The sequence below is a fragment of the Martes martes genome (assembly GCF_963455335.1).
Source record: "Martes martes genome assembly, chromosome: 10".
In the NCBI taxonomy this organism is placed as follows: Eukaryota; Metazoa; Chordata; class Mammalia; order Carnivora; family Mustelidae; genus Martes; species Martes martes.
The window spans coordinates 45,425,035-45,569,213 of NC_137898.1; positions in this window are offsets into that span (position 1 = coordinate 45,425,035).

Genomic DNA, 144,179 nt, shown 5'->3' on the forward strand with positions numbered 1-144,179 from the left:
ATGCCATGGATCCTAAAGGTCTATAGGTACTGTAGCTTGGGATTGCCTAGAGCCTTGGTAAATAATGGTGAGATCAGATGTGTATTTAAATCCCTTTCTGGTCTATTAACATCCACAAGGCTGTCATTTCTGGCGAACTGAGGTTAAAGTATTGGAATATTACCATACTGGTTAGTAAATAGCCACTGTCACGTGGACCAGACACCTCCCCATCTACCCCTACCTGAAACTGTTGCCCCCACCCCGGACCTGCACCTCCACACGAATCAGCAAGAAAAGAGAAGGTGTCTGCATACCAGAGGCACCAGGACCGCTTGACAGGCCAGCATCAGTCTAATTTGCCAGTGCCGGGCTGTTGCAGTTGGTGAATATATATGTTTATATATATTTTAGGTAATTCAGGATGTTTAATGCAGGGCATCAGGTGAAAAGGGTGCCAACCTATGTAGAACATGAAAAGCAGATACAGGGTTAGTGTAAATGATAAAACCTCTTTCCCTCTCCCTTAGGCCATGATGGTGATTGGAGGAATAGAACTGGAAAGAGATTGGATAAATTCTTATAATATCGGGGCCTATGAAATTTTGAAAACATGCCCCCTCTGGCTCAACTTGGCTTAGGCGTGTCAGGTTATAGATCCTGTGCTATTAACAACACATCCTAAGATTTCTTTGCTTGGGTCAATATAGATAGAATGGCAGTGCAACATAGGAGTGTTGTAGTGAAAGCCTGCATGTGCATTGAGTGCCATGGGAGCCCAGATGACAGGATGGATCAGGGAAGGCTTCCCAGAGGAGGTGATGCCTATACCTACATGGCCTTTGGAAGACAAATAAGAATTAACCAGCTGAAGAGAAGGAAGAGTATTGCAGGCAATGAGAAGAAAAGTGATGGCAGTCGGGGAAGAAGAAGAAGCCTTGAAAGAGAAGTTTAACAAGGTTGGAGAAAAGAGGTGGATTGTGGGCTGGGAGCAGGTTGGGCATAGAGGCCAGGGCAGATGTAGGTGGGAGACCTTGGTGACAAAACTAATTAAGGGACAAATGCACCTTGCTGGGCCTAAGGAAAAGTGCCACATTTCCCATCTTTTCTATGCTGCATGAAAATATCTCTTTATTCTGCTTAATTCTTGATTCTTCTCCAAAATCAAACTACGTGCCTCATCACCTCCCACCCTGCGGAACAGATTGACTTTTGCACAAAAGCGCTAGCAGAATGGAAATCTTAAGCAGCAGCTGCATTGGATCTTCTCTGGCAAAGATGTAACCCATGGCTTGAAGAAGACCGACCTGGGATCACAGGCTATTGGTCCTTGATCCCAGGGGGCAGACTGGAGTCACCTGAGACAGATGAATAATCATGGAATATGGAACTCCAGGTCCAGAAGGGCTGGTCTCAGGAGACTGAGATGGGTACGCTGCCCCCACCTCAGAGTCTTGGAGGTACCCCATCCTTCACCCTCTCCTACTGATGAAGGCGCTGGGACGGGCAGGACTCACCCAGTTATCAGGAGGCCTGCGGGTATGGTTCATGTCTTCTAAGCAGAGTCTGGTGGCGAGAATTCCGATTTTGCATCTGTTAACTGCTTAAACGGTTATTGGCGTGGATACTGGGGACAGGGTGTTTATGTTCTCTGAGCTGCAGATTCCTCACATACAGTATGAGGAAAACAATGCACAAGCCCCTCTCTGGGTACCCTGGGACCATGTGTAGCAAGAACACGCTCCTTTCGTAATACTCACTCATCGTCTTTCTTGCAGCTCCTGGGGAGAGTCATTTTTGCAGAAAACCTATGCTGTTGGTCTTGGACAAACCTTTTGATGGACTTTTGGGTCATATGAAGGGACACCCAGCTTCTGTTCCCAGATGGCAAGGTTGAGAAGACGGGCAGATAAACTGTTTTGTGCTGGGAATGCTTCTCTGTGCATGGTTTGCTGGCCTGGCGCCAACTTGGGATTCGGCTGGTGTGGGGGAAGTGGTTTGTTTTCTTTGACTGTTTGTGTGTTTCTTTTCTTGCAGGTCCAGGGAGGAAGCTGAGGTGCCCAGGTAAAGCTGCATCCCAGAGGGTGACTTGAATATGGACGGTAGTGCCAGGGAGGAAGCTGGAGGTGAGGAATTTTTCTCCCTTCTTTATCAAGTCTAAAAAAGTTTCGAGAGGTGCATTTCAGGATAGAAACGCAGAGCCAAAGGTGCTCCCCGGTAAGGGGATCCCTGCAATATGGTGGCAGGCAGGGAAGGGGGGCTAAGGACGGGATACTGCAGGGGCTCCCCATGGAGGGCATGCCTGGTAGTCTTCAGGAGCTGGTGTTCAATTGAAGGGTTTTTTCTCTTTTTCCTTTTTTTTTCTTCATGTTTTTTTGTTCTGATTATACTCAAATCCTTACCAACATTCTGCTAAATGTTTAGTTTTTCCTAGTCTTACAGTGTGTAGGAAAATGAAGTCGGAGCCAAAGTCCACACGGGGCAACGAGTCCTGCTGATAATGCAGCTGTGGCGGGCTGAGGTTCATGTGGGGGAATGGCTGGCAACCCCCCCGGGCCCAGGCAGTGGCCTGGAGGCCCAGCAGGAACACGGGAACCTGCTGGAAGGATAGGCTTCCTCCAGTCGCCCAGGGACAGGCCTTGAACTCTGGAGCTGGGAGTTGTTTGTGTTTTGCAGAGTTAATTCTTCACCTCCTCCCCTTTCTGGATTCTGAGAAATAGACACAGGGTCAAGGTGCGGTGTCAGCAGCCTGGCTGACGGGCACCGGACACCAGAATGAGAATCCTAATCCACGTTTTAGTCTAGGTGTCAGCTGCTTGAGGGGAGAATTGGGTTCCTCAGATAGACCTTCACTGAGCAGGGTGAATGGAGAATCATAGCGCCCTCGCCTGACATAGCAGGGATTGAACAGTCCTAACCCATGAAGGTACCGGTCACTTTCCTGTTACAAAGGGATGGACCAATGGAAGTCACATTCCCACCCAAACCACCAGTCCCTAGGCAGGGAGCTTAGCAGAGGGTGAAGCAAAGGGCAAAAGGTTTCTTCCATACTTAAAATGAATGGTAATTTTAAGACACAGATGTGGGACTATTAAAAGTGCACACAGGAGAATCATCCTGGCTCCACCACTTACTAGCTGTGTGACCTTGGACATGTCACTTAACATCTCTGGGACTCAGTGTTCTCATCTGTAAAATGACGGGTGATGACAATATCAACTTAGTTTTTGTTGAATTGAATCTGCGTTGTTATAAGGATTAAATAAGTCAGTGCCCGGAAAGCTACCAGATCACTGTTGACGCAGTTGTTTTAACTCTTCTGATGCTTACGTGCTCGACGGGGCCGCTGGCACATAGCTGGCAGTTGGTAAACAGTGGTTGAATCCTCCGTTTTATCTTTGGGGTAAAAATCGTCACTGACAGTGAGTGGGAGTGGTCAGTGGGTGGAACAGTGGTTCTGGGCACAGTCTCCTTTTCAGAGAAAATATAATAGATTGTAGCAATAATAGTGTTTGGAGAGAAATTCCTGTCCCAAGTGGAGCCAGTGATTTACTCTCTGGTTATGAGTATATAATGTTACTAATGCAGTGCGTGTGACCCTGGCTCTTCTAAACTTTCAGTGTCTGTGGGTTTTAGCAATCCCTGGCCTCTCCTAAACGTCGGCGGGGGGGTGGGGTTGGGAGAGGGCGGGGGTCTCTCCACCCCCACCACCCCCACCCCTGCCACAGTCCTTCCCTGCAGCCCCTCCCTGCAACGCACTAATGAAATGGCAGCCCTTGGGTGGAAATTCTGAGCTTTCAAGGGAGGCTGGCTCGGTTTGCCCACTTCTTTACTGAGCGCAGGACGAGGCAAGAGGCCAAGGCGATTTCCTCTCTTTTACTGCATCATAAAAAAGCATCTCATTCTGCATGTGACACCTCTCAAGTGCTCATGCCCAGGCCATGATTAGCAGATAATCTCATAAAGGCCTGTGGTCCAGCTGCCAAGACCCACCTGGGGAGAAAGTGAAGGCCTACAACATAGACCCTTTCCTACAGCCTCGAAGACTTGTTTCCTTCAAGTCACTCTTTTCCCATCTGGGGATAATCTAGGCCCTCCTGCTTCTTGCTGGCTTGGCTCCCTGGCCGCCATTTTCCTTTCTCTAAGAGAAGCTTGCTCCGAACCACTCCGACCCTTCTAAAGAGAGGATCTCATTCTCTGACTAAATTACAGAAGTATTGAACTGGAGATTTGGGGAATTGTCCAGTAGTAAAACCCTTTCATTATAATGGTGGGACAGATGAGGCTCAGAGACATCAAGTGACTACCCCAGCATCTCACCACAAAGGAATGGTAGAAGTGGGCTTGGAATCCAGGTCTCCTGATGCTTCTTTGAAGGAGCTGGTGTCTACATTCCTGCTGACCATAAGTCAGACCCTTGTCTTGAGTGTTTATTGTGTCAGAGCAGCCCAGGAACTACCGGCTGAGATGGGGCCTGAGCTCCCAGGCTGGCCCTGGAGCCATCTCAGGAACTCATCAAAGTTGCCTTTTGCCTGTTCAGCTCAGCAGGGACACCCAGGAGGGGACAAAGAGGATTCATGGACTGGCTGGCAGCAGAGCCCCCCGGGGGAGCCTGACTCTCCTCTAGATCTGGGTGACCAGCCCAGGCCACTCTTCTTCCAGCCTAAAAGGAGCACAGTGCAGGGGAAATGACATGCGTGTGGGTGTGGGACAGATCTGTGTTCCAGTTCTGACACTGCCTCTTTCTAGCTGTGTCACATTTGGCCATGCAATTCTCTCTGAACTACACGTCAAAAAAAGAGTAAAAATTGCTGGCATCTTGGGCTGTCCTGAGGGTTAAAACAGCTTCTTCCTGGATGCACCCAGCATGGAGCCTGACTCAGGGTGTGAGCTCCGTGCACATATATTGCCATTATTATTATCCCTCTGACTATACAAAATCTGAAGTTTTTCATTATTTTCTCTAAAATAGTGAGATTATTACTACCCCACAAGCTTAACCAAAAGTTTATGGGAAAACACCTAGTAGGTTTTCCAGTCAGCTTTAATTTCCTTCCTTCCATCTGGTAAGTCCACAAGGGAGTTCTGGTAGACAGAAAGAAGGGCAAGTTGACTAAAGGTTAAGGCTCAAGTTTTGTTATTTCTGCCATGAGTGCTAAACATCTGTACTTGCGTCTGTCTCTGTGTCTGTCTCTATGTCTATCTGTCACCAGGACATACATGCTTCTAGTTTTTCTCTTTTTTATTTTTAAGATTTATTTATTTATTTCAGATAGAGAAAGAGAGCACTTGCACAGGGCAGGGAGGGGCAGAGGGGGAGAGAAACAAGCCAACTCCCCACTGAGCATAGAGTCTGATGTGGGGCTCTATCCCATTAACCTGAGACCACAACCCCAAGACCACAGCCCACGTTGAAACCAAGCGTCTGAGGCTCAACTGACTGAGCCACCCAGGATCGCCTCTCTTTCTTTCTTAAAACAAAAGCAAACCATCCAATTGTATTTGAAAAGAAATGTCCATTCTCCTTATAAATAATGAAGATAATAAAGTTTAGACATGAAAGTAATAAAATAACCCAAATAATACTACTCAGAGATAACCTATATTGAGAATAAATAAACATCATCACTGTTGTCTTTGTATTTGCATACTGAGATAGAAAAATAAATATCTAAAAAACACTTTAATAAAGATGGAATCATAACTCAAAATACTATTGTAGACTGTGAAGTATTTCCTTTAACTTTCCTGGAATTTAACAGAAGAAAATGTGCCAAAGTAAAACTGCAAATTATTGAATACATGCTTCTTTGCTGTTTTTGTTTGTTTGTTTTTTGAAATACAATATTTCATGAAATATCCCTTTAAGGTTGATGGAAGTGATTATAGAAAGCTTCAAGAGACGGCAGTCATCATGCCTTTTGAAACCTGCATGTTTCAGTGTTACCAGCAATTGTGTTGGGGCCATGAGAGGTAAGACGTTAACACCCTCACACATCCTCACCTCTCCTCCCCTCAAAATTTGGATTTTGTCAAATGATTATTTGTACATTGTTCAGACTTATAGCTCTGCTTCATAACTACAGTAGTTCCCGTATTTCTTGGAACTGTTCAACCCCAGCTTCCCTGACTTACTACCTTCTATGGTAAGTGGGGCAGGGGCAGGTAAGAAACCACAAAGGAGTAAAAATATATGATGTATTAGAAGATTATGCACGCTCGAGAATGAAAGCAAAAAGTAAAGCGGAGGAAGGGAGGTCCAGCATGTGGGAGTGGGGCGGGCAGGCTCTGTTTCCCTCGTAAATAAGGCAGTCAGGGTGGGCTTCACTGCAGACATTGCTGTCACCAGTAGGGATGGTAACTAGACCTACTGCCCACCGCTAGCACTCTTTCATGGTGTTTCTGGTCCTAAGTTGTTTTTTTTTTCTTTATTTCTTAATTGCCTGCATGTCATTGTCACATAGTTTTGTTCAAGAAGGCCCCATAGGTGCTGTTCTACTGGTTTGTCAGCTTTGAGAAAGTCTGTTGCTTTTTATATTTCACAACATTCTTGTGTGGCTCTAACAGGTGGGGTGCGTTCTCTCCCTCTTACTGTGAACACTGCCTTTTGGCCTTAAATGTTCCTGTGGAGAAAGCTGAGGCCAGATTGATTTTAACCCTTCATGATGATTCGCTTTTCCTGACTGAATGCTTGAAGCGTCATTTTTTAAACTCGTATAGATTTATCTTGAGCTGTCTGTATTAAATTTTCCTGGAACATGGTATATCTTTCAATTTGCATATTCAATTTTTTATTTTTATTATATTTTATTAATGATATTTATAATATTTTATAATATTACCATATTATTATAAAATCATATATAAATATTATATATTTATATGCTATATAAATATATAATATATAAATGTTATAAAAATATTTATTGATATTATTTTATTTACTTATTATTATTATTTATTTATGATTTTAAGATTTTTACCATTGGGTTTGGGAACTTTTTTTTTATTTATTGGGCTTTAAAAAAATCTATTGGTTTCCCTGTACTTGTTTCTAATACAGTTGTTTTAATCTGCATTTAATGTGATTATCTCCAACTCTCATCCTTCTAATTTATTTTTAGTAGAATATACCTGTTCCTTGTTCTAATTTTTGCATTAGTTCTATAATGATGCGGTGTGTGTCCTCAATTTATTTCCTTAGATCCTCCATCTCCTTTGTTTGTTTTCAACCTCATTATCTTGTCTTTCAGCCCTTCTGTTCCTGAATTTATATTCTTATTAAGATGTTCTATAGCCCAAAAGGACTGAAAAGATTTCCTTTTGTTCCTTTGATATGTTTTCTCCTAGGTTGGTTTCTGTCCCTCCTCCCTCCCTCCTTCCTCCTCCCCTCTTCCTTCCTCCCTCCTCCCTATCTTCTTCCCTCCCTCCTTCCTTCCTCCCCTTTCCTCCCTCCCTCCCTCTCTTCCTTGCCTCCCCTGTACTTCCCTTCCTCCGTCCCTTTTTTCTTCCCTGCTCTGTCCCCCCACCTCACTTTCTTCTTTCATAACATGTTTGCATAGTTCTTCTATAAATAAGAGAGAAAATCTTATGATTCTGTTTCAACTCGCCAATGTAACATTTGTAGGAGCTCATTATAAAGTGTCTGATTCCACTTCCCTGCCTTAGAAAGTACCACCCGGGGAATACATTTGAATTTATGTTTGTTGCCTAAGACCCCGGAAGAGACTTGGGGTCTTCATTTATAACCATTTCCCCTGCATCCGATATGGTGGACTGAGGCAGTGGATTTAGAACAGGGGACTTCATGGGGTATCCTGGTTGACTGGTGGGCTGAGATATAGACCAATGGGGCTAATTCTAGGACTAGAAGCTGTGGGAACCAGAAGAAACTGACTTGAGGGAGCTTTTAGTATCCAAATTAAAAACTTAGCATCGGTATCAATGAAGACTCAGAGAACTTGTGTTCTGGAGAGAAATTGGTGTTTAGTCCAGGCTCTGTAACTTACTGGTTTTGTAACCTTGCTCCTTCGCCTTTCCATCTATACAAGGGTGATGAAGATGGTGTCTTTCTCATAGAATTGTGGGGATTAGATGAGTTAAGGAAGCAACTCCTTGGTGCAGGCAGCTTTTGTAAATGCTAGCATTTCCTATCATTATAATTAATGAGACACTAAGTTCTGAAAGGCATTGATATCACAGAGTATCTGATCAGAAGGCAGTGAGCAGCAGAAATATGTATCAAAAGTGACATGGGGCACCTGGGTGGCTCAGTCGATTAATCATCTGACTCGATTTCAGCTCAGGTCATGATCTCAGGGCCATGGGATCGAGTCCCGGTGTGGGTCTCTGGCATGGCATCTGCTTAAGATTTTCTCTCTCTCCCTCTGCTCCTACCCCTACTAGCATACTCTCTCAATCTCTCAGTCTCTCTCTAAATACGGAAGGGAGGGAGGGAGGAAGGAAGGATGGAAAAAAGGGTGACACAATGTTCATTTGGTGCCAGGAACAATATTTAAGGCTGTTGGTTAATCACTCACAGTAGGACCCTAGGCTGTGGCTGGGAGACCATGGGGCTCAAACTCCTTCCTCTATGGTTCTGGTGAGAGGAGGGGAAAAGGGGAACCTATGAGAGCCAAGCAGGCTGGCTGGCCACAGTCCAGTGGCTTTCAAAATGTAGTCCCCAGAACCATGGCATCAGCATCACCTGGAAATTTGTTACAAATACAGGTTCTTGGCCCCCACTTCACTCCTACTGAATCAGAAACAGGAATTGAGACCTGGACATCTGTGCTTGAACTAGCCCTCCTGGCGATTCGGAGGTACTCTTACGTTTGAGAACCATTCTGACTTCTCCTTTCCGGCTAGTGTTTGGGGAACTGAATGGCCAGGATGGGAAGGCAGTAACCCTAGAGTGCCATGGCTAACGTCTCAGAAACTTGAAGTAGGCTTGAAGTAGGCTGGGAGCAGAATTAAACAGAGTTGTACTTGTTAGTAATGAGCATTTTAAAAGGCATGTAATCAACCTGTAAATTTATTCCTCTAAATGTATGTCTTCTCTGTATGCTGTATATGGGTGTGGATACTGCTATGCTTAACCTGTTTTTTTATGAACTACAATTTTGATTACAAAAGGATAAAATACAGAGAAACATTTGACTCTCATAGTTACTGTAAAAATCTGGAGCTTACCCTTAAACAGAGTATCATCCACCATCTGGTGGCAGCGTACCCCACTGACAGATTCCACCAGTAATAACTATGAACCGAAGATGTCAGAGAGATAGAAATGAAGGGGGTCATCTTGGGTCTGAAGAAATTAGGGGAAGATTCACATTCATGTCAGGTTATTATAGTTCTCTCTCAGAGAAGTGAGGTGGAGTGATAAAGAATATGGGCATTAGCATCAGACAGAACTAGGGGAGAGCCACTTTTGGAAAGATACTTAACATCTTTGAACCTCAATTTCCTCATTGTCAAATGGAGATGAGAGTAAAATCATGCTTCAATTTCCAGATTAATGTGGGGGTCAAATGAGGGAATTGGTTGCAAACAGCTGGATCTGTTTGGAAAACTGTTAAGAGCTACCCAGATGTGAGTTGTTTATTATTTATGTTTGAAACTTGGTCTTTAATTGTGGAATGTAATGTTCTCTGTTGGAGGAATTCTAGATATTAGCAAGCAGGTGGAGAAGGTATTTGGTGTTTGGGTTTGTGTTGAAAAAATTTTTTTAAAGAACTTAAGGGTGAGAGAGTCTGCCCTGAGATTACCCCGACCGTGATTTAGGAAGGAAAGAAGAATAACCAACTCTGTGCCCCACCAAGGTGGTGGGGCAAGAAGACCAAGAGTCCCTGGCCATAAACCATTATGGTGTCTTCTGTCCTTGTGTCGTTTGGACTTGGGAGAAGGGAGGATGGAGAGAAAAAGAGAAGGCTGGATGGAAGTTTGCAGAGACAACAGTGGGAATGAGAGAAAGGGGGAAAAAGGAATAAAGAAGACGAGACAGAGGACAGGAAGGGAGTCAGCAACCAAGAGAATAAGAGAAGAAAGAGTTCTCAGAGGAAACTAGGTTGAAAGAAACCTCACACAGAGGGAAGGAGGAAGCCCAAGTGCCCCGGTGCTGTTGCCCTAATGTGTTCCAGGCCTTTCCAACTGGCAGTACTTTTTGTGAGTCCACTCTTGCCACTGAAACACTTTTTCTTCGGGGACCCTGTGCTTTTGTACATGTGAAGTGTTTGGATCTAATGTGCTTAGTGAAAGAGAAGAGTCATACATTGCTGGAAAAAGAGACCAGATGTCTTTGAAATCATCTAAATTGTCTCTATTTAAAAAAAAAAAAAAAAAAAAGAAAAAGAAAAAAAAAAGAAAAAGTTACTCTTTCCATTGCTGCCAGATCTGAAAGTCCAATTTGCCAGGATAATATATCCGGTGTGGATAAAGATTTCCAAACTTGAAGTGTTTGTTGCTTAGCAACCTGGAGGCGTGAAGAGCCCACTTGGGCTCCACCATTGAACCCTTCTGGAGACCAGGCCTCACTCAGCAGCAGGGACTGGCTGAGTAGGAATGAGGGCTCTCTCAGGCCTTGAGCCCACTGTTCCTTCCCACGCAGGTTTCTTCCCAGGTACTTGAGGCCAATAAAAATGTAAACAGAGGAGGAAGAGGAAGCAGAAAGAGGCAAAGAGTAAGGGAGCCGCCTACAGAGAAGGGTTCCAGGGAATGACAGAGTCAAAAAGAAAACACCAGTTGTATGTCTGACTTGATACTGGGCTTTCAGCACACGTTCTTCAGTGGTGTGGAGCAAGAATATGTTTGTAGTTTCAAAAGGCAATTTTTAAATATTAACTTTAAAGAAAAACTCCATTTACTATTATTATTATTATTGCCATTTCCGTGTCTCAAGTTTCAGTGGAGCCTTGCCCACCTGCTCATCTGTACTCCACTGGAGACCAGGAACATGAGGCATAGCCTTGCTGTGGTTCCCTCAATATATTTTGCTGCTTCTTTTGGTAATTCCTCTGATGTTTGGTCCAGTTCCATCCTCCTGCCTCTGCACAGTTTTAGCAACAGCAAAGAGGTGACTGTATACCAAGGGCCTATGGGCCAGACCAAGGCCCTTGTGCATAATCCCATCTTCCGGCCTAAGCTATGACAAGAGAATTTTGCTGGGGGTTCTTAGAGGAGCTCTTTCTGAGGTACCTGGAAAAATTTCAGGCAGTGGCCCTGTGTTTTTTTTTCTCTCCAGATACTTGCAGCTATTTTGGGGACCATGAAAGGTCTTAGAACTCTCCAGAGATCCAAGTATCTCTCCAGATACTTGCAGCCATTTTGGGAACCATGAGACAGCCTTAAAATGAATCTGATTCTGGGAAGGGCAGGGTGAAGGGAGAGGAAATAATGAACAAACGAACAAATTCTTTGTGGCATAGTCAAGCTACTGAATCAAACTGTTCCTGAAGCCCAGCTTGTTCTTCAGTTTCCAGTTATACAAGCCAATAATTGTCCTTTATTGTTTAAGCCAGTTTGAATTGGGTTTTCTATTACTTAGAATCCAACATTTTTTATTGATGCAGTAACGTTTATTGAGCACCTACTCTGTGCCTGACACTCTATAAAATGCTCTTATGTGTATTATTCTTACCTAGTCCCCATGGTAACCTGGCAGGGAAGGCCTAAGATCCCCACTTTTTCTGCTGAGGAAAACTCCAGTTCTAATACTACAGGGGTTTGTAGCTGAGCTGGTGTTTGAATCCAGGGCAGTCTGACTCCATAGCTCAGGGTCATCCCCATGCTCAGATTCTGAGCTGGCAGGGGAGGAGATCTCCTCTGAGCAGGGGTAGGAGGGAGAGTAGAAGGAGAAGTCAAGTGTGAGCTCTGAGCTCACACTCTGAGCTGACAGAATCAACAAAGGTCAAGACGAGGGCCTTAAGTAGAATCTGCAGTGGGGTCAGACCACCTGGCTGGTTCAGAGTCCTTTTGTGGTAGCCATCTTTTGACACCACATGACACCCCCACCCCCTGCCATGGCCAGGCCACAGCTTGCTTTACTAGTACCCTGGACACCATGAGGAATAACAACTTAATGACAATTACTCATCCCTATAAACATTTGCAAAGGCTTGTGAAATTTTATTTTATTTTATTTAACTTGTGTTTCCTAATTTCATATCTTCCTTTCAATGTCCCTCTTCCAAGTTCAGACATATCAGCAGACCCCTGGAATGACAAGATCATGGATGGGGACATGAAGGTACTAGTTAGTGTTCATGGAATATTTCTTCTGTGCCAGCAGCTCTCTTCTAAGAGCCTTCCATATGCAGCTTGAATGTTATGGGTTAGGGTATTGTCACCCCTCTACGAATGTGGACATGGAGGCTCAGAGAGGCCAATACCTTCCCAAGGTCACACAGTTACATCCTGTGCTCTCAGCCACTGCCCTATATTGCCTTTTCATATAGAAAGAATGAACAGAACCTCCCACCAAGGTTCTTGGCCAAGAGGACATAATAGGTCTACTGATAGATTGGGCATGCTTGACTCTAAGCACCAGAAGTGCCCAATTCAGTATGGAAATGAACCAAGTGTGGCTATAAAGTTGTGAGACTGATTGTCTTAAAAACACACACACTTTGTCATGCATATTACTGCCACACTTTTTTAAAAAGTTCTCTATCCTATGCCCTCACTTTTGAAAGAAAGAAAACTGGAAAAAAAAATCATATAAATAGCTTTGAAAAAAAAAATGGTAAGAGACTAGCATTGCCAGATATCCAATATACTACAGAGCAGTATTAATTAAAACAGCATGGTCCTGTGGGTGAAAATAAACAACTAGATCAGTGGAAAAGAATAGAAAACTCCTCCATACTATTATTTAGCATACAATAGAAGTAGTATTTCATATGTGGAGATTGGGCAAAAGGTGGTGTCTAGAGACATGTTGATTTGGATTCTTTCTTCCTACCATATACTATATTAAATTCTGGAGAGATTAAAAAATAAGATATAAAAGGTGAGGCCACAAAATATCTCAGGGAAAATTTAGGGTCATGATTAAGAAAGGATCTCTTAAATATTGCATCAACAGCCAAAACTGTGAACCAATTTATAGATTTCACTGTATAAAAATTAAGTATTTGGGGCACCTGGGTGGCTCAGTGGGTTAAGCCTCTGCCTTCAGCTCAGGTCGTGATCTCAGGATCCTGGGATCGAGCCCCGCATTGGGCTCTCTGCTCAGCAGGGAACCTGCTTCCCCTTCTCTCTCTCTGCCTGCCTCTCTGCCTATTTGTGATCTCTGTCTGTCAAATAAATAAAATCTTTAAAAAAAAATTAAGTATTTGTGTATAACAAATACACCACAAAATATACAAAAGACAAAAGGTTCATAGCCTTGACATATAAAGACCTCTTATAAAATCAGTAAGATAAAACGGAGAACATAGCAATGTAAAAACAAATGTCAGGCCACTTTCACAAATTGTAAATGTAAATAAATTCACACATGATGAAACACAGTAGGGTCACATACATCAAAGACTTTAAAAATTTGACCCAACAGCTCCCCTTCCAAAAATTTATCTTAAGAGAATGACTGGACAGGGGTGCCTGGGTGGCTCAGTCAGTTAAGTGTCTGTCTTTGGCTCAGGTCATGATCCCAGGGTCCTGGGATGGAGTCCCGCTTCAGGCTCCCTGCTCACCTGAGAGTCTGCTTCTCCCTTCCCTCTGCCCCTCCCTCCTGCTTGTGTTCACTCTCTCTCAAATAAATAAAATCTTTTTTTTTTTAAGTGAAAATGATTGGACAAATACACAGAGACATCTGTGCAATGGATAATCATCACAACATTATTAATGATAATTTTAGAAATTGAAATTAAGCTAGCCATCTGCAAAGAGAATAGGTTAAGTAAGTGATGGTATCTATCCATTTAAAGAACACTTAACAGTGATTAATAAAGATGGTATACATATGAATATGATGACATGTTCTTGATCTTTTGGGAAGTGGAAAAAACTTGTAAGTATGTTCTTGATCTGTTGTGAAGGGGAAAAGGGAACTTGTATGTATCAAAATATGATCATATTTGTGTATAGATATAACCCTTTTCCTCTACATATAAAAATGCCTGGCATGCTATTTACCTAAAAAATGTATTTTATATATATGCAATATGAATATACACACACACACACACATATATATATTTGTGCTTTCCAACATTTTCTAAAATAAATATGCATTTCTATGTAATAACCTTAAATACGTTAGCAAATTATTTTGTATATATAAAATATTACATAATAAAAACAAAAATTGGAAATGTGCCTATAAATAACAAGACCATTTTTCCCCCTTTTCTGGATTGAGTGACTTTTGAATTAGCCCATTAGGTTGCAAGGAAAAGCACAAGCTTTGGGAAACCCTCTAACGCAGTTTGAAATTTCAGTTATGGCAAACCAGTTGTAAGATTATAGGCACACTTCCTAACCTCCTTGAGACTCAGTATTCTCATCTGCAAAATGAGAATAATATTTACCTTGCATAATGATTACATGGAATACATTTAAAATGATAAAGCTCCTAGTTTAGTGACTGGTACCTAGAAGAGTCTTAGTAAATTGCAACAAATATTATTCTCCTTTTGTCAATATTCAAGTTGAATGCCTCTCTGGATACCTTCCCCACTACCTCAGCCAGTTGGTTCTTTACTGGCAGCTTTGTCGTAGCTCTTTATGGAAACCTGCTCTTGCTCACTCAGCATTTACCCACTAGCTGTGAGCTCCTGGAAGCCAGGGATTACATGGGTCCATCTCTGGGTCCTAAGTGTTGGGCACATAATAGGGGCATACAAATATTTGTTGAACGGATAAAGGAGTAGATGAGTAACAGTTAAGATCAATGACAGCAGTGTGGAATAAGGAAACATTTCCCTAAGAGAACAACTTTGAGGCCTGCACTCACTGGTATGTATATAATGGTGCATAAAAACAACAACAACGAAAAACCTATCTGAATGTTATTTCAGAATAGAATCCCATCTCATAGGAAATGGGATTTTAAGATAAAAGATTTATCAGATACATTATAACAATAGCAGTTGCAAATATTTATTGAGTACTTATAACAGTGTGCCTGGCACTATGCTAGGCCCTATTTATTTATTCCTCTCAAAAGATAAACGATGAAGAAATTAATGATTAGATAGTATAAGTCACTTGCCTCCAGTATCCAGAAATAGTAGCACTAGGATTTGAACCCATGTCTTTCTGGCTAATTTGGCATCCTGTGCTCTTAACCGTGACTCTCCCAGCATGGCCTTTTAAAGACTTTATTGAGAGGAACATTGAAAATCCTGGAGCCACTGGACCGATGGGTCTCAACTGAGGGCACTCTCAAGATGCCTACAGGGGTGGAAGGTGAGGAGGAGGAAGGGTGTGATAGGAGGGGATAAAAGGGAGGAATGAAGGAAGGGGGATAGGGAGAAACAAGATGGAAGCGCCAGACAGAATGGGGGAAAACTCTCCATCGACCACCATTGCCTGCCATTTTGGGAGGCAACATTTTTACTCTTTGGGCAAAATTTTGAAGCGGGCAATTCTAATGACATAACCAAGACAGGGAAGGTGGGTCTGCAAGTGAAATTTCGTTTTGTTTTACAGTTTTCAAAGATCAGCCATTATTGAAATAAGGATATTGATTTGTTGTGTTGAATTAAAGCAGATCGACTGTCTAGGAAAATGTTGGCGGTAGGAAGAGGTCTTTTACCTCGCTTCCCCACCAGCCCTAACCTTCCCCCAACCCCCAGCCTTTTCGGTGTTCTATTTCTGCTAATCCTTGCTAAGAAGTAACTGGTGAGCAAGAGGTTAGCTGGTGGGGTCTCAAGGTGCGACCTTTCCCAGGGGCATTTGCATGTTAATAGAGGATACTGGGAGCTCAGGAACAGCCTCCAGGTCCCAAATGAAAGCAGTCCTGAAGGTGGAGGAAAGGCGTGGGCACAGCCCCCAGAGCCCCCGCTGCGTAGGCCACATCGATTCGGCCTGTATGGATGGCCGCTGCTCTGGGCTTCCCTCCAGCTGCTTTTACAAAGAAGTGGTTTGGAGAAGAACAAAGCGATTGTGTTTATCCCCAGGCAAATGTTCCCTTGCCAGGGCTCTGTGCATAGTGCCCAGCTCCGAGTCTGGACCCAGACTCTGCTTTGCTTAATGGTTATTCGTTGGATGAATGAAGAAAGCCCTTTCCTCCTCTGGCCACCCTCCCCCTCACACCTTTAGCCCCACTGCCCATGAGCCCCTGAAGCGCAAGAGCGCAGACCTAAGACCTGGGCCGCTTCTTTCTAGTGATAAGAACGTTGCCAAGAAGAAATTCCTACCATTTGCATTTTATTATTTTTCCTCCTTATAACTAGAAAACCTCAAAACTTGTGCTGAATTGCATGACCTCACTGACCACGTTTCATGTTCCTCGTTGAACTGTGGTTAGAGCAATCTCCTTCTTAACTACGGCCAAACTGCAGAAAAGAAAATTCCTATGTGGACATGTTCTCATGCGCAGGCACATTTCAGGGTCCTGGGGAAGGAAGAGGGGCGGGGGACAGGGAGGGAGCAATGAGGACAAGACTACTTTTCTGTTTGGCTGAATTCATCAGAAATGTCCAAACCCCATACTGAACATTCATCGCTAATTAAATCCTAGCACCATAATTCAGAGAAAACAATTACAGCATTTAGAATTTTTAAAGGAACTATTATTGCTGCCTTGGCCCTTTTAAAAATTATGCTCCCCAAAGGACAAAATGTGATCCATTAATATGTATGTATTATTACTTTTTTTGTAAGGGAAGAGTGCTGATGCCTGTGAATATGGAAGCATTTATCGGTTGCCGACAGCCGCTTAGTTGACTTGCAGTTTTAAGTGCAGTATTTTCTAGAATCTAAAAGGCCGTAACATTAATTACCTTTTTGCCTTTAGCTGGTGGCCTGCTAGTCTCTGTCCCGCGTTCTCGTCTCTCACCTTGTCACACTGGCAACCTGCTTATGGAGTGAAGGGGTCAGTCAGACCCAGGAGTCAAAACCGTTACTGGGAAAGATCCCACAATAATCCGTTCAATTGAGGGCAGTTCCTCCCATTTACCCTTGGTGCCTGGATGAGTCCTTGTTTTACATTTTTCAGGTGAGGCCCAGTGTATGTTGGGTCCTTTGCTTGCCACTGAGTAAAAGGCATTCTGAATTTCTAAGTCAAGTCCATGATTCTTCTATGTCAAATGTGCCCAGCTAAACTGGAACCTGACTTTTTTTCTCTTTTGTTTTATCCTTCTTTGTCTTGATAATTTTAACAGAGTTATTGAGAGGTAAGTTAGCAGAGTCTGGCACCAAGGATCACAGTTGGCCTCGGTTAAGGTATACTGTTTGCTTGACTTATGTGTGCCTGTGTGTATGTGGGCACAGGGTACACATAGGTATGTATGTATATACATATAAAAGCACGACTCAGAAATTTCCATTCGGCTCCCTGATCAGTCTATTGTCACATGCATTTGGCATTCATTATCCATGAGCCTCCGGCGCCTCTGGTCCTGCGCCCTGGCTAACAGTGATTTGGTTTATAGAGATCATATGGCAAGGAAACAGACCTTGAAAGACAGAGCTCTGTGAAGCACACTTGATGAATTTCCTATGATTTGAGTCTGGGTTTATTCTTCCCTGTGGCGGGGCAGACACCCCAGAGCACACACAGCCGGCCTGGGAGCCCAGGGAGGAGTGGAGGCTATGACAATAAGCACACTGTTTTTTTCTTCACACGTCTCGGGTTGCATTTCCTATCTGGGAAAAAAAGAAAAGAGAGCCTTGTAAGGGATCCAGAATCTGGGCAGGAAACCACACAGAGTGAAGGTTGCCATTGTCATTAGCAATTAATGTAACCACCAGGGCTGGAAGGAGAAAGCCCTGCCAACACGGAGGGAGAGGGGCGGGGGGTGGGTAGGCTGCTGGAAGGGGGTGGAGGGGTGGGCTGCTAACCCCATTCACTAGAGGAATGAGCAGGACATCTCCCTAGGCATTCTCGAGAGATAACACAGTACGAGAAATTTTTATTTTAAAGCAAGGTGCCCAAGACTTGATAAGTGAGTTATAAAATGTCTCTGCCACCCACTTGCAGCTTCTGTGGTTCCAGTTCCTTAGTCCTCTTGATAAGTGATTTTTTTTTCCTTCTCTTTCAGTCTGTTGAGACTCATTTCTTTGACGGTATTTACTGTGTGACTTCCCTGTGCCAGGTTCTTGGGGTGCTGGGCATGAAGCTGATGCTAATCGGCAACATGTGTTGAGTATATGTGTACCAAGCGTGGTGCTGGGTATTTTTTACTCGTTACCTCATTTGGGCATCACAACAACTCTGAGCTGGGTTTTCTTCTCACCCCAATCTACAGATGGCACAGCTGAGGCCCTGGGAAATTCATTTACTCTCTCCAGGTCCTAAAACCGATTCATGGACTAACTGGGATTGGAGTCCAGATGAATTTGTTTCTTCAAACCTGTGCCCCTAATCCTTGTTTTATGCCCTTGAAGAGCCCATAGTCAGGGAGAGTTTCCAGCAAGTTACACAGTGATTAAATGACAAGGTGATGTGGACTATGATGAGGATAAGTCTTCAGGCATCCAGGGAATAAGCACCTAATCTAGCCTGGGGAGGAACTCAGGGAAGGCTGCCTGGATGAGGTGAGTTTGACATTCCTCCTCTCCTCTTTTGTGTCCCAGGAGTGCGTTGGGCAAACTAGTCAGTCTGGAAGTAGACATTAAAGTATTAGTATCTCTGTCTAGCTTCCTATATAGGCATTGGAATGTTCTGCGGATCTGTCTAGTCACCAGAGATGTCTGCTTCTTGTGTCCTACACAATGAAATCCCAACTGGGTTGGTAAGAGCTGGGACTGCCAGTATTTCTTCCACAATTGAAATGGACTCCAACCTCTCTCCTAATCCTCCTTCCCCCTCCCTGCTTTGTCTCTCTTCCTCTTCTTCCCTCCCCTTTCCGCCCCTACCCTCTTTCTCTTTCTTTCTGGTAGTTTAAAAAATGCCACTTTTCATTAATGTGACCAAAATGTCATCAAGTAGTTTAATGCTCTTTAATGTCCTTGTATCGTTTACGTTTTGCGAACAGTGTGGAAATGAATCCCATCTGTGGGTTCAAGAACATCAAAAAAGTTGGACAGGCTATTTAGACGTGCTACTTCACATTGCATTAGCGTGTACAATGTCAGGGGGCCGAGCCAAGCACGGCCTGTCCCAGCCTCAGCCCACCCCTTCCCCAGCCTGGGAGGGACAGATCACTTACCTCTGAAACCCAGAGGCAATCCTGGGGATGGGTTCTGGAAGGCTGCCCAGAGGCCCCAGGAAAAGTGTGAAGTCTAAATAAAAAATGAGAAGTGAGTCAGGAAAATCTTTCTCTTCCTTTCTGGTGCCAAGATGCCCCAACAATAGCTTTTTCATCACTTGGGTGAGATGCTGGTTATAATGCTGTTTGACTTCTTCAAAAGTGATTGTCTAGTCCCTCTGTCTTTCGGTCTCTGTCTCTTTCTCTTTTTCTCTCCCCTGCCCACCCCTACTCCAACTCCCCAGGGAAGGAAGCTCTAGGGCCCAAATTAAGCTGACAGTTTGTAAGAAGGTAGCTATAAACCAAAACTGACCAGAGAGTATCAAGTTCAAGGCCAGCAGAGCTCATGAAAGAGGTGCTCTCTGGATGGCCTTGAGAGGGTCTCAAAACTTCAGTCAACAGGGTGGTGATTCCAGGATGACCCTGTTGCTGTAGCCTTCCAGGGAAGGGTGCTGTTGCTGGAGTTACTCTTGAATTCTGGCCCTCTGGCTTTCTAGAAATATGGCCATGGGAAAGGGAAGCCCGGTGTCTGTTCCTTTCCTGCAAAACAAGGATACCAATTGTATCAGCCTACTTAGATGAGCTAATGATGTGAAGTGCATGGACTAGTGTCTGGCCATTATAATGGGTCCTCCTTAATGGGTAACCATCAGTTGTCAATAGTATGACTTTGTTATCCTGCTCTTGCCACGTCACCCCACGTACACTGTATCCCTTCCCGTGTGCTTCCAGGTGGAGTCAGCCCCTGCTGCCCTGCCACCCGAACGCTCAGCCAGAGTACTTACCTTATCCTCCCCAGCAAGGAAGGTGGGGAGGGGGAGGGGCAGTCAACCTTGACTCCAAAATATCCGGCTCTTTTCCAGCTCTGTGGAAACTCCTCATTCTAATGCATTCCCTAGAAAGAAATGTGGCTTTTGATTTTAGAAAATCAAAAAGCAAAAAAACCCCAAATCTTCTCTTCTGCCCCAGATATGGGGAACAGCAGAGAGTAGATTTTGAACTGTTAATCATAATAGCTGACTGAATAATGATCTACTCTGTAAAGTTAATCTTAATCCCTAGCCAGTATTGTAAACCACCCCCCTTATCTTGCATTTGCACTTATGAATGAATAACCCTTAATTTTAAACATAAATATAAGCAAATAACTTGATTGTTATTTCCCAATTTTCAAGACAGGGTCATTCTGTTTTAACTTATAAGCTAAACAAACAAACAAACAAACACATTTCTTCAATGCAATTGCCAGAAAACCAATTTGTTTCTAAGTTCTTTATAGGATGTGCTTTATAAGATGCGTGCCCATCAACCTGTTGGTTATTTATGCTAGGGCAATTGGGAGAATGCCAAGCAGTGTTCTATCTCCACTTCCCTGGAGGCTTGTGAACACAGCTTAGCACAGCTGCTACTCCAGCCTTTGTGCGGAGACCGGTGGTGGAAAGGACCCTGGAGTCTTAAGAATCCACAGACCTGGCTCTAAGATCTGAATCATCCCTTCTTGCTGTGTGAACTTGGACAAGTCAGGCAGTCTCACCCAGCCTGGATTTTTCCATCAATGTAGAAGGGTGTGTGCCTTATAGCACTCTCACTGTCTTGTCATTGTGATGTTAAAATGTGCTCATCCTTGAGGCTTCCATTAAGAAGGTCTTTCCTGATCTCCTGACTGGATCAAATATGAGAGCCTTCCTTAACCCATCTACGGTCCATCTGAACTCTCGTGACACTATCGTTGGCTGGTGGTATAGCCCTATAGCTAACAGCAGGGGTTTGGAAGCCAAGCTAGGCGGGTTTGATTTCTGGCTCTGTGGTTTGCCGGCTGGTGACCCTGAATAAGTCACACAGCTTCCAAGACTAAGAATAGTATCTATCAGTCCTAACAGGGGCTGTTGTAAGGATTAATTGACTTAGTATGTGTCAGGCACTGGGCTACGTGCCTGACACTTAGTGAATGTTCTGTATAAGTACATCAGTTTTTATTCTCCCTTCAGTTATTTATGGTCTCTCTTCAGTCTTTCATGGAGAGTTCTCTGAAGACAAGGACCGTGTCTGCTTCCACTGCCACAGCTCACCCACCACTGAGCACAGTGCCGGGCACCTGGAAGACTCCCGTGACTATTTCTTGATTTGTGTTGAAGTGAAATCATGTAAAAATGCTTCGTAAACCAGCATGCAAGGAATTTCTTCCTTACGAAGAAGGAGTTTATTCGATGCAGTATCTCCTAGGGCATGCTCTGAATTGCCGCCACCGTTGAATGCAACAGCATGTGATCAGTTGACTGGTCGGTTTATGAATCACACTTGTCACCAGTCTTCCCTGCATTTAGTTCCTGTCTTCCTGGTTTGTGCTGAGTGGGTCTGCCAGAAAAAACCCTGGGGGTTGCAAATACATACGACTCAACCGATGTTTACCGAGTGTCCCACACAGGGTGGCCCCAGGCTGGGAGAGGCTGCAGACAGGAAGCAGAGTGGGACTCATTTCCAAGCTCATAGTCTAGGAAGGGAGGCAGATGTACGAATCCAGGCTTAGCTATGCATATTATAGTCAATGAACACTCAATTCAACCTGGCCCAATGCCCTTCCTCAGGATTTTATATATGGTGCCTGAGAGATGCAAGCTCTCTTCCTTTGGAGTCAGAGGCTGGTTAAATGTAAGCCTGGACACGTCTGGAGACCATACTTCCTCTTTCCACGTTGCCTGGGGAGACCCCATCTGACATAGCAAAGGATGAAGATGACCCACAAAGTGAAATGGGGTGGGGAGTGAAGAAGAGTTTTAGGGATTCTCTGTCATTGCTGCAAAGCCAGCCTATTCAACTAATACACCTAAAGGTCTTTCTGATGCCACATACCGTGGCCTGAAATTCCCACCCCTTTGCAAAGCTTGGGAAATGAGTTAAGGGATTCCAAAGCCATGGGATGTGCAGGAATCTTAAGCAGGGTTCTATTTGTATCTGTCTTGTTGTTGACATCCTAGGCCCAAATGAGGTCATTTGAACATCTGTAGCGTATCTGCCAAGAGCCAGTTAACTGGAAATGACATTAGTCACTGTTAGCACAGTGTCTTTTCCCTTTTCTCCCTTGGATCTGTGCCTTGGGGACACTCTGACACAGCTCAGAGGTTCTTAGGGGCCAGACATCAAAGGGAGGGATATAGTCACTAGCAGACCCCTGTCGAAACATTCAACATTTTGCTTGCTGACTCCCAACCTTTCTGATACTGAAGACCTCTTTTACTAATCCTTCTGTCTGGGTGTTGAAAGATCAAGTCTTCAAACATAAAGCACTGATTAAATCATAATATACTTATCTGTCCATTTCCTATTACTCTGCCTTCATATATAGTACTGATCAGATCACACTGACAACATAGAATTGATTTAATTTCAGACCAAAGAAATTTTAGTTAGGCTGGGTGGGCTTAACTATGGTAAGAGGAGTGTTTCTGGAGTGTTAATGAGCAATTATTGTTATAACCATTTAAATGACTGAAATAGCTCAGGAATCCCTATTTTTGAGCACATTAAAAATATGAGATCTAAAACTGCCTGATGGTCTGCCATTAATGCTCACTTTAGTTAATTGGTTAGTTAGTTAGTACCTGTGGGGCATGGGGCCTGAGGTGCAACCCAGTTTGCACACTCACTGCCTACAAGGTCTGGGCTGGGAGCTTTAAAGTCTTAATATCCTTTGTAGTAGAACCACAAGAGTGTCCCAGTAGGGCCAAACTCTGGAATTCTTAGGGTAGCTCTTAGCTCTTGGGGATGAAGTGCCAAAAGAGGTCAAGAGCCCCAGACACAACCAATTGGCTTCAAGAGCCTTGTGACCCCTGTGACCAGACTCAGGCCTCAGAAGGGACATGGGTACAGCTGCTCTGCAAGGAGCAGTTTGGTTCCCCTCCTAGGCTGTGTGTATGTGTGTGTTTGCACTGAGGAGTTGGTTTCCTCATAAATTGCTTTCCTAGAGGTTTTCACTATTTCCATCAACACAAGTAACCAGGCAACTCTGCTGTGACTTAATGGAAGTGTTGGAAGGGGCCATAAATCTTCATCTCAGAGATGAGGAAACCGTAACAGAGAGGAGCTCTGAAGTGCTGGAGGTCCATGTCAAGAAGGGGAAAATCAACATTTCTCACAGAGCTTCTGGTTCCAAAGCTTGTGGTGGGTCCACAGAGACTAGCTCAGTTTCCTCAGTATGCAGATGGGGAAACCGAGGCTCAGAAAGGGTATGGTCTGGCCCAGGGTTATGATCAGTTCATTAAAGAACCAGGGCTAGAACCCAGGCCTCCCAGTTCCATTGTACCTAAAGAATTTGCATGTCTATTACAGATGAATGGAAACTTAGAAATCCACTAATTTAATCACCCTTTCATTCATTCATTCATTCCACCAACCAGCCAGCCTTCGTTACTCATTAGAAGTGATGACACCTTTCCCAGAGGCCTCCTTCAGCCATATCTCCTTGGCTACAATCACGTCCCATGCTGAAGACTAACCATGACTTTATCCTCAGTGTCTAGAACTATGTCCAACACAAAACAGGCATTCAGTAATGTTTGTTGAATGAATAAATGAGTAATTAAGGAGTAAATGATTGGCTTAGAACTCGTGAGGATCTACCCATTGTGGATGGGGTTGGGCCAGTTTGTTCTAGAGGAGGGTGCATACATGAGCAAAATTGGGTTCTACTAGCTTGGGAGGAAGAGTACATGGATATTGCATAGATGGCCAGTAGTGTCTATTACGTGAGGCTTGTCCAGTTTCTATTATTACGGAGTCACTGAATGCTTTTGGATGGGCTCAGCATGTCCCACTCTGTTTTGTTTAAGCAAAACAGCCAGCAGGAGGGTGTGTACTGGCTCACCAGGGCTGGGGCTTGGCCAGAGTGGGAGCACAGGGCATCCATTCTCTAGGCCCACAGCAAAGCCAAGAAATGAATTGTGACTTCCTGGGCCAGCGGGAACTCAGGGCTGGGCTCCATTTGTTATCTCCCCTGGTGACAGGCTGGTCCCCAGTGATGTCATCTGAGCATCTGCAGGCACCTCTGCCAGGAGCCGGCTAACTGGAAATGACATCAGCTACCAACAAAGTGACTCGGGCGCCCGGCAGACACGTCCCGCTGATCCCCTGTCTGGAGCTCATCTCCTGCCTACCTGGAAGTCTTCTGGCTGGCACTTTGGCAAACAAAGAGGCATTTGAGAGGGAATTAAGTTGACTTTAAAAGATAGCCTCAAAGTGTTTCCCAACACATTGATGCTTACATTGAATTATAGGTGCTAATAAAGCTGTCAGAGCCTTGGCGCAAGAACCAAACTCAAGCTGAAGGATCCCTGGGAAATGAGAATTCAGTAGGGTCTGGAAAGTCGGTCCCTGATCCAGCTGGAGTCTCACACACACCGCAGACCTAAGAAAGGGGTGGAATTACCCACTCCAACTACCTTATGGATTGGCCCAAAGGGCTTCCCATAGACTTAAAACAGAAGGCAGCTTTGGGGACGCCTCCATGTCCTGTTGCATGCTGGGACTGCCCTGATCCCTTTCTTTCTAGGACAATCAGTGTGGCCGTCAAGCCTGAGTGACTATCAGACTTTGCAGTCAAGAGGAGCCATGTATAGAGTGCTGGGAAGAACGGTACACTGCAGACCACTTGTTCTGGGTCTTGTCTAAGATCAAGGACTTTAGTGTCTGTGATATTGTTCAAAAGACACACAGATAAGTCCTAGTTCTATCTCACATACAACTCTACTTATTAAGAATTTATAGGGTGATTCCCATGCTAAGCGCTATACATTCATGATGCCTTGAAAGCATCCAGTAGTCCTATGAGCAACTTAACTATGTATGTGTGCATTCATTTCAACAAATATTTATTGAGAATCTACAACATGCTAACCCCAGAGCTGGACTTGAAATACAGTAGGGAAGAAGACAGACACATTCTTGTACCCTCTCACTTGGGCTTGGTTGTATGAGCAAGAACCACTAACAGTTGTAAATGCAGTGAGTATTAAGGGGAAATCTGGGGCACCAGGTGAGGATATACTGGGTGAACCTAAGGCTGAGATGAAAAGGGAGCCTGCCTTGAGAAGATAAGATTGAAGCTAAGAGCAGAAGAATAGGTGGGACTTATGCAAGACAAGGGGTGCACCAGAAGAGCCAGGCTGTGCTAAGGCCGCTGGGTGAGTTTCCTCCGGCTGTGGTAACTAATCACCACAAAAGGGGTGGCTTAAAACAGCAAGATGTACTCTCTTACAAACTCCAGAGGTCAGAAGTCCAGTCCTGGTTTCACTGGGCTCATACCAAGGTGTTGGCAGGGCTGCTTCCTTCCAGAGGCCCCAAGGAAGAGTCTTTACTGGCTTCTTTCAGCCTCTGGTGGCAGCTAGCATTCCTTGGCTTGTGGCTGTATCGCTCCAGCGTCCATTCCTGTGCTCCCGTTGTCTTCTCCCCTTCTGTATTCAGACCTCCCTGGCTTCCCTTTCCTGAAGACTCTTGTGATGACATTCGGGCCCACCCAGATCATCTGGGACCATCTCTTCATTTAAGGAATGTGATCATTTCAGCATAGTCCTTTTTTCCATATAAGGTAACATTCACCAGTTCTGGAGATTAGGACAGGAATATAGTTGGGGATCATTATTCAGTCTATCAGTCCCCACATAGAGAAAAGCCTGGGAATGCGTTTCGAGTATAGTATAGTGACTAACAGGTGGTCTCTGGATGCTGACAGGTTTGTAATCTGGCCATAGTGATTCTTTGCTGTCTGGTAGTGGACAACTTATTTAACCTCTCTGCCTCTCGATTTTTCACATCTGTAAAGTGGGGCTAACAGTAATACCTACTCTATAAAATTGGAATAAGGAGTAAATGTGTTATTTCAAGTAAAACATTTAGAGTAGTGTGAGTAGTGCCTGGCCTGTTGTATGTGTTTAATGTTTTTATTTTTAAGTATTATTATTTATTATTTACTATTTTTATTGATATATAATTGATATATAACATTGTGTTAGATAAATTATGTATAATTATATTACATTGTGTTGTATATAATTGACATATGTATACTCATATGTGGCAGAATAATTATCATCATAGGTTAGCTAACACCTTTATCATATCACATAATTACCATTTCTTTTTTGTGGTGAGAACATTTAAGATCTACACTCTTAGAAAATTTCGAATATATAATACAGTATGAGTAACCATAATCATCATGCTGTATATTAGATCCCCAGAAGTTACTCATCTTGTAACTGGAAGTTCGTACTCTGACCAACATCTCCCCATTTCCCCCATGCCCCAGGCCCTGGTGATCACCATTCTAGTCTCTGTTTCTATGAGTTTGAATTTTTTACATTCCACATAAAGTGATAATCTACACTGTCTGGCTTATTTGCTTAACATAATGCCCTCAAGTTCTATCCATGTTGTTGTAAATTAATAGACCAAATATGTGTGGATTTATTTCTGGATCCTCAGTTTTGTTCCATTGACCTGTGTATCTGTTTTTATGCCAATATCACACAGTTTTGATTATTGTAGCTTTGTAATATAGTTTGAAATCAGAAAGTGTAAATACCTCCAGCTTTGTTATTTCACAGAATTACTTTGGCTATACAGGGTCCTTTGTGGTCCCATACCAGTTTTAGGATTTCTTTTCTATTTCTGTGGAAAATACCATTGGAATTTTGATAGGGATTGCATTGAATCTATAGATTGCTTTGGGTAGTATGGACATTTTAAGAATATTCATTTTCCTAATCCATGAATACGGAATCTCTTTCCACTTCTCCAGTCTCCTTCAATTTCTTTTATCAATGTCTTATATTTTTCAGTGTACAGATCTTTCACCTGCTTAGCTTAAGTTTTCCCAATTATTTTATTCTTTTTAATGCTATTGTAAATAAGATTATTTTCTTAACTTCTTTTTTGGGTAGTTTGTTTTTGGTGTATAATAATGGAACTGATTTTTGTATATTGATTTTATATCCTGCAACTTTACTGAATTTGTTTATTAGTTCTAACAGTATTTTCTTGGAGTCTTTAGGATTTTCTATACACAATATCATGCCACCTGCAAATAGAGACAATTTTACTTCCTCCTTTCTGATTTGAATGTTTTTTTGTTTCTCTTTCTGGCCCAACTGCTCTGGCTAGGACTTCTAGTAGTATATTGAATAAAGTGGCAAGAGTGGGCATCTTTGTCTTGTTCCTGATCTTAGAGAAAAAGCTTTCAGTTTTTCACCATTGAGTATGATGTTAGCTATGGGCTTGCCATATGGCCTTTATTATTTTGAGGTCTATACCCAGTTTGTTGAGCTTTTTTAATTATGGAAAGATGTTTAGTTTTGTCAAATGCTTTTTCTAAATCTATTGAGATGGTCTTATGCTCTTTATCCTTCATGTTGCTAATGTGCTATACTACATTTATTATTAACTAGTATAACTTTATCACTAACATTTTTTTCAACAAACTGAGAAAAACAAGGAGGGGAGTATATAAGAGGTCAGAAAGGTAAGCAGGATTTCATTGTGGATGATACAGAGACTTATGTGAAGCCCATTGTATGAATTTGGATCACCATCCTAATAATGATAGGAGTCATGGAAATGTTTTAAGGGGAGTGGGTGACACAATTTGATTTGTCCTTAAAAGATCATTTTGGCTGCATGGTTGAAAATGAGTTGAGACCAATTAGGTCTCTCAATTGAGAGATGATGGTGATTATCACCATCCACATTTACTAAGGAGATACTGAGACTCAGAAAGATGAAGTTACTCATTAACATGCCCTTAAGCTAGTTTGAGCCTTTACTTGTTAAGGTCACTGAGTTAACAAAAAGTGGCGGTTAATAACTGGTCATAGGATTTGAGACAACCAAGTGTCTGATTATGAAGTCTGTGCTCTTTACTCCAGGACATGAACACCATAGCCATGGCCATCTGAAAGACTTGCTGCCTCCAGACCCACCAAGAGCAGCTGCTTGAGGACCTGATGGGAGACCCCTATATGGGGGAAGACTTTGCTTTCCTTGTCTCTTCCAGCTCAGCTCCTCTCACATTGGCAGAGAAATGTTTTTTCAACTATAATAAACTGGCATCTCCATCTAACAAATCTTCCACTTTACTCCCAGGCTCATTGTTTGCCTTATCCTTCCCAGTTAGATTCTTTTGGTCCTTGACAGCTTGGGCCTTGTTCTGAAGCAATTTCCGTAGCAGTTTTAGTAGCAGTCCTGTTAGCCATAGCTAACATCTCAACTCATTTGGACCAGAGCCCTTATATTATACCACATTCTTGGAGATGCTAGTGATAGAAATTCAAATCAAACTGGCTTAAGAATAAAAGGGAATTTTTTAAAAACTCATAAAACTAAAAATATCAGAAAGCGTTGCTTTCAGGTATGGTTCGATCTAGGTGCTCACATGATAATGAGAATTTTAATCTTATTTTATTTCTCAGCACTACAATTGTATTAACTTCCTTCTGAGGGTAATTAATTTCATGGCAATACATCCACTGACTTGAACAGCTCCTAGCTAATACTCCATCCCAGTCTAAGTTTTCTTTTGTAGTAGATCCAATGGAAGTTTGAATATGAATCTCATTGGATGTATTTGAGTCACATACCCATTAAAGCAATCACTGTGGCAAAGGGAATAACATACCCTCACTGGCTGAGTTAGGACCCTATATTTCCTCTGGAGCTAGGCAGGGTAGGATCAGTCTTACACAAACCAGATAGACTGAGAGTTGGGGAGTAGGTATTCCCCAAAGGTAAATTTAGGTGTTGTTAGCCAAAGAAGGGAAATTGGTGATGAGCCCATGAAAACTCAATAAATATCCACTGTTTTTTATAAACCCCACATGCTTTTCAGTCTTTCCACATGAACCTCCCTGATCCCTTTCACCTGAAACATCCTCTCTTGACACTCTACCAGTAGAAATTTTCTTCTTAGGGCCAGACTCAGTTTCTTCTTCTCCCAAGAGATTTTCCTTCATCCCAAGGACAGGTTCCTTCTCTTACTCTTCCCCTAGACCTCTCTGTGCACATTTTTCTTAAGGCTAAAGGAGCTTTGCATTACAGTTATCTGAAATCTTCCCACATCCCTCCTGACTGGGCATGGCCTGAGAATGGCCTGAACAGGGACTAGAACATCTGCATGAAAGTTTTGCCCCTAGACTAGGCACAGAAGAGATACTCACATGACATCTGCGAAACCAGTGATTGCCTCTGATACAGTCATGATAAAAAATATTCCAAAGATACAATTAATAATAATACTTTAGGAATGAGTCAAAGTAAGATCTTCCTCTTGCCTTACCTGCTCCCCCACCTCCTTTCTCGTGTCCCTACTTCATAGAATTAGAGACTCTTCATGAGGAGAGAAGCCTCAGGGAACACTCAATTCAGATCTGAGTCTTCTGACAACTGGTTTACTGATCTTCCCATTCTGACTCATCTTTTTCTTTTTTCTTTTCTCTTTTTTGGAGTGTACATTCGTCCTCACAACAATCTTGTAAATAAGGTATTCTTTGTTCTGTTCATGATGTGCCTGGTGAGACTCAGAAAGAATAAATGACTTGCCTTCCTCCAGGTTTCATTTCATAATCCTACCTTTTATATTTGCCTCATTCCTCTCATCTTCTTAATATGTGTGCCTCCTTTATTTTAATTTTATTTCCTTCTAGTATGTTAAAAGTGTTTCGGTGAGCCACTTGGAAATAGTTTTATAAGGAGGTAGTGTATAAGCAAATGCTGATGTAAAGAAAAATGCGCCGAAGGACCCACGGGCCAGAGTTGACTCCCTGCCTCCAGACTGTCCCCACACAGGGGGGCTGAGAGTGGAGGTCCCCTGGAGGAGCGTAGGAGGGTAGGGTTATACTTGGAGCCGAGAAACAATATGATTCACTTCCCATCACCCTCAGATGCCTTTTTCTTTCCCCACTAGACATGAGCTCATGGAATTCTGTTTCACGTTCCTTTCGATAGATTTTCCTTTTCCTGGAGTAAGGTTAAATGGAACCATCATAGGGACGCATTCATCAAGAACAGCCATTGGACAGTAATAGGATAATTGTGCCGGCCCTGCTACCACAGAGATGATAACTAGCATTGCTTTAAGAATGTGCGGAGGCCACATTTATGTTTGGGGCAGCCCCTTTGAAAACTTTGGCAAAGGTCCCCAGCGCTGTTTTCCTTCCCGCAGTGTGATGTGAGAACGCTGTTACAGTGCGCGCCTTGTTTCAGCACAAGCCAGGCACTGTGAGGCCTGGAGGTGGATTATGTCCCAGATGATGGCGGAAAGCCTTGGCAGGGATGGATCCAGTTCCTCCAGGCTCAGTGTAGCTATATTATGATAATGTGTGTTGCCCACAAATGGTGGTTATCATACCAATGTGGAAGACTAAGAAAATGTTTTGATTATTCATAGTCTTGATCTTGACACTCAGGGCCCTCTGTATTTTGGTCCAGTCTTCTTTTCCACTACTACCTTATATATGCCTTAAATCCAGAGGGCAGAAAGGTTTCATTCTCTGTACCACCTGCGATTACTTGGGAGTGTCTGCCTGGGACAGTGTTAAGAAGAATTCTGAGGCCATCCTGACTCAGCAAGATGAAGCTCTGTGATTGATTAGTGAGGTCTGCCGTAGGTGAGGGAGGTGAGTTAGCAGCATACACGTGTGTCACCCCCTATCTCTGTTCAACACATTCACTTCATTAGATAAGCTAGTTATATACCTCCTGCGTTTCCCCATTTGTTAGGAATTGTTTCCTTGTGGATATCTATTGACATTCTTCACAGATTATTGCAAACTTTAGCTTTTTGTATAAAGTTATTACAGGTCCTCCCGAGCAGGCTTATTCTTCTTTCTTCATCATCCCATCAGCCTTTGGTAATACTCTTATTTAAGTACCATTTCTGGCTTAAATTAAAGAGCTATGTATGTATGTACCTTATTTCTCTTGTAAACTCTTTGATAGTAGAAATCAGATCTCTTTTATCTTTATAACCCCATGGTCAGTTGCTCAAAGAAAGGCTAGAATCTGAGAATGGATCTTAGCTACTTTGGTTCTCTTATGCACATTTTACAGATGGGAAGACTGAGACTTTGGAGCAGTTAGGACAGTTTCCAAAGGTCACACTGAAAGTTAGAAATACTGGATCTGATGCTGAAATTCAGACTCCTGGAATGTTAGAGCTGGAAGGATTCTCTGGGGTGTTTGCTTTAGCTTTGACAGCCAGGAAACTGAGTGAAGCACTTCACACTGCTGCTGGCTACTTCTTTATTCTGGGCTTTGATGGTCTAGGTTTATTGTGATCACTCTGTAGCAAACATGAGTTTGTTGTGAGCCACAACAAATCACTTTTGGAAACAAGCTGGGAGCAAACAGTGAACAAATAAAAATAAATTGGTCTCTTCTATTCATTCATTTCTCCATGGAAAATTATTGAAATTATTCTGTGTCCTAGGGATATAGTAGTACACAAAACAGACAAAAAGCTATGCATTTTTGAAGTTTAAATTCTAGGAGTTTGTGTATGTGTGTGTGTGTGTGTGTGCGTGTGCATGTGTATGTGTGTGTGTGTGTCTACTTGTATTAACTCATTAACTACAAACTATATATGATAGTTAATATTATCATCATCCCCATGTTGCAGATAAGGAAATAAAGGCCCAGAGAGGTTAAGTAATTTGCCCAGTGTTGCAGACAGAAAGTGATGAAGGTAGGATTTGAACTCAAGCAGTCTGGCTATTTACAGAGAGAAAACTGAGAGTCAGAGAGGGTAGGCCACTAAGTCAAGGCTACACAGCTGGTTTAGGGGAACAGTTGGGCTATCTGATTCTCAGATCTGGTTCTTCTCAGGCCACCAGTCTGCCTTTTTTTCCAAGCTGTGGGAGGGAACAGCATAGACAGCATCAATGGGTACAATGACCTGGTAAGATGTGAGAACACACAATTTCTCTTGCAGGATAGACACGGGCTGTTTGTTTCTTACACTGTTGAGATGGTGGGAGGGTGGGGAACAGACTTCCAACACACCAAATATTACCCTAATTGGCTCAAAGGCCATGATTGTATCAAGTTCCAGAAATTATGACTGAACCAGACAGTTAGGCCACCGCAGCTGGTCGGCAAATTATTGGCTCAAGTGTTGTAATTATTAAATGCAGCAGAGAGAGAGAGAGAGCGCGCACGCAAGACGCTCAGACACTTAGTCCGGGATAATTGATCCAAAAATTATGGGTTCCAAGAAGGCCAACACTTGCTTAAATTTAGATTTGGACTCAACTCCTGTCACACGCACACAAATGACTACTGTTTCCTGGACACCCACTCAGCACACACAATCGGCCCCTCAGCTCTGCCAGCCCGCAGGAACAAAAGGGATTTTGATTCTGATTATTTTTAAACTTTAATGACAAATCCTTTCCTTCTCCACATTAAAAAATAAAGGCTGTGCGTAGTACCATTAAGGGACTGCTTGCTGCCGCTTGATTCTCGGAGGCACTTACGTTGTTTAAATTTTAATTTCCGGGTTGAAATTTTTATTGAAAACATCACTATCTTTCTAAACAACAACAAAAAAAGTTTCCTCTCTTGCCACTGGACTAGTTTGTTCTTTTACCTGCTCGTACTTCTCCTCCACGGGAGGTTTCCCTACCTCGCCAAGGCTCCGTGCCTCCTGGAAGCCTCCCGGAAGCCTGATGATCCAAACCAACTATTCCTGCCCTGAACAAAATGTTTTTAGTCTTTTTTTTTTTCTTTTGTAAATGAGTTTTTTGTCCTAGGAGCTGGCTGAGGACTTAAGTCTGCAGATCCTTGACCACTGGGGTAGTATGTCTCTAACTGTTGTGATGACTATGTAGATGGTGGTGAAATCATGGTAATGGTATAAGGAGACACATTAACTGGGCACTTCCCACGTGCCAGGAGCTGTGCTAGACCCTCTTCATATATTATCTCCTGTACGCTCAGCACACTGCAGGGAAGCTCTTTTTACCCTATCTTACAGAGACGGAGTCTGCGAAATCGCTGCATCAGGGAAGGTGGCATGTAATCCATTAGCATTCTAGAATAAGGCAGTGACAGATACCACTAGAATGTCAGATGGGAAGGACTGAGTGAGATCCGAAGAAGGTCATCTTTTAGTAGGGGCTGGGATAAACCAGGGAGTCTTCATGGCAAAAAAGGCATTTGAAACAAACATGGGAAGCAGGGTGGGCTTTTGACATGCAGAGAAAAGGCCAGAAAATGTCCTTATTAATGACAAAAATGTGGAGGTGTGTTTGGGAATAACTGCTTTGACCAATTGGTAAAATACTGAGTGGAGTTAAGGATAAAAGATTTGAGGATGCAGTGGTCAGTTCTTGGAGGGCCTTGAATATCATCCTGATGGTTATGGTCTTTTCCCCATGGTCAGAGGAATCATCCAAGGGTGTCCATCAAGGGAGTGACTACCTCACAGCCGCAGTTTTGAAAGATCATGGCAGCAAAGGGTGATTAGGAAATAGGAGGAGGTTGAGACAGGAGGTAAGGAGGCCAGAAGAACGGCTGTTGACTGTTCCCAGCTCTATTTCTGATCTTGCCATGCTTTTCCTGGTGGCTGGCTTTGGGTCCCAGCCACCCCCCCCCCCACCTTGAACTCCCAGGTTGCCCTCTGGTCCCAGCCTGCCCTCAGATAGCTCTCTGCTGCCCCCACCTGGTGCAGGCAGTCCCTGACACAGTTCACTTGTGGGCCTGGCCTGAGGTTCCAACTCCCGGGCCAGTATCACCATGAATAATACAACCGCGGCTCTGCTAACCAAGACTCAGAACATGTGCGATGTGCTAGGCACTATTCATGTCCTTTACAGGTACTAAGTGCTTACCCCCCACAGGAATTCTACAAAGTGGCTACTATTATTACTTTTGTTTCTCAGGGAAGGAGACTGAGGCGTAGATCTGTCCTATCTTAGAATTTTCACAGGATACTGCCTCGAAGTCTGAAATCCCCACGTCCGAGTTACTTCTGTCTAATCCTGTGGGAGGACCTGGTCAGAGCCCCAGTGAAGGGAGCTGCCTATGGGATGAAATGAGGGTGTGGCCATTTTAGGGGCCTGATCTGGCTGGAGAGGGCATGAGGAATTGAGAGACAGGACAGAGCAATGGTGTCCAGGCTCCTAGTGCTGAGAACTGGGACCGAAGAGAGAGACAGAGTTTGAGCTTTCAGGGGCCATGGAAACAGGAGACCTGGAATACAGAAGCAGAGAAAGCCAGAAAGAAACAGGAGGAAGGCCGGAGCAAGGCTTCTGGCCCTCTGTTGTGACTGGCATGTGGGTGTCAGACTGGCTTTGTGTGTTTGTTGGTTTCCTTAAACAGACATGGTTCTCATTGTCCAAAGTCATCTTTCTGATTTGACAATAATTTGGGGTTCAGGCTCTGACCCTTAGGAGATTCCTGTTAAGGAAAACCCGCTGACATCTTTCAAGCTGAGAGCGGGCCCCTGAGGAGGCCAGAGACAGACAGGGCAGTTTTTAATGGGAAGAAGCAGGGCATGGGCGCAGCTGGCAGTCAGCAGGAGGGAGCAGCCCAGAGAGGTATGTGGAGAGCCAAATGCTAACTTCTCCCACTTCCCCGTTTTGCCTGGGGCCAGCCCTGGGCCAAATGATAGCATTGCTATAAAACAATTCTCAGGAAGGCTGGCTTGAGAAGGCGGAGCATACCTTTCCACAGTTAAGTACATCCTGCCAAGTTAAAGACCTCTCTGGGATCCACTGAGGTTGTGATCGTGTTTTGAGTACACACAAAGTATCAGACCACGAGTGGGAGTAAGAGCTGGGCAGGTGTGGATGTGCACACATTCTCAATGTCACATCTTCCTTGCGTCCAGTAGAACCTCTCACTTCCCCCAAACACGCCTTGGCTTCCGACTGCTGGCAAAAACGCAGCAGCAGCTGAGCCCTTCCAACCAAGACAGGCTAATGAAAGGATGTGAATAAGAGTGGGAAGGAGACCATTCCAGGAGCGCTACTCAGGTTATTGTTGGCAAGAAACAGACCATCTTCAGACAAGAGAGGTTCATTGTTAGGATGTGTGTAGACCAGAGCTGGAACCCGCTTATGCTTCCGACCAAGACAGCCTATAAACCCACTTCTCTTCCTGATCTCACATGGGCTATGAGGTCCTGTGTTCATTGCTTCATAGGCCCTGCTTCTGTCTGCTCTAATCAGATCCCAAGGTCAAGTGACAGATATTTGTGTCTGTATGCTGCAGCCCAAGTTGTGGAGGGAGACCATGTGATTGACTTAGCTAATTACTGTTGGTTCCACTGGAGCATGTCCTTTATGACAGCCTGAGGGGTGTACTGTCCAGCCAATGGACAAGCCACCTTGGATGAAATGTCCATCTCTGAGCCAGTTGCTGGTCACATAGCACTGAGAACAGCTTATGGTTGCTTCTCATAGCGGTGGTGCAGACAGGTTGGTTTTAGACATGAGACAGTGTAGAAGCTGGGGATCAAGCACCACAAAAACATGCTGAGGACAGGGATCCATCCGATTTTGGTCCCCACGTGGGTCATCTTAGGAGTAGGAGAAGGAATAGAAGAAAGAAAATAGAAGGACATGCGCGGGAACAAAAAAGTATTTTCTGGAACCACAAAAGACAGAGCTGATCATGGCTTAAAGAAAACCTGGTCAAACATCCCTGTGTTACAAACGGGGATACTGAGTGTCAGAGAAGGAAACTGACATCTTGATCATCAATCAGTTCTTCCTTTATTTCTGGTTGTCTTCTCTCCTTCCAGCCACCCATCTAGGAGAAGCGATTTCTTGAAGCAGGTGATTTAATGAGTCAGCCAACCTCTTTTTATATAAAGGACAGGTCTATGTTGTTATTGGGATTCACTGAGAAATGTTTAAGTAAAGACCTTGTCAAGGAGGAACACTTGAAGTACATAGGATTAGGCGTTAAGTGTAAAAAGATCAAACTAAAGAAATGAAAGAAAAATTAAAATTTTGATTAAATTTCTGAATTAGAAATGGCTTTATAATCTTAAAACCATTGCGCATACCACAAGGAAAGATTATAGATTCAACTACATAAAAATATAATACTTCTATACGTGAAAATTAACATAAAGTGGAAAAACTCAGAAAATTGGCACAAACGTCAAAGGATTAATATATTTAGTATGGAGATTTCATAATTTGTAAGAAAAAAAACCATTACATTCTTAATGGATAATGGGAGAGGAGATGAACGTGCATAAGAAAGAGGAAACATGTGATCGATAAACATTTGAACAAAGTATCTGCTGTACTATTGAGAGCAATGAAAATTAAAACAGCAACAAGAGGCCCCTCCCCTTCTTCCTACCCAGATTCGTAGCTCCTACAAACAGTACCTGGTGCTGGTATAAAGACAACGACATAGCCATCCTCCTCCACTGTGGAGAGGAATTGACAATAATATACGCATTTTGGACATTAATTTGGGAATAGGTATCTGGGAATTTGTCCTATGGAAATAATCTAGAATTCAAAAATGTTCATTAAAGTACTATTTCTCATAATGAATAAATAGGAAAGCCTGTTGTACAATCACAGAGGAGCATTTAAGTAACACATGGCTCCTCTGTATGCAAGAATACACAGCTGTGAGAATATCTCCAGCAACCTGTGGCAATGCTAGCATCGCGGTGTTATATCAAGCCTGTGTGCGTGCTGTGTGAGTACAGTCCTGTACAAAACAAGGCACAGCAGAAAGGCATGCATGCCTGGATGTTTGTTTCCTCTGCTCAGTGGACATTCTGGATCAGTCTATTTTTATTTTATTTTTATTCTTTTTTTACTTTGCTCTGCAATCAAAATAAGCATGTATTATTCTTATAACATAAACGAAATAAATCAGAAAATACTGGGTGTGGGAATTCACTTGAACTTGAATGCAGCAAATAAAAGTAATTCAGAGAGTAAGGAAAGAAACACGCAGGGCAGTGTGTTGAGTGCCCCATGATGTGGCAGCCTTGCAGTTGAGGAGGGAATGATCCTACTCCCAGCTCTGTGGGTGGGCTCTGATTGCTATGTATCAATCAGTATAACCCCTTCTCCCCACCTTGCTATAATTTGGTTTTGGTAACCCAGGCTTAAGCCAAAGACACTATGGTCATTGTTCTGGGGTCCCAGGAGAGTGAAGTGAAGCAACTTGAACTGAGGTTTGTGGGATCCTCTCTCTCTGAGGAAGCACGTGGCCCCAGGGGCTGCTGGCCGCCATCCTGCAAACTGGAGGAAGCCAACCTGCAAGCAAAGCCAACACCAAAAGGAGGGCAGGACCTGGAGGGCTGCAGAGGGACAGTGCTGCCACTCCCCTACCCAGAGCTTTTCTATTAAGTGGACTTACAGTGCATTACATTGGTTTGAATTTTTTGGCTTATGTTTAATACTATTATTTAGAACTGTAAGACTTTCTGATTCAGGGAGACATCAGAGATTACTTCCCATAGGCAGATTATACTGGAAATAGAAAGGAATACAGGGAAAGGTGGAAGCATGTGTCTGACTTCATTATTGGGAGAAAGGAGCCTGAGAAAGGGAGCTGGAAACCAAGCTAAGTCCTGGAGAATTGTGATGTAAGGAAGAATTAGAAGTGCCCCCAGGGGAAGCCCTTTAAAAAGACAGTCAGCAGGACCCAGACACAGCCTTATCACTTCTCATCTCGCTCCACCTTATTGTCTTGATGGTCCTGCCAATCACCCAGATTGGAGGAGGAAAGAATGATGTCTCCTGAGAGAGATGTTTTTGTTCTCTCTTGACACACTAGCCAGATCCTAGATGGTGTCTGGAAGTTGGGGTGTGCTCGGCTGGTTATCTGGGTGAACCCTGATGCCACAAAGCACACAGTACCTTCCCTCATGTGCTGGTGTCCACATTCTGCTGGTGACTGATCTGCCATGGAGTGCCCTGTTAGGGATGAAGGCAGGGCAAGCTTTGCAAGATCTGTGTAGTCCGTGACTTTGGATTTCAAACAGAAAATTCTCAGCTCTGGATTTGAGGAAGAAAATCCTCAGCTCATCTAAGCAATTCTCACTTTGAAATTAAATACAAGTTGCTGCCCAGATTTTGCTGAAGAGTTGAACACACACAGGCACGTGCACAAAAAAAGAAAAACAGTGATTTTCCTATTTGATACTAGGGTTTCCAGGAGATCTCTGTATCTGGTAGATCTTCTCATTCTACTCAGCCACCCAAATGAACTCAACCATTCATTTACTAAAGGTTTGTTGGGGACCTACTATAAGCCATACATGGTGCTAGGGCTGTGGAAAATAAGAGCAAATAAAATAAATAGAACGTATTTATTCAACCCCTATTATGTGCCAACATCATAGCAAGCACTTGCTTGTATTATTTGTTGTATTTCATCCACTGAAATAAGCCTGTAGCCCAGTGCTGTTATTTATTTCAGTTTCACAGATAAGGAAACTAAAATTCAATAGATAATCTTCCCCAAGACCATACAGTGTCCAAAGGATGGAACCAGTATTCAAACCAAGAGCTTAAACACACTTAACCTTAATGCCAAAGGGAAGACAGAAAGCCCCTAAAAACGAGTTACATTCCCACAGGAGCATATGTATATGGTGCTGGGGAAGCTGGGAAGGTAGCTCTTAATTCTGTTAGGGAAGGCTAGAAGAAAAAATTTTTTGAGCTTGATCTTGCCAAATATGGAGAAAAATAGTAAGTACTGGAGAGGTAGTATATTCCAACAGAGAGCCAAGCTGAGTGAATGTGGAAATGAATGATCATGGTTCGAGGGTGCCTGGGAACTCTCCAGGTTCAGTGTGACTCGAGAAACTAGTTCAGTGGGGCAGCAGCAGGAAAAAGGATGATGAAAAAGGCTTTATTTGCCAAGCTATGAAGTTTGAACTTGACTTTGCAGGTAAGGGGAGCCAAGAGAGGTTTAACTCCAGCCTGGGGGTAACATGATCAGATATGTGTTTTAGAAGATCCTTGTAGGTAGCCAGTGAGCTGGGAGGGGGATTAAATAAGAGGAGACCAGATGTACAGCAACTTGCTGGAGAGGCCTTTGAAAACTTACATAAGAAAACCTAAGCCAACCCAGGCCCCACTTCACAATCATTAGAAGCTAGTCCTATTATGGAGTTCTGTTTTTCTAGAGTTACAGCTGCAAATAGAAAGGCAGTATCATATAATAAAGAGAGTTTGGTGTCAGACATTCCTGCCTTCAAATCCGGACTCTATCTCTTACCTAGTAGTAGTGTGTGACCCTCAAACCTCGTGTTTTCTCATGTATTTCCTTTTCTCATGTATTTCCTGGTAATAAGACCTAACTTATAAGATATTGAGAGGATAGGGTGCAGTAATTTATACAAAATGCCTAGTGTAAAGAAATTCAACAAATTGTAGCTCTACCCTGTCATATCCTCTATCCTCTACCCTGTCATACTAGAAAATGACAGCATGGGTACCCAGATTAGTTATAAGACCGCCACATGCTGATAATTTCCAAAATATTAGTTTCACCTTCTGATCTTTTTTCCCCCCTACATTGATTAAATTGATTAATTTTAATCCTTTGTCTACCACTCTAGTTAGGATAGACTAGGGTATGCCACAGTAACAAATTATGCCTGGAATCTCGGTAGCTTAATAACACAAGTACACTTTAGATGATCAACACCAATTCCTAGGGGGCTTTATTCCATGTAGTTAACTTAGGGGCCCACGCTGACAAAGGCCCCACAGTCTTTTAACTGTGCAATCTGGACTGCAAAGTCTCCAAGGATCCTGCAGAGACGGAAGAGAAAGGTGGAGGACATACACGTATTTTTAACTGCCTTGAATCAGAAGTGACACATGTCACTTCCACTCCTGGTCCTTTGTTCTGAACTAGCTGCAGGCCTAACTGCAGGAGAAGCTGGGACATGGAAAGAGGATGTGAATTTTCAGTGAACTCTAATTGCTCTGTTACACTAGCGATAGCTCTACAAAATCTATTAAGAAAAAAAAAAAGATGCATTTTCTTCCAGTTGAAGTCCAACTTCTCCTTGATGAATGAAGTCATTCTTCCTTTGTGTCAGTTCTCATGGCAGTCTTTGGCTTCAGAGTAACTCTTCACAGAAAGGTCTCCCACACTCTGAGTCTTCAAATAACGGAGCTGAAAGAATCTCAGAAAGAACGTCCAGGTCAACCTTTACATGGAAACCAGTGCTCTGAATTGATGAGTGACCCATTAAAAATATACATTTGTTTTTTCTTTTGATTCTTGCTGCTTTAACAAGACAGTGACGAGAAAGCTTCTATCAGTGCTTGGCACGGAGTGGGCTAAAGCATAGATATTTCCCCCTCCCCACATAAACTATGAAAGTAAATTGGCTTTTTTGTGTGTTTCTAAATCACTGTCTCTCCAATTTGGGAACCTAAAACATGCTGTACCAGAATCATCTGTGGTATCCAAGTCCTACCCTAAATGTACTGAATCTGTGAAAAAAGGCTTGGGGATCTTTAACAATGTTTAGTCTTTGTCATGAAGCCCAAGAAAACTTTATTCTTTTGTGTATTATGGTCCATTATGAGCACAGCATCTCTGGGGCTGGGCAGGATGAAGGTGGGATGGCTGTACGTCATTGCAAAGATTGACCTTGAAGAGCCACCATCTGTAGGATTCACTGAATAGCAGCTCCTCGGGTCAAGGTGGCCTTGCAGGAGTGGAATCACCAAGGGTCCTCCCTTCCTTGAAGAATCACATTGGCCTGTGCCAGAGATGAGACAAGCCAGACATTTTTTTTTGCATGCACCAGCAATGCCAGGGACCAGTGCTTTATGGTGGTGCCGTGTGGCAGGGAGAAGCTTTGCCAGCAAGTCTGACAGCTGAAGAGCAGACATGAGAGCACTTGCTCAAAAGTGGGTATCTTGTAGACCCCTTTTAGACTGTGTGAGCCCTCGATGTTCTTAGAAAATTGAAAGGTGGAGTGCTCAAGAGTATGATGCTGAATATCTCTTTATCTGGTGGCTAGAAGCTGTAGCCTGTTTGAAATTGAGTTTGGAGAAATGAAAGAGATATGAAGGAACCTGGCCCAAGGAGTCATGGAGAAATTCATACCGATTATAACCAGATGGGAAAGTTGAGATCCAGACAGACTTACCTGAGCAAAACCAATAAAGAGTGGCAGAGCAAACTTCATATCCAAATCTCCTTACTCCTAGTTCATTGCTTTTGCTATAGAACCAAGCTGTTCACAGCAAAATTTTAAAGGTCCAGAAAGTCTCAAGGTTCAATTATAGCCTCTTCATTTCTTCTCTAGTACCTACTTCTTATTTGTTTTCCTACCTTTCTCATCTTTCTTTACTTCCATCTGATTCAAATAAGCTACTCTGGACCTGGGCAGGGATAGCCATGGGCAAGACAAGGATAAAGAATATACCTTGGGGATTTAGGGACATCTATAGGACAAAACTGGAGCGATGATATCCAAGATGCCAAATTATGACAGATGAAGTCATTTGGTATATCTGATGCCATTGCTCAAATCTGGCCCCATAGGCTTCCTTAAATCACCAAGGTCAAGTCTTAGTTTAATAGCAACTTTGTTTACACAGTTTATATTCCTTCTTATCAGACATGGAAAAATCATGGACACGAAGTTATTATATATATGAGAACGATGTGTGAAAATCATTTAACCTCTCTGAGCCTAATTCCACTGTCTGTAAAATGAACATATTCATAACTAACCCATGGGATGAAGTAAGACAATATAATATTGTGCCTCTTAGAGGGCCTGACATAAGGTAGACACTTAAGCAATCTTTGATTTCCTTCTTTTTCAGACTCACTCCCATTCATGAGGAATGCTGACACAGGAAGAATCTAGGAAACAGAAACCCCAGGACTCTTGTTGCAGTCTTGCCAGCCCACCTGGGTACTTGGCAAATGTCTTAACACTTGACATGGCTAATTCTCAAAGTCAGATATTATGATAAAACAGTGTAGGAGGAAAAACTGTTGACCTATTTCCTGGAGAATAGAGAAAATTCTGCCAAAACAAAGATGTTTGCAGAGAGTGGGTTGGTTTTGATAAATAATTAACTTGGTTTGGTTTCATTGTATCTGGAGGAGTAATTACAAGAGCATGTTCACGCCCCCAGAGTTTTGTTGTCACATTTTCCACAATAAAATCTCCTTTGAAAAAAATGTGTTCAGAAACTTGGCTATAAAATCTTGCTCTTGTCTGAAGAATGCCTTGAAACCTTTCACAGCTTATGGGCAACATTTTTAATTGGATCAAAAGATGCTCTATTGTTTCCAACTGGGCTCAAATAAACCAAGGAAAGTGAAATTGTATTCCCTTGGGAGGCACTTCATGGCCACCAAAGTAGAATATCCCTTCTGTTGGCCTACTGAGTATATTTCTCCACTCAACAGTTATTGAATATCCTGTCACCTTGACATATATCTTTGTGCCAGGTGCTGGGGCTGGTTGGGAGGTGGCTATAGCAGCAGCTTTCATTTGATGTTGAACTCACAATCTAACTGAAGAGATGATGCTCCTGGTGTAAAAGAGTGCTGAGATCAAGATACTAATTCAGATTTAAGCTCTTTCACTAACAAAATCTAAGGGTTTCAACTCCACTTTCTGTGAAATGAGATAATTGGATTATATGGCAAACAGATTTGCATTCTTAGGCCAACTCTGGTGGTAGTGACTGCTGTATTGAGTAGCGTTCTGAGGTCATGTCCATGCTTGGTGGGAAAGAACATTACAAAGGAACAAAAGAATGCTTAAACTGTTCTTTCTGAGATAATGAGAGGTATGGAAGGAAGGACGAAGGAAAGAGAGAAGTATGACAGAGGAACTAAAAAGATGATATGGCAGAAACCATGCAACGTGTCCCTTCTGGGTCCACTTACATCTACATTTCCCAGCTTCCACTACGGTTGTGTGGGGCCATGTGACTAAGCTCTGGCCAATGAAATGTGAGCAGAAATCATGTGCGCCATTTCTCTGCTTGGCCTCTGAAACGTCCTGTGTGGTTCTGCATACTCAATTCTCCACACTCATTTCCTTGTCTCTTAGTTGGATACAGAAGATCCAGAGGAGAACTCTGAGATGGAACCACTAGAGAAAAGGGGATGCCATTCTTGGGTCACTGCGTTAGATTTCCATCCACATTCCCAGCTGGACTATGATGTGGGTAAGAAACACCTTTTTTTTTGTTTTTAAAAGCCACTGAGGTACTGAGGTTGTTTGTTAGAGCACTTAGCCTGCCGTAATACAGACTGTGGGAAAGCACATGGGAGTTGTCGGGGGGTACCCCTAAGGTGGAATGGTAAAGGTGATCTTTGGAATAGGCATTCCTAATATCTAATTTGAGGTCATTGATGGAAACCCTCCTTCATCTCAGCCCCACCCCTAAATCACAAGTGCTTGGGTAGATTCTGTTTTTAGTGAAATTTCATAAAGAAGATGAATGCCATGTCTGAGCTGATAGAGAAAGGAGACCACATCCACAAAAGTAGAAGCCCCAAGGCAAATATGACCAAAGTACGTAAGTCTCCTGGGGATTTGCAGAGACTCACACAAGATATGAAATGAGATTTTGACTCATTTTTGTCTAGACTGTAAGGAGGTAGGGAGGGGACTCTAGTTGACCTCAGGGTTACCAGGACGTCAGCTTCAAAACAAAGCAGCCATGCAGCCAGCACCCAGGCCCAGTTTTCCCTCCGGCCCTGTGGACTTCCAGCCTGGCTCTCATTTTACCACCTTCTCTTCTTCTACCTTTCTCTGCTTTTTTATGACCGCTCACACCACAAGAGTGCCATGCTCTAAGGGATCTTGTCTGTCAAGAAATCCAAAGGCCCTGCATCCTCCTGTGACAGGGTTAGAGTCTGGCTCCAGATTTTGGATAAGTGAAATAAGATGAGGTCTTTGTGGAGCGAAACAGCCTATTTCTCATCCTTGGGGATGGAGCTGCTTATAAAACAGGATTGGGTTCTATAAAATTCTTGGGATAGATATTTGCCTATTTTCTTAAACTATATTTAGATAAGGTTGGATTGGCTGTGATTAACTCCCAATGAATCTGTGCCAGTGGACAGTGGAATGATTTTCATTGGATCAAGTTTCTCCACAACTCTCAAATAATACATATTTTTAGATGTGAATTTCAGATTCAGAGTCTTCTCCTTTTGCTACGATTTCAGGAGTCTTGCCAGGTGGATGTGTTAACTTTCCAGGCCAGTGGCTGAAATCTGAAACATTGTTTTCATTTGGGATTTTTTTGTCAGACTGCTGAAGTCTCAAGATGTATCCCCTGTGCTGTTCACAGTTTGTGTGTTCTCAGATCCAGAATGATTTAGTCACAGATTAGAACCCAACACCTTCCTGCGCTTCCAGCCCCTCCCTAGGCAGTCCAGAAATCAAGGATGATGATAATTCTCAGAAATCTAGATTTAGTATTTACTATCTCACGGACTCCGGGCACTGTGAGAGCACCCGATGCGAACTACTGACTTAGCCACTGGGAAATTAATGCCCAGAGAGGGGAAGTGATATGAAGAAGCTTATATAGTGAGTCTTGAGTCACATAGAGAAAGTGATGGTATGTTTTTGAGAACAATCTGATTTTATTTAAGTGTGATGTAAAACAGTACAGGTTGAACTGAAGAAGAAAAAGAGAAAGGTTTTGGCATTAGAGCGTAAAAGACATCAGTGAAAGTCCTCCCTGAAACCTCCTTCTCTCCGAATGAACAAGAAGGAAAACAAATTGAAGCAAATTTAGCAAAGATTAAACTATTAACCCAAACCAGAGAAGTACTCCAATACTGTATTCTGAGTGTTATGAAAAGTGGTTTTCAAATGTAGAACAATCTGGGCAGAATTGAAAGACTGTGCCTGGCAGGAAGGAGGAATGGCTGTTTCAGATTTGGAGAGATTAGGATTGAAATGCAGGTTGTTCCAGGGGAAAACCTGGGGACTCCCCCCTGGAAAGAAGCTTTTTCCCATTGTTGATTTTTTAAAAAAGCACTACAAAGCCTGGACTGGAATTGCTGCCAGCTTCTCCTTTGACCTCTGGCAGGGCAAATGGTATGAGAGTCATGGAAGAACCATTTCTTAGGATTCCTTGTTTGGGCTGTTCCAGTGACAGCAAACATATACTCATTAGAGTGTAGAAATCAATGCAGGGCAAACCCAAATCAAAAGCATGTGAGAAACAAGGACAGAAACAAGGACAACACTTTCTTATAGCCAGTCACCCTGAGAGAAGAACCAGCCCAAGTCCAAAGCTCACCTCCCCCCATTCCTCCGCAAGACAGAGGAATTGAGTCACCAATATGGTGGTGCTATCCTCAGTTATTTCCAAAAATTACAGAAAAAAAGAAGCAGAGACAAAATTCTCTAATTGTGGTTACACAAAGCCCCAGCTCCTTGTCCACACCCTTTGGGCACTTGTGTGGCTAGAGGAAAACAAAAACCAAAAAATATCCAGTGTTACAGCTCATATTCCAAAGAAAAGATTCACACAGTGCTCAGGGCAACAGGAAGTCCACACTAACTTGGGAAGGAGCAACTTCAGATACAACGGCTCTGTTCAAAGATGAGTCAAGAGAAACCCCTGCAAATGGAAACCACAATAAGAATTAGCGAAAATAAATCCATGAATAAATGGAACAGAACATGAAAAACACAAATGGAGTACATTTTGAAGACGCGTTCAAGGAAATAGAAGAACATTTTAATTGCAACCACTTCACACTCTCAAGTAAAACATAGGCTTTATGGAATGAGAGATGTATTGATAATTACACAAGGAATTGAAGTGAAAGACAATGTACCATAAACTTTAAGTTAAAGCATTCACTTCCAAGGAACAAAACTAGTATCGAAAAATATTGATTCGATGGTGTGGAGATACCACTGAGAAAAGTAGGGTGAAGTACAAGTGCTAGGAGTACTTGAAGTACTTGAAGTACTTAGTACTAGTACTAAGAAGTACTAGGGTGAAGTACAAGTTAGAAAAGATGAGCGTAGGGGCACCTGGGTGGCTCAGTTGGTTAAGCATCCGCCTTCGGCTCAGGTCATGATTCTAGGGTCCTGGGATCAAGCCCCACATCAGGCTCCCTGCTCAATAGGGAGCCTGCTTCTCTCTCTCCCACTCCCCCTGCTTGTGCACCCTCTCTCTCTTTGTCAAATAAATCTTAAAAAAAAAAAAAGATGAGTGTATTCACCAATACGATAACATGATGCAGACTGCAGAACTTGTAGAGCAAAACATGGTATTTGAAGAAAAGAAGCACTGTAAATGGAATAGAAATGTGATTCCAAGACCTAAGAGAAGAAAACTTGAGATTTGAAGGACTAACTGACTTTCTAATTTTTTTGTTTCCTTTCCGATTTTCACCCTGTTGGAGGCAATTTAATGGAGAACAGAGATCCCTCAAATAGAGTCTAGTGAAGCTATTAAGTTTCAAAGAAAACTAGAAATATCTTTTCTAAACACTAATATAAGTTACCAAAAGAGAAAAATAAATTAGGTTGAGTTCAGGATGGCAGAACATTATTGTGCAAGAAATAAAAATCCTGTAACTAGTTAGGTTGCCACCCCTGTATAAAACCAACAGAAAAGTATTCTCAAGCATAAGAAGTTAGGGAAAATATTTTAGCCATGTACTCTTCCTGAAAAGTCTACTTAAAGATATAACTTAGATATCTAGGAGATTTTTAAGAATAGTAAAAGAGCTCAAGAATGGGGAAATCTGAGTATAAAAAGGTTGAATTGAGCATTAAGTATGATAAACATATAATTATACCTGAAGAATTGTGGTAATTATAGTTGGAAATGGTTTGCAAATGTTATAATTCTTGAAGAAAAATAATGTTAAAATTAAAAACAAAATGATAATAACAGCATATTAAAAATAACATTATAATAGATTGGGTAGAATATCCCAGAGTAATTATATTTTGTTTCTTATCTTATCATGGGTGTGGAGGGGGTGGAATTGATGACTGTTAATGTATTTGGTTATGAAAAATATAGTTTAGGGCGCCTGGGTGGCTCGGTGGGTTAAAGCCTCTGCCTTCGGCTCAGGTCATGATCCCAGGGTCCTGGGATCGAGCTCCGCATCGGGCTCTCAGCTCAGCGGGGAGCCTGCTTCCTCCTCTCTCTCTGCCTGCTTCTCTGCCTATTTGTGATCTCCATCTGTCAAATAAATAAATAAAATCTTTAAAAATATATATATAGTTTGATCTTATTTTTAAATATAGATATAAAAACCCCAAACAGATTAAACATTACCAGTTCAATTACATTAATTGATTAAAGACTTATTGAGCTATCATGTTCATGGTCTAGGTCTAGAACAGTGAATATTCAGACAAAATTCCTGTCTCCCATGGATCTTACATTTTATACCAGGGTGAAGAATGAATGATTTGTCTCTTGTATGCCTTTATGTAATTTTAGATTTTCCACAATGAAGGTGCACTTGCTATCTTTGTAAACAAAAAACAAAAAATCTCCATCAAATATGAAACAGAGTTGGTGGGCATTTAAAAAAGAAAAAACTTCAGATGCCTCATTGCAAAGCAATGATTCTGTTAAAATCATTTTGTGAACAAAACATTTCATTTACTTGGAACTATCTTAACAGGAAAGATGTTTAATTTGTTCCTAACAGAGTTCCTGTTATGCAAAGATTTTAAAGTAGAAACAATTGCTTCAAGTTATGAGTTGTACAAAGAATTGTGCCCAGCGCTGGAAAGACTATTATATGATTTAGAGTCGTCTTTTCTCCCTGCCCCTCTGAATATTTCCACTGGTATCACCGTGGAGAGGCCACTTTCTGGTGGTCCAAATGTAATCACAACGTGGACTACTAGATTTAGTGATACAAGGAGTTGAAATATTACTGAGGTGAAGCAAAACATATTACATTAACTTCTTTTTATAGTTAAGGACAATCATGCTCAGAAGTGACGTGACTTGAGCAGTCAGACAGCAAGTCAGTGACAGCCCTGAGGCTTATTCTGAAGCCATGATTTGCAAGTGGCTCTCTGATGTGTTTCTTCTGGAGTGATGTGGAGTTGCCTAAGGGGCCACATGGGTAGGGAGGGCTCCAAGTAGATGGGATTCAACCAGAGAAGCTCGGCCTTAGCCTACTTTATATATCGGGCTTCCAGCCAAGTCTGAAAACCAATCTGCTAGGTCACACTATTCCTTCTCAACAGTTTGCCCTTTGAATATAAACCAACCCACCAGTGATCCAGCCCAAGGCCTTTTCAGACTGAGACTTATTGTTATCATATGTCCACAGCCTGATTTCCTCAGAATCCAGCCTAATGTCTTGGGCTGGTTGGCCAAGACCTTCTGATTGAATATCCCTTTTTTCTTAGTCTTTTCAAATTATTGGGGCTGGTGAGGGGAGGGGGAGATTCTGCCCCTGGATATGCAATAGCTCATAGATTTTTAAGGAACATGTCTTGTGTGGGAACATGTGTGTATACACGGGTTTCATACATAGGTGAATGCTTCTATCCAAGGTAGCTGAGAGCAGAATGAGTGTGGGCAGCCGACCCTGTCCAGGGTTACTGTTCCAGCCGACATTTCAGTTGAAGTCACTGAATTCATAAATAATCATATTCTTCCTACCTGCCCCGCCCCCGGCAATCAGCATTTTTGTAAGGGATTGTGAGAGGTAGATAAAGTCCCTACTATGTGCCAGGCAGGGTGTCATCAGAGTGTTAACTGGAATGCATGTCTCATAATTCTCCATTCATCTGTAGAACAAAAAATATCTTTTGGAAGAAGCTTAAAAAGAAGCAAAGTAGGGGATGCACACACTCTTTGTTGGATATGCTAGAAAACCAGAGAGTTTTAGAGATAGCAGAGTCCTTACTGCATGGCAGCTCTTAAAGTTGCTTTTTAAGGTGATTGTTCAGTGGTAGAGCATGTCATTTCTGTTTCCATTTAAGGCAGGGGGTCCACAAACTGTGGCCTGTGGGCTAAATCCAGCACTGGGCCTGTTTTTGTAAATAAATTAATTGGAAGGAAGCCACAGCCATCCATTTGCATATTATGTCTGCTTTTGTGCTACAATGATGAAGTTTAATAATTGTGACAGAAATGTATGGTCTGTAAAGCCTAAAGTATTTACTATCTGTAATATTTACTATCTGTAAGACTTTATAGAAAAAGCTTGCTGACCCTTAGTTTATTGTATTTTTCAGCTCACTTCAGCACTTTTTAATTGAAATTTCCTGAAGCCCAGGAATGAATATTAATTCTATCGCTGTTTTTTTTTAAACTTTTGGCAAGTTGGTTATTTGTACACGTAAATATTCTGGCACAGTTACTAGCACACGTGAGCCCCTATGTATATATACCATAGTGATGGAATGATTTCTTGGGTTTCACACCCTTTTTATAAGGTTTGCCTGTGGCTGTGGGGGAGGGCTGATGTCAGGCTTTCTCTCTCTGTGAATTCCAATTCAGGAGAGAAAACAGGAGAGCTGTGTGGTCCAGGGGTCTGCTTCCTTTGCTATTACCACTCGTGGACACATTAAGGACTAGTTAGGGCTTGAGAGCAGGTGCCCAGACAAGAATGAATCTTTGACTTTATTGTGTAGAAGCTCTGAGGTCTGAAAATATTAGATTGAAGCAGAAGTCTTAGGTGTATTTCCAGGTTGAAAAAAAGTCCAATGTGAGGCCCCCTTTCATTAGTGAAAACCAAAAAACTGATCTTGTTTCCATTTTTGCCCTGTGTTGCAAGATAGACTTGGTAAAATAAGATGCCTTTTCACGGTACTCACGTTGATCCTAACGATTGGATGTTTACAGTTTTCTTTCTCTTGGTCATGATTTTTCATGTATACTTATGTTTCCCTATTTTTTCACTTCACTTTATTTTTATTTCAGTGTTTGCATTTATGCTATAGAGTCAGTTCAGACACTTAGTGGTTAAGAAGTGGGGCATGGATGTGTACAAACAAATATCCCGATAGATAAATAAGCCTAGTAGAAACTATACACTTGCCCAAAATAAAGCCAGGCAGCCTACAAATATGTTCAGTTTCTACATTTTGAGATGGAATTTCTTTGACTGTGTCTCATAATTCTGGATATCTCTTGTGAATCCAATGTTCTGATTATCCCTTGCTGCCATTGTAGGACTTCCTGAGGTCTTTAGTGGAAATCATGAAAAGTAGTTTTAGCAATAAAAAGCTTGAGCACAACTATATTAAAACACATCTTTCAGCCCCTGACCATGACCACATTGTGGATGTATTTTCCTTGGCACGGTCCATGAACAGCTACTTTGCAAATGCATGCAGGCGAGTGATGGAATTCCTTAGAGCGGTGGGCCAAGGCTCATGGAGAATATTAGAGAGCTGAAAAGTGTTATTTAATATTTGAGGAAGAAGAGTGTGGCTCTAAAACTTATACACAGAACTGGCTTTGGGAAACAGGTGTGGTGTTCACAAAGATTGTACCCATGCCCTCTCAGCCCCTAGCCCTTTGCCCACCTTCGTCTTCTGGGTTGTTGTTATCACGCCTCAACCTGAATTGATTCCTTGTACCTTTGCTGTGTCCCTATTCTGCCCCCTCATGAAAATCCATCTGTCCCTTAGAATTTTGCTCTTTGTTTGGGCTAATCTGATGAGCATATCTGCGTAAGTCATAAAGAAATGGGTCCGGTTCATAGTAAGCCAAGTCCTCTTACAGGGATCCACTTAGATGTAACTCTTCGGGACATTTAGTCATTCTGACAACCAAAATAAACTTGGGGTGCAGTGAAAGTGAGAGAGCAAAACCAGCCATCACAAGACCTGGGTCTTGTTCCAGCCCAGTCATTGATTATTTGAGTTAGTCATCGAAACTCTTCAAGTATCAGGTTGCAAATCTGTAATATGGGTTTAGGAGTCCTAAATGGATGGAGTTGCTATTAGCAACAGATGGCTTGCTTATGCATGCCAAAGTATCTTATAAACCCAGAAAACCTGCACAAATATAAGATAGTATTATTATTATAAATAATTATATCTTCAATTTCATACATTGTGATGGTCAATACAAAGCCAAAAAAAGTGAAAGACAATTAAAAATGATGTTTCAAGGGGTGCCTGGGTGGCTCAATCAGTAAGTATTCCACTCCTGATTTCAACTCAGGTCATGATCTCAGGGTTGTGAGATCAAGTCCCACAGCTGAGCCTGTTTAAGATTCTGTCTCTGCTCCTTCTCCCAACCTCTCTCTTCCTCTCTAAAAGGAAAAAAATGATGTTTCATGTGCAACTCTGAAGACTGACCTATATTTTGGGAGACTGAGCAGGACTACCATAGGCAGCACTTTTCTGCAAGGATGACTTTCTCCAAGGATTTTAACTATGGGATCAATTGTTGTATAGTTGCAATAGTTCCCAGCTATTTGAAAGATATCCCCAAGTAGGAAGTGGGGCTAATATTAAAGTGCACTGTCTATATGACATTTTTCAAGGGATCATCTCAGAATTATTTAATTCTCCTGACAATCCTGAACAGAAGAAATGAAAAGTCATGACATGAGGAAATTAAGACTTGGATATTCTAATTAACATCTTCTCTCCAGAGCTCTTTCCAGCAAGTTCAGAATCACCTGGGTTAACTTAGAGGCCATTCCCTCCACGTGGTGAGTCTTCTGACCCACCTTAGGCTTGTCAGTTCATGAATATCACATTGACAAATGATGCAAAGCTCAGAGTAATCAGTGAGGGCCAGATGGTAGGACCAAGAGTCACAATAATATTAGAGAGCCAAATATTAGGTCCAAAGTACAAGAGGTAATGTGACAAGATGAATGCCACGTTTTTTATTTAGCTTTGAAAAGTCAGTTGTTCAGTCATAAGACTGAAAAAAGTTATTTGCGTATGTGTGAGTTGGGGGAAAGCCTAAGAATTTAGATGGACAAAGTCAATAGAAACTGAAGGTGTGTTATGTTTGCTAAAAAAGTTAAAAGGCTGTATTTATAGAAATAGATTGCTAAAATTAAAGGAGGTGAAACTGTGCTGTTATCTGTATTGAGCAAACTCATGCTAGCTGTACTTTATTCAGATCTAAACTAATATGTACTGCTGTCAGGCTAGAGATCATCAGCCTAGAATCAGAAATTATATGAAGTGAGGAGCAGTTCGGATGGTTACATTTAGAAAGAGCAGAAGCAAAAGTGCACGTGTTACTTTAGGGTGTATGACTGATTCTCAACAAAGAGGAATGACGCTCATTGATCAAATGGTAGAACAAAAGCCCATGAGAGAAAATGTTATAGATGTAGAAATTAGCTCTTTTTTTTTCTTTTGGAAATAATTTTCTCTTCTGATTTTTACAATATTTTTACAATAAAGTTTCTTTTTACTGAAATTAAGTAATATTTGCTCATTATAGAATTTTTATAATATATAGAAATATATATATAATATATAAAATATATATATAATATATATATATTATATATAATATATAGAAATTAGCTCTTTTTTTTCTTTTGGAAATAATTTTCTCTTCTGATTTTTACAATATTTTTACAATAAAGTTTCTTTTTACTGAAATTAAGTAGTATTTGCTCATAGAATTTTTATAACCTACAAAAACAAAACCATAAAAAAGAATTTAAAAATCAGCCATGACCCAGCATCTAGAGACAATTGCCATTAACACCAGGATTAACTTTGTAAGAAGAACCATGTAAAGCTGAGGACTTTTTCTGTGGTATTATGATAGTTTGAATGGATAGAATAGGAAACATCTGACTGCCTATTCTAAGTGTTGAGATCCCATTCTTTATGATTCTATATAAAACAAGTTCAGGCTAAGGCATATCTCCCAGAAAGCTTATTTGCATCATTTTCACAAGACTTTCCATTGGTTGACCCAGGGTCAAGACAAGTGTTGAACATTCCAGACCCTAGGTTGTGACCAGTATTGGGGGACGAGGGGAGGAGAGAGCAATTTTGTGTCTTTCAGATCACACATAGTGATACCTAGCATCTGTCAACCTGATCATATTATATAACACCCAAGTTTAGAATCCTATAGCATCTCGGCTTAAACAAAAATTGCTCTCCTCCTCAATTTTGAAAGACTGGTAATTCCATGATGTCCTAGCCTGACTGGAATGACAACTGTGTGTGGGTCCTGAAGTCAGAGCAGGCAAGTATAGTGACCACCTAGGAGGGCCTGGGAGGCAACTGGAGAAGCTATAAATGATGGGCAACTTAATGGCCTGGACAGTGAATACCAGAGTTAGTATTTGAGTACGAGCAAGGGTAGAAAGCTGGCAGGAGCTGAAGCAGTAGCCAAAAACAATTACTCGAGGAAGATACTGGGGCAGGCCAGTGAGATCCCACAGAATGACTTTTGCTAACATGAGACTGGTTTCCCCCTCTCCCTCCCAATAATAGAGCTTTCTATCAGGATTCCAAGTTCTAGTACTAATCTGTAAAAAGCAGATATAAAATGGGGAAATGTGATTTAGAGCAAGGATTGAAGAAAGGAGTCCTTGTAAGTGGAATTGGTTTCATATGGCATTCTAATGACACAGGAAAGTATGTGTGCGCCCCGTTGGCTTGTGTACCAAACAAGAGTCTGGCCTTTGATTAACTGAACCCGGGTGCTGGGAGGGGGTGGGCATGGAGCAGTCCCCCCTCACCACCACCTCAAGGCACACCAGCATCAATGTCAAAACAGCAACACAATCTTGCTCTTCCCAATGCACACTTTTCAATCAGTAGTTCAGCTGACCAAGCTCAAAAAGAAAAATAAAAGGAAATAAATTAGGAGCAGGGAAAGATTTGTCTACATTCGAATTTTTTTTTTCCCCCAAGGCTTACATAGAAATGCCAACTCTGAAGCTTCTTAGAGTTTCCATGGCTTATTCATGGCTTTGTTGGTGTTATTGTTGCTGCTTACGTAAAAGCATCTTAGAGTCAGAAGTCCTAATACGTGCTTCTCGTTTTACCTTTCATTTTCTCGGTCACTGGCAGGACCAGGATCAAAATTGGATGCCTACTTAGAAGGGAAGGTGGTATTTACCCTGGTTCTCACACATCGTGATCTGCGGCTCCTTCGGAAAGCTACGAGTGTGCCCAGTAGCCTGTGACGGTGTCGGAGACACAGACGGGCAGAGAGTCAGAAAAGCTTAGAGTCACTGATTTAGAGGAGCGTGTCGTTTTAGACTTGTGAAGTCCTGGCATCTCAGATCGGGAAGGGGCATTGAAGGTCATGCAGTATCCTCCCGGAGCTCCTTGCATGAAAAGGATTATGGTAGAAAAGAGAGGGACGACGAGTCTAGCCAAATAGCAGTAGCTCTACCAAGAGAGATTAAATCCATTTCACTTAAATTTAATTTATGACTACTTTGGATTGGTAACATTGTTGGTAATGAAAGCCTAAAATATGACTTAGTCTTTGATTCCAAATAATATCAGATTTCTTCATCTCGCCGAGCGGTGGGTTTACATTTTGTTGTTGTTGAGCTTTGTTTTAAGGGCTAAATCAAAACATAGCCAATCTTTTTTTTTTTTTTTAATGCATATCAGCTGAGGCTTCAGAATACTTCCAATAGGCTGTAATAATGAAGAGAAGCATTTAGTAAGGTAGACTACTTAGCAAGGCACTGGAAGCCACATGCCATTATAAAGAAGCACGTCTGGTTTGGCTGAAATCCTGCCTTTGTCTCCAGAGCTATTTTGCTGTAAATTTAGAACAGAAATACCCTTTCTGGAATAAAAATGTAGCTTTGTTGGCTACAAGTGCATGTTTGCTGCCTCACAATTTTAGAATTAGACGATGGACTTATTTAGTAGACATCGGAGGGCAAAAAGCAAAAGCCCGTAATTTAAAACATTCCACTCCACCACAGTCCAAGAAAAACATGGACCGGTGAACAAAACCAGCAGTATTGTAATAAGAAAACAACTAGGTGCATTTTTTCCAAAACCTAAAAACCAGGAATCTAAATGTATGAGTTACTGGCTAAAAATTCCATTTTCATGTCTCAGTTTTGAGCTGGAAAAACAACCTAGACACCGTTTAAAAAAATGCACAAGTTCTCCTGCAGCCCGAGGTGTGGACAGCAGTTTCGCATCCATCTTTATACACTCAAGGGCACTTTCTGTTGCCTGGAGGAATCCTGTGCTAAAAGGATCTTGCTTTGCAAAGATTCATAGGCTTGCATTCAGGCCTGCAGTGACTTCTGAGGCGCCCTCGCCACAAGTTACTTGGCAATGCCGTTAAGGTATTTTATTTTACCCCTAAATACTTTGAATATCTGTTCGAGGTCCATGGAGTTTTCCAGGGCAAATGATGTGGTAACTTGTAGTAATGCAGGTGGGCTCACCCAGGCTGAAAGGCAGGAGGGATTGGCGTTCCTTCAGGAAGAGAGCTGAGGCTGACACATGGGCCTCTGTCTGGAGACAATTACAAGCATGAGTCAACCAACCCGTGGCATCAATGGTGTTAGAATTTAAGCACGCGTGCGAATGCACGCATGTGCGTGTATGTGTGTGTGTGTGGCGTGAAACAGAGAGAGCAGGCACAAATTTCTGAAATTGGCTCCAAGTGACTCCAAAACTACCAACAACACATATAGAAGTTGGCTGAGGAAAATCAATCTACCTGAGAGCTGAGACTTGATCATACAACTGGTCTGGGAGTTGTAGATGAGGCTGCAGTCCATGAAGACAGAGTTCTGGTTCTGTTACAACACAAGACATAGTAACGTAAAATGATGAGAGAGGTAAAGGTTTTGTGAGGCAGGAGGAAGAAGAAAAGAACTTTAGGAGAAGAAAAACTTTTCAGAAGGAGAACTTGTCCTCATCAGCTGTTGGTCACCCACCTGTGGGTGCCTCGGGGCACATCGCACAGGTAACTGGCTTGACGCCTGAGTGAACGTGTCTGTCACGTGAGCATCTGTGATGTCAGAACAAGTACATGCGATTTCTGAGGGGACAGGCATATGGAGTTTGAGTCTATACATCTAAAAATCAGGATATCATAACAATCATAATTTATAGCACACCCACCAAAGGAAATCTCCTGCCTAAGAGTTTTGACAGAAGGAATGTGTGGGGATGATGAAAGTGAAGGGACCCACTGATGAGCTCTATTTAAACATAGGCTATTTCTTCTAATTCTTGCCTCACTGCTCAGGGAATGAGTCAGGGTTATTTTTCTTCCTTTTGAATTTTTTTCTTTCATACTTTTGTTGAAGGCAAAAGCGAACAGTGCTAGTCACTTGGTATTTCCATACGAGGAGGTTTATTACCTTTAACCAGTTGTTATGGCAAGAATGCCATACGTGTCAGTGTGGCTAAGTTCCCAGGTGCCCGGTTGGCTTTTCTGGCCCCCAGAGAATTCCTTTTCTGTCTGTACTGCCTACGTGTCTGGAGACTGGACCTCTGGAGTACAGCTAGAAGAACAGTACAGGCTGATGACCCCCCATGGAGAGGCAGGCACATGCTTCCCGCTTCTGGCGACCTTACCACTTTCTTCCTCACACAGTGATGGCTTCGTCAGAATTGAGTGTTGCCTGCAGAATGACTCCTCTTCCTCTGCTACCCACTGGCGGGTTCTGGCGAAGGCTACACTCATTCCTTTGACTCTCTGCATGGGAGAAAAGGGGAGGAAGACCACTACGGGCTGGAACTGAGGCACTAGATACCGTCTTGGGCTCCAGCCTGATGATATGATAAGCATCAGGGAGATGGGGCTGAGGGGTTTGCTGGAGTAGTTGATACAACGTGTTTCCTTAAGACCTCACCATTACCTCTTTTGTATGAAGACCAACCGCAGCCATTTCTCTGGGTGAGAGCCAACGTATAGCGGTATATTGTGGGGGATATGCCAGCCTGGGCATTCAGAAGGTAGTGTGTCATATATGAGGGTGTATTTGTGTGTGGTAAGAGCTTGAAACAGTCCTACTGGACTATGATATAGAGGGCCTTAATTCTTCTCTGCAGAGCTGTGAAAAGGCTTGACCATTCCACACAGCTTTACTAAAGCTGAAGACGAGAAAAGGGAAATGTATCCAGAGCATAAACTGGCTGGCATGCCATGTTTTGCTCAGAGACCCTACAACATCCTATCTGCAGACGTACCTTTTTGTGACCAAAGCCATTTCACCACGTAGCACCTAGCATGATGATCCACCATTCATCAGATCTAGATTCCCTAAAGAAAGCAGGGAGCCCTCTCCCACCTGCAAAAGTGTTCCTGTTTACTGTATGAAGACCTAGCTCTTTATAGGTAACTGATGACTGATGGGCCATACTCATTGCCTGAGTTTTCCAAGCTTCACTATAATAGTTCTGATCACATTCATATCAAAGATGCACCCAAAGAGCAGTAAAGACAGAATAGATCTTTGCTTGAGCCAAGTCACTTCTTTATGAGTCTGCGTGAATTGGATGAATGGCTGTGTGAGCACTTGTATTCTAGGGAGCTCAGAACATATTCTACAAAGATTATCTATCTGGCTGCCTTAATATACTGACATTTTGGCATTTCACTTGTATACCTTCGCTATAAAGCATAAAACCGTAGGGCTGTCTCCATAGAAGCACTTTATATACTAATCCCGTTTATTCTGTTTCCCTGTGAAGAAAAGCTGTTAATTATTCCCGTATAAAAGATTAGGGAATTGAGGCTCAAAGCAATGAAATGACTTGTTCCAATTTACATAGCCATTAAGTACCTAAACTTAGGTCTGATGTTAAAAGGCATGCGTGTTCTACTCATCACGCAAAAAATAAATAAATAAATAAAAATAAATGGTTGTAAAGGTAGCAAGTGTACTGTTCACTATCACTATTAAGCCTTGGTTGTTATTATGTTAGTATAATACATTTTAGACTGTAAGCATCGTGAGGGCAAAGGTCCAGTACAGTACCTAATACAAAGTAGGCAGATGAATATTTATTGAATTCATGAGTGAACAAATATTTTGTCTAGTGCACCGAACAATAAATTATATATATTTTGTAGTGCTTTATAATTATGGCCATGCATATTTCTCTTGTGCTTTAACTTTTCAAAGACCTTTCTTTTTCTTCATAAAGTTTGCCTTAGCACAAAGTGAAAGTTAAGGACCAAGACACTGAGAATACACATTGGTTTCCTAACCCTGAAATGAGACAATTCATTGTGAAGGAGACAAGCCTCACAAAATTGCTTCCGCAGCCTTTTTCTGGGCCGTATGTTCCAGGTTCTCTGGAACATTCCTGGTTGCTATATCTATTCCATTGTCCCCATAAGGATATTCTTACTTGTCAACCCTGTGTCCTGATTTTTCGTTTAGGAAATATGGTCACCATATGCATGTTATAAAACTTGAGTCCCTAGACTAACTTCACCCTCTGTGCAAGTATTGCCAAAGCTCACATCCTGCTAAATTTTCGGCATGTGTTTCAAGGAAGTGCTGATTCTAGCTCTTGCATTGATCATGAACAGATACATTAAGTCTATTTAGATTAATAACTTAGTTTTCTGTAGAAAGATGATTTTAGTCCTTCATTAGGAAAACGCACTTTTCAAAGCACACTTGAATGAGTTCTCTAATGTGATCAACATATGCTTTTTATTCAATTTGAACATTTTCTGGTTTTCCTAAAAATAAGAGGTGGTAATGATTCTAATAGGGATCCATGAAATAAGATACGCTTTGACATGATGTCAGATTTGTTATTTTATGCATTTCCCAAATAACCTGGACCAAGTCAAATGGATATATTTTGATAAACGTGATTATCTGATTCCATGGATATCCCAGGTGACTTTTTGAGATAGAGCAGAGCAATCTCTGTGTGTGAAGTCAGAGCAGGCTTTGTTTCTGGCTTAGGCTTTGTTTCTGGCTTACCCTTACTCCGTCAGAGCAGCTCGGTACATACGGGTTATTTACACATACTGGTCCACTTTAGAAAATACTGTTTGGAAATTAAAAACTAATGATGTATGGTGACTAACATAACACAACAACAACAAAAAAAGGAAACAAACAAACAAAAATCTGTAACTAAAAATGTTGTAAGGTCTTTTTCTTTTGATGTCTGAAACTATATTTCTACCTCACTTCATTAAAATATCTCTGTGAGGTATATAGGGGTCTACTGTCTGGAGAAGAGGCTTAGGCTTGTGTGTAAATGTTGAATAGGCTAAGAAATCTGTTAGTATAACCTGCTGGGGAAAAGGAGGTTGTGGTTAAGAATATTGTCAGGCTGGGGTAGAGTAATGAGGTAATCATGAAGTGAGTTATAGACCTTTGAAGGAAGGATCAGTGTGGTCTAGGTTAAGTTTCAACCTAGGGAGGGGTCTCTGGTTCTAAGCATTGGTGGCAGAGATGCTGAGTTATTGGTCACAGCATGGAAAGAGACTTGAAAGTGCACCACATATAGAGATATGTGTTGAGAGCTGGTCTTCCAGAACACCAGCCAAACTCTGATGTGTTTATATGGTTGCAGAGATTGAATGGGTCTAATCGGAAAAGTTCCAGAAAACTGGAGGAAACTGAGAGTACTCCATCACTGAGATGATTAGTCCTTGGCGTCTCAAGTTATAGGCACTAGTGTTTTCCATGAGGTCCATCCCCCTGAAGAATTTTTCACCCAAACAGGCAGAGTATTTGTAGGACCAGCTCGCCTATATGATAGAGTCCAGAATTAACCTGGTTGCACTTAGCCCATTATTCAGTGGGCCATAGAGGTTGTTCATCGTCCCATATGGCCTCTGAATTGCTTATTTACAGATCCACTCAAACTGGAGTTCTTGTTTTTATACTGAACCACTGAGTGGATTTTGTTTGACAGAAACTGCAACCTAATTCAAGCTTGTGCTCACCACACTCATTTGAACATCTATAAAGGTCCTTTGGGATTTCCTGTAGAGAAAGGTCAATTCTTTTTTCTTCTCTGTCCCTTCAGTCTCTCCTGCTGAGGTTCCAGTATGTCTTGACATAAGTCTGTCCAACTTATAACAATTAACATCTCATGTTGAGATGCTCGGAAAGCAGCAAGATTTTGGCTGGAATCTTAAAGCTCTGCTTATTCTAGAATTCTGTAGATCTAGAGAAGGTCTCTTTCAAGGGGCAGGAGTAGGCGTGTGGAAGTGTTACTGAGAATATAGCTCAGTTTCAGCTTTGGCAGGTTGTCCAGGACACCTGTTTTTGTGATTCCAGAAGCCTGTGCAGCTTTCCTGACCCCTGAGGGCCACTGTGGCTACTAGAACCTGGAGTGAATTAAACTTTTCCTAATTTATGTCCTTTTTAGTTCTTGGACCCACGCACCGTGAGTCATTGGTGCTCTCTGTCTCTCTCTATTACTGTATTTCTACTCTTTATCTCTGTTGTGGCTCTTTTCTAGGAAACTTTGATCTTTCTCTGAGGACTAGAAGCCATTTCCAGGAGCTGAAGCCTTATTCAGAGGATAATTGGCCTCAAAAGTTCCCTGTGTCCCCTAGAGAAGAGTAGGCCAGAATTCTAGCACCTTGGGGATAATGCCACGTTATCTTGTTCTCTTTCTTCCAAGATTCTGTTCCCTGAAATTAAGCTTCACCAGCAGAGCCCATGACAAGTTAGCTGATTTTCCCAGAATGGGCCATAACAAATCTCTCTCCCTAAGGAGAGGTGGTGTGACAGCCTCATTATGTGCTCTGACCTTCAGAGGTGCACACCATTCCCAGCCCCGTCCCCCACCCTGACCTTCTTTGCTTCTCTTTCATCTCTGTGGTTCCAACAAAAACTGAGTGGGGACAACATCTGAGCATACAGTGTCGTCTCTACACACAAGTGTGTTTTGTTCTCCGATGGCAGATTCTCCAGAATAGGGTTGACATCCCCTTCCCTATTCTAACCACCACAGTCTGGCTAAGCTCAATCCTGAACACACACTTATGGTTGACTGAGTGTGTGAGAGCACAGACCTGTGCGCTCGTGCCTTTAAACAGCATCATTATGTCACTTTGACCTTTCATGATAACCGTGGAACTCAGGAAAGGCTGACTTTAACTGGGAAGTTGAGTCTGAGTCTTTCCCTCTGTCTTCATGTATTCTAAGGCCTCTCCCTCTTCAAGTGGCCTCTCCATTTGGTTTCCCCGAGTGTGCTTTCTAACAGGTAGCAGGATACCTTACTTGGCAGCTTAGAGCTCCTAAAAGTACAGATGTGGTCCTCACATACTCTTAAGGCTTAGGCTCAGAAGTACTGCATTCCATCGATTAAAGGAGGTCACAACCCAAGCCAGCTTCATTGTGAGAGGAGACTACACCAGGGGATGAATACTGAGAGGTGTAGTTCATTGGGGAGATCAGCTTATCTTTGAAGACTAGCTACTATGAACTGTCACCTGTTTCTTGGATTCAAAGATCTTGGTGCTGTTAGTATCATAATTTCCTGGCTAGTAAGAAGAATGGCCAGGTAATTTTAAATCAGCAGCATAAGGCTCATAAGGCTCTCCCTCCTGAGTAATCCTAGAGTTTAGAAGGAGGAACCAACACTTCTCAAGAGGATCCTCTTAAATCAGAGTGATGCTTTACAGCCCTTTAGATGAAGATGAAGATGACCCTGGGCATGCATCCAGGTTAGCCTTAATGAATAAGTAAACCATGTTATCCCTTGTCATTGGCATATGAATGCATTTGAATGCACAGCCAGAGATGAGACAATGGTGAATTAGGATCTGTGTAGGCCTTTCCTTATAGTCTTCCAGTTATCCCCAAAGCAATGACTACTAGAGGTATATGGTATATAGAAAGGGCAGGCCTGGGTTTCTTTCCTTTTGTCCTCACTAAAAGATATGGGTGCTATAGTCCCCCCTTCAGAGTGGCAATTTAATAAACATTAGATTTTCTTTTGATCAGGTACTTCTGTGCATTAACATAAACAACAACAAACAATTAGAGAGACTACACAATGAGTCAGGTAATGTTCTGGTTGCCAGGAATATTTTTACTTGCTGGCTAGAGGATGTAGGGGGTAAAGGAGAGGGAGAAGTAGAGGATTACTCATCTACCTATTTGTGGCTTCAGGAAGCCAGATAGATGGTGAGGTCATTCACTGTACTAAGGACTACAGCAGGAGGAGACCGTTTCTCTCCTCTCGTGGATTTCCTGGCTATTATAACACCATTTCAGAACAGTGGCTCTTTTCCTTTGAAATCTCATTCTAGTCTAGAAGTGGCTCTATCAGCCTTCACTGGGTAAGGCTCCCATTACATACAAACAAAAGAAACCTCTGTTTTGGGAAGTCACTGAGATTTTAGGTTGTTACCATGGTCTCACCCAGTGAAAGCTGACTAATGCAGAAACTAGTACCAGAAGTGATGTGTTACCATAACAAAACAAAATGAAACAAAAACAACTGAATTAGGTGGCACTAGCTCATAGCCCAGCAGTGGGCAGGGAGGACACTATTATGGAAGCTGGCAACAAAGTGACTCATGTCAGCCAGTGCCTCAACATTTGGTCAGACTATTTCCTGGGATAACTTGGAAGACAGATAATTCACCTAATGATGCCATGGCTTTAGAGGAAGAACTTGGCAGACAGAAGGAGACTCCTGTGGCTTCTTGTGACAAGATACTGTAGGACAGAAAAGAGTTCAGAACTACTTGTCTGGTTTTCAAGCAGGAATCAAAGGGAAAAGAGAGACTAAAGAACTTTCAGGACTTGTAGGCCATAACAGAGTCTCATCTACAACCTATGAAAGTTAAACTGAAAAATGTGCTGAGCAAAAAGGCTAATTGCGTTTTGGCTTCAAGGCCAAGTTCAAATCCAGGGTGTAAACTGCACACCTTTTGTGAAAACTTTTAAATGAATTAAGGTGATGCTCTGCAAATTATTTAAACTGGACAAAATAGTTAATAGAAAGGAAACTAAGGGTTTCCTCCCTCATGAAAGCATGGTTAAGTTTGAAGCACTTGTAATTAATTCTGGAAAGAGAGGCATGTCTTGAAAAGAATTCTGAGTGTGGCTATTGACATATAAATTTGGTTGGTGAAAAAGCCAATAATGTTTTTGAGAGATTTTTATTTCCAAAAGGGGCACAGGCATGAATTAAGAGACTGTAACTATTAAAGATACACAATAACCTTAGAGCCTCCAAATTTCTGCCACTCAGCTCCCAAAGACAGAATATTCTCTAACGTTCTCTACAGTTGTGTCCCAAGAGGATAATGGAAAAGACAGGAATTATCCAAGTATGGAACCAAGAGCCATAGAGAGCAATACTGACACCGAGGGAGCCTTGGTATCTAATCAAAGAATATTTCCTACTCCCAGGTATGGCTTTACAGTATTTGCCCAGTCATTTCAAAATTACTATGGACCAGTGACCACTCAGTTCTATATTTTCCTCTTTTTCTTTAGAAGTGGGAGAGCTCATTGCAGTTATCCTGGTGCTGTTCCACTGATGCATGTTGAGTTTGTTTTGTTTTATTAAGTTTGTGTTTGTTTTGGTTTGGTTTTGGTTCATAGATCTATGGATCAAGAAGAGCCGAGCCACATTTTGCTCATCTTTGGTGTAGAGACTATTATGAGAACCTAGGCTTTTGACTTACTGTCATGAGTCTTTTGGCCTTTTCCTTTGAGAAGTGGGTGTATTTTGTGTGCAGAAAGAGGAAAGCAAATTTGTAAGCAAAATACTCATTGTGGGATACTGTTTCATTGTTCCCAACTTTTTCTTCCTCCTTTCCAACCATACAACATATCTCTACCTCTTGCTGTGTGATTTGCAGAGCTTCCATATGGGACGAGTATAGTTCCTTGCCCCATTTGCCACTTAGTCATGTAATTTCTGGTTACTGAAATAGGAGTGAAATTGTCATGTGCCATGTATGGATAGAAGCTTTGAGAATCAAAATATGTTTCCACTAGCTCTCTTTTTTTAATTTAAATTCAATTAGCCAACATCATTAGTCTCAGATGTAGCACTCAACAATTTATCCATTGCATATAATACCCAGTGCTCATCACATCATGTGCCGTCCTTAATGCGCATCACCCAATACCCCATTCCCCCCCACTTCTCTTAAGCAACCCTCAGTTTGTGTCCTGTAATTAAGAATTTCTCATGGTTTTTCTCCCTCTTTGATGACATCTTGTTCAGTTTTCCCTCCCTTCTGCTATGATCCTCTGTGCTGTTTCCTATATTCCAGATACGAGTGAAACCACATGATAATTGTCTTTCTCTGATTTATTTCACTCAACATAACACCTCCACTAGCTCTCTTGTGCTCTTTTTTCTTTGCCGTGATACCAATATAGAAGATGCTTTCCCAGTCAGACTTCTAGGATAGGGAAGCCTTCCTTCGCACCCACCCAGAATGCAGCCAATCTCCAGTCTACATGTAATGTAAGAAATAAATCTCTTTTGAATGAAGCCTCTGAAATTTGGGGATTTTTGTTATTGTAGGCTCGCTATCATCACATACCTGACTGATGCATCTGGATATTGAACTAGAAGACCTTTGGGTCCCAGGGTGGTCCTGTCCTAGGCCTCTGGGTTACAACCTTGGAATTTCACTAGTTCTTATCTGGTTGCTTTATTTTTTTAATTAAAGATTTTATTTATTTATTTAACAGAGAAAGAGAGAGAGAGATCACAAGCAGGCAGAGCAACAGGCAGCGAGAGAGGGGGAAGCAGGCTCCCCGCTGAGCAGAGAGCCCAATGCGGGGCTTGATCCCAGAACCCTGAGATCATGACCTGGGCCGAAGGCAGAGGCTTAACTGAGCCACCCAAGCGCCCCTGATTACTTTATTAATCATAATTTACCTTTTGCCCTTGAGAAACTCAAAGAAGTGAGGAATACCCTTTTTCTGAAGGATACAGTCATAATATGACTATATCCAACATATTATGGTATGAGAGAACTTAAAGTGCAAGGGAAATAATGTTAATGGAATAACATAAAAACTTTATTTCACATGCATATATGTATATATGCATCTATCCATCTATCTATCTACATGCTAATTAGAAGTGTAGAAAAGAAGAAAAAAAATCCCACTGTGCAAAACTACTATATTTTAAACTTCTAATTTTTAAATAAGTAAACTTACAAAAAAATTGCAATGATATTATAATTAATTCTACATACCCTTCTCTCAGATGCCCTGAATGTTTACATTTTATCACATATATGTCATCATTCTTGCCATATATATGTGCCTATCATTATTTTTGGTTCTGAACCAATTTAGAATGAATTGGAGACACGATACCTTTTTATTCCAAAATATTTAAGGACATATTTCCTTTAAAAAAGGATAATCTTTTCCATAACAAAATTAATTTAGCAAAGTTAGGAAATTAACCTTGGTACAATGCTATTATCTAATGGATAGTCCTTAATCAAATATCTCTAATTGTCTTAATAATATCTTTTATGGCAAAAGAAGAAAAATCTGCTCCAGGAACTAATCTGTGCTCATGCACTGCCTTTAGTCTTCATGCCTCTTTAGTCTCTTTGAAATTGGGACAGTTAGTTCCTCCATGTTTTTATTTTCTTTCTTTCATTATCTTGTCCATCTTGAAAAGTATTGGTCAGTTTTGTACACCATTTTTCAGTTTGGGTGTGACATTTCCCAACCCTCCCTCCTCCGTGACTGGGTTGAAATTATGCATTTTTGGCATGAACCTCAGAATGGAAAAACAATGAGCTTCTCATTACGTTATATCAGCCTATTACTAAAATATTAACTTACATCCATTGGCTAAGGTAGCATCTACAGGGGAGGTACAGGTAGTATCTACAGGTGTAAAGTTACTGTTTTTCACTTGGAAATTAACAAGGACTTTGGGAGGAGATACTTTGAGACAAGGTAGATATCTTGTTCCTCATTAAAATTTCACCCGTATTAGTTAAAGCAGGTATTGATGATTCTTGCTTAAATCACTTATTATTATGGTTGTCAACTAGTGATTTTCTAATTTTATTTCTCTTCATTCATTCGTTGAAATTCTACTGTAAGGAAGAACTTTCTCTTCTCTTCAGTTTTTTTATTAAATTGATTAATTAATATATTCCCCCCATACATTATTTTTACAAACTTGAAATTGTACTATGCTGAAATTAATTCATTAATTTCAGTATGAGTTCATGAATTTTTTTTTTTATTCTATGGGTTGTAACCCATTACTATTATTTTTTCAGATTCTCAAACTGACGTAGATTTGGCCAGTGGGAGTCACTGGGAGCTGGTCATTTTTTTTTTTTTTGAGCACTTCCATACTGTTGGGAACAAGATGATGTCTCAAGTACATCTTAGATCTTCCCAGTTTCAGCCCTGGAATCAGCCTTTTCTCTAAGCATCTCTGGTTCCTTCCAGTGGGGAATGGTATCTAGAAACCAAGATATGGACACTAGGTGTTCTTATTGCTGCCAAGGAAGATGTCATTTCAATGTTTAATATTTAATTTAACATTTTGGTGTTTCTCTTTGCATTTTTTCCTGTATGATGTTTTTACAAACTTCAAATTGAACCATGCTGACATTTTTATTCCTGATTTTTCATTTTAACAGTATAACATGAGAATTTTCTGGTTATTCCAAGCGACTTTTTAGATGATTAAATAATTTTTTGTAAGTGTGGATAATGCCAAAAATTACTTCTGCACTTGGCATCATTGGAAAATTAAGTTATTTTCAATTTACTTTTGTAATCCACAATAAGTAATAATGATTACATTTGTTTTTGAGATGCTTTCACAAGCAGTCTCTATTTTAATTCTCAAAACAATCCTACAAGCTAGGCATTTTGATGCCCTTTTATAGGGGAAGATTCTGGGACTATGTGGCTCAGAGATATTCCATGATCCTAAACTTATCAGAGTCAGGAGGAACCCAGGTCCTCTGGTTGACTTACATTGTTTGTCACCAGCTTATGTGTATGCATTTGGTCTTTCTAACTTAAATCTAAGCTACTTGATGGCAGAGGCCATGTTTTATTGTCATTATGTCTCCACAATTCCAGTATACCGCAGATGCTCAATAGAAATTTATCACTTGGTTCAGAAAAGTCTGAAAAGTCTGTGAAACGTGTAAACCTGGCGATTCACAGACCTGTACCCCTGGGGATAAAAATACATTATATGTTTATTAAAATTAAAAAAAACAAAACAAAAAAGAAAAGTCTGAAAAGTCTTCAACCCAAGCAAATTCTTGGGAAGCTTTTTCACTGGGAGCTAGTTATAAAAGCACATCTCCCTCCTTTGTGGACATTGGTGACCAGACATCTTAATTATTGCAATTCTTTGCAGAAGATGTCATCAGCAAGGGAGGGAGAGAAGAGCAATCTGTTTGGATAGGGAGGGGTAAACCCAATAAATTTGCCAGCTGCATTTGCTATCTTAGCAGCAAAATGAGCCATCCCTCATTGCCTTTAACTGAAACACAAGATAGAGGACACAATAATAAACTATCCCATGGTAGAGATCCTTATCTGCAGCAGATTATGGGCCCAGAGATCACATGGGGACAAATGTGTAATTAATGATACTGTTCCAATTAGGGCCTGGTTCAGCTGTAAATTAAAAGCACAAAATCAAAATCCCTCCATCCTTAGCCACTTTCTCGCACACTTCCGGACCAAGAGGCTTTTCGATGTTGATTGTCTCCTTGCAGCTTTCAGTTGAGGACAAGCCCAATTGCACCACTTGTGCTAGTTACCCGTCTCCTGAGATTGCAGATTCCTAGTTAATAGGGAATTGATGCAAACTCCTTACTGAGTGTCCAAGGTGGTTGCTCTGTGCTGGTGACCTGGACCAGGATAGACCTCATCTGCCACTGGCATGAATATTTCCTCCTGCGTCCATCTACCAGGAAAGTGAAGGGCTTTCAGGAGAGTGGGAATAATAGGTGCTCCTGTAGCGAAAGACAAACCATCTCCTCCTCTGGATAGACCTCATCTGCCACTGGCATGAATATTTCCTCCTGCGTCCATCTACCAGGAAAGTGAAGGGCTTTCAGGAGAGTGGGAATAATAGGTGCTCCTGTAGCGAAAGACAAACCATCTCCTCCTCTGGATCCCCCCATCTCAGTCCATGGCTTTGCCATTTTCCTAGTTTCTTCCACCTTACCCTTCCATCCATGCCCCCAACATCTAAGCACCCATCAAGACCTGTTGCTTGTGCTTTTATTTTTTTTTTAAGATTTTATTTATTTATTTGACAGACAGAGATTACAAGTAGGCAGACAGGCAGACAGAGAGAGAGAGGAGGTAGCAGGCTCCCCGCAGAGCAGAGAGCCCGATGCGGGGCTCGATCCCAGGACCCTGGGACCATGACCCGAGCCGAAGGCAGAGGCTTTAACCCACCGAGCCACCCAGGCGCCCCTTGCTTGTGCTTTTTAAATGTTTCTCTTATCTTACTTCACCTGTCCACACTGCCAATGCTTTACCTCACTCAGTCTACCATCATTCAAGTGACAAGAAGTAGAGCTGGTACTTGAACTCGGAATTGAGTTCATACCTTTTGCAATCTGGGGTGTGTTTTATTTAGTTTGCTAGTTTAATTGCAGCAAACCCTAGCAAGATTTAAAATGGAAAATACTGCGCTGAGAAGTTTTTCATGAGCCACATTCTAGTTGGTGAGGCTTAAGGAACAGCTATCCTCCTACTTACAGTTAAGGCCATATTGCTGCCCTTGGTAAATTTTATAGGATCTCATAGCAAAGTGAGAAGAGATTGTGCTGGATCTTTCCACTGGCTCCTCTGGTCCTTCTACCAGTCTCTATCCAGCTATGTGCGTAGGAGGACAACCTCTCTGGATTGCTTTACTCAGATTCTCTTGCCCCCTGGCTATGGTTGGGTTTGGTCAGTGGAAAACACCAGCAGGAGAATGGAACATGAACCGGCTCCATCTTTAGCAGAGTGCTGTGGGTGGTTATATTCCTTTGTGAAGTCTACAGCTCCTATCAAGGGACCCTCCTTGATAGCTCTAGCTCTCTCTTTTGGCTCCCCTAAATACTCCCTGACTTGTTCTTTCAGACCAAGGACTGGCCTTGGCTCCCACTATTGCTAGCCCTGGGGGGCTGCACCGTTCCTTGTTGGTTTCCTTTGGTCCTTCCCACACCTCTATACATAGTTGCTTCATCAAATTCTCCTTCATTACTTGTTCGACTATGCCATCTCTTTCCTGCCGGGACCCTAAATTGATTTAGGGCTTTGAGTGACTCAAAGCCACAAGGAGAAGAGAGTGTGGATTAGGATATGGCATGCTTGATTTTTTTTTTTTTTTAAGATTTTATTTATTTGACAGAGAGAGACACAGGGAGAGAGGGAACACAAGCAGGGGGAGAGGGAGAGGGAGAAGCAGGCTTCCCGCCGAGCAGGGAGCCCGATGCCGCGCTCGATACCAGGACCCTGGGATCATGACCTGAGCCCGAGGCAGACGCCTAAAGACTGAGCCCTCCAAGTGCCCTGGCATGCTTGATTCTAATCAAATTCTGAGCTCAAATTCTGAGCTCTTCATATGGGCATCAAGAGCTTCTGCTATGTAAAATAACCATATTAACTGATGATAATAGTATTAGCAAGCTTTTATTATACTCTTAACCATGTGCCAGACACTGTTCTAACCATTTAATATGTATTAACTTACTTTATCCTCACATCCTATAAGATAGGTATTATTTTTATCACTGTTTTCTAGTTGAGGAAACTGAGATACAGAAAGATTAAGAATCCTGTTTAAGGCCCTGCATTTTAGTGTGTTAATCAAAACCAAGCAGTCTGGTCCCAGAGTGCCTAGCTTCTACACTAGACTTCAGATGGACTTGAAAGTCAGTGCCAACAGACACATAATATAATTGCCCAAATTATACGATCACCTGAATATAACTTTTGAAAGTAAGATCCCTAATGTTTAAAACTATTTTTAATTTAGGGATTTCTAACATAAATGCTAATACCCAATAGTACCATTTTTAGAAACCTATAATTTGTTGAAGAAGATGGAAATGGATATTGTGCCTAAATTTGAATATTAAACACTATGTAGGCAGCACAGTACCATGAAAAAGACTCAGAAGACGTGGGTCCCCCCATTCCTTAGCTGGGTGACCTTGAGTAAATCACGCATTCTCCTGGAAACTTGCTTTCTTGTCTCAGGTCTGCTAGGTCTCTAGCCTACCCCTCATCTGCTGGACACAGTCATCATCAACATACCTACCATGAATACAACATCAACAAACTAGTGTTTGTGTATCAGTTTAATTTATAATTCCCAGACATATATGTAAGTTATTTACTCTATTTCAAACAAGAACACATTCTGCCTTGGGTTGAATACTTATGGGGATTAGGATCTTGTTACCTTCTCGGGGGCCAGTCTTGAAGGATAGCTTGACTACTGTTAAAGTTAAAACACCTGCAGGAAGTCCAGGTAAATATGGTGTTATAGTTGTAGTTGAGAAGGAGAACAAAGAGGCTTTAATTGCAGGTGAACTTTTAGGAGGTGAGAAGTCACGGGTTGAAAGATACAAAGGATGCTTTAGGATAAAGTCTCCAGGAGATCTCTCTGAATTGAACACCTGTTACCTGCAAAGGGTTTCATGGTTGCTTGGCTCACTGTTGCTTCACTTTCTCCTCCTTTACCCTCCATACGTTTGTTCATGCCATGCAATCTGTCTAAAAGGATCTCTCCTGCTCAGTGAAACCCACAAGGATAGGTAAAACTTCTGAAGCCCCAGGAATTCAACCAGAGGTTTCTCTCTCCCTCCAGAATTCTGTGTTGTTTTGTTTGGACATTGCTTATTGTTATTTGTAGACATACTGAATCTCCTCCACTAGGTGTGAACCCTGTGCATCTGAGTGATGAAACTGGCCCTTCTAATCTTTGTCAGATAGATGGAGTGGAGGTCTACAGAGCTGGCTTCTAAGGCTTAGTGCACGTGCGCACAAGCACACACACCCAAATCAACTGGAAACTCATACATACAAGTCTGGCATGAAAATACCTTGGATGGCATGTTCACAAGTGGACTTCTGTAATCCACAAATCAGTCTTTGTTCTCAGCCCTGAGAGCCACTGGGAGTTGTGCTAGCAAACAAAAAAGAGCCAGGACGCTATTTTACGCATAACGCTGTATATGATACTTTAATATTAGATCCATATTTGTTTCCAGGTCCACAGCTAATGCCAGCCAGTATGAAAGGTAGCTGCCAGGTCAAAAATGACACTGTTGCCTAAAATCCTGATAACTGCTGGTTTCACACACCCATTCTTGCTTGCCAGCCACTGTTAAGGGTGCCTACCTCCCTGGTTAGACTTGCCAGTGTATAAATGGCCAGATCCATTTTTTTAATGGCAACTCTTTCCACTTTGTAGAAATAGTGAAATTATTGTAAGTAAAGAAAATTATGAAATTGTTGGAACTCTAGAAATGGGGAGTGGTATTTCACTCCTTAAGTAGACACCAGCCCTTGAATTATCTTTTTTGGTTGCATCCTGGGCAACAGAAGCCAGCCTCGGACAATCTTATAACTGTGATAGAAGGAATGAAAAACGGGTAAAATGATTGTGTGAATCTTGATTGGACACCCAGCCCACACCTGGAAACTTAGCTGTACATTTGAGAAGCACAGAATTTTTTTTTAATTTTTTTATTTTAATAAACATATAATGTATTTTTATCCCCAGGGGTACAGGTCTGTGAATCATCAGGTTTACACATTTCACAGCACTCATCATAGCCCATACCCTCCCCAATGTCCAGAGAAGCACAGAATTTTTGGTTAAAAGTGATCGGCCTCCTCTCATTTAAGTAATTATTACCTTTCCTCTCGTGGAAAACCTATAAAGGGGAAAAGTTCATTTGCACATCTTGGAGGAAGGGACTCATTCGGAGACTAAGGCTGGGACCTCCCCATGGTAGAGTTACAAGGGGAGGCCCCTCTTTGGGCCCAGGACAGATGAACAGCCATGCGATGGAAGGAGTCCTGTGTCTGGTTGGGTGAGGTCAGATGCTCCAGGGAAGAGCTGTGGGGACCTGCGTAGCTCGAGCATGTTGTTCTAACTTGGTCATGGTGCACTTGTCTGTGTAGTTATTGGGTTGGACTCAGATTCTCCACTGTACTATCAGCGCTTGGAGGGTGCGACTGTCTAATCTGGCTTATCTTCGGATCTGAGGACCTAGCACATGCCTGGGGTGTCACAGGCCTACCATGACTTCTCATGTACTAAATGAAACTGCCTGCTAATCAAGTCCTTACCTCAACCTTCGCTCAGCCCTCAGCATGTCCCCGTGGCCTCTTATCCTCAGCCGGATCCCAGCATCCTCTCCCCACAGATCCACAGGGTTTGGAACCCACAGAGACCTGACTTGACCTTGCCCATCCCGGTGTTGGGAGTGGAGAGGGGCACTGCTCATTGATTTGCCGACTGCAGGCAGGGAATCAGTGTCCTGTTGGGAGGTGACTTACTGGCCCCTCCTCTTGAAACCTCTTCATCTGCACCAGGAGACTTTTTTTTCCCGGGGCCCTCAAATGCTCCAAGAAGGGCAGGCGTGGTGCAGGACTGTGCTTGCCAAGCCAGCTCCTCGGGTCCTGTGAAACGAGCACAGAGGGCCTCTCCCTTCCCTCCGGCCCTCAGGTGCAGGATCAGAGGACCTGACAGTCATCTGTTTATCAGGCGGCTTTGTGCCTTTATAGGGGATGCTGGGTGGCACGTACGGTGGATCTCAGGCGGAAACCTGCTTGCTGGGCACAGCTCCAGCCAAGCTGTCCTTCAGCTCTGTCTTCCAGGGAGCTTCGAGCTGGTGGCTTTCCTCCCGCCCCTGCCCTCCCAGCCCCAAAGACTCACCTGACAAAGGTGGCGTAGCTTTATACACAGCTTCAGCCTTCCCATGGGAGGCTTTGTGATCAGCAGAGAGGATCCTGGCTATTGGTGACTTCAAATTGAAATAATAATAATAATAATAATAATAATAATAATAATAATAGTGATTATAGCTACCACTTATTGAGAGCTCACACTCTATGCCAAGCACTGAGTTAATGATTATTAATTCATTCCTTTCAACTCAAGAGGTGCACTGCTACTAAGCTTGTTTCCAGGTGAGGAAGAAAGGCTCAGATCACAACTTGCCCACAGCCCCCCACCCAGTCACTAATTAGTAGAACCAGGACTTGAACCCCGAGAGTCAGGTCCAGGCTGCTCTACTCAGGTTTGGCTACTCCGTTCTGCAACTTGCATGGATCTTTTTGGCCTGGACTTCACCTCTCTTCCTGTCTAAAGAAGTCAGATTTGGGGGGTGCGTTAGCATCTCCTGTGAGGCTCGTCCCTCTTTGCAATCTGGTCTCGGCATAAATGTGAGCTCCTTGGGTTCATTTGCTGTAAGAAATGTGCCTTCTCACGATTCTGGGGGCCACACTCCCTGCCGAGGTTCTGGGGGAGAGTCCATGCCACGCTTCTCTCCTACCTTCTGGTGGCTATGGCAATCCTTGGGTTCCTCGGCTTTTAGACAATAACTCCAACCTTCACATGACTGTCTCCTCTGTGTATGTACCAGCCCAGTGTCAGAAACCACCAGGCTCTGTGTTTATCATTTATGCTCTTTCTCAGGAACAAAAGCTCCATGGGGCCAGAGACCCTATTGGTCTTGCTCACTGCTGTGTTCCCTGAGTCTCCAGCAGTGGCTGGCCCTGAGCAGGCACTCAAAATACGTTCTCTGAATGCACATAAGAAGATAGGGATGCCCTTTTTGGAAAGGTGTGACAGATGTTTCCCTTTAGGTTGCTCTTGCTTAAGAAGGAAGAGTCACTTGACAGGTCTCAGTAATAATGAAAAATGACCAGACAAGTCTCTACCCTCATTCCAGCTTCCCTTACTCCCCAGCCCTTTGCTTCCCTCCCCCTTCTCTTTAGCAGGGTTGCATGGGGACTCAGAGCCATTCTTTCCCACTTGTCCTGGTCTCTGCCATGTGGTTCCTTAAGTTACCTTGGGTCTCTTTTCATCCCCACGGGCCTCCTCCTGGGTCACTGCTACAAAATTTGGAGGTGAGCTACAGATCAGTGTCTCCTGATCTTGCCATTTGGCTGAGCTGCTGCTTCTCCACCCTTGCTGGTTTCCAAAGTAAGCTGCTATTTTGTTCACCACTTGCGTGAACAGAGATAAGTCACTTTACCTCTGTGATGCTCAGAAACCTCATCCATAAATCAGGAATGACTTGATGGATTTATTAGCAACTGTAGACCCTGACACATAGTAGTTATACAAAAATGCTAATTTTCTTTTCCTTGTCTTTAATAAAAGAGAGACTGGAAGGAATATGGGGAGGCTCCCACCTCTATGGGGATGACAAAGACATCCCAGCTTGCTTTGAAGGAAATGGGGACAGATGGGGTGGACAGATCTAGGCAAGGCCTGCAGATGCACGTACCTATATGGGATCAGATTGGATCAATGAATAAATGAAGAAAGCAGTATTGCCCTGTGGCTAAACAGAAGGGCTTCAGGGTCAGTAATCCTGAATGTGACCTTGGGCAAGGTATTTGTAAGACAGAGAAAATAAATAACTTGCTCAAGGTCATACAGCTGGACATGGCAGAGCTGGGAGCTGGCCTTTGTGATAGCAGACGTTTATCTTTTCCTAGCACACCATTCTGCCTTCCTTACAGAGTGTCTCAGAAACCAATGCTACTGCAGACCCTGGGGCTGAAAAGCAGCCTGGAATGGTTTTGCTCTGCCCAGCATATGACTGTTGAAGGACTGCTTCAGGTTGCTAGATACAGTGAGAACCAGAGGCGCAGACGAGAGGAATCAGTACGCACCCTGCAGGCTCTAGGGAGTCTGGCGGTGGGTGATAATCACGTGGATACCCAGGCGCACGCACGCACGCCACCATGACCACCACCACGTGGGCGCCATTCCCACCTGGGCCAGCTTGAGAAGCCAGTGCGGGCCTGGGCAACCACTTACAAATCGGCAAGGCCAAGGCAGAAAACTACGTGCAGGTAATCGAGAGGCGATTGTGCAAGGATCATTGCCCCCATTTAGGTGTCAATTGTGTCATTTCCAGCTGTTCCTCAGCTCAACAGCTGGAGTTCAGTATGCTCAGGGCTTATCTGGAGGCCCCCAGCAGGGGAACTTGGTATTAAGCTGGCTTCCAGGATCCAGGAAAAATAGCTACTCTTGCAGCAAACCACAGAGGAAAGGCCCCTTTTATTCCATCCATTTAAGCAAAAGCGGCTCTTTGGGAAGAATATCAGTGCTGCCTTTAAGCGGCTGGCCCAAAGCAAACTGAAGCCCGAGAGGGGATGATATCTTCATAAGGAAGTACAAAATGGGCTGATCCCTTTACAGGTGTTATTCCATTTCCTCCAGTCCTGTGATGTGGTAGCATCATTAGTATTTCCGTTTGACACAGAGATGAACAGTTTGCCCTACATCAAACAAAGCAGTTTGCAAAACGGATTGCTGAAGCCAGATCTCTCTGACCCGGGCACCTCAGCTGAGTATCTCCTACTAAAAGAACCAGTTTCCAGGCTGGGCTCTCTTGCAGCTTGGAAATAGGCTCCCAGGTTGATCCGATTCTACCTCTTAGGAAGTGGGTCTAGGGTGGACCTGCACCAGGAGAGGAGGGAGGAGCCCCCCGAAGCAGAGATCATGGGGGAATGGGAGAAGCCCTTAGCTAGGCCTCAGGTGGGAGCCAGGTGTGGATAGGAGGGAAACACTAGTTCGGACACCAAGAAGGCATCTTCGTTTATGGTGTCAACAACATCAGAGTAATTTGGAATGGAAATAATGGCTTTATCTTTTTTTATCCCATCTTTGGTTCTGCTTTGCCACCTTGTCCCCTTCCACAAAACCAAAATGCACCCTTTCCTTCCTCTCTCTTTCTCCCACCACCTAATTACCTTATCAGGCCATAGCCAGCACCTGGGCCACACTATGCTCCTGAGCCCATGCCAAGCCTAGCTCATGAATTATAACATTCTCTTCCAAAAAGCCCAGGGACTGTCTTCACTTTCTCCTTAAAGCAGAACTCGAGGAATTTACTTGTAATCGTTGTTAGCTCATACGCTGAAACCTCATTGCCTACCTGGTTACTCATCCATTCCCTTGTTCATCCATTAAAGATTTGTGAAGGACCTATGTATCTTCTAGTGATGGACCAATCACCTCAAGTTAAACATGGCAAAGAAGGCACCCAGAGAGCAAAGGGACTTGACCTTTGATTGCGGATGGGGCAAATGTGGTAGGGCATCATTTTTGTGAGTAAGTGGGCAACGTTTTGTGAGTGACAGAAGGAATGGGTTTGGCCCTCCAGCATCTCATTCCTGACCAGGAGACCGTCTGGGTTCATGGCTCCGGAAAAGTGACTCTGGAGACCAGAACCAGACGTAAGGACCACTGAGCTGGGGAGCATGGGTTCCACGAAGGGCTCTGCCACCGTTATGGTGCACCCGGGAAGTTCTCCAGGCCTCACTTCATGTGAGTTCATTGAATGGCCACTGCATTGCCACCATGGGCTAAGTGCCAGGTAGGGCACTTGGGACACAAAGACAAAAGGGCACACACGGCAAAAAAGGCCAAAACACACGCTTGTCAGTCTCACGTTTCTCTTCTGTAAAAGACCGTTGGACCAGCTGGTCCCTAAGGTCACATTCCTCTGATATTTTATAGCACTTGGGGCAGCAAGACTCCAGCCAAGGAAGCCGGGTCATTCTGTATTGTGGCCTCTCATTGATGTTGCTGAAGAGAAGGCCTGGGGGGTCAGGGACTGCTTGCCTAAGGGTGAGTCCCATCCCCATATCCCTATGTTCCGTTACAACACGGCTTGGTGTTGTAAGCACTGTAACCTGTGCTCAATTTTGGCTCAGGTCTTGAATCACCCAGAAGTCCATGCCTTGCAACTTATTATTAGATGAGAAAAAGCAGAGACTCTCTACCCTCCCTGTCCTTGCCCTGACAGCTGGTCACCTCTAGGTTAGCTGCAGAGTATACTGTTCTTTCCAAAGTCATTCCAGAAAGTGACTTGGGAAGGAATTTTCAGTGGTGGGCTAGGGTGGCAAATATGTATATACAGCCCAACTTGACATAGTCCTTCAGTGAAATAGTGAAAAAGCCACTGGCCACGCCCATGACCAAGTTAGAAGGGCTCCATGCTCAGGGGGAGAGTCTGCTTGAGATTCTCTCTCTGCCTCACCCTCTGCCCCTCCCCCTGCCCCTCCCCTCCCCCTGCTCGCACTTGCTTGCGCTATCTCTCTAAAATAAATAAATAAATCTTAAAAAGGAAAGAGAAAGTGCATTTAAAGTACACTGCCGGAGATAGGCATCATAAATGCAGGAGTATATAAACAAGGAGTTTGGAACAGAATAGAGAAGAAATAAGAACAGAGAACGGCGAGCCTCTATACTGAACCATCCTTAGCTGGTGGAAAAAAAGATGTTGAAGATCTTCTACTGACCAAATTCAGTAAGTCAGATTTGCAAGGTTCTCTGGGAACTAGGTGATACCTCCCAAGCAGTTTGCCTGCAGCCTGGTGAGCAGAGTGCCTGCTAAGGTAGCAGGAGATCCCGAAATAGGAAAAGCTCTGTCTAGACCCATGGGCTAGTCCATTATTTTGTGTTAAAACATACCTCTATGTTAAAATGATAACTGCCTAAAAATATTTGTGGATGTAGATGTATGTATATCTGTATGTGTGTATAGAATAAGTAAGTCATGTTAACACAGAAGTGTGTCTTTATCAGTCCTCTCCCACGTCATAGCCCAGCACAGTTTGTGGCACTTAGCGGGGGCCACCCCCTCACTAAAAGTTTCTTGTGTAAATGGATCTGAAAGCAGTTAAGTTCTCTTTCTCTCGGACAGTGACTTCTCCTGTCCTCGGGGGTACAGCGTACCTGACGGTTGTACACGTGATGCATTTATAACTTTCTGTTCCGGCTCCTAATGTTTTTATTTCATCTCTGATTCCCTCACCCAAAGCCCCTCTAATGCACACAGAATTCCAGGGTCCACCGCAATTTTTGTGTGACCTAATAAAAACAATAGTTGGCCATTGCAAAAATCGGAAATCGTTTCCACCTGTGGCTTCAGGGGTACCAAAATTGTTTTCTTTGTAACAGGATTTATTGCGCAACAATAACAGTGATGATATTAGTAATAATAGCAGCATCTGCTATATCCTTAGAGGCTACTGTGAGGAGGTAGGAACCACGCGAGGCCTTTCTCATATATGAAAAGTGCCCCTCTTATTGTTAAAAGTATCGTTCATATTATCGCACGAAGCACAGTGTCCCGTACGTTATGCATGTCACCCCATCTAATCTTCACATATCTATGAAATAACCATCATTATTTACCTCATGCAGGTGGTGGGATCGAGGCTCCATGTGGGCCGAGTAGCTTCCCCAGAGTCACCCCAACAGTGAGTGGCAGAGCCAGAAAGCACACCCAGGAGAAGCGTCCTCTGAGGCCCGAGCACTTTCTGATGTGGGACATGCAGTCAGGGAAGTGGTAGAAAGCATGGAGGGACACCAGTCACAGACTTTGGTGGCGCCAGCACCAGAGTGGTCCCTGCCCAGGGTGGCAGCATGGAGAGGAGGAGGTCCACTGAGCAGGGGTCCAGACCCATGCAGGCAAACAGTACACACCCGAGCAAGAGGGGCCTCCCTCCCTCTCCTGTGAAGCAGCATCTGTGACTAATGTTAGTGCGAAATGTCTCGATTTTCTTTCTTTTTGAGGGACATGCAGATATTTCTAACCCAGTTTTGATGGGGATTCATTTCTAGTGGCTATAGAAATACTCATAGAAACACTCCCATTAGACTTATGCCTCTGTTAATCTCACAAGTCGATCCTCACGGCAGAGGTTACTATGATAGACCCCCGAATAATAAAGCTGATAATAGTCAAGTGGCAAAACCCCCAAACTTTTTAATACCGTAAGCTTTCTGTCTGAAAGATGTCATTTCTTTCAACAGCTTCAAGTTTCTTCAAGGCAGAAAACCATTGAAGCTGCATCGTAGCTGAACATCTGTCTTATCATGTGGGCAGATATTGGGATTAAATTAACTAGAAATGAATAGAATGATGTATGACAGGGTGCAGATGTCCCAGGCACAGTGTGATAATTTCATTGCAAAACTATGTAATGAATTCCATACATTATGGAAGTACAAATGTACCACTTTAGGTAATTGTGATGAAAAGGTATAATGTGCAGCGCATAAACAGAGCGTGAGCCCAGGGGCATTTCTCCTCTGCTATTTCTCTTTAGTCATTTCAGAATGACTTTATTTGGTTTCATGCTAGCCTATTATTATTATTAGAGCCTTATTTTTTTGGTCGGCCCTTCAGCATTTTTTGCCCGGTTGGTACAAGAAATGTTCGGAGAAGAGGAATAGAATTTCGGCGGGTCAGAGCTTTGGCCACCTGGAGAGTGATGGCTGGAGACAGCATGTACAAAAATATTTTGTTATCAGAATTTCAGAGCAGAAGCTAATTCTCGTCTCTCTTCTCTGTCTCTGTCTCTCTCTCCTTTCACTTCTCCCCTTTCTTTCTGGTGGGTTGGGGAGATGGTTTCAAAATCCCCTGCTCTTCTGCACATGGGGATTCAGGGGGGCATAATGGAAAGAAATGTAGTTTTAAAGCCAGAAGAGTGAATTTGCATTTCTGACTCTGCTCTCGACTGCTGTGTGACCTCAGGCAAGTCACTCTACCTCTCTGAGCTACTATCACCTCAGTTGTAAAATGCAGCTAGTAATACTATATCCTCACGTTGCAAGGTACAAATGAGGGAAATAGAACATGAGCTCTGAGGAGGCAGAGACTATCTTGCTTATTGCTTTATCCCCAGTGCTTAACAAAGTGATTACACAGCACAGATAACTGATAATATTTTTTAATAAATACGTCAATGATTTATGTGAAAGTGCCTAGTACAATGCTTGGCGTGTAAAAAGACACTGAATTACTATTTCTTGAATCTCTGCTAGTTTGAAGAAGTTTCTCTGCAGAGACCCTCACGTTGGGTTTTGATAACCCATTCACTGAACAGCCCATGGTACAACCGAAGTCCCTGGCCAGGCACATGTTACAGCTGAGGCCCAGAGAAAGGTTGAGGATTTCCCTTGGCACACAGGGCAGGAGAGGCAGGGCCAGAACGCCCTTCCGGACCAGCAGCCTCATGTTTGCCGACGATGACATGCTCGCTGCCTCCCCGGCTGGGACAGTGGAAGCCATGGCCGGGGTGGCCATGAAGCAGAAGTCTCTGTGCTCCTGAGGAGCAGCGGACCTTAGCTAGCATGATTTTGATCAAGAAACAAGAGGAAGGTTTCATTCTGCAGCAAATGCTTGGCCTGTAGTCCTGCTTCTCAGTGAGGGTGCCGTCCCCCTTGGTCGCAGCTGGGGCCAGTGCGTGCCCTGCTTCTCTCTCCAGCCCATGGCTCTGTTCACACAGCCTCCCCCAGCCCCACCTCCACTGCCCTGCTTCCACTTGAAGTCTCCTCTCTACCAATTATTTGCCTGGGGTGACATCAGTGGAAAATGTGAGGAGATGGGAGCAGAGCCGAAACCCTAGCCTTCCCTGGGCGGCCAGAAAAGCCTGTTTTTAATGCTTCTTCGGTCCCTGATTTCCCCAGCTCGTTTGTGCCATGTAATGCCTCTGGCACATTAAGGCAGGGTGCCTGGGGTGAATCGAGGCCACCAGGTCCTGGGTCTCCTTTCCCTGCACAGAGATACTTAGCTGTCTGGCCTATTTACTTAGCTGGGACACCCCAAAACCAGCCCCAAGGAGGGTTCCTCCGGCAGACAATTCACATGATAGGGCTTCCTTCTCCCCTGGAGTGCATGTTGCAGCCTTAAAAACTGTGGATTTGGGGCTTGTCACCGCACCTCTGCCTTCCCCTGCTCCGATCTTCCCACCCCTCTCCTCTCCCCAAGAGCGTCAAGCCTGTCTGCAGGCTCTGGATTTTCTGCCAAATTTGGATGCCTTGAAAGGAACATTGTTCGAAATGGAGACTTGAGGAAGGTGCTAATCTTCCGCTGCTTATCAAATTTGAGCAAAAAATGTCGACATCCCACTTTTCCAAGTGCTAGCTCAGCTCTTCTGTGTTCAACTGCGAGAGAGACCAGCTGTGTGTCTAGCTGGGGATAAAGACCCTCCCGGACTCCCCAGCCCTTCTCAGCGGCCCCACAGGACCCCCGCAGTGGGGGCTGGGGGTGGGTCGGAGGTCTCTCTGCCCCCCGTAGTGCAGCCCTGCTTGATTCCAGGAGAGGCGTCCCTTTCGTCGCTTCTGTCGCTGCTACTGCTGAAACTCTCAAGGAAAAAAAAAAAATTGCCACTGAGAAGTTACTGCTGTAAATGTGGAGAGAGCTCTTCATTTTCTCACGATGAAAGACATATTTGGGATCATCTGGTTTTCCAAGCAGATGCCCAGTTTATCTCACTTTAAATCAACTCTTTCTGACTGGACCCTTTCCTGGATGAATTAATTGAGCGTGGCTAAAACCAAAATGCTCTCGCGATTAAGGAGCTAGGCATAGGGGCGCTGTGTCAAGGATGTCAGCTTGCGAGGACGGTGTCGAGTTGTTTACTCCTATTCTCATAACAGAAGGAACAGGCAGGCTCAGCCCACTGGAAATAATTTTGAATAATCTCACTCTATTACTCGAAGCGAAATTGAGTCTGCTCAAGCTACCCTAGTGATCCGACATTTCAGTGAAACGGGGAAACTCATATCCAATTCACGTGGCGTCAAAAAAGGGACATAAGGAAAAGCAGGATGAAATCTGGAAGTTTTTAGTTTTCCATTTGTACGGCTTGTCTTCTATTAGTGGATCAGCTCACTAATGCGGCTCACACGGGGGAGGGGGCTTCGTGAAGCCGCTGGTCATTAGTCGTGGTGGGCGTGTGTGCGTGTGTGTCTGTGTGCGTGTGTGTGTGTGCGTGTGGCCACTGTGGATGCCTGGTGCTGATATCTGCTAGGCATTGCCCTGCATAAATCAAATCTAAACAGAGAATTTGTCTAGGAAATGGAAGTAGAGCCCTGACATAACCAACTGGAGCTCTTCTGGCAGAGGGGGCAGATGGCCTGGAATTTAGATTTGACCCTTTAGAAAATGCTCCCAGTGTGAGAGGATCGGCTCATTAACTTCACTCACCCACCAGCCCTGACACGGTCTGCACTCCCTCGGGCATACTCTCTGCTGAGGGAACTGTCATCCTCTAAGCCCCCAGGAAAGCCTTAACATCTCTCTTAACTCTCTGCCTCTCGGCCCTCACACCTTCCCAGTAGCTAAGTAATTGGTTCTGGCTTCAGATTATCTATTGCTTCCCCTCTCCCCTCTCCACACCTAGATAAGACTCTGATCCCATTTCTCTAGTCATCGTAATTGCTCTTTACCCTGCCGGTACCCCCGTGCTTTAAAACATACCCCTCCCGGGTTGTGAAGTCATCCTAGGCACAGTCCTAATATGTCACTCCCTGCTCAAAAGCATTCCATGGCTCCCTATTGTCTAGTAACTCAATCCAAGCCTCTAGGCCTAGACTTCAGAATTCAGTTTGGATCCAAGCTTCCTTTCTAACTCAATCTCGGGCACTCTTGGTCACTCATCCTAGCTGAAGCCAAGTGAAAGTCATCCCCATTCTCTTGCACACACCCAGTTCTCTGCTTTTGTTTTTGCTCATAGTTTCTCTGCAGGGAATGTCCTGCCCTGCCTATCTTTCTCTGTGAGTTCAGATCCTACTCATCCCTGAAGATCTAGCTGAGGTGCTGCCTCTTCTAGGAAGACTTCTTTGATCCCCTGGTTGGAAATCGTACGACCCCCTCCTTACATCACTCAGTTATCCTGTCTTCTTCCATCATGGCCCAGTCTAGCCCAGATGTTCTATATCTGGTCATAATGAAGGGCTAAGGCAATCAAGTCAAACGTCTAAATGAGAATCCTAATTGTGGGACCTTGTGCATGCCACTTACATGCCCTGTGCCTCAGTTTCTCTTCTGTGAAACCACCCTAATGATAGTGTTTACCTCTCAGAGAATTCTAGGGAATGAAGTGGGGCATAAATGCAACATGCTCAGCGTGCTGCTGCCTACATGGCAAAGTTCAACAATTTTTTTTCCTTAGGTACTTTCTCCACTGCAATAGTTCAAGCTTTATAAGAATTGTTTAAACCCATCATATACCTCAACATTTACTGAACACCTACTAGAGTCATATTTTGTTGTTAGGATTTGAGGATAGATAGAGAATACTCAGATATATTATCCGCCCTCAAGGAGCTCATGGTCAAGGGCAGAGGTGAAGAACCAGTAACCAGAGCTTGGTAGCACATTTGGTTAAGGGCTCTGATAGCAGTGGGCACAGGGAAGGCAGTATGGTGAGGGGACTTAGCTCTCAGTCCTGGAGCCAGACTCCCTGGTCTCAAATCCCAGCTTGGTCACTTCCCTGCTGGTTGACCTTGGGCTGCATAATCTGGGTCAAGGGTTCTGTGCTTTGGCTTCCTTGCCTGAAAAATGGGGAGAGTAAATGATATCTCCCTCAGAGGGTATTGTAAGGATTCCATGGCTTGAGAACCAAATCACACCTAGAACAGGGCCTAGCAGGTTTTAAGAGCTCTGTAATGGCTAGTTATTATCTTGGAGCTCTTTGTGACCTAACTGATGCTATGGCTTTGGGCGATTTCCTTCTCTGCCAAAGTGGAGAGCTTTTATGAGGATAGAGACAACACTGTTTGTAGAAGCCACCATCAGAGGGGGCCGAAGACTTTAGTCTTATACTTTGAAGCAGGTTTGGCATCTCCCTCCCCCTCCCCAAAGATTCCCTCAGTTTTGGAACACGCACTGCAGCCAGTGTCTTGGACAGATACCCCCTTCCCTTTTGCTCGGTGTGGTTAGCACTTGTCTTTGGCCAGAGTCTTTTGCTTAACCTCTTAACGTTTCTGAGTACCAAGGAGTTTGCTTCTGCCCTCCCTGGCTTCTGTCCAGAAAGTTTCCATTCAAGGAACCCTGCCCCCGCCCTTCATTATGCATGGACACAGAGATCTTATAAAATGGGGAAAGGGGTGGGGCTTTCTCAGGCGGCTTTAACTGGCCTCAGCTTTGGTACCCACTTTTGTGGCTTTGATCATCAGACCTTGTGAAAAATAGCAAGTCCTCTGGAGCCCGCAGCTTCGTCTGGGAGCCCAAATCCTCATCTCTTCAAGCCCGAGGGGCAGTTGTACTTCGTTGAGGAGGGCTGGGTTCACAGCCCTGGGAGCCCATAATCTGGGGTTGCTTTGGGTCCCTCCTCGTCTGAGATGACAGCTGAGGACTTTCCCAGGTGCCGCAGTCCTCGGAGACCTACCATTTGACCAAAGCAGGGCACCTTTGCCTCTGACATAATTCTGTATTCTGCTAGTCAGGAGAGAAGCACCAGAAACAAAGGGAGACCATAAAGGCCAGGAGAGAAGGTGCGGTAAGTGTTGGGGGTAAAGTGTAGAACCCAGATGATAAAATGGAGGATTATACAAATAACTCTTTTAAATAGCCACTTCAACAAGTGGAAGAAAGGGGAAGACTGTTTTTTATTCCTCAAAAGGCGGCCTTTGTAAGAAGAGGAGTGGGCCCGGGGCCTTGTGACCTGTGGGAGGAGAGAGCAAGGTAACCCTGAAGTCAGTGCATAACTGCACATCCCTCATTCTTCTTGCTCACCTACACTCAGTAAGGAAGAGCCAAGGATGCACAGGTGTGAGCACAGAAACCACCCTGACTCCCCCACGGGTCCCTTCACAGCTCCGAGCAAAGACCCAAAGGACTCGCTGGCTCTCCTGGCTGGGTTGTACAGCTCCTGTCTTGGATGCCGACCCCCTGTTTGGCTCCTCTTGCTCTCACAAAGTGGGGCCAAGCCATCGTCTCAGTTGGAGTTAGACTGTCGCTCAGATGCCACCCCAGCTGGGATGGGAAACGATTTCCTTCCTCTGGCGTCTCAATGCATTTTGTAGGTTTCCTGAGGGAGGACTTTGCCCTTCTCACACATTATTTTTTGACTTGAGGACCTTGGGTTTGAGTGATTAGAAGCCCCTCGAGGGGTATCAACCTGTATCTCCTTTCAAAACCTGCTGGCCCTCGGATCTCTCTGTATCCCAAAGCAATGCCTGTCTGGGTAACTCTGGAGAGGCCAACATGGATTTGGATGTCCTCTGGCTGCCTGGGATCACTAGGGTGACTGGTGGCAGCCCACAGTCCAGGGCAGCCCCCTCCTGCCGCATCACCAGACACACACCTAGGTCACTGAGCCCACCTCCCACCCCCTAGGAGGCAGTGTCAGAGCCTTGGATGTGTCAGGCAACCTCCACCTTTGACCTGTCCTAAGCAAGTGACTTGGGCCAAGGAGTTGAATCTTTACAAGGCCCATTTTTATTAAATACAAAATAGAAATGAGTGGTAAGTAGAGATGACCCACGCAGAATGAGTGCCCTTGTGTCTAGCCAATCACAGCGGTGATAATAGTAGCTTTTTTTTATTTAGTTGCTTACCAAGTGCCAGACACTATAATGTGCTCTTTGCATATTTTAGTAGAGATGGCTTTCATAGGCCACGCACTCTAAGTCAAATAAACATCATTCTCTTTTCAACAACTTTTTTAAAATTATTTTTATTCATTAATTACTCATTTATAAAACTTTATGTCGAGCCCCCATTCTACATGACGGCTGACAGCCAATCCTAGTCATTGCTGGGACATCACAGTGGCTTTGGTTTTCTCCAAGTTACATGGAGTTCAAGAAATGCAGAACGTTTCTCGTTTGCTCCTTTCCCTTAGTGTGGCATTTACATTCTGGAGTTGAGTAGTATCCCAGCATGAGTGTGGCTGGAGAAGAGGCTGAGTCTTCTTGCCCCAGGTCATTCTTTTCCAAGGATGGTGGTTGCCCAGATGTATTTCCCGGGGTTTGGTCACTGGTATCCTTGCCTCAGGTATGCAGTCACTGCTCTGTCCCAGCTGGTCCCTGGCCGCATGGTCTCTGCCATGCTCTGCCCTGGCCTCTTTCTCTTCTGATTCTGAAACCATTCTCTGGGGTAGAGGAAAACCTGGCTGTTTTCCAGTGCCATGCTGGGGCCACCGAACACTCATGGAAGCCCAGGGCCTCTGCCTCAGGAAGATTATTCTGACCACTTTCCTTCTGGCAACTGCCTCCCAGGGCTGGAGAGCCTGGTGCAGAGCAGAAGCTATTGCTTGCTCTCAGATGCTCTCTGCCTCTTCCCACCTTGGAAGGTTTTACGGTGTGGGTGGCGGCGAGACAAGAAAAACCAGGTCCAGTTGATCCCATATCCTCCCAAGTAGTTTCCGTCTTACCTCTGGACAGAGAGCATTGACCTTCACGGCCAAGAATGTGATGTCTCTGTTCTCAGGCTCTACCAAGGCACCTTTCCTAAAGTGGTAGGAGCTTCAGTCTAACTGACCCAGTAGGTGAGGGTTGGGATGAAAACAAAGAAGGAAAGGTGGCTGGGTAAGGGGGCACTCGCTCTTTCACGGCACAAACACAATCTTACGATGTGGTTTCTATTAACCCCATTTTACAGACAATGGGGACAATGCGCTAAGGCTTAAAGAAATGACTTGGGTGTTGAACCTAACTCAATTCAGCCATAAGAGATTTATAGGATGTCCACTAGGTGCCAGGCAGTCTTCTGGGTTTGGGGGAATATGGGAGTAATCAATGCAGAAAAGAACCCAGCTCTCTTGGAGCTTACATCAGAGTGGGATGGTCAGGGTTAGGAAAAAAGCAGCAAGGAAAAAGATCTATATGGTAAACCATATAGTTTATCCCACACTGACAATCATTAGGGAGAGATATAAATCATGGAAGGGGGCTAGGAAATGCCAAGAGGGATCTGGCTTTGAATAGCCTTATTGAGATGATAAGGTGGATGAAGGTGATGGAGTAGGCAGTTAATTTGTCACAAACTCGAGGCAAGGACCATGATAAATAGGTGGCATATTAGAGCTGGGGAGCACAACATCCTGACTTTGTGGCATCCAAGACCTCTCAACCTCCTGGCCTTATGGCTTCCAAAACCCCTGAGGTTAACAGACCAAGAACCACAGGTGCAAAACATGTGCTCTTCTCATTCACCTCTGCCCCAGGGTAACCCCTAGACTCATTACCATGCCTTTGCATTGTGGTTTTAGCCCCACCCCCATGGGGTAAGGCTGCCATGATGGTTCCAGTACAAACCCTATAGGTCAAAAACTCTACTTCCCAACCTATGGGAGGAATCCCCCAAATGATTGGGAGCAGTCTCCATTAGAAACAACCCCGTCTATGACCCAAGACCCTGCTCACAAAAAGAAAAGACCCCTGGAGCCTCAGAGCAGTTGCCACCTCTGGGCCTGCCCACTCTCCCACCTTGATAGTGTATCGTCCTTAATAAACTACTCTGTGCTTGCTACTTTCCTTCTGGCTGTGCCTTCAAGTGCACATCTCAGATCCAAGAACCAAGACCTCCATTCACACAACACATAACTCTCCCACCAGTAACAAAGAACCCATGTTGGAGGGAAGCGAATCCCAGGGAGAGAGATCGGCAGGCACGAAGGCCTTTAAGTGAGAATCTGCTTGACTGAATTGCAAAGAAAAGGAAGGGCCGGGGTCTGAATGCGAAGTCTATATGCTTCACTACCACCTTATGAGGCTCAAATTATGGTGGTCATTATTGCTATTATAATGTCTTTGCCATTGGCCTGATGTCAAACTCCTCTTCCATATGAGGCATCTTGTTGGGTAGCTGAAATTTCCAGATACTCCCTCCTAGCTCTCCCTGTAACTTGGGATGGTTCTAAGCTGCACGTGCAGAAACACCACCTGGTTTTCAAATCAGGAGCTAGTGATGCAAGAAGGGGAGACAAAGAGGAAGAGTCTCTCGTGGCCTGGTGGTCGAGGATAGGGAGCATCATTCGTGGCTGAGCGGGAGCCGTGGTGGACACCGTCCAGGGCTGGTCATGTCATCAGTGTGGGCTGCAAGGTCAGCACTAGGTGAGGCAGGACTTGTGTCTGCGCTCGACTGGTTCTGTGCCGTGACCTTGGGTGCTGCTCCCGGCTGCGTAGCCCTGAGCCAGGTTCCCAAGACTTCATGGCCATTCGTCGAATTAGCTATTATCCATCTGTTTTCTCCTTCAAAAGAGAAACACAGATTTTATATTTAGTTCGATTTAAAAAAAAAAAAATAAATAAAAGACTGATGGCGGAAACATTTTCATCCTGCCACCTTATCCCCCAAATTTGGGGTTTGCAATTTTTATAAGGTTTGCATGATGATAAATAAGAAATAGAAATGTTATTAAAGTTGAAGTGAATTTCCTTTCGGGATGTGGAAAATAATGAAAAAGCTATTTCATCTGTTTTCTTTCCTATTTCAAAATATAGAATGGAAGAGGAGGCTGCTTGCTGTTTTGACATCATCAGGCATGTCTCAGATGCCCTCGGTGTTCTCACGTTACTCCAGCAAGGCCTTGGAGCAACCAAAGGAAATGGCTCTTATTTTCTCTCTGCTTTGTCTTCCCAGAGCAGTAAAAAGACCAGCATGTTCTTGGAACATTTCACGTCACCTTAAGAACACTCTTTTTCTCCTCCCTAAAATATATCTACTGAAATAAAAATAATTGAAGTGCGAAAAAAAGTGAACACATCTTGGTACACATCGCCCCCCAAAGATTATGACACGAGTTCAAGTACTAACCCACACTGTGGGCCTTTATCAGTACTATATTTCCCTTGTAAGTTCTTCCCTTCGTTCTTATTTTTGCTTAAGTAAAGTTACTTATGGACAACATGTGGAGAATGAACTTTATAAAGTCATTTACACCAAAATGAAGCACTCTGTCCTTGTCTTTCCATTATCTCCTTCTTCAAGGCAACTGCTTTTCCCTAAAAAGCTGGCAATTTCGTTACTTATTCCCTTACTCGAATTACTACTTTCTGAGTGTTCATTGTAGGCATTATCTAAGGATTTTCGGTGATGGAGGATAGAATTTATCTGTCTTTGCTCTCCCAAATACTTCACACTCTTCCCATACCCCACATTCTGCTCATTATAATACAGCAATATTATTGAGAGAGATAACATTGAGAGAGAAAAATCCAGTGTTTATGTTATTGTTCATGTAATGATCTTTACAGGTGATTCATTTAGCAAACTGATTGTTTTTCCTTTCCCTCACAACATTTGGTTTTTCCTAGAATTAATATTTGTCCTGTTTTTCATTTGCCTGGGATTGCATGTACAAATCAGTAATTAAATCCCAAATTCTTTGCCAAATGTCAACATCTCCCCTCAGGACATCCATTCACGTCAGGTGTTTCATCATTTTCTCTTCAGGAGCCTCCCGACCTCTTTCAATCACCCCTGCCTTGTGCACAGCAACCATCCAGGCATCTGCCTTCCTAGCATCTTAGGAGCTCTGCCTCCACTTCTCTCCCAGAGCGGCCTTCTCATTAATTGTGCCCCGTGGCATTATCTTATTCCTATTTCTCCCTCATTTTGTTGGAGTGCATCCTCTACTGCTTTCCTGAGAGAGTAGAATAGAAGGCAAATTTTTTTTTTTGGTGAATGTGCTGATCTAAAAATGTTTTTTTTTATGATATTACTAATCTGATTTTTTAAATTTCTTTTCAGCGTAACAGAATTCATTGTTTTTGCACCACACCCAGTGCTCCATGCAATACGTGACCTCCGTAATACCCACCACCAGGCTCACCCAACCCCCCACTCCTCTCCCCTCCAAAACCCTCAGTTCGTTTCTCAGAGTCCACAGTCTCTCATGGTTCGTCTGCCTCTCCAATTCCCCCCAACTCCCTTCTCCTCTCCATCTCCCAGTGTCCTCTGTGTTATTCCTTATGCTCCACAAGTAAGTGAAACCATATGATAATTGACTCTCTCTGCTTGACTTATTTCACTCAGCATAATCTCTTCCAGTCCCATCCATGTTGATACAAAAGTTGGGTATTCATCCTTTCTGATGGAGGCATAATACTCCATAGTGTATATGGACCACATCTTCCTTATCCTTTCATCCGTTGAAGGGCATCTTGGTTCTTTCCACAGTCTGGCGACCGTGGCCATTGCTGCTATAAACATTGGGGTACAGATGGCCCTTCTTTTCACTACATCTGTATCTTTGGGGTAAGTACCCAGGAGTGCAATTGCAGGGTCATAGGGTAGCTCTATTTTTAATTTCTTAAGGAATCTCCACACTGTTCTCCAAAGTGGCTGCACCAATTTGCATTCCCACCAACAGTGTAAGAGGGTTCCCCTTTCTCCACATCCTCTCCAACACACGTTGTTTCCTGTCTTGCTAATTTTGGCCATTCTAACTGGTGTAAGGTGGTATCTCAACGTGGTTTTAATTTGAATCTCCCTGATGGCTAGTGATGATGAACATTTTTTCATATGTCTGATAGCCATTTGTATGTCTTCATTGGAGAAGTGTCTGTTCATATCTTCTGCCCATTTTTTGATATGATTATCTGTTTTGTGTGTGTTGAGTTTGAGAAGTTCTTTTTAGATCTTGGATATCAGCCCTTTGTCTGTAGTGTCATTTACAAATATCTATTTTGGAGGTTGCCTCTTTGTTTTGTTGACTGTTTCCTTTGCTGTGCAGAAGCTTTTGATCTTGATGAAGTCCCAAAAGTTCATTTTCGCTTTTGTTTCCTTTGCCTTTGGAGACATATCTTGAAAGAAGTTGCTGTGGCTGATATCGAAGAGGTTACTGCCTATTGTTAAAAATGTTTTTATTTTACCCCCACACTTTGTTTACTTATCTATATATAGTTTGTGAATAGAATTCAAGATTGGAAATATTTTCCTTCAGAGTTTTAAAGGCACAGCTCCATTGTCTCCCATCTTCCAGTCTGATATTGGTCTGTAGCCACTCTGATTTCCAAACATACATGACATGTTTTTTATCACCCCCCTCTGTAAGCTTACAGAATTTTGTCATGGATCCTATTATTTGGAAATTTCACGATGATATGCCATGGTGTAGGTCTTCTTGTTTTTATTTTTATTTTTTTTAGTCCATTATTCTGATGAATACTTTTAATCAGAAACTCATGCTTTTTAGTACTGGGAAATTTTCTTGAAATATATTTTTGATGATTGCATTTATCTCATTTCCTCAGATTTCCTAGAAATTCTATTATTTAATTATGAGATTTCTTGGGCTTATATTTTTACTTTATATCTTACTTTGTGATTTTCCCGTTCTTTATCTGTTTATTTTCTTAGCGATCTTCCTTTTGAACTTTCTGTTGTGTTTTTCATTTTTATTACCATATTTTTAACTTTCAAGATCACCTTTTTATTCCTTGGATATTTTGTCTCTATCTTCCTATGCATGGTTACAATACTGATTTTCAGAAGCTGTAAATGATAGGTATTCTTAAAAGTTTGCCTTTCCCCAGCCTCTATATTCTCCATGTTGCCCCATGCTTTTCTTTTATCATCTATGATGTCAGAACATTTCATTAAATGCCTGGATTTCTGATGGTCCTCAGTTGTCTGCTCCTATACCAGGATGAGAGACTTCAGAGCTAACTAGAGGCTCTAAGTCTGTATAGACCTTGCCAACTCTGAGACTCAAGTTAGGGGGATGTGGCTGGGCTTCAACTTATAGAACCTTCCATATCAGCATCATCTGGTCTGTCCCCTTGTGTTTGTTAGATGCCCCAGAGATGACGCTGGTCTCTTTCCTGGCATCTGTGTATGTTATCTGCCAGCATTCTGGAGTCAAGGAGGAAACAATGCTGAGGGTCAACAATCATTAAGTGAACTTTTACTAACCCCTCTTATTTTTAGCATGCTCATTCATCTCACGTATACTTAATGTCCTGCAGTTTAAAAACCCTGTTTTGGAGCAGTGGTTCTCACACTTCACCTGTAGGGTTTGTTAAAAAAAAAAAAAAAAAAACAACAAAAAAAACAGATTTAAAGGGGCACCTGGGTGGTTCAGTTGGTTACACGACTGACTTTTGGTTTCAGTTCAGGTCATGATCTCAGGGTCCTGGGATCAAGCCCCATGTTTGCCCCATGCTCTGCAGGGAGTCCGCTTGAGGATTCTCACCCTCTTTTCCCTCTGCCTCTCCCCCGTTCATGTGCACACACTCTCTCTTTCAAATAAATAAATTAATTAAAAAAAAAAAAACAAACCAGAGGTAAATTTTCTGTTGTAGGAAGTCTAAGGTGAGAATTAATACTTTGCAGGTGTAACAAATTCTTAGGGGTTGCTGAAGCTGCCGGTCCTGGGCTGCTACCGTGAGGACCTCTGCTTTAGAGAATGAAACTCTAATGTTCTGCTGGTTGAGCAGGAGGGACTGCCTGGCCTGGTTGTGAAGATGATTGTTAAATAGACTTTCAACCCAGTCCACCAGTTTTTAGTCTGTCTTCCTCTGGTGTTCGCAATTCTTAGTGGCTCTGAGTCTCTTAGCCTTTGGAGAATTCTGGGATATAATTTGGGTTGCCTGTTGGCTTTTGCCACCACTGTTTAGGATTCAGCTTTCTCAAGTTTACTGAGTCAGATTTGGGTTTGGATTTGTAGCTTCCAAAACTGTGTTGCTGTTGCCTTCTCTCTTGTTGTTTTTTAATTTGTTAAATGCATAGATTTTTAAATGCCTTTACTGTCATTTTACTGAGACTCTGGGAAGGATAAAAGTTCAATGAAAGCACCTTGTCCTCTATGGTTAGACAGAAGTCCTCATATCTTCAACCCTCTTCTATCCAGGGTTACTTTTCTTTCATTTATTCTGTTATCGAAAATTCCAATTTGATGTATGTTAGAGCCTCTCAATCTATCCTCTGGGTCTGTTAATAGTTCTTTCTATTGATTAAAAACACACACACACACACACACACAATCCTTTTCTCTTCCTGCTGAGGTATGGGTGCATTCTTTATTGTTAACTTCTAGTTGGTGAATTTTTTTGTTGTTAACTTCTAATTCTCATTTCAACTGTGTCTGATTCAGAGTTTATTTTATTTAGTATTTTATTTCAAGGACTACACTGTTCATTTCTAAGGTGGTTCCTTTTCTATATACTTCACAGTCATTTCTTGATTTTTTTTTTGTTTCACCATTCTTTTGCTCTTATTTAATGGAATTTATTTCTTAGTTGTTCTTTTTGAGAATTTTAATTACTCATACATTAATATCTTTGGCAGACTGATTTAATAAAATCCATTTTATATGGAAAGAATACATGTTCTGATTTTTAATTTTGTTAGCTTCTTTATTAGCTTTAGTTTTTTTAAATGTATCTTATACTTTTTGGCCAATAGGATCATTTTAGGTGGAGGTTTCGTTTTAGGCTGTTTTCCCATCTCTTTCTTGGTGCTTCCTTCTCCCTACACACTGGTTCTCATGGTCACTTTCACGGGGCACCAAATCCCCAGTCGAGAATCAGGTCTCCTCTCACACATGGCAATACTTATCCCATGAGGATATTGCATTGATTGATGAATGAATCCCTAAGCCAGCCACCTCCTTATTTGGGAGGCTGTACCTGTCCTCTAATATCTCTGGCTTCAGTGTCAGGTGAGAAACGTTTCAGGTCCTTTTGCTCTGCTGGAACTGAATTGATCACAGCCTGAATTCTGGCCCGGGGCTCAACAGGCTCATGTGGCCTGTCCACTAAGGGGTTCACCTTTCTGTTCTATTTCTGGTACACAGCTGTGGTTACTCATTTTATAGCTTGGCTATGCTGCTTCGGAATCTTGATTTTTCTCTTCTGTCTAGTAAGACTCTCATTTGAGAATCTAGTGTCTCCAGGCTTCATGCTGCCCTGTGGCTGAAGCCCCACTGGGGGAGGATGCCTGCTCCTTTGTCCCCTGCTCTGTTCCCAACATTGGTGATTTGGAGCCTGAAGCTGAGCCTGACAAACTCAGTCCCCTCCTCCCTCTCTCTCTTTCTTGTTTTTTCCCCTTCCTGCCTTTTGTATCTATCTATTGTATCTATCTCTTGCAGACAATATGGATTCTTCTTCTCTCCTTCCTCATATAGCAGGGAGACTCTGTCCCTTAGTGGGGAGGCTTAAGGCTGTCTAATACTTACTATCTGTCACTGGGTGGGCAAGTCAGTCTAACTTCTGGGGCTCCACACAAGCCAGACCATGTTGTCACACACCCGAGCGTACAGTAGAGCGGTTATCACAGTACAAGTAATACTTTGATTTCCATATATTTGGTTGCTATCCTTGTATCTCAGTTGGCACTGAACTTACATGGGAGAGGGGAGAGAAAATTATGTATTTGCCCTCAAAAAGCCCTAATATTGCCAATATGTTTAGAGAAGAAGGCTCTTATCAAAGCTGGAATTAACAGATCCAACTTTATTATACCTTTATTTAGGGGGAGTATATATGTATAGGTTATAAATATATATTTATAATTATATTTGTAGAATATGTATGTATAATTATATTTCTGTTCTATTTCTATTTTCTCATTTTGCTCTTTTTATTTCCTCTGATTTTTCTACATTGCTGCTTGTTTTTTTTAATTCCTGTCTTTTAATGAATTGACTGTGTTTTCTTTATCCTCTTACTCCATCGCAGGTTTGGACGTTTTTCATTTTGGTATCTTTCCTTGGAGTCATTACCCTTAAGTGTTTTCAACATGCTTGCCTGATGCCACCAGAGTGTAAATATAACAGCAGCAAACAAAGAGGTATTAGACCGCCTCAGCACCAATCACCCTCCTCCCGTTTCATGTGCTCTTTTCGTCCTGCGTTTTAGTTCCACTTTCTTCTCCCACCTTCAAGTCAGTCGTATTATAATTTGTAATAATTTAATGTTTATTTAGATTTGGTTCCTGGTTCCCAAGTTCACTGCTCATCGTTCTTTTTTGCAACGTGTCACCTTGGTCCTTTCATTTCTTCTGAGATCTTTCCTTTGGGCTTCCCAAGTTTCATTGTCATGTATCTCTTTGTGGATATCTGTCTGTCATCTGTGTATCTATCCGCCCACCTACCTATCATCTGCGTATCTAATCTCTTTCATATGGCTAACTGTGAATCTCAAATCTTATAATGTACGCCTTTTACTAAATATAGAATGTTCTCCACCATTAGCTATTCAAATATTGCATCTCTCCCATTCTCTACATTGTCTCTTTTTGGAACTCCAAGTAGACATGTGTTAGATAGTTTCATTCTGATCTTCACTTCTTTCAACTTTCCTTATTTGTTTCCTTTTCGTTCTTTCTTCGTGCTACATTCTGGGTAGTTTCCTCAAATGTACCTTTCCAGGTAATGGGGTTCTTTAACCCGTGGAAAGGTTTTTGTTGGTTTGTTTCAGTGACTTCATGTTTAAATTTCTATTACTGCTATTGGTTCTTTTTAAAATCTGCCTGTTTTCCTTAATGTCTTGCTCCTTTCTCATATATCCTATTTTTTTCTTTTGTGCTTCTAATCACTTAGACCATTAATTTGTAATCATTTTTCAACACTTATATTATCTAATTTTTTTGGCAATAGCCCTACTGTTTATTTTACCCATGGACTTAACCAACTCATGGTATATTTTCCTTCATTGCATTAGTTAGGATTTGCCACCTGCTACCTGTCTTTTAGGGACATTTACTTGAAGCCCCCATACAACACATCTGTTCATAATCTACTATCTAGAACTTAATCATACGGCTACCTCTAGCTGCCAGGGAATTTGGTAACTTTTAAGTTCTAAGCAAGGGAATATGGAAGTTCTAGAAATAGATAACAAAGCATCTGTGCTACACTCAAATCTTCATAATGTTGAATTAGGTACCCATCTTTAGTGGGATTATATCTGTATGACTGTATGACTTCTGTACCACTTGGGTTGAAGGGTCAGCAAACCCCACCCCCCCAAGCTTTCCAGTCTTGTTTCTGCCAAGTTTCCCAAAGTATCTCTTATTTGGGTCTAGTTTTTTGGGTGATTTCTTGTATCGTATGGACAGGCTCACCAAACAACATGGATAACATAAATTTGAACTCTAAACCTGTGTGAGGCATGTCCTTATGGTTACATATTCTTTGAGAAGATTTTATTTTTTCTCCCAGAACTCAATCAAGATAGACGAGAAAAACTGGTACAAAAAGAATGAATTGAGGGATTTTTAAGTCTGTTCTTTTTTTTTATTTTTTTTAAATTTATTTATTTGTCAGAGAGAGAGTGGGAGAGAGAGTGAGCGAGCAGAGGCAGAGGGAGAAGCAGGCTTCCTGCCAAGCAAGGAGCCTGATGTGGGACTCGATCCCAGGACACTGGGATCATGACCTGAGCCGAAGGCAGCTGCTTAACCAACTGAGCCACCCAGGCGTCCCTTAAGTCTGTTCTTTTACCCAGAGTGTCCTGGCTTCAGGTCTTTATTCAAGCATCAAATCGTGCAGGCCAAGGCTGGGTCCTTTGTTCCAGTGTAGGCATAAAAAAGCCAAGCCTTTAGGTGGATGAGACTGATACCCCTGTACCCCTCCCCACCTCCTTACCAGGGAGGTTACAGGCCCAGCTCACAGAGGTGTAGTTTCCCCTTTATTATAAGACCCTGGGATTCCTCTTACTTTCTTAAAACTCTTCTACACTCATATACATTTTATAATTTCTTTCAAGCATTTCTAGGTATTTTTCAGGAGAAGAATTTCAAATCTGAAATCTACCAGTCTACGCTTTCACACTTTTAATCTAATTATAACAGCCAGAATGTATTTCCACTGTTTGCCACCAAGACTACTGACAGATGCCATTTGTGTTTTAGAATCTACCCCCTTGGGCCTGGGCCTGATTCTTGTTGACCCCTGAGGTTTAATGTTTTGCTGACAGATTCCAGCTAGAGAATGACAGACGGGCACTCCCGGGCTCCTGACATGATTCCCCACTAGGGTGGTTCTTAAGGGGTATCCTATTCCAAGCCAACTTAGGCAGACCCCATGAACTCAGCACTCCCATGTACAAGCCTTGTGGCCCTCCAGCTCCCAGAACTCTCCTGTCTGAGACAGCAGCTTGGGGATTCAGAAATCCTGAGCAAGAAGCACATTTACTCCTTAGGAAGGACTGAAATCGAGCCCATTAATGCCAATTGCACTGTGTAACCAGAATTTGGCAGCAAGGCTTTGGAGTATAGGGATGAAAACATACTCATTCCATCAGGGTGGGGCCTGCCCCACCTGCAGCAGGGACAGAACTGGACCAGGTCCTTCCCTCGCAGACCCTGAGCAGCCATGATGTGGCAAGAGACATTGAGGGTGGGAGGGGTGCCCAGGATGCATGAGCCGAGACGGTAGGCTTATTTGTCACTCACCTGCAAAGTCACTTCTTTCTTACCCTGCCCCCTCTCTTAGCATCAGTTTGCTTTGTTTTTGTTTTTGTTTTTTGTTGTGTTGTTTTTAGTTTTTTTGTTTTTTGTTTTTTGTTTTGTTTTGTTTTGCTAAGGAAATGAAGATCAGCTTGCCAGCCATGCCGACCTTGTCCTGTTGCAAGGACCAGAGCCCTCGCAGATGTTACACATGTGTGGGAGAGAGGTCATGTCACCATCGCCACGTTACACATTGAGGAAGCTGAGGCCCAGAGACATGAAGTGAGTTCTGAGACATCAGAGAGTCAGCGAGTAGCAGAGCTGGGCCTTCTGACCCCAGAACTCACTTGCTTTCCACAATGCCACTGCTGTATAAATAAATGTAAGGGAAAAGCGGGGAGACGGGGGACTCACAGTTGGTGAACACGTCCCCTCTGCCAGCTGCTCTATCAGTCACTCTCCATATAACAGTCTACGGTTATAGGTTAGTTTTCTTACGCCTGTTTTACAGATGAGAAAACTGGGTATCAGAGACTTCCCATGATTTACCCAAGGTAACAGCAATTTCAAGAGTGAGGGTCTGAACCTGACATTGTCTGATCGCAAAGCCTGGGCTCTGTCTCGCTCTCGGTTTCTTTTTACAATACTCTCCAGATACTGGCATGCTCCCCGAAAATCCATATGCATTTAGACAAGGTTCAAATCAATTAGTTCACACTTTGCTGCTGAGGCTCCTTTGTGCCAAAGGTGATCAAGGTGCTTCCAGTTTTATGCATGCAAACCCAAGGAGGCCTCTTTCCCTACTTCTTGCATGACAGCCCAGAATTGAGAACCACGGTGCATATGGTGTTTGCAAAATGCCAGTTGTGTATGGGTGTTTAAACTTTAGTTTTGCTGCTTTTAATTTATTTATGCAAGCAAGCCGCCTTTCATGAATTTTAATCTGTGCTGCCTTAAAGAAGTGCTTTCCAAATGGGACAGCATTTGTGATCACCACTAAGCCATTCTAACTGCTTGCAGGCCTGGGGAGAGAAGCAGCGGAGAATATTAGCAAGCTCTGAGCCGTCCCTGTGTCATCCCGGGCATCGTGGCGTAAAATGCACTTCGTGTCTAGAAGAAAAAAACCCGTGACTCGAGTCTTTGGTTATTTTTAATGCTGAGCGGCAGAACCACGGGGAATATTATGAGTTCCCAGATTTCTGACAGGAGGGACTCGCAGCGAAGTGCTTTCTTCAGGAGAGAGAGAGAGACACTGCTACAAGTCTTTATTCATTTATTTATCATGCTTCAGTTCCCTAAAAAAGAAAACACTTCTCCTGTGCAGGGGAAATTGCTTCAATGGATAGATTGCATTTAAATAATTTAAGTATAAAATTACTCGAACAGGCCGACTGATATTTCGAAAACGAAACAGTCACAATCACTTAAGAGCACCGGCGAAGTTCGTGATTCGGTGTGGAGATGAGGTGTGGGGACAGGGACCTGCCTGCCTGGGCCGGGGCTCTGTCCTGCCTGTCGGCTGCCCCAGGGGAAGGGGCTTTCTGGGCAGGCCCCGCAAGGAGAGGACCAGAAAGGAGATCTGGGTCTCACGGCTGCCACACATTTGAAAGATAGGTGAACTGCTTGCCACTTTTGCCCCACCTTTTTGGGTTTTCGTTTTCATCGAAGCACTGAGGAAAAGCGGAGGGGGCACTGGATTGGTGTCCAAGGGACTCTTACCTCGTCCATGTGAGCCCACTGCCCAACCTCCCTGGTCCCTGATTCCCTTCTGGGCGAGATAATGCCAAGCTCACAGGGCTGTCCAGAGCAAAATTAGCTTCCAGAGAGGCCCCAGTATGGCACCTGGCATGTAAAGGTCCATCGCGTCATGTCTACAGCACATTCTGGAAGGCCGTTCCTGCCGAGATGCCATCTGGGCCTAGAGAGAGCCTTTGCCTTCTCAGGAAGTCTTCACCTCTGCCAGCGATAGGCTCTGTCTTCTGCTCATCCATACCCCCACAAAATTGTTAGATCAGGGTTCTCCTTGTGCTTCTGCAGAGAACATTTCTTTAGGTGGGGGTCGTGGTACACTAAGACCCCGAAGAGCCTGGTGCAGAAACAGCTCTGTGGTCAAATGCGTTTGCAAAATGCTATGCACGATTGCCCCTTTTGGAGAGTCACTGGGCACTCTGGCTCCACGAAGTCCTGCTGACAAGAAGTTTTTTTACTTTAAATTTAACCCCGCATTTATTAGTCTCATTTGGCAGTGAGAGCCTTCCCACCCCACCATCCATGCCAAGTGTCCTATTAGTATACTTTTGGAATAGGATTTCCTGAAATACACTGAGGGTAACTGCCCTAAGGTGGTTCTTCCTCCTCCCATCCAGCTCTACGGCTTTCCATCTAGTTTTTCTTTGGACCAGGTTTTGTGGGGGAGGGTCTAAAGATCCTCTTCTGTTTACTATTGATGAATTAATTAAGCCAATGCACTAAGTGCTGGGCTGAAGATCAATAAAGCATCATCAGTATCATATCCTGCAGAATCAAGACCGAAAGGACACATAATTGGGAAGGGTTAGTCCCCAGGCGGTCCGTTAGGAATACGTGTGAAGTAAGTGCTGGGTGAGGGGGGTAAAGGTGGGGATGAAGGGAGGTGTGACGTGCCTGACCTGAGAGCATCAGGTGGGGCGCCCGGAGGAGACGTCACGCCGGTTGTCTGTTGTCTGCAGTGCGTGGGGGGATTCTGCCTTGGAGGTATTCTAAATTCTAAGAAGCAGCATGAACGGGTAGGGGTGGCAGCTTCTCAGCGGCACCAATGTTTACTTTGAAGAGAAAATGTCTGCTTTGTAGGCAAATGTTTTCAGCATGGAAATGATCATTGCAATTGCTGTGGTTGTCACAAATGTTTCATCAGAGCCGATAAAGCAGCTGAGTGTTGGCAAAATCGATGAAAACATCTTGAGAAGTGTTCGCTGCCTACTTAGCCGTCTGTGGCTCATCTGGTGTGCGGGAGGAGGGGGGCAGGCGGTGAGCTGAGGCCACACATGAGACAGGAGAGGCAGGGTGGTGCTCTGGCCTGGCACGCAGGCTATGCGGTCAGACTGCCTTGTTTGCTCCTGCAAGCTCTGTGACCCTGACCAGGTGACCTGACTTCTCTGTGCCTTCGTTTCCTCATTTGGGAACTGTGGATAATAATAGTACTGCCCTCATTGCTATCGTGTTGTTCTAAATATTTAAATGAGTCAATGAATGCTGAGCATTTAATAAATATTAGTTCGTACAAGCCTTCTTTGAGGTTCAGAATCCTTACACCCACTGTCTAATCTGATAGAGAGGTGTTATACAACACTATTTAATCAACAGGTATTTCTTGAACATCTCCAATGTGCCTAGGGCTGGGGACCCAGTGGTGACTGGAACAGACCAGGTTACTCTTTTCTCAGAGCTCTCTCTACACTAGGGTAGTCAGAAAAGTCAAATACATCAAGAAGATACCTTCAGAGAATGACAAATATTATAAAGAACATAAATCAGAGTAATGAACAAGAGACGTATTAGAGTCACAAATTGCCCACTGTACTCAGGTGGATACAGAGAAAATATATTTTATTTAAATTTCTAAACTTCTCTGGCATTCTTCCTGTGTTACCTGATGGTTAGAATGGAAAATAATTGGCTTTCTTCGTCCAACCTGTAATTTTGACCTCCTGCAAGAAGCCGAAGAGCCTCTAAGATTTGGCTTCTTCCTTGACTGCGCATCAAGAGGACATCTAGGCGTGTGGAAGAAGGGGGCGTCTTACCTGGCGCCCTATGCTATTCTTGGACAGGGGCCTCAGATCCTTGAGGCATTCTTGTGCTGTCTCCCGGTCTGTGGAGTAGTGATTTCTTCTGTCTGATGGCATTCATCCCATTTGTGCCTGAGTCTGTGCAAGTGTTTAGCCTTGTTTGCTCTCTCTTGGCTTAATCTGGACCTGGTGGCTTTCCCTGCCAAGTGATCTTCATCTCAGCTCTCCTTGGCACTGGAGACCCATCGGAGGCTGTGCTTCTGCCAAAACACCAGCAGCCCTGGCCTCCATTCTGAACCCTTCTTCTGGGACTCACAGCTACCATTTTTATAATGGACTCCATGGCAGGTCCTTTTGCTGCCAGATCATCTGCCTTTTGAGTCCCCTTTCAGAAACTTCTGAGTCTTTTACTTACCCTATGGGAACCAAGGGAAGCTTCCGAGAGCTGTAAACCAGTATCTCCTTCTACTAACTTTTCTGCACTGTGAGACTGGTGGGGGTAAGGGGTCAACTGTCAGGATGTGTGTTCGTTCCCTATATCTGAAACAGGACAGAAAACCCTCCTGTCCCTGCTCCTCTTGTGCCATTCTGGATGTTTCTAAGCCACACCCATTAAGTTTTAGTTATGAGGTGAAGGGGAGGAGAAACGAAAGCCTTGGGGTCAGCCCTTCCCTTCCTACCCCTCTGTCTCTATTCCTTTTCTCAAAATCCCTCAGGTAAAAAAAGGCTTCCAATTTTCCATTTTCTATGTCATAAACTTTCGCTCTAAGGTTAAAAAGGTCATGCAAAGAGCTTACAGATCATCGCTTCCATCTTTACAGCAAAAGAAAAAAAAAGAAAAAGAAAAAAGCCTGAGAAAATGAAACATGAATGACTTTTCTTAGGCTCATCAGAGAATTGAGGTAACAGGGTAAACAAACCTTCCAAGATCTGGCGAGACCAGTGAATGCAGAGAGATTCGGGTGAGATCTGCTTACTTGGAGCTGAGGTTGCTGGAGTCATAAATTCCTGGGAACACCAAGATGGTAAGCAAGGTCGCTGAGTGCTCTGAATCCGAGCATGGGTCAGCATGAGCATGGAAGGATCCTGGGGGGCTGCAGTCTTGGGGGAAGCACCACACGTTTGTTCATGAGCTTTCCCTCTAGGAAAAGCTAAAGACCTGACAAGAATTCCCCGACGGCTCTGGTGGGGAAAAGGGAAGAATAATCATTGCGAAATATGCCCAGACCATTCTCCGCGACGAAGGTATACTTTCTGGGAGAGAAAAAATTACCAGAGCTTTATCCTATCTGCGAGAAGGGCAAGTTGCCAATTCCCCCTCCCTCTAGTTTTTTTGTCCCACCTAAGGGTAGGGGGAGCTATGCCAACATAGAAACAGCTGTGAAGACCACAGCTCAGAGTCACAAGCCTAACGAAAAGACTAAGATTTAATCATAGGATTGGACAATGCCACCCCTCCTACCCATCTTAGCACCACACCAACAGGCTTCCAGCATAATAGTGGATTTTAGCTGAAAGACCTGTTAAACTCTCTTGAAGAAGAATATTTGGGGAAGCCCAAGATGACAAAAGAGACTATAACCAGGACATGGGGAAAATTTGAAGCCACTAGCACCTATGGCAAACAATAAACATAGCCTAAATTCTACCCAGATTAACCCAAATCCTCATATTTTTTAATTTTAGTTCCTGCTACTCAATGCAACATGTCTGGCTATCAACAACAACAACAACAAAAAAAAACTACAAGCCATGCTAAATGTCAAGGGAAAAGTACCATCCAAAGAGATAAAGTAAGCATGAGAACCAAACTCAGATATGACCCAGCTATTGGAATTATCAGACAAGTCATCTAAAATAGCTAAGATTAATATGTTAAAAGCCTAGTGGAAAAAGCAGACACCATGCAAGAATGGATGGTAATACAAACAGAGATATGAAAATGCTAAAAAAGAATTGAAAGGACTTGCTAGAAATCAAAATAACTGCAACAAAAATAAAGATCACCCTTGGTGAGTTTGTTAGTAGACTGGACGCACCAACAAAATGATCAGTGAGTGTGCAAATAGATCAGTAGAAACTTCTGAAAAGGAAATACAAAGAGGAAAATGAATGAATGAATAATAATGATAATGAAGAACAAAAGAACATCTGGGAAACTTGGGATAGTTTCAAAGGTATAACATATGTGTGTGGGAATACCAGAAGGAGAAGAAAGACTGGGGCAGAAGAAATACTTCAAGTAATAATGGCTGGGAATTTTCCCAAATCGATGACAGACACTAAATCACAGATTCAGAAAGCTCAGAGAATATCAGTAAATATAAAAAATCTACACCCAGACTATCTTAGCCAAGCTATACACACACACACACACTGTCTCTCTCTCCAAACAAAAGAACAAAGACAAAGAGAAAATCTTGAATGAAGCCAGAGTGGGGGGTGATTATGGGGAAAACTTTACCTACCAAGGAACAAAATAAGAATACAGGAGACTTATCAGAAATCGGAATGGAGTGAAGTATTTAAATCTTAAAAGAAAGAAAATTTCTACCTAGAAGTCTATATTCAGTAAAATTATCCTTCAAAAATGAAGAAGAAATAAAGACATTTTCTGATAAACAAAAACTGAGAGAATTCATTACTAACAAATCTTCATCACAAGAAATGTTAAAAGAAAATCTTCAGCCAGAAGAAAATTTTTATAAGTGAGAATTTGAATCTACATTACAAAGGAAAAAGTATCAGAGAAGGAATAAATGAAGATAAATAAAATTTTAATATTTCTTACTTTTAATTGGTAAGTGTTTAAAGTAATAATAGTAGCAATGTATTGGGTGATTATAGCATATGGATAAGTGAGATGAATGATAATTCATAAGGGAAAGATAGAAGAATTGGGAATATTCTGTTCTTGTATACAAATGAAGTCACATAATGTTATGTGAAGGTACAATTAGATTAGTTAAAAATATATATTGGAAAACCCCAGGGAAACTACTAAAGTTATTTTTTAAAAGAAGCATAATTGATAGGCTAAGAGAAAAGACAAAATAAAGCCATGCTCTTTCAATTACATGACATTCTGGAAAAGTTAAAACTACAGGGAAATTTAAAAGATCATGGTTTCCAAGGGTCTGTGGGAAGCAAGAGAGGGCTGAACAGATGAAGGACAGAGGATTTTTTAGGGCAGTGAATCGATTCTGTGTGATGCTGTAATGGTGAATTAGCATTTGTCAAAACCCATAGACCTTTACAGCAAAAGAGTAAATTTTCATTGTGTAAATTTAAAAAAAAAAATCATTTAGGAGGTCAGGGCATCCCAGGATGGAATGTAGAATGTGACAAAACCATCTATTTTTTTTAATATATGTATGGAAAAACCTTGTTGAAGTGTTTGGGGCAGAAAGGTGTTGATATCTATAACTTTGGAAATGAGTGGAGTCTAGAAGACCAAAGTTAAAGAGAACTAACATAGGCACAGCATTCTTGTTGATAAAGTTTTTTCTCATGCTAGTATGTATTAACAGTTTTGATACCTCTGTATGTGTATCTGGAATTAAACAACCTGCTGGAGAGTAGATGGTGAGGACCAGATTTCTCACTGTTGGAGTGGGACGTTAGAGATAAACAAAGGCAAGAGACAAGAATAATCCATGTGGTGATTGATTCAAGTGGGAGACATCAGTATGAATTCATGTTAAAGGCTTATATGGCTATAGATGGTTACATATGGAAATAAGTTATTATATACACGTGATTCCTCACCATGTCAGCGGAGGGGGTCTAGAAGCAATGACAAACCAGCAGCAATGAGCACTCCTAGTATCCAGATCTTGGTTTCTAATAAACTGTTCTCCAATAAATGGAGAAATGGCTGATTCTTGAAGTGGGACACAAAATACACAGGATAAGCATGGAACATCTTGTATTGCCAGAAATTAAGGAGTTGCCCCCCCCCAAAAAATTAAAACCACACACACACACACACACACACACACACACACACAATGATAAGGATTATGTCAAAGCGACCCAGGAGCCAGCTGAAATATCTCCCAGTGGTCAAAATGGAAGTAGCTTAAGCAACAAGTACATAACCCAAAGTATAAAACATGTATTTGTGATTCCATACCAATATGATACATTGTGGAATAAACCATGTGAGCTGAGAGAATGGGGAACCAAACCTTTAGAGGGGTGAGAGTATCAAAACAGGTATAAGTGGTTCCTCAGAAACAGGGAACATCGTGAGAAAAAGTTTAAGAAAATACGGTGTATAAGGATGATTTCGGTTAAGTGAAGCTGTATGGGCAAGAGATGGCCTTAAATGCTATTTTAGGAAGACTGAGTCTAAATCCTCTCTGGTGGTGATGCAGTGAAAGTTCCAGAATGGGGAAATCATGTAGCTGGATTTCTTCTCTTCAATCATCATGTTGAGACCCTCAATATATCATGGAGGGCAAGGCTGTTGTGTCCAAGGAAGCACCTTTCAAATAAAGCCTACCTTGGCCCAGGTTTTTTTGTTTTGTTTTGTTCTGTTTTTGTTTTGTTTTTGTTTTTTCCTTTCCTTCCCTGATACTTGTTTCCTGGCTAGAATTCCTGGTGTTGTGGAATTCTGGGAAAGTCAGCTTGCCTGACAACAATCTGCCCATAATACCTGAAATGATGTTTGCTTGGCTTTATTTTCTGTGTCAAAATGTGTAAAAGAGAGATTCATATCATCAGACAAGCCATTCAAAATAAGGTAAAAAATAAGAATTTAATAAGACGATTGTCCTCTCAGCAAGCCCAGATCAGTTCTTCAGCTTGGAGGAGAAGAAGGAAAGGAACTTTTTGTTGTCGTAGTTATGAGAAGGAAGAGTAAAGGCGGGAAAATGAGGCAACTTTTAAGCATGGCAAAATATGAAACTTTTTTCCTGGAAGTTTCCTCATTTGAAGAAGTTTCTTCAGCTAAAATCAGTAGTACCAACTTCCTGAGGTTTTTGTAAAGATTACATGAAATAATCCATGTAAAGAGCTTTATCACTGTCGTTGTTCTTACCGCTGTTGTTACTGTGTATTTCTGTGTACCTTAACCCGGATTTCCTATTATAATTGTATCTCTATTTTCCTTCTAGCTCCTAGGCGTACATCCTTGTTTCAGTATATTATAGTATTTCTAAAAGGTGTTTAAAATCAGAAGTGGAGCAATGTTCTTTATAAGCAAATGTCGTAAATTGTAAATAAAACAAGAAGACGATCTGCCAGCCCTGTGTTAAACCCTATTGTGGAATCCTGGAACAGATAAATCTAATATACAGGCACCATCTGAATAAAGTGCAATGGTGTTTGTGTTGAATGTGGTCAGAGAGACTCTTCTCCCACCTTGGCTGCCGCTCATCTCAGGGCAGGAACTCGGCTCAGGCCTGGGAGCAGAAATCGCATCATGAGGTACAAGGCCTCTGCCTAATACCGTCATTCAGGGCAGAAAGGAAAAGAGTATCCAGCCAACGGCCCTGCTTTCAAGCAGGGCCGGGCCAGTGGCTGCTGCTAGAGAGAATTTGGGAAGAAGCAAAAAAGAAAAGAGAAGTGAAGTTGAAAGAGGGATGTGTGGGAAATTATCATAATAACAATAGGCATAAGAAGTGAGCGCCATGTTCATGACTCCCTTGTGTAGGCGAGATGCTCAGCTCTTTGTGCCTGTGTTTCGTCTGTGACATGGTGACTGTGGTAAGGGAAGATCTGAATTACATCTTACAGGGCTTTTACGCTTTGTTGTTGTTGTTGTTGTTGTTGTTGCCATGGACCCTTTTGGTAATCTTTTGACCCATCTGTGGACCCTGTCTTTGTGTTTTTCCAGAAGCTGATCTCGAAAGCAAGTCATTTATTTGGGAGGTGAAGGAAATACCCATCCAGAAGTAGGAAAGGAAAGGCAACCGATTAAGTGGACAACTGGAACTTGGTCCTACAGGCTATTCTGGGACAAAGAATGCAAGACCACTTTTCAGCATTTTCCCACCTGAAGGGGGAGGGAACTGGGGTAATTATACACCTGCTCCCAGGATGTTAATGCCCTGGCACTTCCCACCTGCCAGCTGTGGGCACCAGGCAATGCTTCTTTGCAGAGTTGGTGGAACAGTGAGATCTCAGGCACAGAGATACACATAGTGGCAGTGGGAAGGCAGCTCCAGCACACAGAAAGGGCCAGGGGATATCCAGAGGGGCACTTTCCAACATCTGCTACAGAACCCCTTCTCAGAATAATGTTTTGAAATGCATAAAATAAAATTCATAGGATTACAAAGAAAACCAATTATATTGAAATTCACTTCTATCCACAGACCCCCTCAGGGGACACCAGGTTAAGAAGCCCTGCTAAGGTTTCTTTTCAATGTGAAATTGTATGGTTTTATGACCTAAGAGCAGGGATTGTGTTACTCTGCCAGGAGGTGGCTGGGTAAAGCTCTGCATAGTCTATGTAGAAACCATTTCAGAAGAGAAATGCGCTCACCCAACCTGACAATCCCCCGTAGCTCAGGGACTATGAATGCTGCTGCTGGCCTCTCTTACTCCCTTTTTATATTTTACAGTGTTTGTTTTGCATTGTTTATGTTTTTGAGTTTTTAACGTGGCCTCCATTAGCCCTGAAAGCGCTCTGGGGCTGCAATTCACCCACATTGCCCTCCTCGGCCGTCCCCAGGGAGCTCCATCTTTAAAGTCATATGCCTCGGAAGTACGAGGGCCCCAGAGCCCTTCTGCCGTATAGCCACGTGGGCCAGGGTCTGTCCTGTGGCAGGATGGTGCCAACAGGTGGCTGCATGCGGGGTCCCCAAGCAGCCGCCCCCCTGGGAGCTGTGCGCCACTGAGACACCCTCCACCTCCCATCGCGCCTCCATGGCTCTGTTACTCACAGCTAAATTACAGTATTATGACTTCATTGTTGAGTCCCAATTCTCCTAATTATAGCCTAGAGATCTATTATTTGATTTGGTAACACCAAGTGCTTCTTTTCTAAATCATGTAATCTCTTGTAGCTTATTAATGTCAGGTTTGCGCACACGCGGGGACTTGGTTGTTTGCCAGGCAGAATCAAATTTTCAAATTTTCGCTGTGTTATGTTACAGGGCTTTGCTTGTTACAATCTAATTATATTGGCACTGAAATACCGAAAACCAATTTATATTAGAAAGCTCTTTAACTCTTTCTTTGGAGTGAATTTACATGCATAAGTGTCTGCCACACCATTGGTCTTTTTGTTTTTCCACTGGGAAATCCCTTCTGGGAAAGAGGTAAAAGTAACAGTCCCTTTCTATTAAAAAGTCTGCTGTTCATGGATGAGAACAGTGGATGTGGCCCCTCTTGGTTAAAGCCCGGGGAAGGAGGGAAGCACGCCTCTTCCACCTCTCTGTGTGCTCCCCCATCCTCCCTGTGGGGAGCACCCCTTGTCCCAGGCACCGGAAAACCCCTCTACTGGTGGGTGTCCCCTGGTGGCAGAACCATCCCCAGCCTTGGACCATTTCACCTCCTCCGTGTCCCCTTCTCTCCTTCAGACATACTTTCCCATGCTCTGTTTGCTATGTGGGGCCCAATAGCTCCTTTGTCCTGAAGACATTGCCTTTTGCAGACCAGGAGGGTCTTGTAGCCTCAGAAAGTTGGTCCAGCAGAGGGCCCTCCCTCAATATGCCACACTGTCCCCTCAAAGGGTGTTGTGGCATCTGGCTATCACGATATTTGTCTTGTCACTCTGTCCATCCTCCCAGTGATGACCTTGGCTTTCTGAACCCCGGATTGTTGTTCCTTGTCAGACTATTATCACCAGGGAATACTATCTATATCTAAACCATAAATCATCCAGTATCCCACCTTTGAAAAGGAACCCCAACTTCCTCCTAGCTTTTTTTTAAAGACCTTATTTTTTTAGAGCAGTTTTAGGTTCACAGAAAAGTGGAGAAGAAGGTACAATCCCACCCCAACCCATGCATAGCTTCTGCTATCATCGGCATCCCCTTCCCGTGGAGTGCTACCTAGGTGACCTGGCTCCGACCTCACTTCCCTCTCATTCAGAGCTATGCTCTTGCTCACTCATGAACTCCAGCAACACTGTTTTGTTTTGTTTCTTTCCTGATTTCTCTTTTCCACTCTATGGCATCAGTACACATTCTTTCCTCTGTTTGCAAATGCTCTTGGCATTTATGGCTTCTACTTATTCTTCACATCTCAGATAAAGTGTCACTTCCTTAGAAAGAACTTTCTTTCCTTCTATTTAACCAGGTACCCCTCAAAACACCCTATTTCATTTATTCTACCTTGTATTTATTGGTTTTCTTCCCTGTTACCCACCCCCCCCCCCTTGACCAAGAGGGTAAGATCTGTGAGCACAGAGATTTTGTTTTGGTTGCCATTGAACTTTCAGTGCCCAGCCCGGTGCCTGGCACATAGGGGAGGATTGATCAGTAGCTACAGAGTAAAGGACCCCAGGATATTTATATTATATTATAATGGAGAAGAATCAATATATTTTGACTCTTTGGACTTGTCTGGCTCTCCTTCTTCCTTCCTTGATCCAACCGTGTGGACATCCTCCATTCTCCTTGAGGCTACAGGGTATGGCCCTGTCCTCTGCTCCTGAGCAAGAAACCAAGGAGCCATCCCAGGCTGGCACAGCTGTGGCTTCCTGTCTCCATCCCTGGTCCAATGACTCAGATCCTGTCTGAACCAAATGCCTTGTCTTCAATGGCACCTTCCCTGGCTTTCCCTGGAGGTAGCTCTCATGTAGTGCCCACATGTGTCACCTGACCAGTGACTAGTGGCAGCAGAGGGCCGATCAGGGGCCATGTCAAGGGTCACTCTTATTTATCTAAGTGAGGGATGAGGTGGTGCAGGGTCAGAGACCCCTTTCATGGCAGTCACTGAGTCACAGAAGGGTTCAGATGGATGGGAAGTCAACAAGACCACCCCCGAAGCAGGGAGAGAGTTTGGGCAGGACACACTGCTCCACGGAAAAGACCCACAGGAAACAATGACAGAGTCAGCTATGCACCCACTATGTCCATGAGTAAGACAATCCTGGAGCTGATCTGTGGACTCATGTATCTACTTAGTTGCAATTGTAACAAATCATTTGATCAAATTGATGGGATTCGCAGACCCCTTTTTGCTCCTTCTTCTAGTACCTTCTCCATTAAGAGTGAAAGGTAAAGGGCTCCTGACTCACATAAGAGTACAAGGGAGGCCCCACCCCCTGGAAGGAAGAAAACCGAGGGCCTCTCTCCCCTAATCTGTGGTCTCCTAAAATATCCAAGATACATTTAGGATTGGAAAGGTGCCCTCTATTCAGAAACCCCAGCCAAAGAGCACAGAGCAAGGCAGACGGCTATGCCCACCGTCGTGGAAGGAAGGCCTTGAAACACAAGACTCTCCCACCATCTCTCGTTTAGAGAGCCTGTTTCCTTCTCACTGCTATGTCTTGGCCCACTCTGCCTGGAATACTCTCCTGTTCCTACTCCATTTCTGCTTGTAGAAATTGAACTCTTCCTTCACAGCCTGAGAGGAAAGGCACCTGCTCGAAGTAGTGCTCTCGGTCTACGCGGTCAGAATAACACTCTGCCCCGCCGTCAGGTGCTTGTGCCGCTCATGGGCGGGTTGATCGGACATCCCCATTTGCTTGGGATGGTTCCGGTTTATGCCTGTCATGCCAACATTTGTTGATATTAATAATTAATAATTCACCTTCAAAAATGTCCCGACTGAACAACAGACTGAGTGGCCTGGTAGACACATTCTCTGGCGACCCCCTAGGGGGGTCCTACCCTTTCCAATCCTCTCCCTTGAAGGCAGGCAGAACCAGTGTCTTGCTTCTGGCCAATAGAATCTGGCAAAGGTGACAGGATAGCCACTCCCTCAATTATGTCACTTTTCACCAGGCTCTGTCTTCAGTGACTAAGGAGAGCCACTCCCCCCACGGGCCTTGAAGAAACAAGAAGCTGTGGGGTGTGCTGCCTCCGGGAAGGGCCTGGGGAGCTGCAGGCAGGACCCGTGGGTGGCCTTGCCCTGCTGAAAGCCTTGATCTTCTTGATGGAAGCAACTGAATTCTGCCCTGGTCCTGTGGGCCCAAGGAGGACCCTGAGCTCCAGAAAGGAAAGCCGTTGACTCCTCGATTCTGGCCTCTGAGACGCTGATCAGGGGACCCTGGGGAGCTGTGCCTGGACTCCCGACCCCTGGACCCTGAGAGGTAATGGATGGGGGTTGGCTGAAGCCACTCGGTTTGTGGTCCAGTTTGTGACCGTCACCATTGATCTGTACAGTTGTCCTATTGTATCGCGGACCGAGGGCTCAAACATTCTTCTCTCCTGGACACACTGGTATTTTCTTAAAGTTGGGGTGCACACCATACTCATCTCTCTGTCTTCCTACATGCCGAGCAGGGACTCCCTACCCTGCAGCTACCACACCACCCAGTGTTGCAGAGCACTTACGGGAGCACCGTTTCTGGTGTCCGGGCCTGATTTGAATCCCAGACCCACCACTCACTAGCTCTGTGACTTTGAACAAGTTATTTTTAACCTCCTGGAGCCTCAGTATTCTCATCAAAAAGTTGGGTTACAACACAGTGCTTTCCTCTGTAAGGGAAGATTGTAGTGAGGATAAATCGATTCAGAGTGCAAACGTTTTACAGCCCAGGACACTCAGAACTGGGGAAATTTACTGTCACTTGCCTTCTTTGTTCTGCTTTACCCTCACATCACATCAGCTGTTGTTATCCCCATTTACAGACGAGGAAACAGACGCCCAGAGACATGAAGTCACTTTCCTGGCATTGCACAGCTCCTAAGTGGCAGAGAGACCCAAACCAAATCCACACGTGCTTTTTCCCCACACTCTCCATGCCTGCATCTTTCTTGTGGACACATATTTTTGAACAAAAAACAAAAACAAACAAAAAAAAAACAAAGATAACTTTTTGCCGAATTCCACAGTGGATTTCCCAAGAAGCAGGCCACAGACACACAGATGTCAAGGTTGGCTAAGTCCCACGTTCTGGAGTCGCTTTTTCAGGTCTGGATGGGTTTCTGGGAGCACGGGCAGACAATTCAGGCAGCTTTAGCAGAAGATGGTGACCCATAAACGAGCCCCGGACCCATGAAGCTGACACACTCCCTGACAAATGACAGGGGCTTTTAGACCACTCCAGTCTCCTAAAACCTGGATATTTACATAAGTGCAGATTATCGGGATCCATAGATAATTTGCTACCTGCTCATTTTTAATGTGTTTGTGAACACTCATGAGAAGCTCATTAATTGTAAGTGTCTGTAAGCTTATTGGGTTGTAAACCAAGGTTGACAGCACAATAGGCCCGATAAAAGGAAGAGGCCCCGTTGCCAGCCAGAAAGAGCAGGCACACAAATCAGCCCCGGGGATAATTGACAAGATTGCCAGGACGCGCACAGGCCCCTTCTCGGAGCAGGTTTTATGTCCCTGTCCTGAGCTACCGGGCAGAGACACAAGCTGTGTCGTGAGAGTGACTCTCTCCGCAATTACCATGCTAGGGTGACAGGGTGGGGCACCCGGGCCCAATAACCAGGGAGATCTGTGAAGGCCGTGGCCTGACGAGGCTGAAATCCATTTGTTATTCTCCGCTTGGAACGCCCCCGCTTCTTCCCTAGCCTGGCGGGTTCCCACTCGTCTTTCAAGATAGCTCCTCCTCTAAACTTTCTACAACTTCACCAGGGAAAGCACCTCCACTCTGGAGCTCTGAGAGCCTCTGGCACGTATTCTGGAATAGCTCTAACGATACGGGTACCTGGAGTGCCTGCCCTTTTTTGCAGGCCCCAAAGACTAGAACTAAGAACTTTGTACGGACGCCTTCGATACGCTCCCTGGTGAGCAAAGCAGGCTTGGAGAATACTGCGAGGGCTGGGGGGCCAGGGGGCGAGGGGGCAGGAACCACATCAGCCAGGACCTGGCTTTCACCAGTTAGCATGCTTCTTTCCCTCTTCTGGGCCCGAGGGAGGGAACGTCCTCCTCTTCCTGTCTCACAGAGACACAGAGCTACAGAACAGAAAGACCCAGGAGGCCACCTTATCCTACCAGGCTTCTCAAACATTTTTTTTTTTTTAGAGTGAGTTTCTCTAATATTACCTTACTAGAGACTCGAGTAATATGCATGTATTGATCTTGTTGTATATATTCATATGTGCCTTATAGCAGACCTGGGATTCCAGAGAGGCAAAACATTCACTGCCCTTAATATGATTAAAGGGCACCTGGGTGGTTAAGCATCAGACTCTTGATCTCAGCTCAGGTCTTGATCTCAGGGTTGTGAGTTCAAGCCCTGCATTGGGCTGCATGCTGGGTATGGAGCCTACTTTAAATAAATAAATAAATAAATAAGAAGGAAAGAAAGATACATGATTGAATCCCTTCACAGGCGAAACTGCTACAACAGATACAACCAGACAATGTAATGTCACTTCTCACTCACATGGTAATCCCCTGTGGGTGTCTGGGGGGCAGTCAGCTGTCTTCCATGCAGCGATTCAGGGATCCTGCCTTCTTTCATATTGAGACTCCATTATCTTGTAGGGCACCACCTCCGTCTGCACCAGAATGGTGGAAATGGAAAGAATGGAGTGAGCCATGTAGGAGGTTCTATTTCTCAAACCTCAAAATGGCCACCATATTACTTCCACTTACATTCCACTGGCTAGAACTATGTCGCATAGTCATGCCCAACCACAAGTGCTGCTGGGAACCGCCATTTGCCGTGTGCCCGGGAAGGATAGGAAAGGGACTTTAGTGGAGAACAAGCAGTCTGCCTCACACCCATCTCTGTGAGTTCCCTCCTGTTTCTCCCTCTTCATAGTCTGCGTGGAGAATGCAGATCATAACTACACTTGGTTGCACACAGACCCTCCCATGGGTATCCCTCGTATTTGAAGCATTCCTGAAGAGCTCCGTGTTTCCAAGTATTATTTACACTCAACTAGGTATTTCCCACTTATTTCTATAATAATTTTGGAGCTAGGTCACCAAACACAGAATACAAGTCCCATTTATGAATTCTTATATTTACACCCATCAGATACCCATCAGATACCCCAATTTTGCCACTAGTTGATTCCTTTCACCTAAACCCTACCAAATGGTAGCCAAATACACAATTGGTTTCCTCTGGTCTTGCAAAAAGATTGCAAAAAAATAATGTGTTGAAACATAGTACACAGCAAATGGCCATTTTGCTAACTTGACGGGGCATGACTTACCTATCTGCCCCTACTACTTGGCCTCTGTTGTATGGGCAAGAACCTCTTAAAGGTGTTATTTCAGATGCTTCCAGGTGATGCTTTTGACAAGTGACAAGCTTACTCTCTTTAAATGTGAGTTTCTGGGCAGTGGACCATTTGATGGCATGACCATTTGGCCAAACATTTGCCAATCTCAATGAGCAGGGCTTCTGTAATGGCTGCAGGAAAAGACTCATACAATCTACTCAAACTTGGTGCTCCTGGAACATGCAAGTTGCTGCTCTTAGTACACACAGTTACACACAATATAATAACCCACTTTAAGGCCCATTGTCTGCCTCTCAATTATTGTCAAACCTGCTGGAGAAGGTTAATAACAGGGATGAGCTCAAGGGAAATATTAACTCTTTGCTTTATGTTTACTCAGGAATACTTTCAACTGAATATTATAGACCATCCCCCATCTAAAATGTGGCCTTCAAATATTCATTCAGTTCACATAACAGGAAGTTATGACACAAGGCTTTGGGTCAGCTTCTCTGCAATTTCTTGATTTTCTCCTCATCTTCACAAAGTGGCTGCTGCAATGCGGTGCATCACATATTCACACAACAACTAAAACTGGAAGTAAAGAATAAGTCTTTCCCTTGGAGTTTTCTATTTCTTTTTATCAGAAAGGTTCTCTGCACACTCCAGCACACTGTTCCTTAAGTCTTATTATTTGTAGGCCCATTATTTCTTTATCAGTCACTACCTTATGAGAATGCAAGTAGCATGATTGATTCAGAATTAGAATGATTCATGTTCTGGAAATGAATATATATACACAAATTTTGTCTGTTACCTGGAAAAAAATTTTGGATGCTGCAAGAAAGAAGCAGGGATCATTAGTAGGTAAGCCATCAATGGTATCTTCCACATTCCTCAAGGAGTTTCCAGCATTTTTGTTGTACTAACCCAGATAAAAAGAAAACACCATGCCTTTATCACTGTGTCCACACACTAAAAAGCTTTCATGAAACCATGCTTTAAAGTCAAAATCTCACCTTCCACAGAACATTTCTTTTTATTTGCTAAAATAACAACTACAATTACTGAGTGCTTATTATGTGCTAAGTGCTACAGTAAGGGATTTATGTGCATAATCTGATTATAGTCACCAAATAAGCAAGTTGAGGTTGATACTGTGAAATCTTGATTTTGCAGATAAGGAACCTGAATCTTAACAGGGTTAAATGCTTTTCCCTAAGCTCACACAAAAGTAAGGAGTTGAAGCTAAATTTGAACTTCGGGCTTCAGAGTCTGATATTTTAACCCTTATACTCCACTGACTTGGTTTCTTTTTTTTTTTTTTCTTTTAAGATTTTATTTATTTATTTGAGAGAGAGCGCACACACAAGCAGGGGGAGTGGCAGACGGAAAGAGAGAAGCAGGCTTCTTGCTGGCCCATTTCGGGGCTCAATCCCAGGACCCTGGGATCATGGCCCAAGCCTAAGAAGACACTCAGCCAGCTGAGCCACCCAGGGGCCCCTATTGATGCATGGAGGGAGAGACAGATAAGTGAATAGGAAAGTATGTGATGAAGAAAATGTAAGATGTTAACTGCAGAGTCTAAGTTATAGACATAAGGATTTCACTGTATAATTCTTTCAACCCTTCCGTGTTGAAATTTTCATTGTAAAATGTTGGGAAATGTGGGCCACCTGGGTGGCTCAGTGGGTTAAGCCTCTGCCTTCGGCTCAGGTCATGATCTCAGGGTCCTGGGATCGAGCCCTGCATCGGGCTCTCTCTGCTCAGCAGGGAGCGTGCTTCCCCCTCTCCCTCTGCCTGCCTCTCTGCCTACTTGTGATCTCTGTCTATCAAATAAATAAATAAAATCTTTAAAAAAAATGTTGGGAAATGTGTCCATAAGATTTTAGATCCATTTTTATAAAAGAATGATAAGGATGATTCTTTCTAAGTCACAACAGCTAAGCAAAGATCAAATAATGGAGAGTCTTAGATACCAGGCTGAGAAACTGGGACTTAATCCTCAAGGTAGTGTAGAGACGCTGGGGGTTTGAAGCAGAGGGCTAAAATGTAAGACAGACCTGGGGGCATGCAGATGGGTGGGGGGTGTGCAGGGAGCAGGGTAGAGACAGGCCAGTCAGGGGATGCTATCATAGTACAGATGGGAGTGAATGACGGTATCTGAGCAAAAGTGACCACAGGGATAGACGTGAATTCATGGAAAAAACTCAAGAGAAAAATAAGGAAGACTTGACACCTGAAGACATGTGAGCCCGTGGGGCTATCTGGCATGCCTCAGATTTTACTTGGGGCAGGGGGAGTCGGCGGGGCGGGGGAGGCTACTCTCCACTTGCCGCTGAGCCAGCGGCACAGGGAAGCCCCCATACCCTTGACACAGATCCCTTTCTGTCTCTGGGAAGTTCACCGGCCCTGCTCTGGCCAGAGATGGGCTGAAGCTCTGGATTTCAACCCACGCCCCGACCCCGAGATGTTTTTCCTTTTCCTGCTTCCAAGTGAAGTGAATCCACGCTCTGATTTCCTCCACAGTCAGAGCCTGCTGAGAAAGAACTCAACGAATGGCTTCTGCCACGCTTTCCAAGCCATCTGGAGCACAGGGTGTGGAGAAGCTCCCTACCACGTGCCCAGCTCGGACTCCTGGGTCCCGGGCTTCACACCCCTGCCTGCTGTCTCTCAGAAGCAAACCCGCACTTTATGATGAAATTAAAATTGTTTCTAAGGACCTCAAAGAGGAAAAATGAAATTGTTTTCAGCTTTGAGTATAGTCATAATAAAATAGCTATTTAAGGGGGGGATTGTGTTATTCTTGGATAAATGAGGAGCAAAAATACTCTTTTACAGTTTGCCATAAAGACAGCAATAGAATTTTTCTCAAGACAAACACAATCAATGATTAAGGGGAGATGAGGGCATCTATATTTGTTCTTCTTGGACATCATGCACAGTGGCACATTTGGTCTCTACTGAGCTGGGAAAGTCACAAGACGGGCTTCTAGTCTGTTTTCTCAGTGACACCAGTTCCCTCCAGAGCACGGTACCCTGGCAGCTGGCCTCTGAGGGCTCTGCAGGCGGGTCCCCTTCTCCTTCTCTGTGCCCAGCGCCTCTTTTGTGCACCTCTCTACCAGCTTCCTCCTTGAAACTAGTTTCCGAGCCCCAGCCAGATTCAGCTCATTTATATGGGGAAGGGACCACATACGTTAAGCATGCACAGAACATTCTTATGGGTCACCCTCTCTGATCATCATAGCAACTCTGTACAGTAAGGAATGGAATTCCTGTTTTCCAAATGAGAAGACTGACTCAGGAGAGCCAAAAGTACTTGCTCCAGGCCTCCCAGCTGGGAAGTACAGATCCCCAAAGGTCTTTTCCCTATTCCAACCTCCCTCTTCCCCCTTGGGATCCAGCCCGTTGTAGGACCCCAGTGACTGGCAATGTCTAGTGGAAATCATGCAGCATTTAGTGACTGAGCCCTGTGACCTTGGGAAAGTCACTCTGAGACTTTTGCATCTTGGTATTCAAAGTGGTAATAAGAAAGAAATCACTTTGACCTTAGCGGGTTGCATTTTTGTAAGGAGTTATTGTGAGAGCATATATAAAGTATCTGTTGAGTAAGACCTCAAAAAAAAATTCATTCCTTAATGAGGCATTTGTTAACTTGTTCTAAGGTGACATAATGCTTCAACTCTCATGAAGATTGGGGGAGAACAAGACTTAAAATAGTACTTAAGGAAGGCAAGTCCCAGATGATATCTTGGCACAGGAAGTGGGGGTTACTTTGGGCCGATGTCCTCGAGTCACCTGATAAATCCCACCAGGTTGTCACCTGATCAGCGGCCACTTTCTTACTCAATGTGAGACCTCTCACTCTGTGACCCATCAGCGCACTCTTCTCCCTCTGTGTCCTGAGATTCCGCCCTGGCTGAAAGGCAGAAATCAGTGGAGGCACTTCCTTCTCTCCCCTCCTGAAAACAGGACAGCTTAGTCTGTTTTGAAGGGCACCGTGTGCTGTGAGAGCACATCGGAAAGTCGGTCTGTAATGCAGAGCAGAGTTTGGCCCCCAAGTGATCCAAGTGAGGAAGCCTTTTGGACGCTGACTAGCAGTTTTGAAGAAAGGTTGGAGTTTCGGCACCCTGAGTCTGCAAGACGTCATTTGTGACCAGGAATCTCCCATCTGCTCCCTCCTAGGAGCTGTGTGAAGACCCACCCCAGCGTCCCAAGTCTGCTGCCAGGACAAAATGAGGCAGCTGTAACAGTGGCCATTGGACACAGCTCGGCGTTTTCCCTCTGACCCCACTCAGGCATGTTCCGATGTCGACAGACAGCCCTCATTGCCCCTCCGCTACCCTCTCTCTCCTCTCCCTACTCTGCTGAATGACTCAGCTCTGAACCGAGCTGGGGACTGCGGGAAACTCGCTGCTCTCCTCATGCCCGGCGCTGCCCTTCCCAGGCCGGGCTTTGCATCTAGAAGACTGGGTTGATGCCAAATTACTTGCCTTTTCCTCCAACTCTCTTTTAAGCCTACACATTGAAAGGCCTAGCTTGGAACCTTCATTGGCATAAAGAGTCTTGGCTCTTTGACTTTCCAATTATAAATAAGCCAGAGATTAGGCTAAGAACAGCTACATCTCAGAAATCGGCCCCCAGTTTATCGCAAATCTCCTTATGTATTCAGATGCTTGCGATATACATTAAAGTCTTTGGCCCACATTTATGATTTCGAAAATTGCGTTAACATTTTACGAATACATCAATAATTGGCATAGAAATAGGGAGGGACCCACTTTAACAGATGCCCCAACCTGGCCTCGCTTGGCAACAACTACTGATGCTTATGAGGAATGAAAAGCATTGTGGAAAAATCCAGCTTTTCCTCATGTCTCCTGGAAACTCAGACACCCCTGGAGAAGCAAAATGATCCATAGCATCATCCTCAGAAGACAAGGGAGATAATAAGGTCCTCCCCTATGAAACAGTGTGAGGAGTATCGGAGCCATGAGGATGAAGGGCAAGTTGCACACCTGGGGTCTTATCAGGGACATCTGGAGGCCCACCCCTCACTCCATATCTTCTCTTGCATTTTGATTGACTTCAACAGTGTGGCCTTTCCTACTTGGAGCCATCAGTGTGGAGGGGAGTCAGGGGCCTATGATTTGAGAACTGAAAGTCAAAGACATTACAGTCCGTGCCTGAGACCCCAAAGCTAGGGAAGAGCTTGGATTTGAACTTCCACTTCACTCCGACCCTATTACAGTAAGTGATCCGGCAGAGGCTGTGTGACCTTGAGGTTGGGGCTCAAAGAGGGACTCTCACAGGGGCCAAGGCCCATACTAGCTGCTCTCCAAGTTCCCTTCCAGCTCTGAGGTTCTGTGGACAGTCCTGGTGGCCCAAGGCAGCATGGCTGGAGCGCTGAGGGCTCAGGAGAAGAAGGCCAGGGGATGCTTTGTGGGCAAGTCATCTGTTCAGCAGAATGAAGTGAATGACAAATGGGCCTCCGCCAGGAGGGGACGCGGATTCCCTCTAACTGTGCCCGACAATAAAATGCTTCACGAAGAAACCTGACAATTCAGTTGTTAATTCAAAACATCCTTCTCCAAGCTGCCTCTAACTATAATCTAATTGTTGCAAGATGGTGGTTTATAAGAAAAGAAAGTAAAATCCCATTAAATACAAATGTGTCTTTCTTCTGTAATAACGCACTCTATTCTTGTGTTCATTTTAGCCCCATGCTCCTTCATGTTACCAACCAATTCTTAATCTGCACACTAAACATTTATTTCCATAAAAAGTCTAAAGTAATTTCAAGAATTCAGAGATTTCCCGCTCTCTCTTCTGAGAGGCAACTCAGTGATGGATACAGCCTGGACCCTGGAGCGCAGGACCTGATTTTGGCCTGGCTGTTGAACTTCTCTGGTTGTTGGCTTCCTCCTCTATAAAATCCAGTTATAAAATCCACATTGTAATTGTGTTGGGAGGGTCAATAGACGAAGTCTATGAGAAAGTCTCTTAAGCTCTAATAAATAATACTAATGTTTGTTCCTCTCTTCTAGTCAAAGAGCTTGGCCCATGACACGTTGGTATGTTCTTGGGGTGGTTACAGATTTATTGATTGATTCATCTGTCACCCATCCAAGCATCCAGCCAGCCACCTACCCACCCATCTCTCCATCCACCTATCTAGTGTTCTGTCTATTTAACAAATGTTGATCGAGTTTCTGCCATGTAACAGGTGCGCAATCAGGAGCTAGGAATTTAGGCATGAATGAGATACAGTATGGCTTCTGACTCCAAAGTCTTTCTTTCCAGAGAGAGGGGCAGACACATTTATGTATAATTATGTAATAAAGTGACCGTGGTATAAGATTGTACCTCTTGGACCACGAGGAAAATAATCTCAGATTATTTTGTTTTTCTAATTGTCTATTAGAAGCAATGGAGAATATGGTGAGAATTTCAACTGTCAGTTGGTCCTGGTGTGGGAAATAGAATAGGCCTTAGATATCAAAGAGGGGGAGGCTTTTTCTGGACCTGGGGGCTGAGGGAGGAACCATTCTGGTGGTGAGTCCTTCTGACTCGGAGCAAGGCACGTGAGCAGAGCCCCCCACTTCCAGTTGGTTTCCCCTTCTTGGGCCATCCACAGGAGTGTCAGGGACAGTAACTATGGTGGGTGCTTTGTTTTGAAATTGTTTGTCTTGACAAGCAACACTTCAGAAGATGGAGAATTATCTGAGGACTTGTGGAGAGCAGATACCACCCCACAGTCATGGGGGAGAACTTGTTCTCAGTATAGCATTGCCCTCAGTCCTCGCCGCCCTTCTACAGTCGATTGCCCTGTGAAAATGCCTACATGAGAAAGATGAGCCTAGCTGGTTGCATGGATAAAAACACTGGAATGGGATGATCTTGCTTATTTGGTGGGATGAGTTCCTCTGCTGCACCTGGCTGAAAATTTGGGCTATCCCTTGAATTTCCTGGACTTTCTTCAGTAATAAAACAAAAAACCCAAAAAAACAAAAAAGCAAAAAAAACCTTACCAGTCACTTAAAGTCTCACAAAACATTCTCCATTTATGAATTAAATTTATAAATTAAATAAATTAAATCTCATGTAATAGTGGAATTTTCTCCCTAGATTTACAGTCATGACTTTTCTCCCCACCTCGGTCTGCCACAGAACAGAAGGCTGCGGGAGAGAATCGGCTCTGCGGGGCCACCCTTCCCTTGCCCACTCAGTGCTTTTACTCTTCTCTCCCCCTCCTGCTTTGTTAACCTCCAGGGCTGGAGCATGACCATCCAGAAGGATCGATGATCTGAAGAAGAAAAAGGAGCAGGAGAGTTCTTCCATGAGTGGTCTTGTTGAGTGAGGGTGCACAGTTGGGCTTTCCAGAATCCCCATTGCTGGGGGTCTTCATCTTCAGCCCTGGTGATGGTGATGCCCCCTTCCAGCTAGTTGTTCACTCCTTTTGCCACCTCCTGACACTTGGTGCTACCCCTACTTTGTTTCTGCTAAGTGCTCTTTACCTATTCACATCCTCTTGGGTAAAACCTCAGATGACCCCATGCAGGCACTCACTCACATGAGCCCAGGTGTGGGCCAGCTTGCCTTGCATCTTCAAATCTGAAGAGATTATCCCAGATGTAGCTTTCTCTCTCTCATTTGTTCCTCCATACGAGCAGCTGCCTGGCCATAGTATCTGTCCCCATAGATTTATTAGACATGGCCACACAACTAAAGTTCCCAACCCCCTGCCCAGAGGACACATATTAAGGTCTGTTAGTCAGGTCTTTGATGTTCTTCTCCTCTGACTTGACGTGAAGGTAGAAGTACCTTCCAGTTCTCTATCTTAGGAAGCTCAAGCTCAAAGACAGCCTCTTCTACAAAATCCACTTCTAGACTCCAACTCAACTCATTTTCATTTGCCGTGGGTAAGAGTTAAGAGTGAGAGAGCCCGGCTTTTGCATACTTTTTGCAAATCCTGCTGCATGGCTTCCTACCTCACTTGAGAATGTTGCATATATTGGCTTCAGCTGAACTAAGAAAGAACCTGAGACGCCTGACTGGCTCAGTCAGTAGACCATGGGACTCTTGATCTTGGGGTCATGAGCTTGAGCCCCAACTTAGGGGTAGAGTTTACTTAAAAAGAAGAAGAAGAAGAAGAAGAAGAAGAAGAAGAAGAAGAAGAAGAAGAAGAAGAAGGAGAAGAAGGAGAAGAAGGAGAAGAAGGAGAAGAAGAAGAAGAAGGAGAAGAAGGAGAAGAAGGAGAAGAAGGAGAAGGAGAAGAAGAAGAACAACCCATTTTAACATTATACCAGTTGCCCATCCTGGAGGCTAGATGACTCAGATGGAACATACAAAATTGTGTTCTCTTGAAGGCTTGGGTTCCTGACTTTTTGTTATCCCTCTATAAGACAATAAAGAAGGTATGACGTGCCAACTGCTCTATGCTACAAATCCCAGGCTGAAGAATCACAGGATAGCATTCCCTCCCTCTCCTCCTGCCAAAGTTATGCTTCAAGATAGAATAAGAAACAAGATGAGGCCTTGTGGCAAAATTGCTGGATATGAATGAGTAAAGTAAGTGTTAAACAGCACAGGAAGGGTCATGAAAGAAAATATGTTTCAAGAATAGAGGATGTTCTTTACTCATGACTGATTCATTCATCTTTACACCTTCCTAAGCCCCCAGCACAGGAGCCTGGCACATAACAAGGGTTTATAGATGGAACTGATTTTGTACCAAATACAATTTCAGGCATTGGCTTCTGAGTTATGGACAAGGTCAGTTAGCTCCATGGTTGGCTCATGTCCCTGGTGGCTATTTGTTGAATGAGGCCAAATAATCTCAAAGCATCACTCTGAGGCTCATGTCCTCCACCTATAGTTGTCACCTACTATCCTTCAGGCCCTTCTATTCTGTTATTGAGGATTGGGAGAGTTGATCACAATCTTTCCATTCCACAATCGCAGGAAACTTTCTATATGCATTGGTCATCTATCAAATAGAGAAGCTTCATCATTTCTGAGCACGCTGATTCCTTTTTACCATCCTCTCTATAACTCTTCAACCACATTTTTTCACATGGACTCTTCCCTCACAGAAGTCCCTCTCCTGCTTCTTCCTTTGACCATAACTCCCAATTCCTTCCAGCAGTCTCATCCCCTGCTTCTCACTACACCTGCACAGACTGGCCTTTGGTCCTGCTATTCTCTCCTCCACTTCCCCATCCATCAGAAATCCCATGGCTGATCATTGCAATTATTTTCTCAAAGGCATCCTCAGTATCCTTGCCCTTCCAGCTTTCTTCCATATCTGCATTGACTCTAGATTTTCTTCACATTCTTATTCATCTTTTACATCTGTACAGCTGAGTGATGTGGGAAAAGAAGCAAATAACCAGAAGTTTTGGTACTCTACAAATTCATGGTCTTAACCTCACCTTTGGTTGATTTTATCTAGCATCTTCTTTAAAAGTATCCCAATCTTCCTCACTCCACAAGCCTCCAAGTCAGCCTCTACCTGTCCCAGCTCCATCCCCACTCTCAGTCAATACCATTTTCTTGGACTTTATCAGGATTCACCACGTGCTTGGGGGCTGGACATGGGTGTCTTGTCAAAGTTCCCCGGGTGCCTCTGTTGTGCAGCCACCGTTGAGGACCACCGATCTATAGAAGCCCGGCCAACCTGAAATCCTGCTTAGGGAATCTGTTTCGGGCATCTGCCTCCATATCACCTCCACTTCTTAAAATCACCACATATTCAGTATCCCATGGTCCCAGCGGCTGGGCTCACTTTATCTCATTTTGTTCCATTAGTATTCTGTGACCTAACTTGCGACTATTATCCTACACACTGCAATGATGACGTCATAAGACATTTGTGATCGTCTCTGCTATGCACACACAATGGCTGGCCTGGGACCACATACTGCTGTGTCCCTGTCTGTTGAGGAAGTGGTATCAGGCTGGAGGGATTGAACAGCAAATGCCTTTTAAAATCAGGCTGCAGAATGAGACCATGTCAGACTGGTGACTGTGTTCTTTGCCGTATCGCCCCCGTGTCCTTCTGAGGATGAATCTCCTTCCCTGTGGAGTTTTGGGTTAGTTTGCTGAGGAGAAGATGCATGGGATTTCCAAGGTGAAAAAGAAGCAGTTTTTCTTTTCAGGAGATGGTGACTGTCCCACAGAGCAGGCCTCCAGACCGCTTCTCAACCCCTGCATGGTGGCAATGGATGGAGAACGCCCCTGTCTTCATCCATCAGGCTTCAATCCAGTGAGCGTATCTCTGATCCTCAGATGGTAGCCTTCTAGATCCTCATTCCTCCAGCTCCTCCCCCATTGGCATGGGTCCTATATTAATCCTTTTATTCTTCTAATGACATAGAAGCTCAAAATTTTTTTGACTGAACCTAAGCTGATACAGGGGCTTAATATCCGGGACCACAGAGAACATCCAACCGTTCTAGGGCAGAAAGCCACACCATGAAAGGAATACTTAAGGCAAATTGCATATTGAGAAGCCAGAAACCGATCCAGCAGTGATGTCGATAAGTACCTCATTTTTTATGTGATCCTGCTTTGAAGATGCCAGTTGGGGAAGATCTGACTACTTAGAGCAGAGGCCAACTCTGTGGTCATGCCATTCTCCCCTGATCTGATCGAGGACATGTCAGCACACGCATTTGTGTGGCCTGGGGGTGGGGCGCGTGAGGAGAACGCGGTCTAGTCCTCTGTGTTCTTTGTCAGCCATGCACACTCTAGCCTATCACCGCTTCTGCCTGAGCTTGTTTCCAGCTTCCTCATCTGTTAATTGGTCAAACAAATCAGTGACCCAGAGGTGCCTTTCAGCACCACCATTCTCCAGGCCCATGAGTCCATTAGACAGCAGTTTGGTTTCCTTGGCTCAGAATGTCTCACGAAGCTGGGCCTGCGACAAGACAAGACCAGCCGGGGCAAGGCCAGACCTTGAGGCTGAAAGCTTTCTCCTGGGCCTGAGGGGACTAATTTATGGCCACGACCTTGTTCTGGGACGGGATCTGAGGACAGCCAGCGAGGTGACAACCCACAGGCACTAGACAAGCAAACAACTGTGCCTGCACAGTCAGGGCCCAGGGCGGGCTTGGCCACACCAGCTGCTGACAGACAGACAAATGGACGGACACGCCTCATCGCACCTCCCGCTCCTTCCTTTGCCAGGGCTACTGCTGCCTGTCCCAGAGTGATGAGTAGGTTGAGGATAAGGCTCGGCGTGCATTTATGGGGTCTCGAGGCCTCCTATGTCTTCCCAGGGAAGATTCTTTCCCCAAGCCTCGCTTTCCTTCGCCCCGAGGCCCCGGGCCTCAGTCACACACGAATCTTGTTTGCATCAGTTGACTACTCCTTCAGGTGTTCTCGTCTTCCCTCTGAAGACACATGCCCTTGTCTACATGTTTTATGGTCCTCCACTGCCTCGTTTTCCTGCAAGTTCCTTTCTGGGGAGCTGGGACTCAGCCAGGCTCTTCTTGTGGCAAAGCACCCACAAGAAAGCCCCCTGTCCTCTATAATGCATCTCTTCTTGTCATTAAAAAAAAGAAGAAGACAATAAAAATCTCTCTTCCTCCTGCTTCTCTTTATAGATTTTCTCATTAAGGGAATTAAGACCCATCAAAGCCAAATCTATAGCTGCTTCTCTTTACACAAATCATCTTGAAACTCTTTGCTACTCAAGTCAAAAATGATGATTGTTGGCTCCCCAATACAGAGCTCCCAGGGTCGGCCTCTCACCCCCTTTCAACAGAGCAGCCGGGTGAGAAGGAAGTTCGTGGCATTTGAAGCTAAACATTTCTACACAGCTACCACTCTCTTCTAGGGTGGAGGGAAGCTCCGTGCTTGGTTTCCGACTAGGCTTCTGTATTGGTCCCCTATATTGCTCTTTCTGGAAGCCATCCAGACCCAAAATGGGTTGAGATAGGGAGCTCCCCATTCCTGGAAAGGTTCACATAGAGGACAAATGATCCTCCATTGGCTGAGGAATGGCATGGGATGGTTGCTGAAGTCCCCTTTTACTTGGAAGTCTCCTGAATCCAGGGCCCACGGGCCAGCAGTGTTACAATGGCGTCACAAAAGCAGGTCCAACAAGGAAGGATCTGCTGGAGTGTAGGGCCTAGCAGGAGCCATCAGGAATGGATCGCCCGGAAGAGGCACCCATGGCAGACAAGGGGAAACTCCAGGTCAGAATATCTGTACAGGGCTCTGCAGCCAGACGAGAACTTCTCAGGGAAGTGGTGGCCATTCCATCGTATGACATGCACAATGCAATGGGTACATTGTAGGGTCCAACACAGGAGGAAACATTTTGGTAACATTAGCTTAGTGGCTGTGAGACATGAAATTATATTGGAGCATTGCAACAATCCAAGAGCCAGGAGAGCTTGCTCCGTGTTCTCTTTCTCTGTGTGCTTTTGGGGAAATTATTGTCCCTTTTGAGGTCTTCATTTCTTCATTTGTAAAAATCCAGGATTGCTGTCTGTCTCTTTTTCCCAAAGAAGTCTCCAGGGGAACTTAGTCCCACTAACTAATTCACATAAAATGATTTCATGGTAAAAACGCTTGGAAATCCCACGTGTAACCCCACTTTGGGAATGACAATGTTGGTGTGTCCCTGAGTGGCTCCAAACATCCTGCAACAAACACACCTGTTTCTCTCTGTTTAACCCTGCCATTTCCAGAATGCCTTTGAACATAAAAGGCTGTTTTCCCAGTACACGCCTTTATTGCCCAAAGAGCGAGTACCGCTCGGCACAGACTCAGAGAAATAGTGACCTAGATCATCTCTACCATTCCTTAGTCCTAGGATGGTCTGTGCTTCTCTAATCAGAAGGAAGCTCATCAACGAAAAACTAGTTCGTGATGCGCATGAGCAAGACGCACGCCTCCTGCCTCTCTGGGTTAGCATCTCTGATTAGTGTCTGTTACAGCTTCTGCCGGCCTCTCTCTTCCGCCCGCAACACGGTCCATACTCAGCCTTCTCATCTCAGCTTCACTGTACTTCCGCTGGGCTGCCTTCCCCATGCCTCCACTCTGGCTTAGCTACCCAGTGTATATGCCTTTTACTTTCCAGATCACATCCAAATGGGAATAAAAGTTCCATGAAGGCCAGAGCCTTGCACATTGTGTTCTCTGTCCCATCCCCAGTGCCTGTTACAGGGCTTGACATAGTGGAGGCCCTGATAAATATTTATGGAACAATTAGATACCAATTAATTGATTTCTGGGATTGCTCTTTTAATTGGGATAAGGCAACGGTGATTATCACCTATGGAAGGAGGAAGAGTCTTACTTTCGTGATACACCAGGGAAGTTACAGTTAGAAAGACACCAGAGTTATTCTAGATGGAACTGGCTCTCTCTCTTAAGAGAGAGCTTCCTAGGACTGAACATGTACACGTGAGCATAAAGGAGACCATCGCCAGTTGGAATTTTGAATGCAACGACTCTGACATTCCCTTCGAATGCCAAGAATCTAGGACTGAATTCTTCTTTAATCAGTCTTCTGTGTAATTTACATATCCCTCCAAATTAAGGTCTTTTTTTTGTCATATATCTTTGGTTTTTGAGAACTATGACTAAATTTAAACAATAATTAGTTTACCAGCAATCTATTATATTAATAATAGCAGTCTAATGCATTAATAAAAATGCAGTTTAAATGCTGGAGTCAGGGAACAATTAAGCTATATTCTGCAACTCTCAGTGATAATAGAGACTAATTTTTTTAAGTTTATGATACAACGTTAATTGAAAATATGTAGACTTAAACAAGCATTAGATGAACACTGTGATTGCAACCTGGTTGCCTGCAGAAGAGGAAAAAAAAAGAAAACAGAAAAGAAACATAGAAATGTGAAGTATTTCGGTAAGGAAGAGGGGGCTAGACGTGAAGTTTATGTGTTTTATAATTTGCTTCTGCAAAATTGCTTTTCAACTCTTGTTAATGTGCTTGTCCTCTTTGTAAATTTTTTTGAAGATAAAAGCAAGATTGGAAACAACAGAAAATATATTTGTTGGCTCTACAAACCTGATTCTGTTTTTTTTTTTTTTCCCCAGCTGAGGTTTTGGGGCCTTGTTCAAAGATGACTGGACCGTAAGGATCAGTCTGGCCTTACTCTCTTTTCCCAGCTGTCTTGAAATGCCCTCCAGAACAAGACAGAATGACAGCCATCACCCCCGACCCAATACTTCCCCGAGTCATTGACAACCGCCAAAGACATGTGGCTGGAAACTAGGCTGGATGTAAAGCGGAGAGGTTTGGACTCACCTCCCCTCACTGCCATTTGTGACTTGTGAGTTATGTTGTTTTTTTTGGAAGGGGAGTGGGCAGTTGTCCCAGGTCAGTAACCTTTTTTCTTTGTCCCAAGATAAATCCCCAAAGCAATTACCAGGAAAAAGAAAAAACAAAGTTTCTGTTTGGCTTTTTGCTGCTCCGGCCATAAACAGCAGTCTGGGATCAAGGGCGTTGTGGGTGCGGAGGATTTAATCTCCTCCAGGTTTTCGTCCCATAAACATCCTTTCAGCTGTCCTGGCCCCAGACATCTTCCCCTTTGTGAGGCTGATGCATGGCTTTCGATGGAGCGGCCTGCTGTATCGCTCTCTGTGGACCCAGCTACCACCGAATCTGACCCTTCAAGCCTGGAAAATCTCAGCTCATTCATGCTTGAGATATTTGGACCCAAGACAATCCCTGACTTGGCAGTTAAATATAATTCAATGGAACAGAGAGGCCTGGCATAGTAGAAAGAGCATGGCTTTGGGGAGTCAGGACAATTTAAGTTTGAATCCCAGTGTCTCTGCCTACAAACAATGTGACTTTGGTTAGACCAGTTACTTAACTTGCAGAAGCCCTCATTTCTCCTCTGATTCCTACTATGATGGCTGTTTTGCGGCCTGAATAAAGTATCTGATGCAAAGTGACTGGTGGAGTAAAACTGAGTTCTTAGCCCCTTTGGTCACTAGTGTCTCAGACTGTAGTCTGGAAACCACATTTTTGAAAGGTTTCTGATGAACGGAACTGAGCCCTGAAGGAACTAACTAAGACAATGAGGGATCTGAAAGCCAGGCTCTGAATTGAGTGTTCAGTGTGGAGAAGACAAGGGAGTTGTACTAACTGCCTTCACAACCACAATTCACTCAAATCTAAAAGCCAGAGCTCACTTGGTCTATCCTTTTCTCTTCTGTTACCAAAGAAATATTTGTTGGATGTCTTCCCTGTGCCAGACTCCATGCTGACCACTGAGGGTAGGCTGGGGAACAAGAGATCTCCTGACCTCCTGGAGCTTATCACCTCCTTGGAAGGACAAACATCGAATGAGTAATTTTAGGTGTGATTGGCAATCAAAAGGGAAAGACAGGGGCATGGTGGGGTTTTATGACCGGTTAGAAAATTAGGACCAATGCATGTGAACTCTAGCGTGGTGAGGTTCAACACAGCAGTCAAACGGGAGGCATGTAACTGCATCAGTGGGCCAGCTTGTCTACTGCACAAGAGTCTTACTGAGGTGATGAGGTGATGAGGAGGACTGACACCTGTGCCTCCCTTTACTTTGTTCCTCAGGCTGCACCTACTGGGCTGTCTCTGCCTCGGGGTAGTGCTTTTTCTGATTTGCATAGAGCCATCATGGAGTCTGGGAGTGGCCCCAGATTGAGTTCACCAGAAGGTGGACCATGGTGCTATCTGGGCTACTGATATTCTTCATTGACCTGCAAATTATTTTTATTTTTTGTTTTTGTGTCTAGTTGAATTAAATTTTAAAGTTTGGGAGATTTCACACTAGCATCTAGAATCCTGGGACCTGTGGCAAAATGGGGAAATCTGGTAATAGTGTCCCCCATGTTCCAACAAGGAGGAAATTGCCTAGTGGTGAGTGATGAGTGTTCCCCATCCCAATCCTTTCACTCAAGTACTTTCCCACCCAGGAACCTGGGCACTTGAGTTTCCTACCCCGGCTCTTTACACATCCAGAACTGCATGGAATGGACTCCATTCTTGCTGGTGTTCAAGCTACCACTGCAGACTCTGGGTCAGAGATGCCATGCTGGAGCCTTGCATTATGGGTAAGCTGGGGCCAAGCTTTAGGTTTCTTAGGTGCCTGAACTCCTCTGAATGAAAGTCTGTCCTTGGTTTCATGACATTATCTGTGTGGCACCAGAGTGATGGACCAAACTAAGAGCTTTCCTTTCTGTGTTTTTGACATGACCAAGCCAAACACATAAATGTATTCAGCACACTTATAGTGAATTCCCAGCTTGGACCCAATACAACACTGTGTGATATGGAGGAATTACAAACTCAGTTTATTTTAGCTTTTTTAGTCAGTCTACTAAATGACAGAAGGACCAACTAAAGAGCTTAGCAAACTAACTAAATTAACTAACTGATATAGGCTGAATTAGTGTCCTCTCCCACCCTGAAAAAAATTGAGGTGTGACGGATTCCGTCCCTGGTGCTAAACATACAGTATGGACTATTACATCTCTACCCGCACCTTAGAATGTGGTTGTATTGGAAGATAAGGCCTATAAAGTGGCAATTAAGTTAAAAAGAGGTTGTTAGGATAGGCCCTAATCCAGAATGACTGGTGTCCTTATAAAAAGGGGAGATGAGGCCACGGTGGAAAGGTGACCGTCTGCAAGACAAAAAGAGAGAAACCTGAGAAGAAACCAAGCCACCTTGATCTTGGGCTTCTAGCCTCCAGAGTAGTGAGGGAATAAATTTCCACTGTTTAAGCCACCCTGACTGTGGCATTTTGTTATGGCAGCTGCTGCAAACTGAATGTTTATAGTTCACCCAAGTTCATATGCTGAAGCCTAATCCCCACTGTGAGGGTATTAGGAATTGGGGCCTTGGGAGATGGGGAGGTCAAGAGGACGGAGCCATCATGAGTGCAGTCAGTGCCCTTATGAAAGAGGCCCCAGAGAGTTCTCTTGCTTCTTCCACCATGTGAGAGCACAGCGAGAAGACAGCCCGATCTGTGAACCAGAAAATAGCCTCTCACCAGACAGTGAATCCGAGGGACCCTTAATCTTGGACTTCTGACCCCCAGAACTATAAGAAATAAATTTCCATTGTTTATGAACCACCCAGTCTATGGTATTTTGGTACAGGAGTCCAAATGGAGTAAGACAGCAGCCTTAGCAAACTAACTCACCAGCTAACTAGCTAAATAACACAAACTCAGTCTCCTTCACTCAGTGAGCTGATACCAGGGGGAAAGGTTTATTTGTGAACATTACCACCAATAGCCAGAGTGATCCTATAGTGAGAACAGGATCACGTCATTCCCCTGTTCTCAACCATCTGATGGCTTCTCCTTGTACTTGGAGCAAAACCAAGCACTGGCTTGCAAAGGTCTTAATGAGGTCTAGCACCTGCCCAAGAGCTCCCTTCAGTTTGTTGTTGCCACCTCCTTCCTGCTCACAACACACATGCTGACCTCCCACATGCTGACACCAGGCTCTTCCCCGCTGAGGTCTCAGCATGCTTTGCTCTTCCACCTTTCCCATTTGAGCTCACTCCCATCGCTTCTCGAGCCAAGGCCAGAAGAGGGGAATTCTAGAAAGAAAAAGAGACTTTCCTGAGCAACCACTGAACACGGCAGCCAGGCACTGGGCTTCAGTGCTCTGCATTCATTATCTGAGCATACACAAAACATTACGACGTAAGTAAGATTAACCTCATTGAACAAATGAGGGAACTGAGCTGCAGAGAGTCACAAAGCCTAAGTCAGAAGAGGCAGTGGCTGTGAAGGGCTTGGGGACCTTAAAGTTGACCCAGTGCATAGTCCCCATACATACAGAAATTAAGCTTTATCCTAGCTGGGGTCAGTGCCCAAGGAGATTCCAGCTGGTGAACAGAGCCGTACTTTCTAAACGATGAGTAATGGCTGAAGACCAACAGATATGGGCATTGAGGTCGGCAGTGATCATCCCACTGAGAGCATGACACCAGCCAAGGAGCTGGGACACATTGATTCTGCCCTGTTTCCCAAGGAGAGAGGTCAGGAAGCACTGGACTGTTCTTGCGCCATAGTCAAGTAGGCTAGGGTTGAAGGTGGGCTTGGGTAACGAGTACCTTGAGTGGGAAACTGAGGCCAAAGGCCAGCTGGGTGGAGAGTATACCGTGTAGACGCTGTGACATGTGTCCCCTTCCCTCTTCAGAGAAGAACTTGTTGCCTCAGCTCAGAAACCCTCCTGCTCAAAGTAACACTCTTCACCAAGGCCACATTCAGTGAATGATCAGTGCAAGGTGGTAAAAGCCTGGTCATCTCAGCACACCCAGGACTCCAGAGGGCCATTCTCTATCCACAGCTCCCAAGGGGTTGACCAAGTTTGTGGTTGGACCTGCATGGCAACTAGACTTCTCCCTCTGTCCTCTGCTCCTTGCTCCTCCTTTCTTCCCCCCCAAGTGTTGAATCCAGGGCTCCCCTTAATAAATATCCCATGTGCTAGAGTCGGATCAGGGTCGACTTCCTTAGGAACTCAATACGACGTATGCCCTTCAAGGTTTAAATAAATGTATAGTGTGGTGAGGAAGTAGATCTCAGAGTTTCTCTCAGGTAGATAGGATGCCAGGTCTCTGATGGCATGACTCATTCCAAGTACGATAGTCTGGTCCCTTCTGTCATTCTTTGGGTTAATGCAGGGATTGGACAACACACAAGGTGGGCAGATAGAACTATCAGTAAGTGCATATGAGCAGAGAGCAGAAGACAGGCAGAAGGGGCAAGTGTGCATGGGTTCAGCATCTCACACTGCTCAGAGTCTCGTGCATGGAAGCCCCACACTCTGGCCCAGAGACTCAATACTGCTGGTTATCAAAGGCCAGGTCTTCCAGGCCCAGGCTGTGTGTTACAAATGTTCCTCCAGGACTGCCAGGATCCAGGCGGACAAAGCCCTCAGTTGGTAGAACCCAGATACCTCCAGAAGCCATTCTGGATCGTTCTGATCAAAACCAGCAACAACAGACTATATAACGAACTGGACACTGGGCTGAGTGCAAACCACAGATGATCTTTAATCCTCACAACAAATGTCTGGGGTAGATACTTCTCATCTCCCCTACACAGATGGAACACCTGAAGTTCAGGGAAGGGAAAGAACAGATTTGTGCTCCAAGAATTCTTTGGTTTGTGTGGGATTTGTCCTATGAGACCCTCTGACTTCAACTTCGCAAACTGGTATCTTCATGAGAGATTTCTCCCTCCCCACCCCAGAGCCGTGGAAGGAGCTAATGGAGCTAATAGTCTACAGGCAGTGGGCTGGACTTCCTTGGTTCTTGGGCACAAAAGCTGTCATCCTGCTGGTCCACAAAGAAGCTGCATTTGTTCCTTCCAAGTCATAGCCACAGAAGTCAGAGCTCTGATCAAAAGCAATGGGGGAACAAAAAGAAACCAAACAAGATAAGATCAGTCATCAGAGTAGAGGGCTTGTCTATGATGGGAAGGAAGTAAACCTTGTTAAATAAACAAAAGTATTGAATGAATAGAAAGATTTACTCAAGCTTTATATGAGTCAGGGGGGTTTACGATGTATGTGTATGAATGTGAATTGTTGGTCAAACCCTGGGTTTTGACAAGCTGCAAGAGAAATCAAGAGAAAAAGCTGACATCAAAGCAGCATTTGGTTTGAGCTGTCCCTTTGATTGCATTTATTCATTTGTTTATCCATTTGATAGGTTTTTAAGTACTATCTTAGTCTGCATAGGCTGCTGTAGCAAAGCATGATTTCTCCCAGTTCTAGAGATGGGAACGTTCAAGATCAAGGTGCTGGCTAATTCAGTTCATGGTCAGGACTCTCTTTTCGGCTCTCAGGTGGCTGCTTTCTGCTGTGTCCACACATGGAGGAGAGAGAGAGAGCACATGAGCCTTCTCTGGTCTTTTCTTATAAGGGCACAAATTCGGTCATAGGGCCGCCACTGCCAGGACCTCATGTCCACCTAATTACCTCTCAAAACCCCCATCTCTACATACCATCTCATTGGGAATTAAGCCTCAACATGAACTTGGGGGGAACACAATTCCATCCATCACAAGTACCCATTCTGTGCCCAACACTGTTCTAGGTCATTGAAATATATGGGTGAATAAAACAGATTGAAATCTCTGCACTCGGGAACTCGTGTGTGTGTGTGTGTGTGTGTGTGTAATGGGGCAAGGGCAACAATACAACAGACATAGTAAATAAGGCGTCTTAGAAAATGAAAACTGCCAAGGGAAAACCGAAACAGAGCCATGAGTAAGGGAGATGGTGCGGGCTGTTCTGTATGCATCGTCAAGGAGGGCTCATTGAGAAGGTGACATTAGAGCTGACACTTGTGCACACCACACAGATCTCTGGGGGCAAAGTGCCCCAGCCATGATAAGGCACTACATATGGTGGGGGTACGCCACCATATGTAGTGTTTCGGTAAGGATGTCAGCCTGGCTGGGGCGGGGGCGGTGGTGGGGGAGGCAGCCAGGATTACAAGAACAATCAGAAAGGTAAGAAGAGGCAGGATCGCATGGTCTTCATTGGTGTTTCCACGGAGTGAACCAGAGCCCATGAAGGGTTTTGTAAGAGGAGTGACGTGATCTAATGTTTTCGAAGGATCCCCCTGGCTGCTGCACGGAGACAGATGGTGGGGAGTGTACGAGACGTGGGCACCACTGTTCATCTTACAGCTGCTCCCCAGTCGGAGAGGAAGGCCCCACTCGGTGACGCTGCAAATGTTTGGGCTCTCATGGGATTCTGGGCTCTCCTCCAGGCTTGGGGGCTCCAGGCCCATGCTGCATCTGCAGGGACGGTCTGTCCTGCTCCCCTCCTTCTGGAGGCGACCAGATCGCACCCTATGGAGGCGAGACTGCGTGGTTTGCTCTCATTCTCTGTGGACCCAGATGCTGGCCTTGCCTCAGAAGCCAACGGATCCTTCTGCTGGGTCCTCACTGCCTTTCTCACCGTTGTCTTTACACGAAAGTATACTTTGTGCCGAAATTACTGGCTTTTTTGTCTGCTTTTCAAACTGACTCTGCAGAAATAGAAATTTCCTCATTTTTATTTTAATCTCAAGCACTAGCAGAATGTCTAATACAATTAGAGTTTCGTTCTGTGTTTGATAAGTAAAAGAGCGAATGAGCCAAGCAGTCTTTGACTGCTCACGTTGTTCCAGGAAAATACCAGAGACTGTGTGGCTTAATTCACAGAAATTTATGTCTCAAAGTTCTGGAGCCTGAGAAGTCCAAGATCAAGACACCGGGAAGGTAAGTCGCATTCTGATGCCTCCGCTCTTGCCTTGTAGGTGACACCATCTGGCTGTGTGCTCACACGGCCTCCCCTCCGTGCTTGGAGGAAAGAACAAGCCCTCTGGTGTCTCTTCCTAGAAGGACCCTAATCCCAGCATGAAGTCCTCTTCCCCATGACCTCACTGAACCTGTATTAGCTCCCTAAAGTCCCATGTCAAATATCATCACATTGGAGGTTAAGGCTTCAACGTATGAGTTTTGGGAAGACACAATTCAGTCCATAGCAGAGCCGATGGGTAGGCATTATAGGAAATTTCAGCCAATTAAAAAAAAAAAAAAGATTGAACAATCAGAACCGTACAACAACATCCCATCACTGGGAGGTCAAGCAAGGCTAGATTAACAACGTGGCAGGGCTATTGAAGACAATCGAGGGAGGGCTGAATTAGATCTGGAGCGCCATCCATTAACGATGATCATGTATGCAAGCTCCATTTTAAGGATACAGTAAAAACATAACATTTCATCTGTGTCTTCAAAGGAGAGCATGAGGGATTTGGAATAGCCTATTTGGTAGTAAGAATTTGGAGGGTAATCCTAATCCCACCTCTCTTCATACTGTAGGTCAGACCATTAAGAAAGCAGCTAGAGTCCGAGAGATGGAGATACAAAAATTAGATTAAAGCTAATTGGAGAAAAATTGCTTAGATCTTTAACAAAAATGACTCCTTAATTCCTCCCACTCTGAACTGAACCTCCCCGCACCCCCCAGTTCTGGGTAGAGGTAGAAGAAGAATCACAGTCCCTCCAGGTAGATGCCCAAGACGGACCTCAGAGAGGGAGAGCTACACAGGCTAGTATCCTTCTTCCTCATTTCATCTGCTCCTTGGGAAGTGACTAGGGGCTGGAGAAGGGCTTGTCTTTTCCCTCCTTGGAGTAAAATGGGAATTTGTTCCCCTTAACGAAAAGCTGAGAATGAGGAATGAGAAATCAGTGTACTCCCCACCCCCCCAGCTCTGTGAATGCAACTAGATAGCAAATCGGGCCCTACCAAGGGGCTTTGCTGCTGGCCCTTACCCTGAGGTGGCTGGATCCTGCAAAGGGTTAAAAGCAGGAGCTGTGGTTCTGTTTGATGGGGAGGAAAGACCCTCTGATGGAAGCTTTTACTTGAAGACACAATAAAAGACAGTGGCATGCTGTGTAAGCATTGTTCCTGGCTGTAGTTATTCCAATTATTTTTTATGTTTTCTCCATAAATGAGGAACATACCAGACACTAACTCAAACACGGAGATACCTATTTATGCTTCAGAACAAACAGTTTAAGGGCATTATATACAGATGTCTAAATATTTAGAAAGTGTCTGTTTATAGGAGCAAAATGAAAAGTACCTGTTTTCATTTGAAGGATTTTATGTGACATTTGCATGTAAAAAAAAAAAACCAAAAAAACAAAAAAAACCATGCAGCTCTAGCGGCAAAGGGGTGTTAGAAGTGTGTGCACAGGCTGGGGCGAGGGGGCAGGGGAGATGAGGAGGGGATGTGGGGCAAGGATTGCCCTCAGCTGCCTCAGGCCCTGCACTGACCCAGCGTCAGAGGGGACCGGCACCAATGTTGGGAGGATGCTTCTCTTTGGGGAGCTGGGAGGGTGTAAACAAATGCCTCGAAGACATCAGGGTGTTTCAATGACCTAACCCACAACAATATCTTCTTATTAGAAACTCTTTTTAACCCCAAAGGAACATTTAAAGAAAAATAGGATTCTGATTGCTTTGGAAGAAGGCAGCAAACTGGGGGACGGTTAGATTACTTGAGTGCACGCTGGGTATTCCCAAGCCTGACGCCTCGGGAGAATGTTCCGATCCAAGAGCTGAGAGAGAGTTTGACACTTTGTTTTGTGAAGGCAGCTTTCAGCTTAATTTAAGGGAAAATGTAACATGTGAAGATGATGTGCATGACTTTGTTAGGTAGTGAGGTTGCGGTTTGCTGAGGTAGTCTAAAATATGATGACCTCTTAACGAAGGTATTTTAAGGGAATTGCAGGATGGTGACCTACCTCTGATGTTAGAGAAGGCCAGGAGGCACTGTCTTCCTTCAGGATTCTGTCTCTTGCAAGGAGCCCGCCTGTCCTGGGAACCCGCTGGGCACCTGCTTGGATCTGGGCATGGCTGACAGAGCCAGAGCTGTCCCTGAGTCAATGAGAAGCCTGTGCCTCGGTTGGTTCCCCTCAATGGTGCCAAATGTAAAGGACTACACTCCCTGTGTTGGGGTCTTTGTCTTGGCTTGACTGAGGAGGTGGTCTCTGACTTCTCTTCCCTTCTCCAGACAGGGTTGGATCTTGGGTCCAGTGTGCTTAACAGAACCAGGATCTGCTCAGGATCCTGGGAGGACAGAGACCCGCAGCCCAAAGGCAGAGGGGATTTCTGGGCCTTTTCCATTTGTCTCACCCTTCAGCGAGGCAGAGCTGCTCACCAGGACCTTAGAGAGCAAAGGGGAAGTGTTGAGTTCCACAAAAGCCTCACTCATTCCTGTGGCCTCAAACATCACAGCCCAGAGATTTACGGATGGCAAAGGTCTCCGTGGAATGGGACGTGGGGCTAAAGGCAGAGGTAAAATGCCCAGGACTACGAGACCCCTTTGCAGTCATGGTTGAGAGTTGCTCCCTGGAGACACAAAATGATTAACTGGAGTAATTTCCCAGGGACCCTGCCAGTGACGGCAGGGCCTGAGGACGGGGGTCCCAGCCCTCACCAGGCAGGGACACGCCTCCCCATCGGCAGACCCATCTACAGAAGCCTTGTGCGGGAAGGGACTAACTGGCCAAACAGGGGAGACAGGAAGAGAGCTGGATATTGGGCGTCAGGGATGGTGTGGTGGGGAAAGAGCACTTAGGCCAGGATGGAAATTATTAGGAACAGCAAAGGGAACTAATCAGAGAGAGTGGAAAGTAAGAAAGAGACGAAAATGAGATTTCAGTCTCCAATCTCAAAGGCTGTGTTCCCTCTGGTTCCCTGATCCTTTGGAAGGTGAACTCTGACACTGGGCATTCATGCTTCCATTTCTGTATTCGACATTTTTTCAGTGACATATACAAGACCAGCCCTATCTGTATTCTGGAATCAAGCCTCTGTCCTCAAAGGGCCAAGTGTCCAGGGGTGCCTGAACTTGCCAAACCCCAGTGCGGATTTAATGCTCAATTTGTCAGAGCCGGAGGTAGCTAGCATCTGGAGCAGACCCCAGAGACCAGCTGGGGATTAGGAGCAGAGCTGAGTGACTAGGGAGGACACTGGTCAAAACAAAGCTGCTCTCCTCCTTAGAAGAAACTAGTGAGTGGAGAAGCCACCAGAACCTGGGACCAAACAGGCCAGTCTGCTACGAACAACACCTCGCAAAAAGGTACAGCTCAAAACCTAGTTTCGTGGAGGTGCCTTAGTGGGTGGGAGGTGGGAGGGGGCAGCCGAGAACCCGGGTGGTAACACAGACCACCTCCCAGGTCAGCCCGTGCAGAGGCAAGCAAGCGAGGTGAGGGTGGGAACAGTGGAATCCTGAACTCAGTGCCGGGGAAATGACTCATAGACCAGGTCAGTAAACAGGGTGAATCCACACTAAGCCTCACTGGCCCGGTTCTGGAGATGCTTAAGGACTTCCTGCCTTCCTGGTTTGGAGCTGGGGCAAGGCCAGGCCTGCAGGTGGGAGCAGCATGAGCCCCAGCTGTGAGCCCCTTTGGCCTTTCGCTCTTTCAGCCAGGGAACCGGACACCTATGCTGTCAACTGCTGTTCGTAGGGAGACTGACATTTCCTTGTGCTTGTCCTCACACCTCACACATAGGGAAAAAAGAGAGAGCCTCTGCCCCGGAACGGACCCCGGCTCCCGCACCCCTGGGAGCCAGGGTCCGTGACTCCTAAGCAGCTAATCGCCATCCAGTGGACAAAGGCTCTAGAGGGATGTGGATGGATTTGCTCATACAGAGGGAGGAGAACATAAATCTGCTAAGGGGTAGGGACCCAACCAATGCTCATGGAATGAATTAACCATTTATGACGTGTCATCATTATCACCCTTATTTAGTTATTTGTAGTTGGAGTTTTTGGTAGAGGGAAGAATGGATGAAGGAAGGGGTCCTTAAAAAGGTGAAATCTGGGGGCACCTGGGTGGCTCAGTGGGTTAAAGCCTCTGCCTTCGGCTCCGGTCATGATCCCAGAGTCCTGGGATTGAGCCCCACATCGGGCTCTCTGCTCAACGGGGAGCCTGCCTCTCTACCTACTTATGATCTCTATCTGTCAAATAAATAAATAAAATCTTTTAAAAATAAAAAAAATTAAAAAAAAAAAAGGTGAAATCTGATCCTGGCCTTGAATGATGTGTAGGTGAAATAGACTCCTCCAGGCAGAGGGAACTGCTCACCCCACATGGGGGGCTTAGAAGAGGGGAGTCATTCAGTAAGGTTAGAGGGAGGTCAGGCTAAAGAGGGAGGGTGAGGACAGATGGAGCAAAATCTTCAAGACAGTGTTAGCGCTGGCCGCATAACAAACAAGCACGGAAAACAATGAGCACTGATTTCTTGCACTTGCCTCTTCAATATGCTGCCACACCCTGCTTCAGACTCCGGCTCAAGTTCAGGTCTGCTCCACGTATCTCCCGGTGGGTCCAAGCCAGAGGGTAGCAGCTCCTGAGAACGTGTTCACAGGGGAGGTCAGAAGCTCTCAGAGGAGCAGGTAGAAACATGCGACGCTTCTCAACACTAGGCTTAGGAATTAAAAGCGGTCACTTTCACCAAAGCAGGTCATGAGGCCGTGCCCAAAGGGAATGGGGACAACAGGTGGTGGTCAGGAGACAGAGTCAGCGGTTGTTCAACAATCCTCTAGCCTGCGTGATACCATGCAATTTTGTTTTGATTTGGGAGAAAAAAATGGGCTGTTGCGAGTTCCTCTTTTCGGGTGGGATCATTTTAATAGGAGTGTCCAGGAACACTCGTCATAATGCACGGAGACAGTTTTTTCATGGGTGGATGTAATTAACACGCTCTGCTTTGTTTCCAGAGCGGAGTTTCCGAAGGGCACTGTGATTCATTTATCTCTGTAATCTCAGCACCCAGTGCTGCACTGGCACTGAGAAAGTGCTCATAATATTTGCTGAATAGACAAATGGCCTCACACTGCCCTCAGGGTGTGGCTGAAATTTAATAGGAAATGCACATTTCCCTCCCCCCACGGGCAGCTCCAGGTAAGGGTGGGGTGGCGAGTAAAGAGCAGGTCTGGCCCCCTTGGAGGTGGGAATAAAATCGCTAAGCCGGGAAACCCACAGGGGCAGGAGGTAGGTGGCCCAAACCCAGCTGTCGCAGTCAAAGGGCCATTCGACAATGACAGCCAAAAGGACTTCTAAATAATGGAGTTCTTCCAGTAACTGTCAACTTGAAAGATGTAGATTTCTAATGAGAATGGCTAACATATAGGGAATGCCGCCTAAGAGCCCGGGTCGGACACAATCTTAATACATTTTATACATTGTTTCATTGGACTGAATCCTCCGGACCACAGTTATTAATAGGGAGTATCTCTGAAGGTAACGATAGGTTGTTCCTATGGTGCTCGAGTTGCCTTTTTTGCACGTTCGTTCCACAGCAAACAAGGACAAAAGCGCCACGCAAAGACAACTGAGTGCTGTAAGCGCTGCTGATAGAGTCCGCAAATGATGAAACAGGCTTGTGCAACTGCAGACAAAAAGCAGAGAATGCACTGCAAATAGCTTCAGCCCTCAAATAAAAACATGGCCAGGTCGGTGGACAGCAGATGACGAAGATAAAAGAATAAAGGGATGGGAAGAGTCTCTCTCTGTCACTTTCGGTTCACAGTTCCATCTGTGTTCTGGCAAGGAGAGACAGGGGTCCCACGCCCCTTGGCTGCACTGTATCTCATCTTCAGACCCTGGAAGGCAGTGATGTGGTGGTCTACTTCTGACGCCCCAAAACGTAGTACTGGGATGGGGTACACAGTGCCCTCAGTGCTTGTGCAGGATCTAACCCCGGCCTGTCCCAGGACAGAGGCTGTAGAAGATCCGCAAACCTCTGAACTAAGTTTCTGTAGACAATGTCTACTCCAGTGCCCTCTGGCTGACTTTTCAGTGACAGGAGCACTTATCTAAGCACCAAGGAGGCTTAGGGTAACCACTCTTCTGTTCTCTCGTTCGACATCAGAATATAACTGTTCCTCCAGCCCCATCCCTGCCCCTCACTCCTGGTCCCAGGAAACAGCCAGGTGGCAAGAAGCTACTGGGGAAAGACCTCTTGGGCTCTGAATAGCATTAGACTGAGGATGTCCTCAGAGGTGTTGCAAGAATGATATGAGGAAATAAGTAGAAAGCCAGTTCTTTGCGCTGCAAGGGCTAAATGGCCTGAGCCTCCATTGCCAGAAAGGGTGTGTATTTCTCCTAAGCCGTTGGGAATACAAACGAGGGTACTAAGTAAATAAATAAATAAACCATTCTTTGTTTTTTTCTCGTTCTTCTACCAAGTTCACCTTGAATGGAGTCTCCAGTTCTCCCCCCACCACCTTTGTCTCTCTTCCTCCTTCTTTACCATCCTGCCTCGGAAGGGTCTGGGCTTTATCTACTGTGCTCCAATATGCAAGTTCTGTTCCCAGTGCCTCTTCAGTCTAAATTGTCAAGTCCTCCTTGTTTTTAAATGAAAACACAGAAGGGATACATTAGCAGGTAGCTCACATTTTGAATGAGGAGGATGGAGAGCAAGCAGGCTCGAGCAGCAAGCAAGAGAGGGCTGGTATAGCCGAGCCCCTGCCCTAACATGCTTGGCTTAGAACCATGCTGCGGCCACTGTCTCAGGACACTTGGGTACTTTCCAACACTTCCGCCATGTCGCAGCCCTGGGACTCTTGGTGAGGCCACTGGAAAGGATCTCTGAAGACAAGACCTTTCTCCTTTTCCATTTCATAATTTTCAGAGAAGTTTATATGAGGCTGGCAAACTTTTAGAGTAGGATCATCTGGTTAAAAATACCTCAATGTATCAAAACAAACAAACAAAAGCACCACACACACAAAATCCAGCTCTCTCCTAGATGGAAATGTGGAAGGTCGTAGAGAGCAAGACTAAAGAGAAGAAGAGGGTCGAGTCCCTGGGTCACATAGCAGGGGACCAATAAATAAATCTTGCTTTCTTTGTCCTGAATGACTTCTCTGGGGCAGAAGTCTGTAAGTTTTAAGTTTTAATTTTTGACCACACTGATCCATGCCTGGCAGGTGGGCCTTATTTAGCAAGCTGAGGACAGCCCTGCGTTTCAAATTGATTGTTAAGAAATACCGTCAGGGAGGAAATCAGGCCACGCCAAAGAGAGAAAGATGGAAATTGCTCCACGACTGTTGTGATGTTGAAGTTGTAGGTGCGAAAGCCCAGTACCCCAGTCCCAGCAGTGCCCCTATTCCTTGGTCCATTCGCTCACTACACGGTTTTTATATCTGCTGTGTTCAAGATACCCTGAACCATCCAGGAAAGGTAAATAAAATGCGCGGCCCTCTAGTGGAAGAGTCAAGGGGGCAGCTCATCTATGACGCGACGTGTCACAGCAGAGGCAGCCCCAGCGCACCGTGCATGCGCGAAGGAAAGGGTATGGAATCCGGGACTTCGAGGAAGAGGTGCCTTTGAGCCCAGCTTACAAACAAATGCGTACATTCAATAGTCTTACGGAAGAATGAACTGTTTTCTGGGTAGAAGGAAGGGCATTCGCAGGAGCACGGAGGCATGAAAATGTTAAATTTGGGGAACTCCCAAGTATTTCTATTTGGCTGGAGTGCATGGTCTCTACATGGGGGCATGACAGAGCACGAGACTTGAAAGACAAACAGGCAGAGCCGTGGGTACATCATGTGCCCCCCACCCCCAGGACATTCGGTAAATTCACTGATCTAATTGGTCCAGAGGCCCTGCCCTCCCTAATTCATAGGGCGGAGCTTTAGAATTGTGAAGGAGAACAGGAGGGGGATTTCAGGGTCAAGGGGCGCAGAGGTTTTGGAGCTGACTTGGGCTCACTTCCACTGGGATGGGGGGCAGCCACTCAGGAAGGGGACCTCAAGGCTGGCCGAATAGGGAGAGACACTCTCTCCAGCATAGGCCAGAGCAGCTGAGATTTGCCTGGAGTATTGGACTTCTGGCTATGAAGGGAGGGGAAAAAGGTGAGATTTTGCAGCTAACAGGGAAAGTTTGAAAAATCCCTGGGCTAATCCAAGCCACCGACCTCTTGGAGGAGGAAAAGCGAGTGGCAGGAAGTAGAAGAAAATGACTTGGGGGATCCAGTGAGACA